Source organism: Uranotaenia lowii, chromosome 2 (genome assembly GCF_029784155.1).
Source record: "Uranotaenia lowii strain MFRU-FL chromosome 2, ASM2978415v1, whole genome shotgun sequence".
Lineage (NCBI taxonomy): Eukaryota > Metazoa > Arthropoda > Insecta > Diptera > Culicidae > Uranotaenia > Uranotaenia lowii.
The window spans coordinates 185,601,211-185,707,661 of NC_073692.1; the positions used below are offsets into that span (position 1 = coordinate 185,601,211).

At 35.9% G+C, this 106,451-nt stretch overlaps 2 protein-coding genes across 3 annotated transcripts; both read left to right on the forward strand.

Annotated features, from left to right (window-relative positions):
• Positions 1–18,013: 18,013 nt before the first annotated feature.
• On the forward strand, positions 18,014–83,812 carry LOC129748424 (guanylate cyclase 32E). Its single transcript, XM_055743046.1, has 19 exons — positions 18,014–18,437; positions 21,882–22,540; positions 29,911–30,041; positions 38,408–38,519; positions 38,601–38,783; positions 38,868–38,985; positions 39,045–39,191; positions 39,266–39,467; positions 53,118–53,208; positions 64,279–64,431; positions 64,605–64,945; positions 65,045–65,159; positions 65,316–65,385; positions 81,213–81,621; positions 81,679–81,848; positions 81,909–82,086; positions 82,151–82,291; positions 82,531–83,183; positions 83,243–83,812. Exons 2-19 carry the CDS (start codon positions 22,163–22,165, stop codon positions 83,707–83,709), a joined length of 4,059 nt encoding a protein of 1,352 aa, XP_055599021.1. The 5' UTR covers positions 18,014–18,437; positions 21,882–22,162; the 3' UTR covers positions 83,710–83,812.
• A 13,955-nt stretch (positions 83,813–97,767) lies between these two features.
• LOC129744563 (hepatocyte growth factor-regulated tyrosine kinase substrate) lies at positions 97,768–101,179 on the forward strand. Of its 2 annotated transcripts, XM_055737147.1 has the most exons (5): positions 97,768–97,960; positions 98,089–98,173; positions 98,250–98,514; positions 99,021–100,467; positions 100,529–101,179. In XM_055737147.1, the coding sequence occupies exons 1-5, from the start codon at positions 97,930–97,932 to the stop codon at positions 100,993–100,995; spliced, it is 2,295 nt and encodes a 764-aa protein (XP_055593122.1). In that variant the 5' UTR covers positions 97,768–97,929; the 3' UTR covers positions 100,996–101,179. The 2 variants fall into 2 exon arrangements, with proteins under 2 accessions (XP_055593122.1, XP_055593123.1); XM_055737148.1 differs by lacking the exons at positions 97,768–97,960; positions 98,089–98,173; positions 98,250–98,514 and adding an exon at positions 98,610–98,795.
• Positions 101,180–106,451: the final 5,272 nt, after the last annotated feature.

Sequence of the window (106,451 nt, forward strand, 5' to 3'; positions counted from 1 at the left end):
ATTGTTATGCAGCATGACCATGAAAATCCGGTAGTTTACATTGTTCGCCCGCTGAAATAAAAATCTTTGCTGGGTTTTTTGTTATTGTTTTTTTGATCATGTCATCATTTTTATAATTCTTTTAATAAAAATCGAATGAATTTTTTTAATTAACTAGGTATTTATTCAAAGAATCTTAATATTTAATTACATACTTACATACTTACAACATTTAACAAAATTTTTAAATCACTCGCTGGACTGCTCTGAGGCTCGCACTCCCGCATCCCATGCCGCATCCTGTGTCGGTTTTATTTTGCTGGAATTGATTGAAATAATTAGGATGTTTGCCCTTTAGATAGCTCCGATATTGAACTTACCGTTGTGACCATTTCCGAACACTTCGAACAACTTCACGAGAAAACCCTCGTCATATACTGACTGAAAAGGAAAAAAAACACGTGTCGCGGCTGTCAAAATATCAACCGTACACGAATAACTTGGAATGTGCAAAATCTCGAATTAACCTCGGATGTTATTTTTAAGATGAAGTACATGGTCACATTAAAATTCACTGGAAAATGACTGTGATACCATGGTTCTGTGGATGTTTGTCTTGTCTGATCCAATCGTGGTAACTGCTGGAGTGAGACAAGGATGTAACTTTTCGACGTTACTCTTTTTCATCGTAATGGATGAGCTCTTGACTGCATCGATTAACTGTAGTTGACCAAAACTAGGATTTCCGTGGAATCCTTTGAAAATGGAACAGTTCAACGACCTTGACCATGCGGACGATATTGGCACTTATTCTGCGTCGCGCGTAAGGTGACAAAAGTCGAGTTACCTGGGTTATTCGATTACAGTAGTCGCTTCAGGTGAGCAACGTCACTTCGGATGTGATGGCAGAGCTGGGTTATAGCAGAGGAAATCAGCGGGAGGAATTCGGAATTGAATCACAAGACGACACACGCGAAATACTTTTGTATAATACTTTATTGACCGAATGCAAATTATATAAACGAACTGGTTGTGTTTAGCGAGAAAGTTCGACTGACGAAAAATGGTCGGATGACCGTTGACACTTGCAGGCGCAGGGTTGTCCAAAAGCCTGCTGTCAGGTAACGCAAATATCTAAGGGTGTGTTAAGACAACTGTTGCACCGTTCAACAGGATGAACTTTGGGAATGAGCCTATGTTACTTCACTTACACCGACTATCGAAATAAGATGACTAGAATCCCGTAAAGGTGAGGTGACTCACGCGCGGCTCAGAATATGAGCCTTTGTTTTGCTCGCCCAAACACAACCGGATATGCAGAGCAAACTCGACGACCTCACCTAAAGCTCCAAGGCAGCAGGTCTCAAAGTCAATGTCGGAAAGACCAAGTCGATGAAGATCAACACAGGAAACTCCTCCAGTTTCATGGTAGCTTGGCAACAGCTCTGAGAAAGAGGACTGCTTCCAGTGTCTTGGTAGCCAGATAACGCCTGATGGTGGTACCAGGAAAGACATCGAAACCCGGATCAGAAAAGCCCGTTTTGCCTTTGCGAGTCTCCGGAACATCTGGCGCTCACGTCAGATATCTCTACGAATGAAAATTCGAATTTTTAACTCAACCGTCTCATCCGTATTATTGTAAGGGTCCGAAACTTGGTGCACATATGCGGTAACGATGCGGAAATTGCCAGTATTTGCGGAGAGGCACTCCAGTGAATCCAGAAGGACACCAATGGAAAGGCAGAGCCAGAAGCTCGTCGCGGTGAAGCCCAGCAGCCGAAATCCGAACTGTAGACGAGAATCTTGAGTAGGACCAAGTGTTTCTATTTTCTCATAAAGATAGAAAAAATGAGTGCACTTTCCATACGAACAAACGAGCTCAGGAAATGAGTTGTCGAAAACACGAAACTGAAATTGTTCAACAATATGTATAAGCGTTGGTTTCAAAGCGTGGTTTCGGTTGCTGACTCACAGAGTCTTAAACCATTATGAAAAAAAAACCTCCCCCCCACCAGGCAATATAATTTTTCGGCTGATTTGCTATCTGATTCAGTCTAAATTGAATCGAAATGAATGCAACACTTCTTTGAATAAACTCGACTTCATTGTTACTTCAAAATTCTGACATTTTCAACCTTTTCAACAATAACAGGAGAAAAAAAATCAAAAAAACATGTTAGAGAAGGAATGATTTCTAAAAAGGGTTAATTTTCTTTTTTTTTCATTTGTTCTTGAATATCCATGTATGTACAACACAATGGAAATGTCTGAACAAACATGCAATCCAAATCAATTGGTTTAATGTTTCTGTTGGGTTGAATTGACTTTTGATACGCCTTGTCACTTTCAAATACTGCTGATTGATTGGGTTAGATTTGGATTTCTTAGTGAATTTTTCCGTCGATTGACATTTTTTAGAAGGGTTTCGTTTCAAGCATTTGTATTTTAAATTCGGGGTTGTGGTACATCAATCATGTTTTTATCCCCTTCGACTACTATACAACCTAACTGTGCATTATTCATACTCATTCATAATTGTTACCGTAGACATCTTGGAATGAATAATGAAAAACGTTGCATAACCTAAGAAAATTTTAATTTCCCATTTCATTTTATTCGTGTTGTTGGAATGTTGTAAATAGCTTTGACTGTTGAAGCAGACAAATTTGGATTCTTAGTAAAATGTCATGATTGTAGCAGAAGGTCACTATAATGGGCACACGTGCTCAAGAGTTGGTATGATGGGTGGATTAAAGTATTCAAAAGTAATTAGCATATTTGAAAAAAAATATGAAATTTAATAAGCTGGCATAACCAGGTTTATCAATGGAAACCCGTTTCATCGAGACCAATCGAAACGGGATGCTCAAAATGATTAAATAGGATAGGAAGCTGTTTTCGATGTGTGTTCTTATTGATTGAGGACACGCCGCCACGCTCATTTTTAGCTTTGTTTAGGATCAAAGGATGAAAGGATAACAATTGGCTGTACGAGTCCAAAAGATTCGTTACAATAGAGTGGTTCAGACACCTCTGTATCGGCAAAAATTGTTGAATGCTCTTCTTTTATCATCGTTTACAGTTGCTATAACAGTTGAAATAGTTTAGAAATTAGGGTTTCCCTTTTAAAAACAAAGACACAAAAACATTTTGGTCATGTGAACTTGTCTGATAACCGCGCTCATTCAATGCTCCGAGCTACTACCGGTTACTAGCGAATATTTACAAACAAAACACTCTCGATAACTCCTAACACGTGCTTCCTGAACGATAGCAGTGAAGAGCAACACAGCAGACAGATCCTTGGAAGAGAAATCCTTGCTCGCCATGTGTACGAGCGATGCTATGCTTTATAGTGTGGGCGTTTGAAGCGCCTCGAAAGGAGATTTATCGTTTTCGGCAGTGGCGTAAGGATTGATCGTCGTAAAATGTCGATAAACTAAAAATGTATGTTTTTGTATATTTCAAAAATTGGCCGCATAAATTAAACATTTTTTAGTTATATTTTTTTAGTAATTCTTAAGTGGTTTCGATTTCAAATCGATTGACAATTTCAATTGCGACTTCAAAAATATAATGAATGATGGAATGATTTAGCTGATTGATTCGAATACAGGTTTTACTGTCTAGAAATTAGATATACCTGTTAAGATTTTATAGTAATGTGTCGAGCTTCCGAAACAACTTTTTTCGAGCCATGCGTTTGAAAAAAAAACAACCACTCCAGATTGCCCGGATTTTTAACGAAAAATTCGGAACGAGTTTGGCTGGGCCAGGATGTCCGTGTTTCGGGGAAAATTGTTCAAATTAATTCAATTTATTTTCAATAAAACTCAAAGATAATTTATTAGTCAATAAATGGGTTTCAAAGTTATTGAAAAGCCTAAAACACGGAGCTTTAAATACGACTCTAACGCTACTGATTGCCCGGCCCGGAAATTTGCTCAGAATTGCCAGACCCGGAAATATGAGATAAAAATGATCCTTTTCCTTCGATGTTTCAGAAATAATTTAAAAGAAATTGCTTTCATTTTCATATACTGTTAAATGTTACAAAATCATTGAAAATATAGGTATTATAAAATTATCATCTTTCTCGATGACTGCAAATACAAAATTGAACAATTTTGACTTTTCAGAAAAAAGTTACATAAGTTTTCTCTTTGATTTTTTTTGCCATTTCCACAGAAATTCAGGAATTTGATTAAAATAAATAAATAAAAAAAAAACCAAAACGAATCACAGATTTTATTGAAAACAAAACGTTTTGCATTCTTCTACATAGATGTTAAATAAATTAAAAACATTAATTTAAAAATATTCAAATGGCCCTTTTGTGATGTCAGAAATGAAATAGTTATATCATTTTCAATTGAATTTCCTTAAAATTGTCAAATTACTTTTTTCCTCTGCATTGTATCGCTAAAATTCGAAAATCTTGGCAAAATCTTGATCCTTCATAAAATTCAGCATATGAAATATATTTTTAATCGGATTCTTAGATATAAATGAAAATGGAAGCAGGAAAGCAATCGAAGAGTTAGTGTAAAATGTAAGCTAAGGCTTTTGTGTTGTGGACTTCTTTAAACTTCTTGTGTGATTCTAAAACTTTTAGGCGTCTTCTTAATTGAAATCAGCTACCCAGTTTAATTGTCTTAGTTATTCCTTCTGTCAAAATCGGAACAAATTGATACCATTTAATTCAAAGTTTTTAATTTTTTATTTTAATCATGTTTCACAGCCAACGGTAAAATAATTGAAAAAAAAGTTGTCTTTCTATGTTTTACATGTCTGTTTTCGATTTGTAAATTAGTGAAAAAAATAATAAATAAGTTAAATTTATTAAGTTAAATTTTATTAACCCTCTAAACCCGCTTGTAGCGAGTTTTGTTCCTTAAAACTTAATTGTATGAGAAGATTCAAATAAAGAATTATTAAAAAAATCGCTTGTACACGGAATTTACTACAATCGTCATTAAAGCCAAGCCTATACTAATTATAATTTACTTTTTTCGCAAAATGATTCAAAATGTGTTAATCAAACAATCCATACTAATAGCAACTATTTGACAAGCATTTGTCAAAAGCTACACCTAAGAAACCCTTATATAAGAAAACTGGAAATGGACCTTGAAAAAAAATAAATATAAAACACGTCTTAAGGCGGAGTTCGAATAAATAAACGACATTAAATAAAAAAATATGTTAAATGATGCAACCGAAAAAGTAGATACTGAAATTAAGTCATTAAGCCCATGTAGCTATGCAATTTTTGGAGAAAAATGTAAAAATTGTTTCCTAATCATAATCATAAATTCTTTGATTTTTTCTGCAAAAAATTGAGGTTAAGAGTTTTAACAAAAAATAATAGTTACAATGTTTAAAGAAAGATATGAAAGTAAGGCTGTCAGTCCTACACTTCTTAAAAGCCTATTGGAAAATTGATCATCCCAATGAAAAACGCTACCACGAAGAGGAAAATGTTGAAAATTCAAGGGTATACAACCTAGGAAAAGTTTAAATTTCGAGCATTTTCGTATATTTTTAATGGGTTTTTGCCGCTGGGGGGCGGGGGAGGGGGGGGGGGTGGTAATCATCCCTATAACCTTCCCCCCATAGGACCGCCCCTGGTCAGCAGTGTCAAATTGCTCAAGCTATTAACTTTATAGCATAATAATTGCTTTTCAGTCTTTGTTTCCAGTAAATGACATTCTTTTTTGTAATTAAAAATTTTCATAATTCAGTTTAGTATCGAATATTGACCTTTTCAACTATTCGGTGAAACAAATATTCGGCTGAGTATTCGGTCGAATATTCTGTCGAGTATTTAGAAAAAAGCTAGGTAATGCAATTATTTCAATTTCCCTCTATTTCTTCCATCTAAATATCACGCATGTTTTTGTGTCGCATTTTTCAACCATTTATGTTATTTATTTACATAGTATTCCGTCTCACGACATAACTTGACGAACATAATTCCTAAAATTCACTCGGTCCATGGCAACCGTTCTCCAATTTCTCGGGCACCCCACGTTCGCCAGATCACGCTCCACTTGGTCTAACCACCTCGCTCGATGCGCCCCCGCTCGTCTTGTTCCTACCGGATTCGTAGCGAACACCTGTTTTGCAGGACAGTCGTCCGGCATTCTCGCAACATGTCCCGCCCAGCGTATCCGGCTAGCCTTCACCACCTTCTGGATACTGGGTTCGCCGTAGAGTCGCGCGAGCTCGTGGTTCATCCTTCGCCTCCACACTTCGTTCTCCTGCATGCCGCCAAAGATGTTCTTAATGCTCGTCACTCAAATACTCCGAGTGTACGCAGGTCCTCCTCGAGCAATATCTATGACTCGTGCCCGTAGAGAACAACCGGTCTAATGAGCGTCATACACAGGTTACACTTCATGCGAGGGCTAAGTCTTCTCGACCGCAGTTGCTTGTGGAGTCCATAGTAGGCACGACTTCCCCTGATAATTCGCCTCCGGATCTCACGGCTGGTGTCATTGTCTGCGGTCACGAGTGAGCCGAGATAGACAAAGTCTTCGACTATCTCCAGCTCGTCGCTGTGACCTTGTTACTACTGGACAAGCGGGTTCGGTCGGTCTCGGATCCGCAGGCCAGCATGTACTTCGTCTTGGACGTATTAATCATCAACCCAATCCTTCCTGCTTCGCGTTTCAGTTTGCGGTAGATGTCTTCCACCGCCGCAGATGATCTGCCGACTATATCAATGTCATCGGCAAAGCAGATAAGTTGACTGGATCTGTTGAAAATCGTGCCTCGCATTTCGCCCACCGCTCGTCGAATAACACCTTCTAGCGCCACGTTGAACATCATGCAGGATAGACCATCACCTTGTCGGAGCCCCCTGCGCGATTCGAATGAACTCGACAATTCACCCGAAGTCCGCACACAGCACTGCGTTCAATCCATCGTCGCCTTGATCAGTCTAATCAGCTTCCCGGAAAAGCCATTCTCGTCCATCATTTTCCATAGCTCGTTACGGTCGTATGCGGCTTTGAAGTCGATGAATAGATGGTGCGTAGGGACTTGGTGTTCACGGCATTTTTGGAGGATTTGCCGTAATGTGAATATCTGGTCCGTCGTAGACTGTCCCTCCATGAAGCCGGCCTGATGACTTCCCACGAATCTGTTTGCTTGCGGCGTTAGGCGGCGGAGTAGGATTCGGGACAACATTTTATAGGCGGCATTGAGGACAGTGATCGCTCGGTAGTTCTCACAGTCCAATTTGTCGCCCTTCTTGTAGATGGGGCATATTACCCCCTCCTTCCACTCCTCCGGTAGCTGTTCTATGTCCCAGATCCGCACTATCAACCGGTGTAGACAATCGGCCAACTTGTCCGGGCCCATTTTGATGAGTTCAGCTGCGATGCCATCCTTCCCAGCCGACTTGTTTCTATTCAGCTGGCGAATGGCTGGCTGGAATCGCATTCCTGAAGGGATGTTTAGATAAACGCGTTTTCGTAGAGCTCTAGACTTATTCAGTTTTCCACCCAAAAAGTACCTACATCGGAAAGTTTGAACCGTGTAAACCTGTAATAAGTGAATATTCAAGCCCTGCCAAATAAAGTTAAGCGCGATTGTGGACACAAAAGGACAAAAAGTTAAGTTTTTGTGATCACCCAGAAAATAATTTTCTGTAAGCAGACTTTATTGAAAGCTCCCTTCAGAAGTTTGTATTTCAAAACACCACCTTTCGAACATCTATAAAAAATGTCGAAGTCAACTCGCTCAACAACGCCGTCATCTCTGCTTGTTGACTTGGAATCGCAAGCAAAAAAGCGCTCCAGAGAAGACATCAATTTGACTGGTACCGAAACTATTGGAAGTTTCGACGAACTGTGGAGAAAAATCGAGGCTAAGTTAACTGATTCTCATTCGCGCCTCGAAGAAAAAATTGACAACTGCCATACCGAACTTGCGAAAAGAATAGACACCATCGAACAGGAGGTTTCTTCCTTTCGAAAAGAGTGTTTTGCCCAAATTAACTCGCTAAACTCTGAGGTAAAAATTTTGCATGAGGAATGTTTTACAACTGCTGAAGCTGTTGAGCGTTTGGGAAGAAGCCGCGAGATTATAATATCTGGAATTCCTTATGAAGAGAACGAAAACCTGACCATCATCTTTCAGAATATAATCAAACAGTTGAGCTACAATGTATGCCCCATAGTTGAGCTCAAAAGATTAGCAAAGGCCCCAATTGCCTCCGGAACTTCACCTCTTATATTGTGTGAGTTTGCCATGAGAAGTTCTATGTCCGAGTTCTATAAACGATACATCACACAACGCAATCTATCGCTACGTCACGTAGGATTTGATTCGGATAACCGTATCTTTATCAACGAACATCTCACTCCACTAGCCAGAGGAATCAGAACAGAAGCAATAAAACTAAAAAAACAAGGTCTCGTTGAAAAGGTGAACTCGAGAGATGGAATCGTTCGAGTAAAATTAATCCATCAAGCCGAAATGGTGTCCATCAGAAACAAAGATCACCTTGCTGAAATTTGCAATAAAACCCTATCCAACTAAGCTATTCTTTTCCTTCCCATTTCTCCTTTGACTCCTATCCTTTTAATCCTTTGAATCCACGCCACTCCTGAAAGTCAACAAAATAAAAAAAAAACAAAATCACCTTTCCTTGCAACATCATTATTCCTTTCATCATTCCTCTGATTCCGATCCCTCGCTATCCTTTGATTCCTAATCCTTCCATAAAGTCACGTTTCTCTCGTGACTCGCCGCCGCTCGTCGTCAACGACCAACGTCTACATCGTCATTCGCCCGAATGCCACCGCCCGGTGAGGATCGATGCTGTTCCCGAGAAACCGCAACTGCCACCGTCATTGGCCGTCATCGAAAAACGTACTTTTTAGAGTGCTGTTGTCGCATGGAGATACTGGGTACAATCGTATCGACTTTGAGAGACAACTTTTCATTCCACATTCTGAAAGCATCATCTGTGATCAACACCTAAGCCCAGCCATCCTGTGATGAAGTTGAGAAGATCCAATTGCGGGTCAATTGCTGTGAGATCAACTAAAATAACACACAACAACGAACACCCGTAATCCGATGTTATCGTTATGCTGCATGCCGCTGTCTCGCATTGAGAGACAACTTAATTGCCGAATTCCGAGTGGTCCATCTCACATCCAGCGATGCCACACATACCGATTTTCCGGTATTTATACCGATTTTTGAGCAAAATTTTAACCAAGAATCGGTATATACCGATTACCGATTTTTGGCAAAACATACCGGTTTCATACCGATTTTTAAGATTTTAACTCAAACTTCAGTCCCCTTTCACATTCCCACTTAATTCAAGCTATCCTCGTAAAGGTCCCGTAGAAAGGAGACAAAGTGAGGTAGCTGGCGTGGCGTAAGTTGATCTGAACAACTTTTAAAGTACCCTGCAAAAATCTCCACAGCTCACTCTGATAATTCGTTCAGTTGTTCGCGCAGTTTTGTTCATATGTTCTGTCAAATGATGTATTATTATAGTGCTCAACCTTAAAGCCAATGGACTCAGCTCAAGGCTGATATTTGACCTTCTGCGACTGCCAGCAGAAGATGGAAGTTTCTAAAGATCAATCTCAATTGACAATGTTCTTGTCTCCTGAGATGCTAATTTTCCAAGGTAAAATATACACCTTTGGAATATAATTCTTGTTCAACTTGCCGCCAGATGTGGTATGTCAAGATTTGAAGTGCAATCAGATACACGGTTTGTCATATCTAAACCGATGATACGATGATCTTCAATCCTTCTCCATCTTGTTAGCTAAATAAATGATATCACATGTACCTACTGCAGAGATCGCCAGGCCACGCCAGGAAAAATGGATATTTTAAGTTTTGGAAAAAACTAGGTTTTTTAATTATTTTTCTTAGGAACACCTTTTTTTAGAACACGTTTCTCATTCATTTTCGCATAAAATTCTTGGGTTTTCATATGAATAATGTGTGATTTTACAAAAAATAAAATTAATTTTCCATTGGCTGAAAAAACTCTCAACTTTCTGCAATCATTTCTTTTTTTTATCGCTACAACTCATATCTAATACTAAATCCTTCAACCAAACAGAGAACATCAACTTGGGCCCATATTTACCTCGAACATCAAAAAGCCATTGGATTTGTAAGTGCTTACTAAATTAAAATTTCCTTTAGGTTGACCGGGTTCTATTGCTTTATCGAATTTATCAAATTTACATCCCACTTTAGCTAAACATCAATTAAAGAATCAAGTTTTTACTTCAATAATATGCCTAAACCACGTGTAACCTGAAGGTGATCGCCATGCCCTTATTTTTCTTATCAAACGGTTACTTTTAAATTAGATCTCCATTCAATTATAGTACTGGAAAAGAATACTAATTTTGGATTCTCTGCTGAATTTTCATTTGTGATTTTTATTTTTTGTCAGCTCAAGCAAAACCGTCTTTTTATGCAAATTTGCGTTACCTAGAACCAAGATAAAAAAGGAATAATATATGCTAAGCTGTGTGTGGCTAGTTTAATACTCAATTTAACATTCATAAGAGTTGTTAGACTTGCATTTTATTGCAAGCTTCCATTTATATTAAAAATACGTTGGGAAGTTGAAAATGTAAGCATTTTTGAAAATCCACCTCAAATACCGATTTTCATACCGATTTTTAGGATTTCCATACCGATAAAAGATTTTTTTGGGTTCCAAAATACCGATAAAAATGTGGCATCACTGCTCACATCCCATCTTGGCCACGTGTACCTAGACACCGATCAAAGTACTTCATCGCTCATCATACGGAGAATTTGATCGATAATGCCGTCCTGAGATGATCCTATCGATGACGCTCCGGAGAGTCCAGCCCAAAGAGAATCATCGCATCGTAACCTTCATTACAGTATCTTGTTGATCAAATGCTTTTTCGTCTGAGATAAAAACATCACTTCTCAGAGATCTCCTAAATTCGAAGCTGCTCTTGAGAGATGGTGCCACCGAGCGATCTGCGATTATATTGTGCCCTGGAGATGTGATGTTTAGATCCAATTGCGTGTTAGCTGTTGGTGGTGCCCGGTCGCTGCTAATTTGCGATCAGCGAGTAAAGTTTATTTACTGTACTCGGATGGATGCCTGTTGCTGTTGTTGCGGTTGTTGCGGTTGTTTCGGTTGTTGCTGCCTGATCCCGAATGATAATTGGTTCTTCAATGAAACGTCGTAGCCCAGAACATCTGACCAGAATTCCGAATGCTGCTTTACCGCCCAGGTCGCTGTCCTTGAACAAAATCCCCGCAGTCTGTGTTAAGGTACTGTAATCATGTTAGAAGCGCCGACAATTGATCGTATGGATGACAAAGCTGCAAATTTTATAATGTTTTCATTATTCTGAATGCTTATTTTGTTCCGTTACCTACTCAACTGTAAAGTCTAGAAGTCAATTCAAGTGATTATTATGAATCGTTTTAAGAAGATTGTCGTTCCAAACATTATTCTTTCTAGTGACTTCTTTTTAGATTTTGATTTCTTAATTTTGCTGCTTCCCAATGGTTAACTATTCTAATGAAAATGCCTCTATGGATCATGCAATTCCTAATGCTGTGATTCACAGTGTTCTATGTGACGATATGCTCAATATTTGTCACATCAATGTTCAAAGCCTCTGCGCTCGTAACTTATCAAAATTTCTTGAACTCAAACATCTATTTACGAAAAGCAAAATAGATATTATTTTTATGACCGAAACGTGGCTTTTTGAAACTGTTAGCGATATTGTAATCTCAATTGACGGTTTCAATTTAATTAGGAATGATCGCAACAGGCATGGAGGCGGTGTTTGCATTTATTTTAGAAACAATCTAAAATGTAGAGTTCTCATGAAATCTGAAAATAGCGAGGTACACTGCACCGAATTTATTTTGGCTGAATTCCTTATGAATGAAAATAAACTCTTCTTCGGCCTTTATTACAACCCTCCTGAAAACGACTGCTCTGAATTACTTCAAACTCATGTTCAACATTATGCTCTGAATTGTGATAGTTCTTTTTTCATCGGTGATTTTAATGCTGATCTTTTAAAACAATCTGGGAGGATCCAAAAGTTTAAAGAATTCATGAGTTGCTCAAATTTTCACTGTGTCAATAGAGAACCCACGTTTTTCCATAATACCGGTAGTTCTTTACTAGATTTACTTTTAACAGATTCTCCTGATGTCATACACCGATTTAGTCAAATTTCTTTGCCAGGTATTTCGCACCATGACTTAATTTTTGCATCGCTTGATTTCCCAAAAATGATTCCGCAAGATGGTTTTTGGTTTCGTGATTACAAAAACTTTGATGTAAATTCACTCTCGGCTTTTCTCGAAGAATCGGATTGGACCCGTTTCCATAGCATTGAAGATTCTGATATGCTAGTTGATATTTTTAATAATTATTTGCTAGGAATTCACGAGTCTTACTTTCCGCTAAAATATCGTAGAAACCGTAAGAATGAATGGTTTAACCATGAAATAAATCATGCTATCATAAACAGAAATTTGGCCTATAATTCTTGGAAGAATTCCAAGTCTATCGAAGATAGAAATAAGTACAAATCCCTACGAAATAAAGTGAACATGATGATTACTAAAGCAAAAACTGCGCGTGAAAAAAATCGCCTCAATCTTGATTTACCTGCCAGGTTATTTTGGAATAACTTGAAGAAGTTTGGCTTGAAAAAATCTGCAGGAAATTTGGCTGTGTCAAACTTCTCTGCTGCCGAAATAAACAATTATTTCTCTTCTAACTTTACTCATCTCGAAGTTGAAGAATTGCATTGCCCTTCTAACTCACAAGGATTTGAATTTAAATCAATAGAAGACTACGAAATCATTAACGCTGTTAATTCGGTTAAATCGAATGCTCTAGGAGTGGACGAAATACCAATCCGTCTAATTAAAATTACTTTACCATTCATTCTACCTGCACTTAGTCACATTTTAATACCATTATAAAAACTTCCAAATTTCCATACCAATGGAAAAAATCCAAAGTAATTCCAATCCCAAAAAAAGCGAAAGCTCTTGACTTGGCTAACTTGGGACCTATTAGTATACTGAGTGCAATTTCAAAATTTTTTGAAAAATTAGTCAAACAACAAATGACACTCTACCTTAATCAAAATAATATGTTATATGAATTTCAATCTGGTTTTCGCTCATCTCACAGCACAGAAACTGCACTCATGAAAGTGCATAACGATATTGCGTATAACTTAGACAAAAAAGGAATTGCTATACTTTTGATGATAGATTTTGCAAAAGCCTTTGATCGTGTTTCACATACTGTATTTATCAATAAATTGATTTCCAAATATAATTTTTCCAGTTCAGCTGTAAAAATGGTGCAATCTTACTTAAAAGGCCGTTCTCAATCTGTTTTCTTCAATGGATGCAACTCTGAGTTTGTAACAATCGAATCGGGTGTTCCTCAAGGATCAATTCTAGGGCCTTTGTTCTTTTCGCTCTTCATTAACGATCTCCCTTCCGTCTTAGAACATTGCTCTATTCATCTTTTCGCAGATGATGTGCAAATTTATCTTTGCTCTAAACGCAATTCAAATATAAATGATTTCTTTGATAAAATAAATCACGATCTTGCAAAGCTGAATCAATGGTCTTATGCAAACCTTCTCCCAATCAATCCATCAAAAACTAAAGCCTTGCTTTTTGGTAAACAATTATCTACTTCAGTTTACCCGCAACTTATCCTCAATAATAGTGTTATTCAGTTTGTAGATTACGCCGAAAACCTTGGTGTTGTTTTTGACAGAGATCTAACCTGGCATCGACATGTTAATACTCAATGCGGCAAGATTTATGGTGCAATAAAAAGATTAAACCTAACAACTAAACATTTAGATTCAACTACAAAATTAAAACTTTTCAAGACTTATGTTTATCCTTTGTTTATTTACAGTGATTTTGTTTATTTGAATGCATTTGATAGATCTGTGAATAAGTTGCGAGTAGCCCTCAACTCCTGTGTGCGATATATCTTCAACTTGTCACGTTATTCTCGAGTTTCCCATCTTCAAAAAGTTCTCATTGGTTGTTCATTCGAAAATTTCTATAAATTCCGATCATGCATGGTGATGCATCGAATTATCAGCACTGGAAAGCCAGATTATTTGAAAAATTTGCTCACTCCGCTAAGAAATTCTCGCACTGGAAACATACTCATCCCTCCGCACAGCTCCTCTTATTATGGCAGATCCTTTTTTGTTAGAGGCATTGTAAATTGGAATAGTCTCCCAACTAATTTAAAACTAATCAACAAGAAATCAGAGTTTAAAAGAAGTCTGCTAGAAGAATATATGGAGTAAAACGACATGATTTAATTTAGAATTGCGAAAATGGAACGATTTGAATATTAGTTTAAAAAAATCAAGAAACATCCACCACATTGTAACAGTTTAAAAGATTGTAATCTTACGTTACATAAATAAAACAAAGTTATAATAATAATAATAATGGCTTCCTTAACTTCACTCATCGTTGGGAGTGGCTCCTCTTCGTCGTTGGCTACGCCGGCGATGTACCTTCCCCCACCGTCTTGATCTCCTGCATGTGCGCCGTTCAGGTGTTCATCGAAGTGCTGCTTCCACCTTTTGATCATCTCACGATTGTCCGTCAGGATACCCCCGTCCTTATCCCGGCACATTTCGGCTTGCGGTACGAAGCCTTTGCGGGATGCGTTGATTTTCTGATAGAACATTCGTGTTTCTTGGGAACGATGCAGCTGCTCCAGCTCCTCGAGCTCCTCCTCCTCCAGGCGGCGCTTTTTCTCCTGGAAAATTCGGACTCGCTGCCTCTTCCGCTGTCGGTGATTTTCCACATATCGACGGGTGCCTCTTTGCACCACTGCCGCCCGCGCGGCATTCTTTTCGTGCATCACCCTCCTACACTCCTCGTCGAACCAGTCGTTCCGTCGAGTTCGCTCCACATAACCGATGACGTTCTCCGCAGCACTGTTGATGGCTGTTTTGATGGTATCCCAGTCCTCGAGAGGGGCTTCGTCAAGCTCGCCCTCTGCCGGCAGCGCTGCTTCGACCGATTGCGCGTAGTCTGCCGTGACCTCAGGTTGCTTTAGTCGCGCGATATTTAACCGAGGCGGGCGGCGGTTTTGCGTGTTGTTCACTACGGAGAGTTTTGGGCGCATCTTTACCATCACCAGATAATGGTCCGACTCGATGTTGGCGCCCCGACAGGATCTGACGTCGATGATGTCCGAGAAGTGCCGGCTGTCGATCAAAACGTGGTCGATCTGTGATTGAGTTTGGTACAGTGATCTCCAGGTGTACTTGTGTGGGAGGCGGTGCTGGAAAAAGGTACTACGTACGGCCATTCGTTTGGAGGCGGCGAAGTCGATAAGTCTGAGGCCGTTTTCGTTGGTCAGCTGGTGCGCACTGAACCTTCCAATTGTCGGTTTGAATTCCTCCTCCTGGCCGACCTGAGCATTGAAATCCCCGATGACGATCTTGATATCATGTTTTGGGCAACGGTCGTATTCACGCTCCAGCTGCGCGTAAAATTCGTCTTTGTCGTCATCGGTACTTCCAAAGTGAGGACTGTGCACGTTGATGATGCTGATGTTGAAGAACCGGCCCTTGATTCTCAACCGGCACATTCGTGAGTTGATCGGCCACCACCCGATCACGCGCTTTCGCATCTTTCCCATCACTATAAAAGCTGTTCCAAGCTCGTGTGTGTTGCCGCAGCTCTGGTAGATGGCACGACCATGGCCTTTTTACCGTAATGGCAAGATGCCAAATCCGGCAAAAACAGTACGGAACAACCATGTTTCTTCAAGAAAGGCAGCAGACGTTTATTTAAACACTCTTTCACGTAAATTTCTTTGTTGACAGTCCCGGAAGCTATGAAAATGCTGCTTTTCAAGCCACAGGTACAGATGGCTTGCCAAACCAAATATTTCTTCGCGAACTTTGACAGTTTCATGTGCTTGAAAATATCTGCTACCTTTGCCCTTCCTTTTGCCGTATAAAACATCTGTCCCGGAAGTTGCTTGTAGTCGGCTTTGACGTAGGTTTCGTCGTCCATTACCACGCAGTCAAACTTCGTCAGCATCGTCGTGTACAGCCTCCGGGATCGCGCTTTGGCTGTCGTATTTTGTTTATCATCGCGATTTGGAGTCACTACCTTCTTGTAAGTCGATAGTCGGGCTTATTTTTTAGCAAATGCACGGTTGTAGACGATACACCCAGCTTATTTGCGGCATCTCGGAGAGAGAGGTTAGGGTTTCGCTTGAAACTACCGGCAACTCTCTTTGTCGTCTCAGCGGCTTCCGGTTTTCAATTTCCCCGCGATCCAGACTTCCTGGCTGTCGACAAACGTTCCCTAAACACTTTAATTACATTTGTAACGGTTGATTTGACAATTTTTAGCGATTTTGCCAGCTTTGCGTGCGAGTAGTTCGAATTTTCGCGATGCGCGAGCCAAATTTTGATACGCTGTTCTTCTTCCTTGGACGGCATTTTGACAACTGAAGAGTGAATTCCAAAATCAAAATAGGAGCAACATTCTACACATACACACACCTTCAAAATGAGGGGTGTTCAGGTTTCCTAAATGCAAAATTGAAAGAAATACGTCAAGTTGATATTTACCAAATTTTGACCGTATCACCCTTTATGAAAAATAATTCAAAAGATCTTCTTCACGTATGGGTTTCTCGTCTATTCAAGTTTTCAAAAGTTCTTTTTAATTTCAGCAGATTCCATTGAAAGGTCGGATGATTTTCAGAATTTTGTCACTTACCGAGAAAACATCCGATCACTTGTCGCTTTTAGGGCGATGAGAAACAATTCCAGTGTAATCTGGGACAAAACATGTCGTAACAGGTGCCAATGAAATTGGAATTTCTTATTTGATAACGAATTAGAACAAGGTCAAATTTGAACAACATATCTTCAAATAAGTTGTCAAAAAGAACGATGATCATTACTTTTCGTGCAGTTCTTCACGAGGCTCAAGCAGTGATGTTTTATGAATTTATTGTTTATCAATGCAAAAAGACATACACAGCAAAAATTATTTTTTGTAAAATTACACAAATGTCCTGTAACAAAAAGGAGCAGGACTTTACTGTGATTTTACAGGTCGAAAACATAATAACGTGACATTTAATTTTTAGTGTACAACTTTTTTACAGGACATTTGCAGTAATAATAAATGAATCTTCGTTAACTTTCAAGGAAAAGAACTTAAAATTACAGGTTTTGTTTATTACAGGTGATTTATTTTAAAGGTTGCAGTTTTCAGTGACACGTGATAGTCAAAAAATTTTTCTGTGTACCTCTGTTAAACAGCTAATTATTTTTTAGCCTTATAAGATACGAAGTTACTGTCTTCGACAAAGTTGTTCAGCGGAAAATTACATTTAAAGAATGAAAAAATTGGCACAAATAGCATCAGCTGACTCGGTTTCACAGAAGAAACAAAAATGATGTTGATTTTTCGGTACAAAATATTCAATTTTTCTATACAAACCTAAAAGTTCAAATTTACTCATGTAAACGTTACTTAAAAATTCTGCAAAAAAACATGGATGAGTTTTGGACCAAAACGAAGCTTTTTAGATTCCAGGGATAGAGAAATTCAAAATTGACTCCAAATCGACTTAGTCCAATTTAACATCTTTCAAGATGGTTTAGATATGGCCTTACAAAATTCTTAATTTTTATTATTTGGTGATCCCAAACTTTGGGCCGCGATTTGATGTTTCAAACTGAGGAAACGAAACATTTACCATCCTCCTACGCTCCTGGAACGATAGGTTCCGCGCCGAAAAGGAAATCTCTTCCGTTCTCGTGTCAAACCGAATGATGAATGAAATGATGGGAAACCGTTGTCGTCGTCGTCGATACCGTGGAAAACCGGAAACCTTTTCCTCGAAGCTTGAACGTTCAACAAGTATATAAAGCAACAAGTAACGGATATTTTCCGCCGCAGTTCTTTCGGAACTATAGCTCCGGTATAAGCTGTCCGGGAAAATTCGTCCGGTCAGTCTAGTCTAACGGTTCCGCGAGTGAAATGGTTAAGGAGAGGAAGGTGTGGTACATATCTTTTGGGAATTCCCCTACCACCACTGATGATTGTTTTATTTAACAGAAAAGTGAAAGTGAAACGACAGTTTGATGACGGATATGTTTGTATGGTTCTGTTGACAAAGTTTTGGAAAACCAATAACTTTGCCATTAATTGTGTCTCGTTGTGCCCGACAGGAGGGCTCAAGCTCTCATCTCAAATTTACTGGATACAATGTGTTTATAGTTACAGAAGAAACAAAATGCTAGCGATGGTGACTGGAATTAAATTCCGATCTCTACAAATCTAATGAAAACAACGTAACTGGGCGAAAGAATAAAATAAACTAGGAAAAATCAAGCATGGTGAGAAGGAAATTGGAATTGATATGCAGAAGCAGTTCTGAAGAATCCATGGTGTGTGTGGTGTCAATTAAAACGGTTGGGATTTAAAAGTGCATACATTAAGCTGTAATTGAAGACGTCCAGTATGCTTGGGAATATCGAATGCTTCCAATACGGAGTATCTATTCACTGGAAGTGTATCGTACAAAACGGGATTACAGTGAATTCATGTTAATCTATTACCTATGTTTTTTTTAATTTTCTTCTCTTCTAAAATTCTTGACGCTGGAGGATTGAAATTTTAAACAGTAGGAATCAAATTCTGGTATTTGAATTTATTTTGAATTCTTAACTTTGAATACAGATCGATCCTATAGAATATTTTGAAACTTCTTATTCTGGACTAAGAGATGTGTTGCAGGATGGCCTTTAGCAATAAGGTGCTGCTTTCAGATTCAGAATATCTAACCTTAAGCTAAATTTTAACTTAAAATGTCAATATTATTGTGTGGATGAACCGAAAGCAGTATCGGTGACATAATTGTTGTAGATCTTGAAATCCAGGAGTGTTGGGAATTAAAATCACTGAATGATCTTCTGACGGTTTACCATGATAGATTGCCTTGTTGCCGAAAAAATAGTGAAATGATAAGGGGATAGTTTTAATTCACAGGGAAAAATTAAAACCGAGGCAAACTGATTTTGGAAGATTTTTGCGACCCGAACTCGCAACTTTTGTCAGATTTTTTCTCTCCCTTCTTAATTTCTAGCATTTTGTAATTTTAAAACCAAGCATTTTAGAGTGAAATCGATCAATGATAATTGATGAAGTAACTAACCTACACGAAAAAACAAAAAATATGTAAAATCTATTCATCATCCTCTATTCCACGATACAGATTAGAGTGAAGAATGCCAAAAAGTGAAAAATTCTCGGAAAAAACAATACAGATTTCGTCTAGATAATCTTCGTATTTTACAAAATGAGGAAACATGCTTACTTCTACTACATACTAATTTTTTCTCATGGTAAATTTCTCACAGTCTTCATGAAAATTGATCATTAAGTTAAAACCTTTTTTTCTATATCTTTTTGATATTTTACACTTTTGCTAAAAATTGCCCAAATTTTTTCAATGAACCTTGTATTTTCAAAATTTTTACCGGAAACAAAAGCTGATTAAAAATTTAAATTTGCATTTAGTGCTCCTAAATAAGTCGAAATTAGTTTTCAAATTTAACTTCAGAAAATGTGAATTTTGCTACCTTGTGTTATAGTTTTGAATGCAGATTTAGGGTTCTGGAGAAGAATTTGAATCTCTATCGTCAACACTAATTCCATCATATTTTTGTTACTTTTTGGCTCTAAAAACTCAAAGGGAACGCAATAGTCATAACACAGAATCTCTTTTTTCGATTCATTGTTGCTGAAAACTCTTGAGAAGAATTTTTCAAATTTAAACTCTTACTATGAATATTTTATATTCGATTTCTGTTTGGCAGTACTTGTATTTTTTCATGGTCATCCATAACATGAACGTATGATGTGATACATTTCAAAAAGAATCTAATAAAATCAGATCTGAAATTTAAATTTTTGTTTTTGAATTTCATAATATAGGTTATTAATTTTAAGTTCATAATTCAAATTTGAATGATGGAAAATTGAGGGCGAAAAAAACTCGCGAAAGAGAATCTTTACTGTGATTCAGAACCAGAATTCTTTTTTTTTGCAAGAAGTCATGAATTCCTTGTTAACGCAAGTGAAAACAGCACTTCTTTAGATTTTAAAATGAGGTTAGCTTTAGACATCTGATATGACTTCATAAAGTTTAAAAATTCTCAATAAACCAGCTGTGAACAAAAGAAAAAAAAGAGAATTTGAATTGCAAATTTAAATTTAATTTTCAGATATGTATTAGCTTTGTATTATTAAAGTAAAGTTTTATTAGAATGATTTTTCCTGATTCTAAATTGATAATTTTCCTTCGATTTTAAAAAAATATTTTGAAATATTAAAAAAATCCTAATGGAAAGCTTTTCACTGCTCAAAACTTTATCAAAAATGAATCTTTGTTCTAGCACTCAATATTATATTAACAAAGCACGAATCCAACTTGTTCCGCAAAAAAAAATCGATTTGAATTATTTTTCAAAACAATTTTTTGGAAATTTAGCAGTTAATTTGAAATTTTGTTAACCGTTATAAGATGAAGAAAAAAATTGGAAAAAATACTAAGGTAACATAGCCAATAGTTTTTTTTTTGTTTCAAGGTCCTTGAAAAAAATATTCCATGAAATTAAGCAAAACGCTAGCTAGAAAAACCTGCCATTTTAACTGCATTTTATTGAATCAGAATTATTATTCGGATATGGTTGTAACTATTTTCAGGAATTGATTAGCTTCCAATAATACTAATTTGCATAGAAAGCTTAGGAATGGGCAGAAACAATAATTGAAGAAATGTTTTATTTCAAGCTTATTGGAATTGACTGAATGAACTAACATACCAAAATGTCTTTTCCCTACAAATTTCCATACAAAATTTATAATCGTTGCACTAACTCAGGAATCAATCAAATCATCTCATATTTTACACTGATAGACACTGATTGCTAAAACGTTTGTAAAGTGTCACGAATAAATAGAAAAAAAACTTTTCACTAATGCTTGTGACCCATGAAATACAAATAAAAAATGGGAGCCAGAAGTCAATTTTTGCAGGAGTCTTAACATAGTTTAAAATAGGAAAACCTAATCATTTTGATTTTCTTTTCTATTAATAAATTTTACATTACAATTTCTTGCATTTTCTAAAATCTGTACTTATAAGACCTATCCGGATGAAATAAATGCACAAAATTTTGATTGTCTATTTTTGTCTTCATTATCAAATCTATATGAAAATTAAACTTGAAAGATTAAAAGTTAAGAGTTCATTATTTCTGTCAACTAACATAAAGCTTATTTTTAATATTTTTTTTAAACGCAACACAAATTTATTGACATTTGTTTAAAAAAATCTAAATGAGTACTTTATATTATTGAATTGAAAATTAAAACACTATCCATTCGAGGTGAACCACTTACTTTCGTTGCAGTTTGATTACACGAGAAATAATAACTAGGTTAATAATAATACGCATATCAATTATTTTGTGGTCAGAACTTATTGATGAATTTAGATTTTCAATGTGAATCGAACCATAATTTGTGACAGTGTGGTGAAATTAACGTGACGTGGAACCAACCTTCGGTTTTCCATCAATTGGTCAGGTGATCAGTAAAAATAACGAAGTATTTTCGATATATAATGTGTAACGTTTCGTCAGAATCGAAAGTCAGAAGGCGAGAATTACCTCTTCCAATTATTCCATTGGTTATTCATCATTCTGGGAAATTCGATTGCGGTTTATTTACCCTAGAGAAACGTATATTAATTTTTTCCCCAAAATCAATACCAGATTGTTATGTTAACCAACCCGTCATCGATTCTTTACGGCAAACGGAAATCAATTAGCTACATCTTACAAACAGATGAAATTGTGTTACGATTCAGTCCTGATGGGCCCAACCGAGGAGGGAAAATAAAAGTAATGACACACACCATCAGTTCAGTGATCCCTTGAGGATCTCACGACGAGGAAATCCCACACTCGATTTCGTCCGTCGTACCCGGTGAAGAAGAGAAAGACTAGTTGTGTGTGAGGACCCCCTGCCCGAACCCAAAGTGCCCAATATTGAAATGGAACCAATCAAGAAGAAGAAGAAGTGTCAACCGAAGAAGTGTGCCCGGCAGGGACGAAGATTCGTGCTGCTTGTGATGATGCTGTTGGCCAAATTGCCGTGGCTGCAAATGTCCATCATCGGGGTGTCGTCTTCATCGTTTAACTTCCTGAGGCGACCCCACGCTGGCTTGTGCGATTGCCTACCAGCTGGGGGAGGAGGAGGAGGAGGAGGAGCAGTAGCAGGTGTGGGTGGATCTGGAGACCGGGCGTCGTTTACCGGTAATGGCACTAGTTGGTCCCCGATGGCTGCCTCAAGGAGTGGCAGAGGAAGCAGAGCGTCATATCGCGAGACGGAAGTGCCAATCGGATTTCTTGCTGGCTATGTTCATTCGAAGGTTAGTTACTGGTTGCTCGTTAATTAGTTGGATATCAAAGTTTTCTCCTTTTTTTTTTTAAAAAAAAAAGAAATACTATACATGTTGTTTTTCCTATTAGCTTGAAGATAATTCTAGAAAATGATTCCTGAATAATATACTTAGCTGTAGAAAATTTCTATCTGCATCTTTATTGATATAAAAATAAATAAGTCTTAGTTTCCAAACTACATCGATCTACCTACATACATTGTCACTAACATGAACTACACAATTAAAATTTTCGTTTCTTTCCGCTATAACAACTAAATTGGAGAATAGTGTTTAGAAGTTTGCGTTTGGTGATGATTTTCCAACTTAGAGAAGTTTTAGAATATACAGTAGGTACTGGACAAAATAAAGTACGCAGTTGCTATGGAAATGTTCAAATCGTTTTTCTTTTGTCCCAAATAGGGGAATCTATTGAAAATATTTATATTAATAGGGGAGGAGCGGGCTATATGCGCCTATTAAGCAGAACACTGATTTTCTCAAATATCACGTCGAATATGTGTACAAAAACTATATACACTTGTGCAGGCATCTGTTTTCTATACAATGGAGTAATTTTTATGTTAAAATTTTCTTCTGTTTCCAAGAAAACGATTTTATTGTAAGTGTTGTCTAAAATGCCGAACCTCAAACCGTGCGGGCTAAATGCGCCTATTTATGTTTTAAACAAAATTTCTGTTTTTTGGGCAATATTCCCGTATAATTTCATTGAAACTGCTAGAAAGTTATAATTTCCGTACGACAAAGCTGAAGTTTTATAAAAATCTATGTATATTATAATTTTCTGGAATAAAACAAAAGTTAGGGTTGCCATACTATGGAGGAAGTTCATACATGAGAAAAACTTTATCAAATCTGTCTTTAGATCTTCAATTCATTCTTAAGATGTCATTCAGAGCTTAGATTTGAAGGTTCGGTGATAAAAATCATTTATTTATTCTATTTAACCTGTTATTTTAGGATGGAGGCATTTTACAAACATGATGGGGGCATACAAAAACACTCTATTATTCCACTATATAATTATTATTAAACGTCCACAAAAGCTGAAATATGTTTAATTTCTTAAATTCATTTGAGTAAGAAACAAAAACCATCCTAACTTTTGTTATAAACTTCTTTACGTATTATTTTTAAAAGTCGAAATATTGCATCAAAATGTATCAAAACATTGTATGATTTTTTAAAATTTTTTAAGTTTATAAATTCATAGAATTCTTTCTTGCCTTATGTTCTAAGCGTATCACCCTCAAAATGCATTGGTCAGATAAGCTGTCTAGTCAGCCATTTCGCCAAACAGCCGTAGGGTCATTTAACCCGATAGGCCCATTTAGGAAACCTTTCCCCTAGTAGAAATTTTGGGCGAAGTAGGCACACGAGTTTTTTCAGGTCCGTAAAAATTTGTGTTATTCGATTGTTTTTGATAGAATTTTTTTGAATAATTGTTCGAAAATTTGTTCCATTGTACGAGTGACCGGATGCCTACTGAAACACTGATCACCGGAAGTGGTTGGAACGTCTTGTGGGTAGATTGCTAGTGCAACAAGTGATGTGAATAGTGTTTCTCCTGTGCAATTGAAGTTAGATTCGTGTATATCGTGGATTTAAAATTGATGCATCTAAAAACTAAATGAACTTTTCGAACAAGTTGTCCATAATGTCGCTGAGATGTAACCCCTTATAGATCTCTCAAGTTCCGACGTGATAGCGGAGGTTATGTGTACCAAAAATGGTTCGTTTGATCAAAAACATTTTGGTGTAAGAAATGAGCCGGGACCGCAATTTTTACACATTGAGTGTTTGTTGGCCTAGTTCTTCGGATAATTTTAATGAAGAATTATAACAATCAAGTTCAAATCATAAACATTGAAATAAGTATTTTGAATGTGATTTTGAATAAGTGATGCTGGTGTGGAACAATATGATATTTAGATATGGGCGATCGCTAAGTTATAGCAAATTTTGGCATGCTGCGACCAGAGAAATTCTTAGCGCTGATTTGTGGGCCTGTTCAAAATCCCCTTAGCCTTTCTTGGTATCAAGATAAGTAAAATGGCAGGAGGTAAGTTGTTCAAATGTGTCGCTTTGTTTTAAATTTTATCCATAGATTCATAATAGCTTAACTCTATTATTGGGGATCCGTGGGGTGATTGGACAGGTCATCAAACGATTGGAAAACGATAAAAAATGGATTGTAAGTTCAAGTTCTTCTAAAATAGATCGATTCCCAAGATCGATTCAGCTGAATGGTTGCAGGATCAATCAACCTTGAAAATTGAAGCATAATAATCGATCTATGGAAGATCGATCTTCAAATTTTTGTGAGGGGTTCTGCCTGAAGCATGCTCTATGCGGAATAAGGTAGCGAAGTAAAACAGGAAATCTTATAAATTTGAAGTTCGAAGGTATGAGCAATAAAAAAATATGTTTTCAAATTCAACATCAGAATGTTTAACTTTCAATGACTTTGATTTACACCCTTATTCTCGTTTACGGCGTATCTCGCTTTCGTTCGAACGGATACTTTCGAACGAATTCGAAAAAGGTATTCTTGTTTTCGTACGAACGTGATACGTTCAATTTTGGTGTTGCCTGATGAACTTCGAAATTGTTGGGCAGCAACCTGATTGAAAATGACAGTTCCAAACGTAAATATTGGAATTAAAATTTGTTTTTTTTTGTGTCTTGAGAAAATTCATCGTCCAGAACCAGAGAATTTTTATGGGACACAACCCAAGAGATGAACAGTGGATCAAGGTCGTGCTCATCCGGTGAGTTTTGAAGCAAAACAACGGTAAGCAAAGAACATCCACAGTAGCCGGGGCTGATTCCGACATCGTCATCAGCAGCAGAAACGAACGCCTGCCGATAAATTGTGCCCTAGAAGATCGATGTGTTTCCGGTTTCAAAAAGGTGTCCTCAATTCCAGATGATAGTGCTGTAAAGCTCCCCCACCCGGAGTGAAAATTTGGAAACCGACCACAAGTCGATAAAAAATAAAATTTTAAAAATGGGGAATAAAAACTTATTTTATTTAAACTCCAGTTCCAAAACAATCAATTGATATGCCTATTTGAGCCACATAAATTTTATTATTGTGAACCACAACCTTCTTAAAATTCACAATCACCCTTAGTTCGCAGCATCGATTTCTTATTTTTAACTCACAACAATTTTGGTTTTACAAAATCGGTATAAAATTTCATTATTTCTCTTCAAACGTTCATGATTCGCAGTATCAGACTCGCGTTTGTCGGCCCATAGAAGAAATACGTTCGAACGAAAACGGGAATGCAAAGTTTCGTTCGTACGAACTATGTTCGAAAGATCGAACTGTTCTCATTCGTTCGAACGAAAACAAGAATGCAAAATGGCAAAACTTTCGAACGAATGTCATTCGATCGAAAACGAGAATAAGGGTGTTAGTGTATTTGACATATCAAAAACAGAATTAATATACATATTCATTTTAGACTGAGTCTATTTGGGGTCATTTTGAATTTCTCAAACCTTGGGATCTAAAAAGCTTCGTTTTGGTTCAAAACTCATCATTGATTTTTTGCAAAATTTTTAAGTAACGTTTACATGAGTAAATTTTATCTTTTAGGTTTGTATGGGAAAATTGAATTTTTTTGTACTGAAAAATCAACATCATTTTTAATTCTTCTGTTGAACTGAGCCTGGTAATGGTTTTTGTACCAGTTCATGATTTTTTAAAGAAAATTAAAGGAATTGGGGCATGGGAAGCTGAGTGCCTGGCGAGGTGTTGCATGATGTATTCAAATTAAGATGTTCGTTTCAGGCGCATCATACACCTCAAACTCGCTAAAAAAACATTGACAAGCTCGTAAAATTTTAGAAACAGATTATCTGAAGCCACAATAGTAAATTTGTGCTTTTGATACTCAAAATGCGAGCTTGAGTATGGGCGACTTTTTACGAGAAACTTTTAAATAAAGAATAACCAAATGATGTTCCCAAAGAGCAGTAGGTACCTTGATTTAAAATGTTGAAATATTCGAAGTGGCGAAAGAATTTTTAGCCACTTCTCAAGAAATTCAATGGTTATTTCTGATTGTAGACTTCCGCCTGCTGCCTCTATAATCCTGAATCGCGTACGGTTTTAGCCTTTTTCTTATAATTCGTACTCATGGTTCATTTTAAGCGTATTTTCAAGCAATTTCGGACGAATTTAAGCTTGAAATTTACGAATACATGAACAGGTTTTACAAGAAATTGAATTCTTTTCGACTTATAAGAAGAAGGAACAATTTTCTAAACATGAAAATTGCGATCTATTAAGGCTGTTAAGAGTGCGTACTATATTTTGTCTAAAGGAAAACTGTGTTTCAAATTAAATTTTTTGAAAAAATTTCTTCACCAATAAGATAGTGCATAAAAAATACTATAGTTCAACTGAATATTTGGAATAGATATTCCTTAAGTGACAAAAGATACAGTGATCTGAAAATTGTAACAGCGAGTGTGCACATTATTTTGTCCAGTATTGTATGTACATTCGACCAGGGGAATCAAATCAGAATAAAATTAAAAAAATAAAAGTTAATTGCTATACCAAAAGTTCGTGGCATAGAAAAATCTTGGTGAGCAAATGATAGCTGCAATAAATTGCAATCCTCACCTTTCGAAAGCAATATAAGATAACATTAGGAATGATTGTAAAAAACAGGATAAATGCTCGGAATGTCCTCTATTTTCATTTCGTACATTTTTCTGTCGTTCAAAATCAGTAACCCTGAATGATTAAAGTGAATTAGAATCTTTTTTTCTAGAAATATCTAAACATGGATTGCATTATTTAAAGCTTAGTTCTTTTAGAAATGGGACAGTTAAAAATGGGTGTATCTCAAAAACCATTCGTTTGATCCAAATACTGTCTATGAAGGAAATAAAGGTAATCTTATGATAATTCATGAAAAAATTGAAAAAATATATTTATCGTTTTTTGTAAGAAAAATTTCTACTTTATTCTTGGTACCTCCCATCGGCCGGCGCACACTTTTTTCAGTCATGATATTGATCAGTTTTTTCAACTTATACTTTGTCTCATTCAAATTTTAGGTGGCTACATCATTCTCCTTCAATTTCTGCTTATTTTCGGTCCAATACTTCTCTTTGAAAAGAAACTGAAGCTAATTTAGTGGAAACAGCTGCTTCAAAATTGACCAATCTTGATTATTTTTTAGCCACTTTAAAGCGTTTTCAATGAAATTTCTGCTCGAAAAATATGACAAAAACGAAGTAAAACCATCATGAGATTGAAGTTAAAGTATAATCGCTTAGTATCGATCGTAGGTTGCGAAGGGTATATACAAGGTTACTCATTTTAGGCTTTAAACAACAGGGAACAACAAAGTTTTCGTTTTGAAAATTGTTGTTATTTTCCCACAGGAGCAGAATTTTGATAAATCATTACATTTTAACAAAACAACCATCAAATACATACTTTAATATTCTTAGGACCATGCCACGAGCGGACATGTTATAGGATTCAAACGCTGGAATTTGTTTGAAATAAGAGTTTTCATAAGCCTTTTTCCGCTGAGTACTTCCTCGGAGATGAGCCAATCGCACGCGTAGAACACATCAATGATCTGGGTGTAATTCTAGACCGGAAGCTGGAATTCAGGACACACACAAACTACGTTGTCGACAAAGCCTCGAGAAGTCTCGGATTCTTATTTCGAGTGTCCAAGGACTTCAAGGATGTGTATTGCCTGAAAAGTTTGTATTGCAGTATTGTTCGCTCTATCCTTGAGTATGCATCAGCTGTTTGGTGTCCCTACTACCAGAATGGGGCCGAACGGATCGAGACTATACAGCGGCGCTTCCTGCGGTTCGCCCTTAGACACCTGCCTTGGCAAGACCCGTTTCACTTGCCAAGCTATGAACATCGATGCCGTCTCATAAACATTGACACTCTTCAAGCCCGCAGAAACGCAACACGAGCTTCCTTCGTCGCCGATCTCTTGACATCGCGAATTGACAGCCCCACGCTCCTAGAAGCCATTCCTCTAAGTGTGCGACCCCGTGGGCTTAGAAATCAAGATCTTCGATTGTATGTTCCCATTCGTTCGAACAATTATGGAGCTAATAGCGCTATCATCGGTGTAATGAAAACATTCAACCGTTTTTCTGAGCACTTCGATTTCGACGTTTCGAGAGATGTTTTCCGTACTAAAGTTTTAAGTGTATTGAGAACCCTGTAATTAGACTTAGTACTCTTTTTATATTAATTTTAAGTCATCATTTGGACCAATATGTGTTCCGTTGATTTGTAATAAATAATAATAATAATAATAATAATAATAATAATAATAATAATAATAAGAACAAACCGTGGAAGAAAATTTTCGCAATTTTCAATCATTCATATTTTAACAAGCAAAACACATAGTGGTGCTATTCTTATTTCGCTCACTGTATATGAAAATGATTATTTTTTCATTTCTTAAATAAATAAATAAATTTATAAGAGTCAACATAAATTTTGAGTAACCTTCCATGGAACACGGAAGTAAAGTGTCATTTAAATATTTAAAAAGAAGCATTCAAAATGAGCTGAGTAAAAAAAAACCAAGGGAATTGAAAAAAGTTTCAGTTTCCCTGAAGCCTAGTTCTTATTGAGAGAAGTAATAAGCGTCCAAAATACTCTGTTACGGCCGAACCGAATCGAGTGCGATTAGAAAATTTTCAAATCATAAAATTTGAAAATCATATAATTCATCTGACCGAGCTACGGCCATATTTATGTGCGTTTTATGTGCTTATTTCAAAACGATATTCTCAGTACTTTCCAATAAAACTGTAATTGAACTTTCTAGTATAATGTGGCCCCAGTTTGGAACTTTTGTATACCTTGAATTAGTTTTGTACACATTAAAACTAGGCCTTCATATTTAGGGCGTTGAGATAAACATTGCAGATCTCTTATGATTTTGAATCGGAACAAATTTACATAAATTCTACACCTTTACTTTCTTGGAAAAAAAAACTTTTGGTAATCGCGATTGACGATTTAAGGGTAAGGTTTTCTTCATCTACAAATTAGTCAGTATCTAATTAACTTATCTAAAACTTTGCTTGTATTTTTATGAAATTGTTGTGTTGCTCTGAGGGAATTATCAACTCACAATAGAATTGATAAGTAGAGGTTATGGATTAATTCAAACGCCAGATATTTGTTTCGCGCTAGTCATTTCAAGAAAATATGAAAAACAGCATATCTGTTATTAGCCGTCTATAAGATTCCAAACTCAATCTCAAACGAAGACAGACGCTCATTAATCTAAATTATTATCTCTTCGGTTAATTTTAAGGTGATTCTTGGGGCGCTACTGTTGGCAATCGAAAACATCAACAACGACACTAATCTGCTTCCGGGAAAAACAATCAAACTGAAGCCGGTTGATATCGGGGCCCAGAAATCGTTGAAATCCTACGCCATACGGTAAGTTTAGCTTAAAGAAGGTTTGTGTTTTTTTTCTTAAATTTCTACTCCCTAAAACGAATTATATTTTAAACGTACAAGATATTCTAAAATACAGGATTTTTTCGTTATCAAAACAAGAAATAACAATAAGCACTGGCATAAAAGCTATAGGTTTTTCTATACGATATGAAGGATGGGTACGCAAAAAACCATCATTCTGGACGTCATCGCCCTGGAAATATCTTTTATGTGTGTATGATTTCATATCAAACGGTAGGAAGGTACAAAATCCTGGCCCGTCTTGGTTTGTGAACTGCCGGTGAACATATTTCATATTTCTCACCAAAACCGGAAACGGGAAAAAACTTCCTCACATGATCCATTAGTTATAGGCGATTTTTTCCTCATGCGCTGACAAAAAAGGAAACATTTAAAGCGTTGACAAGGAAACTTTCGGGCGAAAAGGTTCAGCTATTAAATCATGGGAGTTCTGTTGGGTTTATGTTTTGTAAGAAAAAAAACTGAGAATCTTTAAACTAATTCAATGCGATCTAAAAAATGCTTCAAAAAATTTATCCCGAGAAAGAAATAAAAATCAAAGAATTTAGAAGTAGATTTAGATAATACAATGAGAACATCTGCTGCGATTAAAAAGATAAACGCTTTGATCCATTGACAATCATAATATGTCTCAAGTATAAAAAAAATCTTTTAAATAAACCTTCAGTGGTCTTCAAGATCTCCATAAAAATTCATAGAAAATACAAATTGGCACTATATAATTTGGAAATCTTTTATGGAACATTTAGTTTTCGATTGTTAGAATTAAATTATTTCACGAAGTACTTCAAATCAAACTACAAATCCAGTCCAGAATCTTTTCTTGACCGAAAAAAAAACATTATAAAGTGTTCGACCGATTGAATTCGGTGAATCAAAATATGAAAAAAATCACGTGCTGCACATGATACAAGTTATTGATTCTTTGTTTCCCGTTTCCCCAAATGTAAAGTCCGGAAAGCTCTGAGCTTTCATCTTTCCATTCAATTTTGGCAAAGTTTTGCTAATTAATTCACGCTAAAACTGATTGATTGATGGAATATTATTTCCGGATTTTTTTTAAAAATTAATATAGTATACAATTGCGGTTAAACTGTAACAATAAGTTTTGTAATTATTTCATGGTTTCGAACATTTTGCCAGCCACAAAAAGTTCGACCTTTAAGATTCTGTTTAGAAAAAGGTAAACAATCTCGATTCATCCGACATTTTTGTGACATCTTTGATGTGGGTGCGGGTGCGAGATTGATTGTCATAAAATTATTTTTAACGTTGCTCTCCACGACAGCAGCATGTTGTGAAATAAAAAAGGCTACGATGTGTGTGGTTGGGTCCAAGGAAAATTAAGATCTCCTGCTTGAGTCATTAATTTTCCGTATGGTTCGTGGTGAAGAAACATTTGACAACTTTAAAGCAAACACATGTCAAAAGTTTCATTCATAAAAAATAAACGAAAGTCCTGACTGAAGAATATGAATTGCTGGTGTCAGTAGAAATTCTAAAGGTAACACATAATTCGTTTTGTCATTAAGATAATCTGTTTATTTTATTTATTAAGTGTTTATTGTATTTATTAAATGTTCAGAATAATAATCTTTAAATAAAACATATGAAAAATGTTACGCGTTCTTAAATAAGCAATTTTTTTTAAATAATTCTTACAAACTTCGGTATGAAAATGTTATGGTAAACTTTATGCACCTGCACTGCCTTTCTAAGCAAGAATGTCCCATGTGACTTTTTGGGTCATTTTCACTTTTTTGTTGGAAACGGTCTCTTTTAGTGTTAACTTTCAAATAAAAACACAAACAAGTATACTTTGTTCTGAACTTATACGAAATTTTCATCAAGGTGGTTGTCTCTATGTTGATAGTTCTACGCAAGAATGTCACACTAGAGAAAATTCTATGAATGCAAATTTTATTAAAAAATTGTCTTAAGATGAGTTCAAACTGTTGAATTTAATGTTATTCACTGAAAAGAACACTAAAATAGAGGGCAGAGGAGGAGCGAGAAGCCTTGAGTGTTTTATTCAGAGAAATTTTCACTAAACACTTTTCGGTAGGCACTACTTACAAGATCCATACTCAACTATACATTTTTATAAACAAAGAGGAACGTTTTTCTCAAATCACGGTTTAGCATGAGTTTTTGGGAAAAAAATAAACTACGCAAGCTTTTAAAATGATAGAAAAATTGTAGCCGTGTGACAGTTTTTCGTAGAACTAGCATCGGCATGGGTTCTGATTCTATGCAAAAGTGTCACACGGAGCATTTTTGGCTCTAATTTTTTGTAGGAAATGTAATTTTTTTGGCAGAAAACATTGAAAAATGATTAACTTGAACTGTTCACTACGAAAAAACTGTCGGTGAATTTTTAGTTTTAGAGAAAAATTGGAAATATAGCTGATATTTCAATCGCGTTTTTCTCGTTTGCACGTTTTTCCACATGGGACAATTTTGCTTAGAACGGCAGTGCATCGAAAGAAATGAAAATTACTGCTAAGGAAGAAAAATTCTACTAGCTCAATCGAAGAACTTTTTGGATACTACATAGTCGGTGAAGATATCTATTCCATCCTTCATCTGACTATTTGAATCCTTTGAAGTTCTAAGAATGGATTGTCAGCAGAGAGGTGGTTTTTTTTGTTATCGATTTTCCACCGTCATGATTTTCAATGTCACTAAAATAATAACAGCACGTGTAAAAGATCATTTTCTCGCACATGTATTTCCATTGAGCCTGCTCGAATTTGAAATACCTTAACATCTCGTATCAAAAGTTTTTGTCTAGATAGAATAAGATGAGTTAGGATAAAACAAATGAAAACAAAACAAACGATAAATCAAGGATCAATTGGACAAAAATAGACAAAACAATTTCTACTAATTTAAGATAAAATATATAAAACAAGATTAAACAGGATAATTCAAGGTGCATCAAGTGAAAAATGTAAAACAAGACAAAAACATATTAAAAAGAGGAATCAAAAAGGAAAATTATATATTGAGATTGAATGAAGGGAAACAATAGAAACATAACAAAGCTAGAAAAAGGATAACAAAAATACATAGAGGGAAGTGTTTCTAAATGCTTATAGCGGGTAATTTGCGCATACAGCCGATTGACGAATTGGATAATAAATCAACATATCCAAAAAAAAGAGAATGGTTTTCATCATTTCGAAGTAATTAGAGATGTACCGAATAGTGGTATTCGGCGAACGGCCGAATACCGAATATTGACCTTTTCAACTATTTGGCCAAACGAATATTCCGTCGAATATTCTGTTGAGCTTTCAACATAAATACTGCAATTTCTAATAGAAATCTTAAATTTCCGCCATTCAAATGTACCTGATTTATTTAAGTCGATTAAATCCAACCAGATGTATCAGATCTTTTTGAGAAGAGTTCTCTTTCATTTTCAAAATGTCACCATTAGCTGAAAGGACATCAGATGGCTTCTTGCTTCAAGGACGTTTATCACAAAAAAAATTTGATTCCAGTGAAATCTGGGACAAAACATGTCAAAACAGATGTTAAGATATTGCTTCTTTATATCGAAAAAAGAACGATGATCTTTAACCTTAAGCATACAATACTTTCTACAACACTTATCTACAAGGCCGGGTCTGAAAGATTTTTTAAAAAACTTGTAAAAAAGGGAAAATCTGAACCAAAACATAGGCATTATTCTGAAACATACAATTGGAAAAAACTAAAATTACTCGAAATTTTAAGGTTTCATCGGATTACAACAGCAATGTTCAAATCGTATCTTATGAATTAATTCACTCTAAAAAAAACGTTCTGCAATAGAAAATTTGAAAATTTTCAAGGAGATTCATATTTGATTTTTTTTTAATTTGATTTAGCAAAAAATTTGAATAAACCCGGATAAAATCCAGAAAGTTTAAAAAAATATGTGGCCATCACAGTCAGATTTGACTTTTCTCGAATTCTTTTGCCTGAATAAATCAAGAAAATTTGGAATAAACGATAATCAAAGTATAAAGCTAAGTTTTACTGAAACCATAAGTTTTGTTGATTCAACATTACCTTTGGATATTTAATAAATTATCCAACCTCAGTTAAAAAATTTGAAAAGTCTGTTTTTGTATAAAATTTTTAAAATAACTATTCAACCTATTCGGCCTATTCGGTCGAATACCTAGCTCAAATATTCGGTGAGCCGAATAGTCGGCTTAACGGTTTTTTGGCGGTATTCGGCGATATATGTAATTTAGGGTTACCATACGTAATCTGTTAAGAGTACATGTACTCTTTTTCGATCGGAAAATGGGCGTACTCTTCTTTTTCTGACATTTTACGAAATGTACTCTTTTTTAATGAGAGCTATTTACTCAGAAAAATGAACTTGTTTGTTTTAGTATTTGAAGATTAGTTACCACATTTTATACAAGAAATACAACTTACAAAATGTTCATTGCCTTACCTAATTATCCCGTATTTATGAAGGCATCTGTAAATCGTTATTTACAAAGAACGTGAAAAGCGCCTTTGAGTATGCAATAAACCCCCAAACAGTTATCAAAGAGCACAAAAGCATTATACCGTAAATCGGGGTAACTTTGATCACAGGGGTAACTTTAACCATCAATAAATTTTCCCACATTATCATCAATAACTTAGTCTATAGTTTGAATTTTTGGATACTTTTTTCTACGTTTGAAAGCCTTTTAATTGAGTATCAAATAGTCAAAATTTGGTTTGTATGTAAAATTGTTTTTTCCAGAGCTCGCCAACAAACAGCTCTCCTGATGATATCAACAAGTATTTAGAACCAAACGGGTGGTTGAATGTGAAAGAACAACTTTTATTCTTTGTATACTTATAGTGCTATTTTTTATAGTCATTTAATGATAAATTCCTGATATTTAAAAAGAAAGGACATTTTCCAAGAGTAAGCCCTTATTGGACAAATGGATAGGAATCGTATCAAATGACTAACTTTGAAGAAAAAATATAAATAGAAATAGTGGGAGAACCTAGGGGAATGTGTGAAGGTAAAATTTCATTTGTATTTTGAAGCTTAAACTATTTACGTTAAACCCGTAAAAATTGAGACTGATCAATGTAACTCCAAGGCCCAAAGTATCAATTCCTGAACAGCGAAGAAATCGATTTTTAAATCAAATTCAAAGTAGTTCAATAAATTTCTGTACTGGTTTTAAATATATGGAACATATCACATTCCCCTTAATAGGAAAAATAATTGAAAAATATTGAAAAAAATAATCAATTACGGATTACGGATTACGGTACTCAAATGTTTCGTTGCGCACAAATCAAATATATATAGTTTGGGCAAAGGAAATATAGGCGCCTAAAATCTAATTTTCAAACCAATTTTTTTTATCGGGTTTGATGTGGTTTGTCAGCATAACATCTAATGGGACTTTTGCTTCGAATAATCCAAATAGGATAATTCAGACCCTGACTTTTCTCTTTTCATTAGTTGAAAAAAGTTTATAAGAAAATTTATAATTATCATATATGTACGTCATACCTACGTTTTCCACAATATTTTCTAAGCGTTTTCGGGTCGAGCAAATCCAGGAATTTCTACCCAAAACGCTTGCCAATTTCGGGCATTGGATTTTTAAATTTTCAGACAATATCCGGGCAAATCTGACAACAATCCATGCTTTTCTCATGAAAATTCAAAAGAAAAAGAAAGCGGTATTCAGTTCCAATTTTCATTTCTAAAAAATGTTTGCACTTGTCTGTGCAGTGTAGTTATGGAATTTTGCTTAGATTTTGGATAAATCCGAGCATCCGGTCCTCGATATCTGGGAAATCGGACCGGACCGGGCTTTTTTTCTATGAAAAAGTAGGCAATCTGGAATGGTTAATCTTACCTATTACTCCCAACAAATTGACAGCATTTGAATGACTTTGAATAAATCTGTTTTAATTTGATTTTCTTAGAGTTTATTTTACTCTTTTGGATTTTTTTTATCATTGTATTCTTTATAGCATGGCGGGATATGGTAACCGTAATGTAATTGTCAGTCTTTTTAAGCGCACATGCGCAAATTTTCAATCCAAATCAATGCACAGTGGTCCAAGACATTGTGACAAAATTTATTACGGAGATACTATAACAGATAGACAAATGGTGTCTTCAGCAAAAATGCTCATCAAATCATGGGCTTTAATAATCCTAAATTAAATGCTAGAGAGTGTCATTAGCGTCCATGGCGTCCAGATTTAAGATGATCCTTGCTTTATTCGATTTAAGATTTTCAAGTGCATGGTTTGATAAACATTTTTACAGAAGAGTGAAGACACCATTTGTCTATCTGTTATAGTTATGGTATCTTCGTAATTAATTTTGTTTCGATAAAGTTCCGTCCTGAACCACTGTGTTGTTCACGTTATTTATTCAGTCTGTAAAGCCTAAATAGGTTAGACGATGTCTGTCTTTTTTAAAAAAACAGTAAACAGGTAATATGAAGTGAAATGCCCCATTCAAAATCGGCATTTTCAAGCCCGAAAAAATCGGTATTCGGTATGAAAATTCCAAAAATCGGTATAAATACCGATTTTTTCATAGCTCTAAAAACCAAGTTTTTTTTAAAGAATATTAAAAAAAGGCTATTTTCAGCCTAGTTTCAAAAATTATCTCGAAAAAAGAGCAGATAAAAAAACTAAATGAATATTTGGAATCAGCGTACCAAAGTTTTAATAAAAATTAGCTCTTATATTCTTTGCAATTCGGATTTTTTTTTACCTTGCACTTATCAAGATAAGTTCCTAAGTTTTATACATACAACTTCACTATTCTACTCTCTAATCGATCTCAAGGCAGTTCGTATAGAAGACAAAGATAGTATCGACTACGCTTAGACTTGCTGGCTAATAAGGCACCAGGATTACATTGGTTCGAAATGAAAAAAAAGATAGTTTCTGTTATATTTTGATATTTTTATTTTGTCTGAGCGAATTTTAAAAAAATCGATATGAAATCGGTATGTTTTCAGAAAAATCGGTTTTCGGTATACACCGATTCTTGGTCAAAAATTTCGTCAAAAATCGGTGTAAATATCGAAAAAACGGTATCGAAAAAACGGTATGTGTTGAAACAAAAAAGTCAATATCACTAAAACAGTATGTGTGTTGTATGAACGATCGCTTCTGCCGGCCCCTTACACAAAATTTGATAGGATATCTGGCATATAATATCGTTAATATCTCAAAAACAGTGCTTAGTTCATGCAAATTGTCCCCGATATTGTCTTATTTAAACCAAGTGACAAAGTCGACGCTTGGTTTTTTCTTTATTTTCTCTCTGTGCGACAACCTTTTGTCCCTCCCGTGAGTGTATCATGACAAAATGAATTAGGCAATCAAGAATTGTCGCGTTGTTGAGAAGATAATGACAAATTCGTATGTGAAATTATCCTGAAATTTAAAATTTTGGACAATTTGACCGGTTCCGGAACGAAATATGTCAATGTTATCAGAGCGAGATTTGTGGCATATGAGAAGAAAGCTCTTGGCCTTAACATGAAAGGAATGCATAGGAGAATCGATTCGAAGAAAAGGGGTCGTGGCCTATCGGATCGAGACTTGCGACAAATGAGAAGAAAGCGCTCAGATTCACCATGAAGGGAATCGATAGGAGAATTGATTCGGGGACAAGAAGTCTTGACCATGGCTGATCTGGCTAGTTCCGGATCGAAATAGGCCAAAGTTATTGGATCGAAACTTGCGGCATATTGAATTAAAGCTCTTGGTCTCAACATGAAGGAAAATAGGTAGTTGGATGTGAGAAACGAAAGGCGAGAAGTGAGAAATGATGACATTTCACGGCTAACTTCTCAAGTTTCAAATGTCTCTTCCCACATTTTCGTTAAGTCAGGCCTTAAGAAATACAAAAATAACCTCAAATTAATAATTGTACCAATGAACAATGTATTTTTTTTGCCAAAACTGTTTTTTTTGTCTTTATTTGAGAGGTTTTCAGTCGCAGGCTGGTTCGCCTCTGTTAACTGTATATTGATTAGATTAGAATATGATGAACATCCTACATACCCACTCAAATATTTTACTGCGTTAAACAATAAGTTGTCTTTCAATCTTGTTTTGCTAAGCAAAGTTACGAAAGAATCTGATGAAGAAATACATTCAAGGAAACAATGATAAACCGAATGAGCAACGATTCTATCTACGACTTGTCATTCCCTCAATCTCGTTCATCTTCTCCAAATTGCGCCGTTTATGTTCCGAAAGTTATTGACTCTGTTTTAGCGCGTAATAAACATTTACAAAGTTTCTGTTATTTTATTCGACAGGAAAATGACTGAAATGCGAGACGACGGCATTGCGGCCTTCATCGGTCCGGACGAAACCTGCACCACGGAAGCACTGGTGGCTGCCGCCTGGGACATTCCTATGATTTCCTATGTACCTACTGATTCTAGAGCAATTGTGATTGTTTGTCCCGATTGGACTAAACAGATTTCTTGTTTTGAATTGATCTTTCAGAAATGTGCCGATGTAGCCGTTTCGGACAAAAGCGTCTATACCAGCTTCGCCCGAACCCTGCCTCCGGCCACGAAAGTCTCCAAGAGCGTCGTGTCCTTGCTGATGGCTAACAGTTGGCACTGTTTTTCGCTGGTAGCCGGGAAACATCCAGCCTGGAGTATGGAAATCGCCCACGCAATTAAGGTGCGTTTGCTTTAGGGAGTCAATGAGCGGTTTTGCTCGTGATTCAAATTGAGGATGGTTCATTAATAATTCGCGGTTTTTTAGATTCAAGCCGAAAACTATAATTTAACTGTCAATCACTTCCGAGAGTACTCCGACTATATCCCGTCCAAAATCCATAAGTTGCAGAAAATTGTGGACGAAACATATCAAACTACTCGAAGTATGATGCGTGTAATTATCTGCCCTTTGTCAATGTTTTAATTAGTGGTATTTTTCCAGTTTATGTGTTTGTGGGTGACTACATCGAGATGGTAGATTTCGTTAGGTGCATGCATTTTCGGAAACTTTTAAGCAGTGGAAAATACATGGTTATTTCTATCGACGATGAGGTCTATGACCCACACATGAAACGCAACATTTATCAAGGTCAATATCTTTTAAAAATAATTTCATCAAAATTTACCTTCAACAGGGAAAAACAAAAATTAATCCTCTTTCAGAATATTCGGACTTCTATCAGAAGTACAAAGGCGATACCAACAGCACGGTCGGCGGCAGCGGCGTTATGAATGGAAACCACTTGAAAGAAAAGTTTCCCAACAGAAAGCGATACAGCTACAAAGATGTCCAGGATCGGCTGCACGAGGCGTTTGAATCTGTGCTGCGTATTTCGCCACTTTTTCCAATGAATCCACAGTACAAGTAAGTACCTCGAAATTTGTTTCTTTTTCCTGGGAATCTTAATCAAGGGACTGCAGGAAGCCTACGTTGGTTCAATATAGTGATTACATTTTGTAAATTTTCAATCTTGAGAACTTTTTGCCAACTAGCACTATTTATTTTTATTTTTTAATTTTTGGGCTGAAGAGTACCTAATTTAAGCTATAGAAAAAAGTGTGAATAAATTCACATACATAGTTTCAAAAGTAAACAGGGTTTCATTCTGGGATTATAAGGATTCAAAGAAAAAAATGATACCTACCTTTTAACAGAACTTAGAAGACTTAGACTCCCGAACTCCGATAGAATTCTAATAACATTATTATTATTTTTTTATCTTTATTACAGAGTCTTTCAGCATTTGGCTGGTTCGCCTCTTGGCATTAATTTTATTGATCAACCCATTAATTCTAATTCGGATTTTTTTTTACTTTGATTAGAGATTTTTTATTTTAATAATGAATCTGAAATTTGAATTATGATTCGAATTTAGAATCCTGGTATGAATTCTTTCAATTTGGATTGAGATAAGGAAATTCAACTATCAGATAAAATTGAATTCTGAATTCTCAACATGAATGAAATTGGAATCGGAAAAAAAATTAAGAATTGGAGTTTTAAAACTTATGAAGGTCGGACTCGATTCTACGTTCCCCAAATTTTTTCGGAACAGATAATCGAATCCGACGGATAATCTAGTCAGAAAAAATTACCCACAAACACTTTTTTTTACTTTTTCTGAATATGAAAAAGGGTATAAAAAGCTTTTTAAAAATTCACCTACAGTACCGTTTATTATTCGTTAGAAATGGGATGCATGCGAGCTGAAACTTCAGCTTCAGCTTCAACTTTGAACTTTTCACAAAATTTTACTCTGAACATTTTTTTCGATCATATTTTCTTCAAATGATGGATCAACTAGCAAACAATAATCTCACAAAGTTTCACATCTCTATTTGGGACTTGCGATAAAACAATTATACGAAAATCGAACTTTTAGCACTAGAACTGAAATATCTTAGAAATCACGCAACGCCCATTGATGAAATTTTTATAATGAGCTCTCAAACATAAAACTTTCGTGAGTGTGAGTGAGTGAAAAGTTGTGATGAAAATGCGATTGTTCGCAAATGAAAATAAAATTTTAAAGTAAATCAATTTCATTTGATTCTACAGATTGAGATATTCAAAAGTTATCATGGAATTTGTCATTCAGAGAGACAGATTTCGACGTTACCCTGTTCAAGAAGAAGACGTTCAGATTGGTGTGATGAATGATTAAGAAATTGTGAGTATTTTGAATGTCAATATTGATTCTTCATTCTATGATGGTGATGATACATTTTCGGGAAAAGCGATATTCAAATGTGGATCCACCAATCGATATGATATAAGCGATAAGACTAAACCATTATTCCATTATCAATCAGACAGAGCAAAACTGTTACGCAATGTGCGACCACGCCTCCATTATCAATCGGCCCCATCAGAAGGCACCTGCACTGTTTTAAACCAATATATAAAAAGAGACAGGACTAGGTAGACAAGAGAATGTAAACAATGTTCATTTCGGATTATTATCATGCATAATTTTATGAAAGATTAATCACCGTAATTTATACTTGTAGATTTAATTTATCGGCCTAGCGATGAAAAGTGATGTCTTTTTTAGTAGGGACATCTAAAGATTATGAAGTGTTTTTTTTATGTAGGTGGATAGAAGGTTAGATGTTGTTTTTTTATTTCTTTTTTTTTTTGGCCAAAGTTATTTCAATTTTATGAAGGGTTAAAACACTTCATAATCTTTAGATATCCCTACTAAAAAAGAAATCACTTTTCATCGCTAGGCCGATAAATTAAATCTACAAGTATAAATTACGGTGATTAATCTTTCATAAAATTAAAATAACTTTGGCCAAAAAGAAATAAAAAACACGACATCATAGCATCGGTGGTAGGTGGTCACTATCAGACTATCGACCGTACTGTTTTGCATCCAAACCCCGGATGTAACAAAAGTGCGATGATAACAAACTGAGAAGACTAAACATCGATAGATGCGTTTCTGAGTTAAAGGGAGTAGGGTAAACGTACCCGACCTTGGCACCTAAGGCATGGTTTACCCTTTTTTTCGACATTCCAACCTTCCTGTTGAGTGTACTATAGAACATCCTTTGAAGAATTTACTTGCTAACTTGCTCAGAGTTCAACAAAAATATGTGTTCTCTATGGAACTTTCATTAATGTGAGCAAAATGCATGCAAAGTACTCACTGCGGTGCTCCAATTACTTGGCCGCCGTACCAATTGTTTTCCGTTTCTATGATCCGATTCTTGGCCACCAGCAGAGTGCAATAGATCTTTACCAACAAGGCTCAATTGACAGTTAACAGAATCGTTGGCTATTCTGAATATAAGGCCACTGACAGAATGACGTCAGCTGGACGTAAAGTTCTATGCGACGATGAACACCGGGCGCCACTCATACAACAAAAAGGCTTTTGAAAACATTGATGAACTTGGTTGGAAGGGAAGCACAAAATAAGCTTTCATTTCAAAAAGTCGGAAGTCCAGAAATTCCGCACATAGGGTTATTTTCACTACCAAACATCTGTCTTCATATTGTGGAGTTTGACTCCATAAAGTAAGAAATTGAAAAATTCCTTGAATGATATTTTAAAATTTTGCCCTTTTGAATTTGTTAGCTGAGATTATGAGCTTCTGGCAAGAGCCATCTCGAATGCCCGGGGCGTTGCGCAGTGGATTGATACGCCAAAAAGATGTTATAATGTAAACCTTGCTAAAACATTTTTTAAATCGACTCGCATATTTTAAGGAATAATTGGATAGAAAACGATATTCCAAACAAAAATCCAAAAAATAAATTCTGAGTATATGGTTCCCGAGCAATAGAAAACGATTCCAAAACTCAATTAATTGTGTATTTTATATACTAAAGTCATAAATTGCCATCCGTCTAACAATTTTTGGATAAGAAAAACATCTTAAGTCTTGTGATATGCTTAATTTAACTTAGTTTTTTTTTATACTTCAAACCACTGTGTTCTGTAGGAGACCACGTGGCTTTTGCTCGGCAGACTGCAATGCAAATGCTGTTAGCACGCATACCAATGTACCTTCGATTCATGGTTCCCAAATAGCGATTTTTGCATTTTCAATGCTTGGATATGACTTTTAGGTAGTCGAATTACTTATGTTCTCCAGCTTATTTCAAAGCTTAAGTTGATAGAAACGGTCTTATCATACAACCCAATTAGTATGAAAACATTTATGCGTAGTTTTAAATGAAGTTTTGGGGAAAACATCAGCCCAAAAAACCTCTTTAATGAACATGTATTTTTCCCAGCTTCCAACACTGGTGGTGTATTTCTATTGAAGTTGCATGCCAAGAAAAGGAACAAAATTAGTTTCAAATTTTTATTTAAAACCTCAATAAATATTCACTCTTTGGTCTTTCTAGTATTTTTTGATTTTTTGCCGAGTTTAACTGTAAGCATGAGTATTTATTGCAAATTTTTCAAATGAATGTCCGCGTTTGAAATCGCATGTGAATTTAACAGTTGCACTAGAAAGGTGAGTTCATCTGATTTTCATACGATGATTTTCAACATAATTTCCTCGGATGCAGATCGAAAAAAATTAACTTCTTTATTGAAGTACAAAGAATCAAAAAATTCGGTATGCACAGATTTGAAACAAATTATTCTCTTCGCAATGAAAACATATTCAAAATTTTTCAAGCTCAATTTGGACCTGAAAACATGAAAAGACATGTTGGCATGCCAAGAAAAGGACCATGCCAAAATAGGGCTCACTTACCCTATATCTGAGCGATCACATATTATCTTTTTGTTCGTCCGCACTGCAAGTTTTCCCTTGTGGGGCGGACCACGCTTGGCCTACTAATGTGTGGTGGTAGATGCAACTCTATCTGTATCTACCGCTTCATAGTAGTAGGCCCGTGAGGAACAAAAATTTGATATGTGATGATATGCTTCTAAATAAATTCTACCCGTTCATTTTCAACATCTTTCATTTCATCTAACCTTCTCTCCACCTACATAAAAAAAACACTTCATAATCTTTAGATGTCCGTACTAAAAAGGACATCACTTTTCACCGCTAGGCCGATAAATTAAATTTACACATACATAATTTTATCTGAAACCTCACGTGTTGAACAAGATTGTAATTTCGAATCAACTTAAATTTAAGACATTTAATTCGCTTTCAACTCACAAGGTGTACCTAAAACTGAAACTGAAGGGGGAATTGTGCTTTATTCGAAGGTAAAAACCATTCGCTGAACACAAATAGTGTAATCTTAGGATTTCCTTGGTTAGCCACTTCGTCTAGGGACGGAACGACTCACGATAACTATAACGTGTGACTAGGACTTAAAAGGTAACAACTGTGCATATAATATGCTAGATAGATTGTAGACTAGACTAGTTCACTTTTCGGTTTTTTTCGCAGATCAAAGCCGGACTCATATGGGTTGTTCCTCATGCATTTTCAAGTATTTCTGCCAATTTTGAGATCATTTGAACTAAACTCTAATCTGTGCAATGAGTTTTTGTGAAAAAAGACCATTTTTCTTGAAAATATTCTCATGAGAGTTCTAGCAAGCCACTGTTAATATTAAACGATAATTTTATGATGCATGGTGGTTGATATTATAACCATTTTTATGAATCTGTTCTAGATAATCGTTCAAAACAAACCGAAAAAATTTAAAAAATCATAAACTTCCAACTTGTACAGAAATTTTACTCACAAGTTGAGAGTTAAAAATCTGTAGTAAATCAGAAAAAAATATGTTCCACATATGTTTTTATTAAGAAAGCCCTGTTTATTACCATTCATTTGATGCTAAAAATGTAATTATCGCAAGAATAGGAGCAAAGTTATTCATATATTCATGCATCAGTTTTTAAATCATAGTTGTGTTCCTATTCAAGTTTTAGCTTCATGCAACATCAAAAACGTGGCATCAAGAGGACTTGCTTACAACTTGATCAAAGCGCGCGCTTTTTTTAACTCCTGGCCCCGTCATGGGGTACTTGATTGAATAAAATATCCTTTCTTGTGCACAAGTTGGTGTGGAGCAAACTTGAATGAAAAATATTTTATCCAATCAAATTTGTTGCAAACATCTTGACCGCTATACAACCAATTTGTATATTTATTACATCAATAGAAAGGTAATAAAAAGGGCTAGCTTTACAAAAAAAGATTTTGTGAAACAAATTTTTTTCTGATTTACTACAGATTTTTAACTCTCAACTTGTGAGTAAAATTTTTGTACAAGTTGGTAGTTTATGATTTTTTAAATTTTTTCGGTTTGTTTTGAACGATTATCTAGATCAGATTCATAAAAATGGTTATAACTTCAACCATCATCTTCTTCTTCTAATATATAAAGATGAGTTGGACTATATATGTTTGTTTGTTTGTATGCACCTTATACAAATCCACACCGCTGAACCGATCAGCCTGAAATTTGGTACAGAGATGTAGTTGAACCAGGGTAAGGTTTTAGTAATAGTTCTGAGCCCGTCCCACCTAAGAAAAGGGACCCTCCCATACAACTTTCGTTTTTATTCCCACAAATCAAAAGTCATGGCACCCATTTGGCAGCCGATTTTCGTTTCCTTTGGTGGGTTGTTTTCACCATCACCATGGGCCGGGCGTAAGAAACGACTATCCAAAGTTCACGTGTACTGGACAGCAAATCAAAGCTTGCTCAGCATTGAAGATTTGAAAGGAAAAATTTTGGCGGGTGTTTTTTGTACCTTCTAATGCTGAATGTGGTACCGGTAGATACGAGAATTTTGGATGCAATAATGAACCAACATTTCAGATTGAAAAATATAACTAAGCTGTAAAGTATTTATTGACTTGAATTGTAGTGGTTTTCAAAGTACTCCCTACCACTGCTGCAGGGCTTTGGAGTTTTTAAGAATATACAGTGTGTGAAGTATGGATGCAATAATTTATCTTCATTATGAATTTTGATTGAGTGCTGAAAACATATTATGCTATTTTCTTAAAATCAAACTTTTTAGAACCAACCATTTTCGTATTCTTAGAATTCCTTATAGAGAAATATAAAATAATTTAATTCAGAGTTATAAGTTGAGAGCTGTGATTTCAATGCTTTGAAAGCCGTCGAGAAATCTTAATGGAGGACTCAAAAATTTAACGTGCATTATCTGGAAAAACCAAATCCACCGCAAGAAACTTGATTTGAAAATAAGTATGAGGTTTAAAATTATATACAATTCAATATTATCGGTCACTCTATGACTTTTGTATAAATGTGGATCATCAATGTGTTCAATTTTACCATCCAATTATGCGAAAATTTAAACCGTTAAGTACTGCGAATTCAAATAAATTATTTCCAAGAATTTTTACTTTATCACTATTCCCAATAATTAATGAGATTTTTTTTTCAAAAATGGAAAAATTGAAAAAAAAACTTTTGTTGTAACATCATAAAATGGGCGATTTGGGTTCCGAGATAATTTCTATTAGATCACTTCAAAAAACTATTAGTGGAACTTGGAACATTTAAGAAAAACTTGTCATAAAACGGTGTGGAAAAAACAACGAAAAGTACACATTAAAAACATGAAAAATGAGTCTTCAACAAGTATAAAAAACCAAACACAAACACATACAGGATCTCAATGAAACTTAATTTTCCTCGAAGAGATTCCTTTTACTTAATTCTAAGCGTACATCTTTCGAGTATATGATGGCTAGGATCTCACAAATGCTTAAACAACTAAACCACAAAAGTTTACTGTGTATGCCATGACTGGGATTCGAACTCATGGCCGTTGACTTAGAAGACTTGAAGGCCACGAGCTGCGGCAAGTTTCGGAAGCCTTCTTAGAATTTTCTGGGCAAATAAAACTTGAATATAGCATACGGGGGAGTATTTGGCATATAGCGTTCGAGGAGATCATCTCCAAAAGAGATTTCATTTGATGGGGGGTGGAAAAGATAAAAATATAGTTTAATCATTTGAAGATAAAAAAAATAGAAGGCCAAAGCTATTCAAGCTTCCTTTAAGAAAGGGTGGGTATGAAATGTTTTTCGTGATGAAATATAAAAGCATTCATGGGAAATTATTTTTAATTTCTATGAATACGAAACTCATAACTATAAGTGTTTCAAAATTATGAAAAAGGGAAACACAGTAAATATTCTCATTAAAAAATTGAAAGACACTAACAAAACTTCCAAAGTTTACATACATGACACAACATGGGTAAGATTTTCTCATCATGAATATATAAAACATATTGAATACAAAGCTACCAAGATTTCGAAAAGTCAAACGACTCCTTTTCTATTTATATTTTATGCAAACCCGAGCAAGGCCGGGTAAATCAGCTAGTGCAACATAAAATTACCGTATCATAATAACAGTGGCTTGCTAGAACTCTCATAAGAATATTTTCTAGAAAAATGGTCTTTTTTCACAAAAACTCATTGCGCAGAACAGAGGTTAGTTCAAATGATCTCAAAATTGGCAGAAATACTTGAAAATGCATGAGGAACAACCCATATGAGTCCGGCTTTGATCTGCGAAAAAAGCCGAAAAGTGAACTAGTCTATTGTAGACCCTAAAACAAAACAACCCAAGCAATCAATAGTCCCATAAAATAGGTACAAAAACGCTTACTCAGCCTCATCATTGATATGAGGAAAATTCTATGCAGCTCAAAATTTAAGTTCTTATTGATACTTTCAAGCTCCAATACAAGCCTTAATGACCTTCTATTTAACTTTCAGAGGCCTTTTAATTCAGCTTCCTAAAAAATTATAAAATGAGCAAAAAATTCTCTCTCTATCTCAATTGCACCCTTGGCATCGGTTCGTATCACCTTCTCTTGATGATGTTCTCTATGCTCTGAACATGATGCCGCCAAGATGTCACGCGCCGGGTTCCAAAGTTTACCGAGATTTGCTGCTCAATTGCTTCTTTTCTACATTTTCTGCATATATCACATCAGAATGATCACTCAAGTATCAAATTACTTATTGAAAAAAAACTTGGGATCGAATCCCGACCTAGGTGGTGGGAATCGAACACGCTACCACAAGACCACGCATAGATGTTGTTTCAACTGAAACTAAAACTCGAGGTGGTGATACGATTTTTCAGCATGCCTGCAGGCGCACACGCCCAACCAGACAGCCAGCCAGGAAGAAAGCATCTCAATGCACTTTTTGTGACTTATTAAATTCCGTTTTGAGCACTTTTGTGCTCTTTATGTGACTTGAGTCCTTTACAACGTACATATCAATCACTTTTGCAACTTTCAAGTTCATTAATGAGTACATATAGTTCTCTCAAGAGAATTGGGCAGTTGATTCTCTTCGTCAGCCAATATGTAACTTTCAAAGCCTTCTTTCAAGTAGATGTGGACTTTTGGTTGCTTGGGAACTTTCAAGTCAGGAGCTACGGACCTCAATGTGGTCTTATCACAAGCTTTGGCGAATGAGTTAGCCAAATATTAATGGCTCCAAAGGAGTCAACCAAGCTAAGCTAAGCTTAATGGCTCCAAAGGAATCGAGGGTAATTAGGGATTTTATCGCACTACCGGGAATATAATGTAAATTTACCTGATATTTTGCTGTCAGAGACACGGAACTTTTCTACGGAGCCGAACTTTATCTGGCGGAAGTCGGATTGGAAAAGACCTTCCCGGTAGTCGATTTTACTTAATTCCTTTTTTATACCACATTTTCCAGTTCCTTAGCGATCGTCCTTCTATCATATTATTAGCTTTTTATCATACTATCCTCTTCACGCTTTATCCCTTTATTCCAGTTTTGTGTATATTGTGTTTTGTGAAATGTGTTTTCAAATTTAATGTGACCGTTAGGAGTTCCCTATTTTAGCTATTCATTTATTATACAATTTCAACAATTTTAATAATATTTACTATGTTCCATCTTACAGTACGGGACATGCAACATAAAACAAATAAACATTCAGGCGTTTTATATACGACGATGAGTACTCTGCGTGAGTGGCATAGGGTAACTGACTGAACTAGTAACAAAGTTATTAGTTTCTTATTTATTTTCAATCTGAATATAATCACGAAAAAAAATTGTACGGGTAATCCTGTCAAAATACACGGTTAACCGAGGCCCCGGATAATCAAGTCAACGTAGGATGGAATCCGCCCTGTACATGATTTTGAATTTTGTTAGAAATTTTCTTGAATTTTTAATTTTATTCTGATTTTTTATTCCAAATCTGAACTAAACAATTTCTTTTTGAAAAATATAAATTATGCTTCTCTTGAAAATAAAATCGAAATAAACTTCAAACTTTTTTTTAAAGATTTTTTCACCGGTATTCTCTTAAACAGGCTTATACCGCTGACAAGGGTTAATGGATTCAGCAGAAGTAGCATGATAAAACAGCATACCGAACAGCGGCTGATTTATTCAATAGTTTGCATAGAGCTCAACGATGCAGTGTTTTGAACGCACTTCAACAAAATATGCAATCCGAACTGCATCGATTTTGGAAATATGTCAACTCGAAACGTACCGGCGTCTAAAAAAAGTTTCTTATAATAACAACAAAGCAGGCTCTTTGGGAGACGCAACCAAGCTCTTCGCCGAATACTTCCATAGTGTATATCTTTTGAACATCACAGAAATATGACAAGAGCGCCAATGCCTGGTGGAATTCTTACCCGAATTCACAAAAGCGATATCTAATATATGTACGTACACAGTAAACGAAAATTACCGAGTTCGGTATTTTTTTTACCGAAATCCTAACATGTGTAAATCGTTAAACTGTTCGGTAATTTTTTGGTAAAAAATAAACGAATATCGGTAAATGAATAATCGATTTACCGATGTTCGTTTATTTTTTACCGAAAAAATTAACGAACAGTTTAACGATTTACACATGGTAGGATTTCGGTAAAAAAATTACCGAACTCGGTAATTTTCGTTTACTGGGTAGAAAGCCGCATTTAAATGCTCGACGAATCGAAAAGTTGTGGCCCTGATTGAATACCAAACTCATTCTTGAAAAAAAAATGTGTGAGTGGAATCGTGGAGCCCTTACACTTCCTATGCACTTCTTCGATTCGTGCCGGACCATTCAACAAGTTTTGTAAAATCTCGCATGTTATACCGATACACAAGAACGGTTCCAGGCTCATCGTCAAAAACTATCGTGGTGTTACAATCCTCTCTGCAATATTCAAATATTTCGAGAGTATTGTATACGATGAGACTTACCCGTGGATTGAGACGAAGACTTCGGACGTTCAGCATGGTTTTCTAAAAAAAACGCTAAACCGTAACGAACTTAACAGAGTTTGTCTCGAGAACCTCACAGTGGATGATGCAAGGTTCCCAAGTTGACGCCATATACACTGATATGTTCAAACTCAAGACGCGATCAACATAAACGCACTACTGTCGGTATTTAGCAAGGAATAACCGGTTCCTGTCTTCAATGGATTCATTCGTACCTGATCGAAAGAACGCAATACGTCAAACTTGAGAACGTGAGATCCAACACCTTCTCGGTCAACAGTGGGGTGCCACAAGAGAGTCAATTGTGATACCTTCTTTTCATCACTGTCAAGTATGAACGAATTTCCTGAAGTGCTGACTGAAGTGTTCGTGCTGGTTTATTTATGCCGATGATTTGAAAATGTTTTTGCCTATTCGTCACCCAAAGGATTGTGTGACTCTGCAAAATGCCTTACACTGGTTTACAGAGCAGTAGATTCGTTTTAAAGATCAATTCCTCGAAATGCAACGGGATAACTTTTTCTCGGAAATTAAGCAGTATCTCTGATGAATACTGCTTAGAAAACGACTGCATTATTGCTCGGCAAAACTCAGTGAAAGACTTGAGAGTGGAGTTGGACGCGGAGTTAAATTTTTCAAAACATGTAGAAAAAATTGTAGCAAAGGAAAATTCTATGTTCGGAATGGTTAGAAGAATCTGTCACGAGCGGAATGATCTCTATAAGATTGATTTAATGTACACTGAATTAGTAAAGATCGTCATTGAATACGCCGGCTTTGTGTGGCGACCGTACAACAACCTCTACAACATTCACAACAACACACTAGAGAGAATTCAGAAGAAGTTCTTGAAATACGCTTCGAGAAACCTTGGGTGGCAAGCAGAAATGCCGGAGTATCGAGTCTTGTGCATGAGGGTTGGTTTGGACACGCTTGAAACCCGAAGGAAATCGATTGACGAGCCAATCGGATTCAGAATTACGCTTGAACCGAATCACTTTACCGAATGATGGTATTTTACAACGCAAACGTCGATATTATTCACTTAAGCATGACAAGTAAAATTGTGCCAGCTCTATTTTACAAATTAATAAATAGTGTAGTGTTATTTACATTATAAAATGAGATAAAGGGCTGAAGCATAAGATCATAACAATAAATTATAAATGGAATGTAATGAGCCACTCTAATAATCTTTTCCGCGATCTGGAGATTTTGGCATATGGAAGCATTATATAAGGATTCACCAATTACAGTTTATCGTGAGTATACATGGGATTGAGTTAGCTCGTTTGGAATGTTTTTTAATGCTCGATTTATTTTAATATTGAGCAAGTGCGATATGCAATTAGCATAAGAGGAGCACTCTTAGAGGGCAATCGTAATGTTTAACAGCTATGAAAGAATTTTATTTTTAGATGCGCGAAGAATACTAAGACTGATTTTGACGAGCTTTGGGGCGCTGAATCCAAATATTCTTTTAGTATTTTTATATAAGCTTTCGTTTTTTAGATAACTTTTGATTACAGGTAAAACAAATTTGTACACTTTTTTTGGTAAAGCTACAGATTATTAATATGTTGGAAATGAAGATATTAACATAAAGGTCAACTTACCCGAAGACTAGGAGTAATTTTAACTTTTGAGAAAAATGTTGTTATAGAGGTTTTCTTTATGTCAATTTTTTCCAAATCTTCAAAAAACAGGAACTTTGATAAGCTTTTTAAGAAATCTTATCTATTGGAATTTCTATAAACTGTAGAATTTAATTAATAAAACTAATAGAGCGTTTTGTCTCTGGAACAAAAATATTTACGAAAGATCTGAATCATTGAATAAATGAAGGATAACAAACTGATTCAAAATCAGCTTTAAGTTTTCCTGTAGGTTTATTAGTTCATAAATGATCAAAGATTGATTTTATCCAAAACTGATTTTTTTAAATATCCACGATCCATATCATTGAAACTAGAGGTGACAAATTCTGACAAATGTTATGAGTTCAGAACGCCAAAATGTTTTAAAATCAGTTATGTAAACAAAAGTACCAAAAAAGGTGGATTCATTCAAAGGTCCTAGGAAAGGAGAATGATTGTATGGTTGTAATTCTCTGGGGTATCAAACGGGGTTTTAACTTCTAACGTTCTGAGAAAATTAAATAGGGCAACAATACAATAGTCTAGGTGTATTTTTAGACAAGAGAAAAAAAAATCTTTAGACAATAATAGTATATTGATGGATGATAAATGGAACAGCTAATCTTCAGTAATTGCTTCCCTTAAACTTATGATTCGAAAAAGGCACTGATTTCTCCAAAGGTTCGCTTCAAAAAAAAAAATGCTATCCTTTCAATCAGCTTGAGCGCCTCTATTGAAATTTAATTTGAAATGATATTTCTTCCTAGAATATCTACCTAATTCTTGTTTCAAGAAAAGGCGATGCATCATCAATTTAATTTCAAAGGTCAATAGTTAAAAAACCTCTTCTGAATTCAGTCCTCCAGTTTACTTGAAAAATCTATCTATGATCAAATTAATCATCTAAATCCGTTCCTCCCGAAGAAGTGTCGAGTTACGTTAACAAAGAAGATGTATTCTGGCGTTATTTATTATTGATTGCTTTTCCTGAATGCTTTTGAAGTTTGTATGAGCGCTTGTGTTCTCTACTGGGAAGATTGTCCTACGCCTATTTGAAATTGATTTTTTCCGGATGTGCATTATCCGCCTCGAAAATCAGCTACGGATAAGAATTTACATACTTTTGGGAGCAAATTCCTCGAATTGATTTTTTTTCGCTGGAATTATTCATAACCAGCGAAAAAAAAAAATCCAAACCTCGTTTAGATTATCTATGTATAAGAAAATTCCTCATTCTTCAAAATAGGGTATTTACGATATTTGTACTATTTCTCAGATACTCACAGTATGTCAAGGACACGCCAATTGAAATCAAGGAAAGAAAATATGTTTACAACTTATGGGACATATCAAGATAGTCATGAAAAGCCCTTTCGCGCCATAATAAATCAAACGAGCCCATATGATTTAACAGCAGACCACATAGTCGGGAAATATTTTGCAGGGCATCGTTGGCACAAACATTGGTTTATATTCGTAAATGGTGGAATCACATGTGGCTTATGTTGTGTTTATTGTCAATCCCTTTTTGTATTTTTCAGCAACATATTAAATCTCTTGGTGTTATACATTATCAATTTTTTTATAATATATCTTAAAAAAGTCTTATTAATCGTATTCAGCAACTTACCATTTTTTCTGTTGGGTCAAATTTTCTCCAGGGATTTGTGTCAGCAATTCAAAACCTATGCCAAAAAGGATCCATTCCGTGTGCCACTGCCATCTAGTATGAAAATTTTAAATGAATTACAGGTAGTTTCCGTTCGACGTTTCTGGTGTTGATTGTTATATTGAATGCAGTTTTTAAAAATTGTTAATTTTCTGGATGTAGCTTCTTAGATTTTTTTTTATTACTGTTTACTCACTGTATATTTCAATAAAATTTAAGCTTTTAAGATAATGTACTGGTACTTTTTTTCGTAAAATAATTTTTTCCGTGTTTTAGATCTTAGTTTTTATGTAACATTCTACATGGTTCTGAAATAAGTTAATTTTTCTTCATCTTCGTTCAGTGTTTATTCAATAAGAAATGAACTAGCGAGAGACCCATCAACCCGTGCAGCATGTTGCAAAATATTTATTTTCTTCATTTCTCACGATCTTTCATCACATTTCACCGCATTACCAGTGTAAGGTCGTGTTGATGTGTAAACCATTTAAATGTAAATTCTTAATTTAATTCATAAATAAATCTAATATCACGTCTACGACGCAGATTCCATAACAGCAATCAACGCTAAGCGATGGTCGTGTTCATATGTCGCGTGAGCTTTCATTAAGACGTATGATACAAAATGTTAACAAACAGTTTTATTCGAGAAAAATAAATAAATAAAAAACTGACATTAACTAGTCGCAACTTTTTTCCATTTAGAATATTTGGAGGCTGGATAACATATTCTACATGTGAAATACAAATTATAAAGTTGTTTTGATAACTTTTGCAGCAGTTTTCTGTAAATTCCTAAGATGTTTCATACGACGTAATGAAAGCTCAGACGAGGTATCAATTTTTTCCACATACTGACTTTTTTTTCAGATTTCGCTTGTGAGGCGAACCTTGGCGAATTGTCGCTTGGCTTACTAATGTGTAATGGCAGATTCAACTCTATCTGTATCTACCACTTCATAGTAGTTGGTTCGTGCTGAACAAAAATTTGGTAGTGTGACAATAATGCTTCTGAATAAAATTCTCGCTCATTTTCACCATCTTTCATTTCTTCCAACTTTTAACTTCTAATCCGTCTCTAAAATTCCATAATCTTGAAATATTATTACTTAAAAGAACATAACTTTTCACCGATAAAGGCAATTAACTAATTAAAAAATCAGTACTGAATCAAAGCAATCGAAAGATTCCCTCTAATTCAACTACGGTATAAGAAAAGTTCAGCTTTCGGAATTTCGATAGCAACTTATAATCTTCTAGATAATAAGTTGCTATCGAAATGCCGGTAACTGAACATTTCTTATACCCTGATGGAATTAAAGGGAATCCTTCGATTGCTTTGTTTCTGTAGAATTATTCAACCAACCAAGTAGGCTCACAACACATATTAGAGTAACGAATCAGGAAATTATCAATGCACCTTCAAATTAATTCCTATCTACATTTACAATGTACAGTGTACATTGTACATTGTACAGTAGACTGAGTCGATTTGAGATCATTTCTGAATTTCTCAAACCCTTAGGTCTAAAATGCTTCGGTTTGGTCCAAAACTCATCAATGATTTTTTGCAGAATTTTGAAGTTACATTTACATGAACAAATTTGAAATCATTTTTGTTTCTTCTGTGGAACCGAGTCAGCTGATGATTTTTGTGCCAATTTATAAATTCTTGAAAGGAAATAATCCGCTGAACAACTTTGTCGAAGACCGCAACTTTGTATCTTATTAGGCAAAAAAGTTATTTGCTGTTTAACAGGGGTATGTCTTTTCGCATTGATAAAAAATAAACTCAATTGACATCACTGCTTGATCCTCGCGAATCATAGCATGAAAAGAAGTCATGCAATACCTAGCTTGGCACCCAGCAGTGATGTCAAGTGAATTTATTGTTTATCAATGCGAAAAGACATACACAGTAAACGAAAATTACCGAGTTCGGTAATTTTTTTACCGAAATCCTAACATGTGTAAATCGTTAAACTGTTCGGTAATTTTTTCGGTAAAAAATAAACGAACATCGGTAAATGAAGAATCGATTTACCGATGTTCGTTTATTTTTTACCAAAAAATTACCGAACAGTTTAACGATTTACACATGTTAGGATTTCGGTAAAAAAATTACCGAACTCGGTAATTTACGTTTACTGTTTACCCCTGTCAAACAGCTAATAACTTTTTTGTCTAATAAGATACGCAGTTACGGTCTTAGGCAAAATTGTTCAGCGATAACTTTCCTTTCAAGAATTTCTAAATTGGCACAACCAGCATCAGTTGGCTTTGTTCCACAGAAGAAACAAGAATGATGTTGATTTTTCAGTACAAAATATTCAATTTTCTCATACAAACCAAAAAGTTCAAATTTACTCATGTAAACGTTACTTCAAAATTCTGCAAAAAACATGGAAGAGTTTTGGACCAAAACGAAGCTCTTTAGACCCCAGGGTTTGAGAAATTCAAAAATGACCCCAAATCGACTCAGTCTATGTGCAGTCAGTTGGGAATTGGTTTTTATTCCATGTCTGAACGGTCTGACTGAACACAATACAATACATGGTTAATGGACGTTAAGTCGTATGGACGCAAGGCCGAATGAAAAACAAATCTTTTAAGGGGGATTTAAGTTCCTGATTTCACGCTTTGGGGCCGTTCACATACCACGTGGACAACTTAAGGGGGGGAGGGGGGTATGGAAATGTCCACGCTTGTCCACGGAGAGGGGGTAGGGGTTTGGGTCATGTCCACGTGGACATATTTACTTTCAAAATATTTTCTAAAGGTGAATAAATATTATGATGTTTAAAGCAAATCTACAAATGACAAAGCTTACCAGTTTAAGTTTAAACAATTAGTAGCTACTTGAAGGCAAGTGATAAATATGATAATTAAGAAATTTAAAATTTTTAAGCTAAATTTATATCAGGAAATTCTTATTCGGTTTATTTTTCAAAATCAGTCATTTCTATAACAAAAAGGCAGTTCACCATGATGTTTTCTAACTGTCAAATTATTTGTATTTAAAAAAAACTCTTTCAAATCTGTCCACGTGGACATCCGGGGAGGGGGGAGGGGTTTGCCAAATGTCCACGCTTGTCCACGGAGGGGAAGGAGGGGGTCAAAAATCTCATTTTTTCTGTCCACGTGGTATCTGAATGTATGATGTATGATGTATGATGTAAGCTAACAGGATGTAGCGTGGCACAGCCCGTTTGCAGCGAACTATTCGCACATAACAACTCGATCTCGATTTCCAACTCATTGACTAAAAATGCCTTTGAGTGGACTGTTTCAAGGGAGTGAATGTACAAGTAGAGTAACCTGTACTATTCTGTGGGGTAAGGATAATGGGTCTCCACCGAAAGTACAATTTATTGACAATCAATTGAAAATCAAGCCATTGCAATGTTATGTGAAATGTTCCATAGGATGTGAAGACGAACCCTCCCTCTGTTAATGAGGGTAACTGCCCAGTGCACTCTACCCTCCACATCGTTTCGATCAGGTGTCCGGATGGCCCTGCCCCACCCCCTCCAAATATGAATATATAGATGATAATAATAATGATGATAATAATGATAGATTTAGCAAACCTGTATTTCCTGAAATAAAAATTGAATTATTATTAAATGTGTATGAACAAAATGGTCATGACAAAAGTAAAAAAGAATGAAGGAGAGTACTAAAAGTAGGAAAGAACAAACTAACAGATGAATAAAACGATTGGCATATTCATTCATTCTTCATTCACCCTTAAATTTTTTTGAGTTTCCAATGTTTAATTTCATCACCTGAGGATTCCCCATCCGAGATTTCACTATCTATGTTTCTGTACAATTCTTCTGCTTTCTTTTTCATCTTGTCCCTGTCATTAACAATATTGTTCCAACCCTGCTCTGACTCAAATTCTAGCCTATGGAAGTCAGCTTCTAGCATCTTTTTCCAAGTCAGACTTGGCCTTCCTTCCTTCCTTTTATTAGCTTCCATATTGTACGCCAATTGTAGCGGGTGACCTGGCTCTCTTCTTTTGATGTGTCCATAATAGCAAATTCTTCCTACCCTAACTCTTCTGTTTATAGTTTTCCCATCTAACAATTTCCTGGCATTGAACTTTAGATCTTTAGGCCTTACACAATTCATGAAAATTTGTCGGAGGATAAACTTTTCATAATTGGCCATTGAAATCCTACTTGTTTTTACCAGAACTGACCATATAGAAGTGATGGGGCGATCACAGTTTTATATATGAGCTTTCCCAATTCCCAACTGGGTTTGAATTTTTTACAAAATACTATCACTAACTTAGATACCTTCAGCGCATTTCTACATCTATCTCTGTTGGACATTTTCCTGTTCAATGTGGCAGTAATAAATACTCCTAAATATATCAGTTTTGAGCATACTTTGAACTTTTTACCATTTATTATTAACTCATCTGGTTGTATGGCATTATCTGGGTACCTCACCAATACTTGACTCTTATGACTATTGATGTTAAGACCTACGTTTCCTAGTTCTAGTTCAATAGCTTCAGTTATTTTATCTAAATCAGCTTTGTTTAAGGTTATCAGCAACAAATCATCGGCAAAAGCTAAGAGAAGTGGTAATTGTAAAATGTTTAATCTCATGAGTTTTAATTCAGGTACTTTTTCTTGTTCTTTTAACAGAACTTCTTGCATTGTTAAGTTAAACAACAGTGGAGATAAAGGGCAACCCTGTTTGATACCAATTCCTCTGTTAACTTCCTCCGAAAGCTGATTCTCCCACCTGATTCTCGTCATTTCGTTTCTAATGGCTGCTAGAACTCTATCAGTCAGTCGAGATGGTACATTCAAGCTGATTAAAACATTTCCTAAGCATTTCAAATCTACATTATCGAATGCTTTCCTAATATCTAATGCCAAAACATAAAGATCCTGTCCTGCATTCCAATATTCCTCCATAACTCGTCTAGCTACAAAAATATGGTCTTCTGTAGATCGGTTATTTGTAAAAGCTGCCTGATGTAATCCTACTTCATCTGTAAAAGACCTTATTTTCCTATCTAACCATCTTGCATAGACTTTATATACCACATTACATAATGATATCCTCCTGAAATCATCTGGTTCTCTAGCTCCTGTTTTTTTTGGAATTGGCACTTGGATTGTTTTGCTCCACTCTGTCGGAATTTCATTTAAAATGTACGCATCCTTGATTAATTCTGCTAACAATTTTATGGTTTCCTCGTTCGCGTATTTTAAAAATTCTGTGTGTACTTTATCTGAGCCAGCCGATTTGCCATTACATAAGTTTCTTATTATATAGCTGATTTCTTCAAAAGTAGGTGGATTTGGAAGAGGAGTATAGTCATGTTCATGACATAGTTCAACACCTGCCCTTTGACATAGACCTAAAATATTCTCCCAAGTTTTAGAGCTTATATTTGCAATTTTTCTTTTCTTCTTTGCCACAAATTCTTTAAGGTAGTTATATTTTTTTTTGCGCGAACTCCTGTATCAAAATCGTTTAAATTCTTGAAAAATTTCGTGACCTCCTTTTCTTTGTGTTTTTTAACCGCTTCGTAGAATTCACATTTTTTATTGGATAAATTATACTTGAGATTGTCCACGTGGTATCTGAATGGCCCCTTTAGTCTATTTTCTTTTTGTTAAAACGAACACAAACACATACAGGATCTTTATACTTAACTCTAATCGTACTTCTTCCGAGGATACGATACCACCAACCCACAAAAAGTGTACTATTTATGCCGTGACCGGGATTCGATCTCATGACCGTTGGCTTAGAAAATTTGAAGGCTATCCTCTACGCCACTGGATGCGGCAGTCTTTAGATTATTCTTGATATTGATACCTTTTTGGTGTTGTTAAAGCTGAATTTGTTCCTGATACCAAGGTGCTGAAATATCTTCGGTTCCGGTTTGTAAAGCGATGATGTTTTTCAGTTCCAGGATGCCTAGGTCCTTGGAATAATTTTAGATTTTAATTTGTAAATATTCATTCTCCGCTGTAAACGGAAATCGCGAATTTGGTAATTAATTTTACGGAATTAGTTATATTATTTCGAAAAAATCGGTAATTGATGCATGGTATGGTATTTTTGGATGGGATTTTTGAGAAAGTCGGAGTGACAAAAAAAAAGAATTTGATATTTGTTCCGGAATAATAAAACCCCAAAAATGCTCATAACTTCAGATAATCCTAATCAATTTTATGTAAAGGTTGATTTTTTAATGTAAATATACCGTTTTTAACGTTTCTACTCTCTACCATCAATAACTAAGTTCGTAGAATACTTTTTCTGGTTTTCTGCCCCCCCCCCCCCCCCCCCCTAGTAAGATCTTACGTTTTTTTTATTCTTTGAGAAATTGACACGTTTTTTTCAAAAATTTCATGAAAATATTAAAAATGAGACATACATGCTTCAAAGCAAAGCTCTTTTTAAGTAAAATTAAAAAACTTTATTTGAAAAGCACAATCTATACAAAACAGCAGATGAAATGTCATAAACGATTAAAGAAACTTTATTCAAGACGTAGCATGTTTGAGGTGACAATAATCTTCAATAATTTTTCTCAATCAAATAAACAATATAAAATCTAAATTTCGATTTTAAAAAAAGAGATCAGGTTATCACAAGGTACCATAAAAAATGTTATGTTTATCACCTGAAAATCATAAAAATCTTTAAAAAAACATCATTCTATACTTCCTACTAGAATTGGGGCAAAAATGTTTAACGACAATCTCGTTGCCAACTAACCTCAAAGCTAAGACTCATTCAGCGGTAAGCGATAAAGTTTTAGAATTTTTTTTGGTAAATCGTTTGTTAAATTTAGAGTTAGTAGTGTCTATCACTGAAAAAACTGTCTAGAAATTCATTATTTAAAGAGCCTTATATTGATTTTTAAAGATTTTTTTCTGGATGAAGTCATTTCCGAAATATGATGGATTCAAATCGTGGTATAACAACGCGCCATTTTCCTTTTTGGTTTCTATAAATTTCTCAATTATAAAGATTGTTATGATCAAAAGCGAAAAGCGACGATCTTTTTTAATAATGTGATTTAGTATTTTGATGGTATGTTGGTTTGAATTGGTCCTCTATAAATTTATAGAATCTGCCATTTTTTTTTATTAATTCAAAGACATTAAAAAATAAATAACATAACATAAAAATTAACCAACACATAGGTAGTGAGTAAAAAAAACCTGAGTAATATGGTTTCATATGGTTGTGGCTGTGATGAATTTTTAATATAACATTTCTTACGTAAGATTTTTGGAAACCCCCCCTAACCCCTAGTAAGAGATCGTGGGCAAATGTGAAACCCCCCCACCCCCACTATGTGCTTACGTAATTAGTGAACAGCGCTTATAACCTTTTCTGAGTCACTTCCAGGCGGAATCAAAATATTTGGTCGGTCACTCTCGATACACTTTTGTTGTTGTTATTTCCATATTTTAAATTTTTATGTGTTAAATTATTTCAGTGCAATTGAATAGCAATATATTTAATCAAAATTATTATTTTTTTAAATTTTTATTAATTCTTTTGAAAGTTGAAAAATTAAAACGCTTGGAGAGATTAGTGAGTGGGATTTTCTGGAACCCTTTATTTGTTTGCGAAATTTTTATTTAAAATTTAATATTTGGAATATCCATGTTATAATTGGTGTTGTCTAAATGTAACATGAATTTATATTCATACTAGCTGACCCGGTGTGCTATGCTGCGCCTTTCATGGAATAAAAATAGTTCGTTATAATTATTATAACTAAAATAATTATAATTATAACTAAATTAAATTTAATTTCAACATCATTCGAAAGCGAACTATTTTTCATGGTGTCTGTGCTTCTAGATTGTCTTAATTCTCAACGTAACTTGAAGGTTTGTAGGTTGAAGTAGTCACTCTTTAGAAAAAAAAATAGGAGGGATCTTCCATACAATAAATAGATCCTTTAAATAAAAAAGTAGCCCTTTTTGAAACGGAAGGAGTATTTAAATACAGGCAAATTTGTAGATAATCAAAAAATGATTGTTGATCAAAAAATGATATATTCTTTGAACATGAGAGTCTTCATTCATGAAAAGGGAAAGCGTCTATCAATACAATATCATATTGTTTAAATTTTTTATCCATTTTGGAATCGGAGAGGTTTGAAAGTATTATAGAAACCATTCCTGGTCTTGAAAATGGCTACACATTAAAAATCACATTTATCAGTTCAGTAGTTTCCGAAATTTGTCCGAATTACGTCACATTTTTATTAATTTTGTATGGAAGCCCCCCCCCCCCCCATTTAAGTCAGAGTGGTTTGAAAGTATTTAAGAAACCGACCCCAAAAACTCTTGCATACCCAATTTCACATTGATCGGTTCAGTAGTTTATAGGGAATAGACAGACAAACATTCATTTTTATATATAGAAGATGTGTACATCTTGGAAAACTAATTATAGTTAAATGAAATTTTAATATAGTTGAATTATCATAGTCAAACATCCTATGATTGATTTCCAACGGAATATTAAACATCTTTTTTTCTCTTGTTCAATACAATATTTGTATGCTCAGATGCATATGGATAGCTACTTCAGATAAATTCCATTTTTTTATATCACTGGTTTGGTTTACGACATTCTTAAATTTTGTTTGCCGAAGATTAAACTAACCCAAACTAATCTCAGCAGAACAATTTATTCATAAATACAATTCAAAATATAAAATTTATATAAGAGTAAAAGTACTGGCACATAAATCCCTAAATCTTTGGCTTTATAACATCAATTTTAAACATCAAAATATAATGAATCTCACGAGCTTCAGGCTAATTTGCTATCGATCCTTTGCAATTGACCAATTGCTTTGAACCTGTTCATTGAAATTCTCTGCAACATTTTAACAACAAATAATCTTAAGAAACTGGATTCGTTCCCGGACTGCTGACAGGATTTACCAGCAATTTTTCAAATTTTAGGATAAAACATATTATTCAAGCAATTTTCTTTATTCTTATTGTTTATTTTCTTCAAGTATTTTATAATAATTTTGGAAAATTTTCATGACTTTCGATGAGATTGTTGATTCAACCAGTCAGTTTTAAAGTATTGGAGTAAAAATTAAGAGAATCAAAAGTATAAATTTACAGATATTTTTTAAAGATTTCAAATTGAATATTTTTTTCTTTAAGTCCTTCTACGAAACACACCTTGAATGATTTTGAAACCTACACGCAAAATATTTTGGAAATTAATTTTACGGGATTTTTCACGAAAACTGAGCTTTTGTGGCATCACATCGATTCTACGTGTGTCTTGTCGTAAATACTTTATTGCCACATGACTGACGCATGAATTTCACGTAAAGTCTAAGTGGATGGATTGAAATCCGTTTTGTGCAGTTTTCTCAACAGGTTCTTATAAGAAAATGTACTATCGTCATGCGAACAACTGATTTTTTTTTCTATTTCAGTAGTTCAATTAGTTTGGTCAAGTTTGGTGGTTTCTGAGCTATAAATGTTGGAAAAGGCAATCGTTTCACGAATTTATCACCTGCCGCCACGAATTGGAATATAAGATAAGTATAAGATAACAGGAAAGAATAAAACTATATCGATGGACCTTTTTTTGGTATCTTCACATACATTTTGGTTCAAATTAGGGTGATTAGTGGAAAACATCGACCCAGGCATCAACAGCAGATGGGCGGAAGTGGTCACGGACAAGTCAAAATGTTTTTTGATATATTCAAAGTGTAGAGTACAAGTAATAAAAAAGTGAATAATAAGTGAGAAATTTCGACAACTTAAATAAATTATGTTAAACTATTATTTTTAATTCAAATTGTCTTTCGAACACTAATAACACTATCACAAAAAAAAAGATACGAAAAAGCTTACTCAAATGATATTTCAATAGTTATTGAATTTATTTCAAGTAATCTTCATTATCAAATTGCGGCGAACGTACGAAAAATTCACGTAAATTGAAGGTGATGTTCATAAAGCACAAATTCTTATAAGGGGAGCGTTTACTTGATTTGTTCGTACTAGATGAGTGAAAATCAATTGGATAAAAATTATGTAGTTTTAACTTAGCGACTACGTGCAGATTATTTTGGGTGTATTTTCTTGCGAATTTCGTTCATCGATTCTTGACTTACCGAAGTGCGTAAACTTCCAAGCCATGCTATCACTTTTTAGCGAAAATATACCAAGCTTGAATTATAATTTGTGTTGCTATTTGCAATTATATTTTTCGTATTGAAGGTGAACACATTATCTAGCGATTATCTGAACTTGATCTTTGCGTATTATTGTCGAATATAAAGGATAAAAAATCCATCGTTAAGAAAAAAAAATTATCGACGGTTTTGGACTCGGTTTTTATATTTTTTTTCAAATTTTCTTTTCCACTGAAAAGCCATTAAAATTGCAGAGGTTATGATAACAGTAGGTAATTTTTACATTTTGAATTAATGCAACTCACCACAGTTTTAAGAAGAGTTTCTTATCTTAGTATAGTAAAATAAAACATGGCTAACCTGCAGGTTGAAATTTCGTCATTAGCTTACCAGGTCACATGTAAAATTCAGGCAAGATTTGAGTACTGGAATGGCTTGCCTTAAGTGTGAATGGGATTTTGAGACTTTTTGTTCAGGAAAAGCAAAAAAAAATACTGGTTTTTCATCAAAACTTTTTTCTTCCCAGACCAATTGCTTTTTATGATTGACTTTCTGCAAGCCTGAATCAAGAAATTTCCTCTGTTCCTAAAACCAAAAGTATACTAATGAGCAGGGAGGTGTTTGGAAAATGTCCTACGAACTCAGTTGCTGAAAAACTTGGGACGTATAGTTCGAAAATCGGTTAAATTTAGGCTTTCGTCTTGAACACTATTCTGAGAGTTTTCAAGAGAAATGGACTGCTTTTTATAAAAAAAAAACATATTCATTAATTATTACCTAAATGGTTCATATTTTTAATTGTTTTGAGCCTCATGAACCTCGCTTGTGTAATTTTCTGTAATGCAATTGAATGTTCATTCTTGTTGAATGCTGAATTCTTGTTGTAGCGTTTTTTTTTTGTTTCAAAACATGTAGAACACTCAACACTTCCTAATGAAGTTTCACTCACTTTCTATTCGTTCTCTAGGTTCCGATACACGCGGCCCACCTGTACGATGCCCTTCTGATTTACGCACGAGCCGCAACAGAAGTCCTCCGGGAGGGTGGCAATCTTCGCGAGGGAAAACAGATTATGCGCCATATTTTCAACCGGTCGTATCATTCGATACAGGGATTCGATGTAAGTGCTGAGCTGTTGAAGATCACTCTTCCACCCACCGCAATGTGCTGTCTGTTTGCTTGTTGGTATTTCCTGCCACAGATTGTAGGGACTCCCTAGTAGTTCCACCTACCAACAATGATTTTATGAGCGTACGTACATCAATCTTTATATCTTTTCACGCGCTGCTAAAGGTCTACATCGATGAGAACGGCGATGCAGAGGGCAACTTCTCGGTGATAGCGCTGCAAAAAGACGAGAAAGCCAACAACTCGCTGCACAAGTCGATGCAACCAGTCGGGATGTTTGTGTACGGCGGAACCGGAAACAGCAACGGCAGCAACGGTCTGCCCGAATTCAAATATCTCAACCCGGCCCGATCGATCATGTGGATCGGGGGTGGACCTCCGTTGGCCGAACCGCCCTGTGGATTCCGTGGGGAAAAGTGCCGACCCAAGAGCCGCGATTGGCGCTACATCACCGGCATGTTGGTGGCCGTCCTGTTCGTTATCATCTTTGCCATCATTCTTTTCAAGTAGTATTGTAATCGATGGTTCGCGGAACGGACACCCGGAACTAATCAGTTGTTGTTTGTTTTGTTTTCCTCCCACCTCTTCAATTTCAACCCCCACAGACATTATCGATACGAGCAGACCCTGGCCTGTCTCCTGTGGAAGGTCGATATGAAGGATGTTACCATTATTAACTCACCGGATGCCGTTTATTTTAACGATTCAAAGAAAAAGTTGGTGGGTTTAAGATTGCTCTTTATTGCCGTGAATTGTTTGATATCACATTCGAGCAATTCCAATTGTGGCAATTTTCTGGCTCTGGCGCTAGAAGGAAATCTGTGTAATAAGCTTATTTATGGTTTTTATTATGTTGCCATTTTTTCTCTCTTTTAGACGCAGGTCTGTAGACAAAGTATTTTGGCAGCGGGTGGCGAAACGACGAAACGTGCCTTCACTAATATAGGTAGGTTGTTGGGTCTATTATGATTCGATAAAATAGCTTCAATGTTTGAAAATGTGATGATTCAATACTCTGGATCGAAGCGATTTTCTTCCTTGAAACAATTGAAATACTTAACTCTGTTATTTGCATACTTTAAACTTGAGATTAAACATGAAACCAAAAATGAGAATAAGTATCATATCATCATAAATTTAAATTCACTTCCAGAGATCCAAAGTTCCAGAGAACAAATCTTTGAGTTTTTATCAAAATGCTTAATATGGATTCTGAATCTAAATTATGAATATTTCTTTTTTTGCTCCGGGCGAGTGAGCTGTACTTTGAAGCATAACTCAATTTTTATAAATATAACAATGAAACTAAATTTTACAAAATTGATGACAACACTTCCGGCAATTCAAAGACATTATAAATTTATAGAACTCGATTCAGTGGTTTCTGAGATATGGAATGGCGATATTTGGTGTTTCCTGGTTTAAATATTTACGCGGTCCTTGATGAGTTAAGATTTCAATCTAATGAATTTGATTTCGAATTTCAAATATCTTATTTTAGATATGTTACGGGAACTTCACCCATACCTCATTGAGTTCGAAGTTCAAACCAGATAAATTTGTAAGGTACACCGGGGTAAGTGTGGACGGTTTTTCATATAGTTCAAGTTTTAAAAATCATAAAAAAATCCGCAGTGGAGCAATTTTGATAAAATTACATTCAATGTGATGTAGAACATGTTGTTTACAAATGCTAGAAGCAAAGCTAGAAAAGTTATCACGTAAATTGTTATAAACTGCTGGTGTCTGCGCTTACCCCGCTTTATGTGGTAAGTGTGGACGGTAGATTTTCCCTTTGATTTCCCAGGAAATTTTCAACAAATTTGTGTTTTCTTGGTTGAATACGTTACTTTATTGCTCATACTGTCCAAAATTTTGGAAAAAGTTCATGATACTATTAGTGAGGCATCTTTCAATAATTACACTAGTTTACAGCATTTTTGAACTCAGTAAACTGAAGGTCATTTCCAATGTGAAATCGGGCGCTGAATCCGAAAATGAAATTCAAAAAAATCTCAGTAGAACCGTTTTTGAGTTATGCTCCAAATATGAAATTTCGAAAAAATTAAAAAAGTTCTTGTACTTAGATTAAAATATCTCGGACGGCATAACAGTAATTTGAAATCCCTCTTTTGCATATTGAAGGTGAATAAGTTTTCTATCGATCATCTGAATACTGTTTTTGCGTTTGACCAGCAGTATTGTTGATATAAGTGACTTTATGAGAAAAAAATTATAAAAAAACGCATTTTTTAGAGAAAATTTTGTTTCAACGAATGGTTTAGACTTGATGATAGCCTTTAAAAAATCTCATTTGCGCTTGAATGCCAATTCAAAACAAAGATTTCAAGTGGTTATTTATCAAAATCGGTTGAAAATTGAAGAAGTTATGGCTACTTTACCATAACTGAAATTTTTGGAGTTTTTAATAATTTAACGAACCGCAGTACACTTATCATAGTATAGGAAGAATGAAACATGATAAATCTCACTCGCTCCAAGTCAAAATTATTTATTAGCTTACCAGAAGATAACATGCCAAGTTTCTGGAAGATCTGACCATAGGGAAGGGTTGCTTAAGTCTCAAACGTGAATAAAATTTTGAGGTATTTTTCCCGGAAGGAACGAAAAATACTGGCTTTTCATCAATAACTTTTTTCATCACTAGCTGATTGTTTTTTATGGTTGATTTTCTTAAAGCCTAAGTTGAGACAAACATTTCACTCGAAGACTGTAACTCGATTGGATTTGAAACAGAAAAGTTATTGCGGTTCAAAGGCCGCAAATTTTGTCCAACACGCAATGAGTACTTTTTACGCATTGCGTTTTATACGACAATTTTCGACCAAAATACAATCTTTGAACCGCAATAACTTTTCTGTTTCAAATCCAATCGAGTTACAGTCTTCGAGTGAAATGTTTGTCTCAACTTAGGCTTTAAGAAAATCAGAATGATGTTAATGAGGCGTCAATATGTTCGACTGCCCCGACTCATTAATAGTGATGAATACCACCCTTAATAAAGTTAGCTCATTTTTGAAGCCTAATAACTTTTTTATCTTAATTTTTATCGATATGCAGTCTTCGAATGAAATATTTTTCATAATTTAGGCTTTCAGAAAAACCGTTTTTGAAAGAAATCGGCCGATGGAATCCAAAGTTATTGATAAAAAACTGGTTTTTCATGTTTCTCCCGAACAAAATGTCTTAAAATCCCATACAAACTTCAGGCTCGTTGAGCGACCCCTTCCCGTGATCCGATCTGGCCCAAATTTGGCATGAGATCTTGTACTAGGCCTATAACATTTCACAGGTTTTGAATTTCCTTTATAAATTTGGGGCTGTCTATTGAACATTCTGCATTAACAGTTTGAAAAAATAGTGCACAGTATTGTTTTAATAGCCATCGTCCACACTTACCCCGGTGTACCTTATCTAAATCCTGAGATTGAAATCGAGAATTTAAATTCCATAGTACTGATAGAAGAACTAAAATTTCTGAATTCTAAAACTAAGAAATTTGTTAAAGTTCAGAACTGAAAACTAATATTCTTAATTCAGAACTAAGATTTCTGAACTATGTATCCTGAACTAATAAGTCAGAATACAGATCTCAGGGCCATAATTCATCACCTAGAACTTCGACCTCGAAACTCATAACTCATAGTTGAACTCAGAATCCAGCGGAACACTAAACTCACAATTAAAACATACAACTCGGGCCTTATTATTCAGAAGTCAGCTTTTAGATTCAAGACCTCAGACCTCAGAATTCAGATGATAGAACTCAGAATTTACAACTCAGAACTCAGTACTCCATGCTTATATTTCAGAACCAAGATGACATAATTTGGAACTCAGAAAAAGGAGCTCAGTATTCAGTACCAAGTTCTTAGAACTTAGAAATTACACCTTTAAACTTAGGTTTTAGAACTTTGGCCTTAGAAATCAGAGCTCAGAACTCAATGCTCACGATAACAGAGCACAACCGGAAACTTCGGAAAAAGGACGAAAAACTTCGGACAAACGATAAAACACGCGGCAGTAGCAAACGAAGAATATATTGGTTTTATTAGCTTGTGATCGGTACAAAATCTGAATGCTAACTGACTAATGAATACAATAGCAGGAAAACCTACACTGATAAAATTCACTGTGTTTATTTCTCTCACTTAAGCAGAGGCGTAGAACAACTGGGGGGGCATTCCATTCCCACACTCCTCCTCAGGGTTGGTCGGCTCTTTTCAAACAACAAAGAGCCGGGAGAAAAAAACACTGTTTTCAGTTCGGCTTCCGAGTGTAATCCTCTTTCGCTGATCGTGCTCCACTCGTTACCCGAGTTTACACGAGCTGTCAGTGACTCGGACGGCAAGTGTGAGAGCATTTGCATCAGAGTGGGAGAAAGAGAATTCTTAACAAAGAGCGCCCCGTGTTTCAGTCATACACCTCAGAGTAAATGAAGAAAAAAAATATTTAGACTCCCATCACACAACGTAGAAAAAATAGCAACAATTTCTCCCCCGCTATCATGCCCGCTGCTGTTAGCTGTTTTGGCCTCTTTTTTTGAAAAAAGGTAGCGTTCGAAGAAGAGGTGCCAGGTGGTTTAGTAAAAAAATCAGGAAACCGCGAAGAACAAAAAACTGGATTTTTTAAGACACCAGTAGATTGGTGGAAATAAAATGCAGCTCTTCTTAGATTGCATAAACTAAGGCGAAATAGCGGTGCAGTATACGCCTTAATTTATGCAACAGAAGAGATGAGAAGTTAGGTGGCTTGTTGTTTTCACCAAAAAAACACCGTTCAAATATCACCTGAACCGAAGATTACCATTGTTTTAAGAGGTTAAACTGTTTTTATTACAAAATCAATTGCAATTATGATCAGGACGGCTTCTAGAAAATCAGGACACCTCTGGGACCTTGATTCGGGGAGCAGCATCTTTTCTCGTAAACGGGCCAAGAATAAACTGAGTTAGCTCTGAGATTTCTCCTCAACACAATGCGCAATAGATTTTTCCGGAGAAGGGAATTCTCTTCATCAGCTGATGTGAATGCTCTCGCTCACTCTTATGTGTTGACAATCTCACTCTTGATTACAGTGCGATTTATCTCTCCCCGCACAGATTGGGGGAGCAAACGAAAAAAAATTGCACTCTGTTTCACTGGACAAGCCGATCTGAGGAGTTTTGCCACCCATGCTCCTCCTGAATGACCACTACTCATCTAAGCTGATAGTCCAATCCGTTCGATAAACTTGTTGAACATAAGCCTTCCCAGCGGCTTGGTCAATCCGTTCGCAACCATCTCGCTTGAAGGACTGTATACCAGTACGATGATCTTGCGTTCGCACAGGTAACGGATAAAGTGCTTGTTCGTGTCTATGTGCTTAACTCGTCTGCTGGATCGTTCTGCCGTCGCAAAACAGATGCACCCCTGGTTATCCTCGAAGATTGTTATTGCATCGTCTTGACATTCGCCTAGGTCAGAGAGAAACCGCTTGACCCAAATTGCCTCCTGACTTGCCACCGTAAGTGCGTTGTATTCTGCTCCTAGCGACGAGAGTGCGACGGAATCCTGGCCTTTGCTCACCCAGCAAATTGGTCCTCCACCATAGAAAAAGATCAAACCAGTAGTTGATCGCCTGGTCCGTTGATCTCCGGCCCAATCGGAATCAGAGAAACCGATTAACTTCCATCCTTGGCCTGACCCAAATACTAGTTTCTGATCCTTGGTCGCGTTCAAGTACTGTACGACACGCTTTGCTGCGTACCAGCCACTTTGATTCGGTTTGGCTACCTTCCGCCCAAGCAGGCCCACGCTGACGGATATGTTCGGTCTTGCACTTACAGCCAAATACAAAAGCGCACCTACTAGACTGCTGTATGCTGTTTGATCTGGGAACAATTTGCTGTCAGAGTTGGCGGACACATACTCCGGATCCATCGGTGTCTTAATCGGTGCCGCCTTGTCCATACCCAGCTTCCTGACCAAATTTTCGATGTAGGCCGTAAGCCACATTAGTAGATGCCGTTCTCTTTCTGGATTTCCAGACCCTAAACCTAGACACGTCAGCTCGAATTCCACCTTCAAGTATTCGAATGTTTTGTCGATCTCCTTCTCGTCTACGCAACCGAGCAACACATCATCGACATACACTAGCTAATATACTTTCACTTCATCGACAACTCGGGTGTAGAGGCAGGAGTCGGATGTACACTGTTGGAATCCCAGCTTCTCTGTCAGAACAGTGTGCAGTACCTTATTCCAACAGCGTGCCGATTGGCGCAGCCCGTAAATACTTTTTATCAATCTGCACACTTTATTCTCCTGTCCAGGTACAGCAAAACCCGGTGGCTTCCGCATGAACAGTTCTTCTTCCACTGTTCCGTTTAAGTACGCGGTTTTGACGTCGTACTGCTTCAGCACCAATCCTTTCTTGCCCGCAACAGCCAGCAACGCACGCAACGTGGTCATGAAATACACGCTGGACATCTGCGAGTATCCCAGGGCTACGATCCTCGCTTTGTGTTTAGACAATTTTCCACTTTCATCGCGTTTTAGTTTAAACACCCACTTTGCACTTATTACTTTCTTTCCGGTTGACAATTCCACGAGATCCCACGTTTTATTTTGTTCGTGTGCTTTTAGTTCATCGTTCATGGCACTTTTCCACTCAGGCAAACTCATTGCCACACGATAGTTCTCTGGTTCTTCGTCGTGAGATGCCAGCCCGACAACAAAGTCGTCCAATTTTCTTGGAAGAACACCTCTCGTAGAGCGAGGAGCCCTTCTTTGCACTTGTAGTCCAGTTCCACTATCTCCACGATAAACATTTTCACCCTTGAATCCGAGGAAATCATTATCGTCGTCAGCGTCTTCATACACTGATTCTTCGGCCTCTTCAATAAACTCTTCATCTCGTATCGGGACTAGTATCACTTCACTCTCTTCTTATTCTCTTATTTTCTCCGGAACTTCTTTGCTCTTTTGAGCTACATTCTCCTCCTCTGAGCCATTGCCCAGCTCGATGAACCGTGCATCGCGGCTGACGATGATCCGGTCACTTTCCTTTTCTAGGAATCTCCATCCTTTCTGCTGATCCGCATGTCCGACGAACACGAGCTTTCTCCCTTTGGGCTCAAATTTCTTCCACTTGCAGTCTGCCACGTGTACATAGACAGGGCAACCGAAGACGCGCATTCGGGTCAGGTACGGTTTCAACGCAGTCCAAAGCTCGAACGGTGTGCGTTCCACGGCACGAGTAGGCAGGCGATTTTGAATGTATGCTGCTGTTAGTACTGCCCAGTAGCGTTTGGGCAGACCTGCGTCGAGCAGTATGCAATTAGCCATCTCTTGAAGCGCTGGGTTTTTGCGTTCCGCTACTCCGTTTTGTTGCGGAGAGTAGGGAACCGTGAACTTACCTTCGGATTTGTATAAGTTTTCCAATTCGTTACAGCAATACTTACCTCCAGTGTTCCGAAAATCACTCATTTTCAATGAATGTTCCTGATTGCACTTCGCAACTGACCGTTCAGCGATCGGGTTTTGTTATTGATTGCTACTGAACTTATCCGATCATCGTTCGTTCTATTCATCGCTAAAATACAGATCACCTCGCACGATGCTTGCTGTCATAACAGTGCAGCACCATCATCAAATTGGAATCTCACCAATGAGCGATGCATATGGCGAATCATGTTGGTCTAGGATCAGGAGTGATTGGTTCAGTCAGTGAGTGAGTGATACATGTCACCGATTATTAGCAAATGTTGTTTGATTTTTGTGGTGATGCCATAAACATGCATCATACTGTAAGTAAGATTTCCTATCAATATAGTCATGTACGCCTCCACCGCATATTACCTTGAGTAACATGTGTCGCCTGGGCGCGCTGGCACAGCATTCGCGTGTAGGCCACCAACCGTAGCACATCGGCTCGCTGTCACAAGTGGCGACGAAAAAAAGTACCCGACGCGTACTGGAATTGTTTAAATCTGTGTTCGGAATGGGTCTTTGGGTCTAGAAATAATTTGGGAAATGCACCGACGCGTGTGGAGGTTGAAACTAAAATCGGCATCCGATTACGATTTTAATAAAAAGTGATAGTGAGGCTGGTCGATAAATGATTTCGAAGAGTTTCCATCATTGTGAATATTAAAAAAAAAAGATTGAGAAAATATATGAGAATACGTGTTAATTTGTGAAAAAGATTCAGGGTTACAGTGATGATGTCATGTAAAGAAGATGACCTTATTGGGAGTTATTTCAGCAAATTGAAGTAAAGGGAAATTGGTAACTTCCCTGACAAAAGTTGAATTGGTTTTTGTCTTTGTATGGAGTTGATCAGGTATGTAAAATTTCTTTACCGAGTTGTGAACGCTAAATAAAAGGAAATGAGTACGCGTATTCTGGGAGAACGGTGTTCTCTGGTGTCACTGTATTGATTTGAATACAGACGCACGTGAGCCAGCGAACTTAACGATTTGGTTGCAGAATTAACGGTAAATTAGCGCCGCTCGATCGTATGATCGTCTAAACAAGCTATGCAGCCGACACAGTGCACTGGCTGTGTTCTGGCAAGGGGGAGAGAGAGACGGCTTTGGGTACATCGTAAACACCTGCTGCTATCGGAGTGCCCACATAGATGCGGGTGCTCGATTAGCTTTAAGTTTGTTTCAGGGCACAGTAGGAGGAAAAGTGCGCAACGATACCTAAATAGGTGTGTTCAAGGATTGAAAAACTCATTCAAACGAGCAACGGAGCCTGCATCGCTCCGATTTTTGCTCATAAAAATGCCCTGGAACGCGAATGAGGTGTGAGCGAGAATCTCCTGTTCTCACGAATCAAGCCCGACCAAAACGAAAACACGACCAAGGCTCCTGATTCCTTTTTGCCATGCTTCCTTCTCCGCACACAAAATCGAGCCTCAACCCGACGACTGCGTAGCAGCGAGCCGATTCATGAAACTTATAACCAACCCGCTCATGAGTCGTGTTAGTAATGGTATTATTCTTTCCCGTGGAAAAATGTTCGTCCCTTTGCAAAGCTTGAGCTTGAACAAACACTAACAGCAACAAAGATGACGCCAAGCCGTGTTGGCCAAAAGGAATCGAAAATAAGAAGAACAGTGTGCATACGGCCGGCACATCCAATCCATTTTGGTGATGATATTATTCTTTTCAGGCAAATATGCAGAGCCAAAAGAATTGTTTGGTTCTTGCTAGTGCTGTTATTATTGCTTTCTACGAAAGAATGTGCGTCAATTTTTGAAGCTACAAGCTTGAAGGAACATCAAAAACATCAACAGCAACAGTATGCACTTGTGTAGGCCAAGCCAATCTTTAAACGATCGGTGCCCGGACGGTACGGACGGTTTGTCTCTGAGAAGGACGAGCCGAAAGATTCTTTTTTCTTTTTATTCTTCCTACTTTTTTCTTCTGAACTGGCGTACTTCTTTCCCTAAACAGACAGCAAGCTCGGTATCAAAATTCTCATGAACCAAATTCGAGCCTCTCGTGATCCCGTTTCTCAGACTCGCTCATGAATGTTTTTGAATACGAGCGGCATAGAAACCGTCGTCGTAGAATCGTTTTTGTTGCTGTTCGTGATTGTATTGAACACAAACGAATAGCGAGCCGGCGGCGAAGCATTTTCGTGTGCGTTTCGAGGAGTGAGCGATTTTTATAGTCCTTGGGTGTGTTGTTATTTTCAGAGCAACGAATGACGATATGAATCTACAGTATTGTGCATATTTAAGTATTATGCTGTTTTTCTTGGAAACAGTAGTAAATTTGTATTTGTACGAATAAATTCGTGTTGAAATTTTATGTTTTATAAATGGATAATATATCGGGAAATATGTATGTGGCGTATTTTGCGTTTAATGCGCATTTGTTGGTTTATAACGAAGATATGGAGTAAGATATCCGGGTACATTAAAAGACGAAGAGTTTATGGAACAATGATATGATATTCTCATTGTATCAAGATCATCCACAGAGATTTTGGGCCCAAGTATCTGAGAACGAAATCAAGAGCCAAACATAAGTATACGAATGGTTGCTGGGTTGGCGCAATAGTTTGATCGACTATGATGAATATTTATGAACGACTTCGATGTTGAACAGCTTGATTTTATCTGCTTCCGAAAAAGACCTAATAGTTGATTAGCAATTTTTGTCGTGAAATTGAAATTATATTTCATTGAATGAATTGACAACGAGGCGTAGTTAGACAGCTGTAGAACACATATGATGAAATGTACATAGAAAACGCAACACTGTACAGTATTCAATTTCATTAAAATGTTATGTATGATATTAAATAGAGGCTGGAAAACGATAATCATGGGAAATTTAACATTGGATTCTTGAAGCATTATTTACTGAAGATACAGACTTATAAGATTGAGAATTCAGTAGTATTGAAGGAACCATTAAAAACAAGGCTTGAGATGATTGTTTCAATGGCTTAAAAATAATTTTGAGCATTGTCGAGAATAAAAACAGAAGTTTACTCAGAACTGGTTTTGAGTGAAGAGAAATATTCAAGTTGATGATTTTAGTGGAGAAGGCATACAAGAAGTTGAGTCATTTGCGTGTTGAGTAATTTTCAAAATGAAATATCATTAATTTGTTCTAGAAATCTAAGTTAAGTTTATTTAGAAAGTTTTAAATCAAAAAAGTTTGACGTTCAACAAATGCCATCGGACGTTTTTATTGATATTTACAGAATGATACTGGAATTTTGGTTAAGAGTAGCGGATTTTTTTTGTAAGCGATGATAAGTTGACATTTCCGTTCATGCTCCGAAATGTTTCGAAGAATAATTTGTTTTTTTTTTAGAGATTGCTAAACTAATTATAGGTTACTTATCAATTTGGACAGATCGGGTATGCTTGATTATGTTTTTTTTAAATAATTGAATTGTTTTAAAATGTTTGAATCATGATGAATACATGCATGGGCGAGCCAATTGTTTGATATGTTCATTATAGATAAAAGCTCTGAATATTAAGTTATGAAAAAACCTTGTGAGGTTTGTTCAAGATCCAATAATATTAAAAAAAAAAAAAAAGTGAAAGAATATTGTGGTGCTGGTTAAAAAAAAAAAAATTACAGAAAAAACGATGAGATGTCACGTAAACGCGTTGAAGTAAAATCAGATCGTATGGTGAGATTAGTCGTTCATTTCTAATTGTAATGTACCTACATGTGTACGATATTCCAAATTCATACAAAATTGAAAATCTTTCAGAATTATACAGGCCTAAAAGGCTTAAAATAAGTTACTTGTCATAACCTTTATCATTAACAATTTTTTTATAACCGTTGTTATAGAAACTTGACAAATATTATTTTATTCGTTCATTCAATTGCTTTAGATTTGGGCGTATAGAAATATGATGTTTCAATTTTCGAAGAATGGCGAACCTAGCAATGTAGGTAGCAGTAAATGGCATAAAGATGCCTCCAACAAAATTCCTTTTGGAGCACATAATAACGGTAATCCACGATTTTTCTCCTTTATTCCGGATGTCTTTGTGTTCTCTGCTTCATGCCAGGTGAAATCATTTTTATTCGAAATTCTTTATATTGAACGGTATAATAAAAAGGAAACTATGACAAGAATGAAAAAGCGCATATATTGCACTTCGTTTTTGAGATAGATGATGATTCGTATGATTATCGATAAATGATACAGTTTCGAAGTAAAATTGGAAACTTATAGTTTACTCAGAAATGGTTTTGAGTAAAATGGTCGATTTGAGTATTCTCAGAATTGGTTTTGAGAGTAAGAGGAGGAAAAAAAACTAGTTACCGAAAAAGAGATAGTTTTATTAAATATGGTTAAGAAGTTTTATGGTTTACTCAGAAATGGTTTTGAGTAAAAATGTTGATTATTCTCAGAATTGGTTTTGAGAGTATTGAAGAAGAAGAAATGAATAGTCATGGGAAAAGAAAAAGCTTGATCAAATATGGCTAAGAAGTTTTATAGTTTGCTCAGAAATGGTTTTGAGTGAAAATATTGAGTATTCTCAGAATTGGTTTTGAGAGTAATGAAAAAGAAGAAATGAGTAGTAATGGGAAAAGAAAAAGTTTGATCAAACTTGGCAAAGAAGATTTATGGTTTGTTCAGAAATTGTTTTGAGTGAAAATATTGAGTATTCTCAGAATTGGTTTTGAGAGAGTAACGAAGAAAAAAAATGCAAGAAGCAAAATTAGTTCAAAGGAAAGAAAGAGTGTTGTGTTAATTTTGATAGAGAAATGTTCTTAAAATCAGCTTTCAGTTACAAAAAAAAAGATAGCTCAGAAACATGATTTGAAGGGAACATAGATTAAAATTAAAAGAAAAATGTATTTATAAAAGAACAGATCACGTGGTGTGTAAGGTTTTCTCTATATTTACAGAGAGTAAAATTTGATAAGAATATGAGAGCATAAGACAAATCAAGTTTTCATATAAACTGATAATGACATGTTATACTTTGTAATTTTAGAAAATCTCTTATGAAGAACCGTCCAAGCCTTTACTTGGAATTCCGTGTGAATTGTGTTGACCTGACCCGTGGGTTTCTGGTAGGTTTGAATAAGTATAAGGTGATCCAGAAGCAATTTCCTCTGAGGTGGTAATTGATAACATTTATAACATAAGTACAATTTATTTACAGAAAAAATACAAACCTTTGTTCGAAAAATGCACTTCATTTGAAAACAAGTTTACTCGTTGATAATTTCATACATACATACATACAAATACTAAAAAAAATTGCGGATAATGTCAATTCATGATGACTCTGTGATTCGAAAGTTTTATGCTAAATAGGAGATTTCAGCATTTAACGTAGTACATTAAAACCTCTGGATTGTCTCTACTAAAATAAATTTGAAGCAAATTAACTAATGGTGAATTTTTAATTGTTATATGAACTTCAATTGATAAAAAAAAAATGATTTAATTTGTTACATTCAGTAATGGGTTATTATGTAATTTGTTTATTAGTTATAAAATAAGCTGACAAAGATGTCGTAGCGTCTTAGGTAAGAATTTTCTTAAATTTCTTATTTCATCATTTGAATCGGATTTAACCCCAAAGTCATCGAACATAAAATAATTTAGAAAACAGATTTTTGCAGAACGTAGATGATTATAGGTTCTCGAGAGAGCAAATCTATGCCTTAAAAAAGGAACGGCTTGACTGATGATTCTGTAAGCTGAATATTGTACATCAGGTGTATTTAAAACGATTTTGTTCTCGTTTTTATGGGATTTTAAATGTATTCAATACAAGATTAGACTGAAGAAAAGAAATTACTCAGAGCTGGATAAAATAAAGAAGTTTATGTTTACTCAGAATTAGCTTTGAGTGAAGCTACATAAGGTTTACTCAGAAACAGTTTTGGGTGAAATCATCCAACATGTGAACTAGGAATAAGCTTGTAGAAAAAATTCTTAAACTTACTCAGAAAAGTTTTGAGTAGATTTGATTGGTTACTTTACATCAGTTTTGCATGTTGTATAGATTTGCTTGTTATATAGATTTGAATAGAACAAAAACAGACATGGAAAATGCATATACCTAATATATTCAAAAGAAAATATCGAGCTAATTAAGATACTGAATGAAACCTTTGATTGATGACAGCTTATTTTTCAGTCGTTGTACTTCTATTAAAAAGAAAAGAAGAGGGATGAGGGAACTGATGCTTGAACGAAAGTCTCTTCTTATAAAAGAAAAATCAATTAGATATCTGGTGGTACATCACTCATTCATGGTAAGTCAATGGAAAGAGAAATACCTCAGCGTTGTTTCTTGATAAAGTTTAAAAAACTTGAATTGTAAGTGATTTGAAGTATTAGTTCAATTCTTCGGAAAAAGATACACCGTGGAAATAGGTTATGAAATCCGATTCAAGGCTTGGCATGGAACAATACGGAACAATAAAAGTTTAATCAGCTTCTTATCATAAGACGCAATACAAGTGTTTCAATTAATAAAACATATGCCAGATCGTAAATAAATGTTCACATTGCACCATATACATTACACCTTTGAACGGGCTCACAATAACTATAACTAATTTATTTAAAGAAAAAGAGAGATGTGGTGATGCCATAAACATGCATCATACTGTAAGTAAGATTTCCTATCAATATAGTCATGTACGCCTCCACCGCATATTACCTTGAGTAACATGTGTCGCCTGGGCGCGCTGGCACAGCATTCGCGTGTAGGCCACCAACCGTAGCACATCGGCTCGCTGTCACAATTTTAAACACAGCCAATTAATAAATTTATTTGATTATTGAGCGTTTTTTATATCAGTAAGAACACAATCAAATTGTAGTTGTGTTTGTGAGAGAAAGATGTTCACTTCCGCCGTGTTTTCAATTTCTAATAAACCAGGAAGATACTGAGTGAGCGACATTCAGAATGAATCAGTTTGTATCTCACTCATCTCCGATACGCGATGTTTGCAAAACCAATGGTTCTAAATAATGCGACTCGGTTGGCGTTGTTGAGTGGAGCGCTGATCGAGATTGCATACTTGCAGGCAAAGCTGTTGCGAGAGGCGCTATCCCATTACACAATCAGAATGTATCCAACAAGAAACGCATCCTGAGTGTTTATTTTGATTGATTTTCGGAACATTGCTTACCTCCGCCATCTGATCGAATGATGCGGGACTTCCGTTCGAATCCGGTTTCAGCCCAGCGAACATATTCCATGATTTTCCCTGCTGCTTCATGCTTGGACTTTAGGAAGATAGACCACGCAGAACCGATTAAAATCATTGATTATGGTCATCAGGTACTTGTTGCCGCTCGGTGTTCGATTCTCCATCGGACCACACAGATCCGTATGAATCAGGTCCAAAGGCTTCTTGGTCTTGCGTTCCGTCAATGCTGAGAAAGGATGACGGACTAGCTTCCCTTCAGGCAACATTCGCAAACTATCTGATCGCCACAATCCTTGACCTCCAGCCCACTAGCCAGATTTTTCTTCTTGATTAGCCCTAAGACGTCAGCATCACGGTGCGATGTGCCTGCGATGCCAAGTGTGCTGGCACGTCGCGGTATGCTTGCCCGTCACTGCGAGCGTACACTGTTCGGTTGTTTTCAATTTGTACTGGTTGCCGACAGTTTCGCCTACGACCACCACAAAATGCCATCTGGAGACCAAACTTCGCAACGATCCACTCCGAAAACCACGGAAAAACTTTTGAGTGCTAACATTATAACTGAAATTAGCTCTCCTTCTAGCGCGGGAACGTAAAGTACATTCTCCAGTCTAATAGCGATTCGGTTTCCGTCTCCGTTGACGCCAAACAACACAGTACTCCCACATCCGGCTGACATGGTTTTTGTTCCATCAGCCAGGGTTACCTCAACAACAAAATTTGTCTTCAACTCTTTGAATAACCTATGGTTATTGGTCATATGACACGTACAACCACTATCCACAGTCCATGGCCCCGGGATGACTCCTCCTGCAGCAAAACACACTGCACCAACATAGACACTTCTGAGCACCCCGCTGCACTGGCACTCGCACTAGCTTCGCTTCTGAAGCTTCCTTCCGACTAAAGTGGCTTGGACTTTGTTCCTTCTTCGAGGCGAGAAATTTCCGGCAATTACTTTTCAGATGCCCCGGCATTTGGCAGAAATAAAACTTCCAGGTTTCACTTTTCGATTTCACTATTGCCTTCTCCGTTTTGACGCTGCTTCCTCGAAGTCTCGCCAGCACAAGGTCGATTGTCAAATCCTCCTGAGTCCTGTTCTCCAGCGACGTGACGAAGCTATGGAAGGACGCAGGCAATATTCGTAAAAGCATAATTATTCGCAAAAGCTCGCTTAGCTCAACGCCAACGTTATCCAGACGTTCGAAAAGGTCTTCCATTAAGCTCGATGTGTTTTTCGATGTCTCCACTTTCGCTGAGATTCAGCGAACAAAGCTGCTGCAACAAAAGCGCTTGATTCCCGATAGTCGCTTTTTCATGATACCATTTGAGGTTATGCCACATATCACGAATCGTAACTGACTATGCTCCACGAAGAGGGAGATGCCCAATCGGGCCGTTCGATCCACTTCTGCACCACATCATGGCCATCAATTTCATCCTGCTTCACTTGCTAGACGTACATTTTCATCCTGTATCGCCACGCAACATAGTTGCTGGCGTTCAACTTGGTGAAGGAAATTTTTATGCCTTCCGCCATCTTGTTTTCACTGCACACGTACGAACTCGGAGAATCGCGATTCCTGGGTCCGATAACCTGAAGGAGCTGAGCACAACCGAAAACTTCGGAAATGGGACGAAAAACTTCGGACAAACGATAAAACACGCAGCAGTAACAAACGAAGAATAGATTGGTTTTTATTAGCTTGTGATCGGTACAAAATCTGAATGCTAACTGACTCATGAATAAAATAGCAAAATCTTTACAGCAGGAAACTCTACACTGATGAAATTTGCTGTGTTTAATTCTCTCACTTATGCAGGGGCGTAGAACAACTTGGGGCTAAGTGTTTTCTCGATATTTGTGAAACTATTCTAGTAACGGAATCTAAAACAGTACTCTTTTACAAAAGCAACACACAACGGCTATTTAATCCTGAAGATGGTGTCATACGATACCGAAACGTCGGGAATGTTATTAAAGTCTGTCAAAAAAAAGCTTGGACTGATTTGCCGTAAAAAATTAACACTAATAAAAATACAGTCGATTCCTTGTGAATAACACATCTTAATCGTAATGTTCAAAATCTTAGGACTCTATCGAGGAAACATTGTTGCCATCAAGTACGTCCACAAGCGTTCCGTAGACATCACCCGAGCCATCCGGAAAGAGCTAAAACAGATGCGGGAGCTACGGCATGAGAATCTTATCACCTTCATCGGGGCCTCGGTAGATCATGGAACGGTGGCCATCCTGACCAGTTACTGTGCCCGCGGCAGTTTGGTGGATGTTCTCGCCAACGAAGATCTCTCTTTGGATCACATGTTCGTGTCGTCACTGGTCAGTGACATCATCAAGGGGCTGATCTATCTGCACGATAGCGATGTTGGATCGCACGGCAACTTGCGATCCAGCAAGGTTCTGATCGATTCACGTTGGGTTGCTCAGATCTCCGACTTCGGATTGCACGAGTTTAAGTCATCGCAGGAGGAACCGAATAAGTATGTTTGGAATTCTTAAGCAAAGACCGTGTTGCACAAGAACCTATTGAATTTTAGATTTGAAAAGGAGCTGCAAAGAAGTCTTTGGAAAGCTCCTGAAATTCTTCGGAATCCGAATACTCCAGCTAGAGGCACCCAGAAGGGTGACGTTTATTCATTCGGTTTGATCCTTTATGATATAATTGCGAGAAAAGGACCATGGGGTGATATTGGTTTGAGCCGTCAAGGTAGGTTCTATAACTTTTATATTCAGATTTCAATTTTCTTTACATATTTTTTTTATCTAGAAATCCTTGCACGAGTTATTTCGCCACAAAATTATGGCATCTTTCGGCCACTATTGAGGGGTTTGGACACCCCGGACTATGTTATTCAATGTTTGCAAGCCTGCTGGGAGGAAGATCCTGAAGAACGTCCGGATATTCGGTTGGTTCGAATGAAACTAAAGCCGATGCAAGCTGGACTGTAAGTTTTGTTATTTTTTTTTTAATTTGAGTGTCTAATTTTAAAGTTTTTTTTTTGCTTGAAGAAAACCCAATATTTTCGACAATATGTTGGCTATAATGGAAAAGTACGCCTACAACTTGGAAGGGATTGTTCAAGAAAGAACGAATCAACTCACGGAAGAGAAGAAAAAGACGGAATCCTTATTGCTGCGAATGTTACCAAGGTTTGTTCGATGTTTAATAAAGGTTTTTTTTCTAATATGCATTTGGCTTTTTAAAAAAAAATCATAAAGGGAAATCTCAATTTAAGGGAAGATTCACGAGCATCAGCAGTTTAATTTCAAAAGTTTTGAGTACCAAAAGCCTGAAATTACTGTAAAACTGTTCATCAGAAAAATCACTTTTTTTTGTACTTCCAAAACCAAAAATCTCTATTGAAAAATTTCTAAAATTTTCTTTTCAGGAGCGTTGCTGAATCACTTATGCGCGGAGAGCGCGTTGAAGCGGAATGTTTCGATTGCGTTACGATCTTCTTCAGTGACCTAGTCGGTTTCACAGAATTGTGTGCCCAGAGCACCCCTTTCGAGGTGGTCGAAATGCTAAACGACCTGTATACCTGTTGCGACTTCATCATATCCAGCTACGACGTCTACAAGGTGGAAACCATTGGCGATGCGTACATGGTAGTATCGGGGCTTCCGATACGCAATGGAGATCGGCACGCGGGAGAAATTGCCTCGCTGGCGTTGCATCTGTTGAAGTCGATATCGAAGTTGGAGATAAGACATCGCCCAGGGGAGTTCGTTCAGATTCGGATTGGAATCCATTCGGGTCAATGTGTAGCCGGCGTTGTGGGTTTGAAGATGCCTAGGTATTGTTTGTTTGGAGACACTGTTAATACTGCTTCCCGGATGGAGAGTAATGGAGAGGCGTTGAAGATTCACATTTCTTCGGTAACGTACAATTTGCTGAAGAAAATCGGTGGCTACAAGTTCGACGAACGTGGAATTGTTCATATAAAGGGAAAGGGTGATATGAGAACCTTCTGGCTGGTCGGGGAGGATGACCAGAAAAAGATGGACCGTTTCGGATCCAATGATGCAGTTACTAACATTTGTAAGCTTTTTTTTGAAATACTCTTTTTTTTTGTTACTGATTTAAAATTCATTTTCTAGCTCTCTCGATTATTCCCGACTTGATACGGTCCCCTGGTCAATCGGACTCCAATCTAACGAGTTCAATCCATCAACTAAGCAGGAATAATTCCTCGTTTGCCATACCACCACACAGTTGTAGCAATCAGGAAATCCCAGTTCCGAACGGGCCCTATAATCTGGGTTGCTACATCTGCCGGAAGCGCAAACGAGTGTTTCAACAAAGATCGGCACTGGATTCAAATCGTGGAACGTCTCAAAATTTCCACATCATCGGAAGTGGTCCTCTGCTGATGACCGAAGGTGCCGGGGCAGCGCTGGAACCGGAAGGTCAACTTATTGCTGCGCGAGCCAGCAAGCTGGATGACAGTTTCTGTACCTGTCGGCAGCAGTATTGCCTGCTGGATTACTACAACGATAGCCTCATGACCGTGAGGACCATCCGGGAGCCGAGATCGGCACCGATGATAACCTTCATGCATCAGTGAATGGGATTAAGATGGGAGGAATAATGAAATGGTTTCACAACGTTAGTGTTTATATACAATTTTGTAAGGACTTATAATTATGGATGTACCAGATGTACTACAAAATAGATGTCAATTATTTGTGCAACGTTAATCGACTGTTGAGCTGTTTAATATACATTTTAAAACCATATGTATAGTTTAGAGCCATTTATTAAATCCGAAATAATTGTCAGGAAAATTCGAGTCGAGGCATCATGCAACATTTGTACACCACAACACTTATTCAATTTTTATTTTAATATAATGTAATAAAGTTAGCATTTAATGATAACATAATGATGATGACATAGAAATATTTTTCGGACAATCAACAAATTTTGAAAAAAAGTTATAATTCAGTTACCAGTCTAGGGCTTGTGATATAGCTCAGTTGGCAAGTCTGTTGCCTCCTGAGCCGATGTCCACGAGTTCGAGCCCAAGAGTAAACATCGAACACAGTTGTACCGGATGGTTTTTCAATAACGATCCGCCAACTGCAACGTTGATAAAGTCGCGAAAGCCATAAAAATGGTAAAACGACTATAATCGAAACAAAAAAAAAAAAGTTACCAGTCTGGCCTAAAATGCATCAAATTGCAAATCAAAGATTAACCCTTTAAATCTCGTTTCCATATGCAGGAACATGATAGTTTTGCATCTCGCGTTTGTTAATTTCAAAATTTCATCCATCCAAACATTAATTTTTGGGATTTCAGCTAGTAAAATTTGTTTTGTAGTATTTTATTACCCCTAAATGTATACAGTAGACCGCTGCAAAAACTGACTTTTTACTCCCATGTGTTTTTTCGATTCCATTTTGCTCTCCAATCATCTCTGTTAAATATAAAATGATTTGGTTCATCCCTGAATTAGCGCAACGGGTTTTAAATTTGTATGGAAATTAGTATGGGGAAAGTTTTTTTTTTCAGATTAAAATCGCTAGGGAAGCGATTTTGGGTTTTATGCAAAAAATAACTTCTTCAATGGGTTACTGTATTCTTAAACTTCAATTTTTACTAAGGTTACTTTCAGCTAGATGCTACCAGAAAAAAGTTAAAGCAATCTGTAAAAAAAAATCATTCATAGTAGATCAACAGTCAAAACTGACAGCAGCACTGGAAACCTGAACTTGCATGCAATATTTCTAGATGAATTCTTGAATACAAGCTAATGCGTGGCATACACAAAGGCGTTTTTAATCGGGTAACGCAGATAGAAAAAAACTGCAGCACTATGTAGAAAGTAAGATACAAACTTTTTGAGATTATTGGAGATACACGGTGATAGATGTGGTGAAACGATCCCGAAATTCACAACCAAGTTGAAAAATAAGATTAAGTTACGCATGTGGTATACCTTTGCATACCGCGAGCGGTCTAATGACGGCAAACACTTTCCCCTAAAACTCTCTTGTTTCTCGACCGATTTCTACAAAGTTTATAGTTTTGGAAAACTCGTAATGTGACTCAAATAAGATTTTCAAACAAAATTTAGCTACAATTATTTTTCTCAAAGTTATTCAAAATCAAAGAAAAAAAATTCGAAAAACAGGCTTCGGAAAAAGGCTATAAATCAGTTATTAAGTACTCGGAAAGAATTTCACTTAGTGCCTGAGAACGCTGCGCTCCAGTGCAAAGCCAAATCTAGGTGCTAGAGTAGTTTCAGAAAAGGCAGATTGATAAAAAGCAAAAAAAGAAACAGCTACCTTTGAAAAGTCGTCAAAAATTCTGTGTTTAAGAAATCTAAAGATGCCAAAATGTCAATAACGTCAAATTTCTAGTTCACTTTACAAGAATTTTCTACTGTAACGAGAACAGCTTTGGTGGTTGATTTAATAAAAATTACGATTTTTACACCACTTTTTTACATTTTTAGTGGCCATGATCTTAAGAAATTTTCAAAAAATATTTCCATTTGTGTAACATATAGCTTCTAACTTCAGCGTTCTCAGACACTAAGTGATTTTTTTTTCGAGTAGTTAGTAACTGATTTATAGCCTTTTTCCCGAAGGCTGTTTTTTCGATTTTTTTTTCTTCAACTTTGAATAACCGTATTTGAGTCACATTACGAGCTTTCCAAAACTATAAACTTTGTAGAAATCGGTAAAGAAACAAGAGAGTTTTAGCGGAAAAAATATGGCTGCTCGCGGTATGTATAATAGTAGGTATATAAAAAATGTCGGTATGTTTAGTGTTAAATTTGCAATTGATCATCTGAACTTCATTTTTGGGTAAATTTAACACAATACACACAGTATTTGTGAATTAATGATAGAAAACACGATAAATAACACATTTTTTTTTTAGAAAAAAACAACTTTAGTTATGGTTTTGGACCTGATTTTAACATTTGAAAAAAAAATCATTTCCTGTGGATTCTGTGAATCAGTGAAAACAAATGATTCAAGAGGTTTTTTACCGAAATCGATTGAAAATTATATAAGTTATGATTTTTTTCAGTGTAATAATGGTGCTTTTTCTCTAAATAATACCACCATAGTGTAAAGTAAAGTTACTAAACTAGTTTATGAAGAATTCAACATTATAAATCTTCACATGTTAAACGGACTGACTTTGGACTAATTTCTGACCGATTTCGGGCCGATTCGGGACCGTTTCTTCGATCTGGGAAGGAATAACTTGCATGCAAGTTTTCAGCCAGCGATGCCATGAGTGAAGTAAACTCGTCTGAGTTTTTAATAAATATTTTCTAAATTCCAAATATCTTTGTTGTGTTACAACTAAGCATCATAGTACCTTCACATCATTTGTAGAGATTAATTCGAGGAATAGTATTCAGCCTCTTCTTTATTTTTCCGAAGTTTCTGTAAATCTGTAGCGATTTTTGAATAAAAAAAATTGATTCCCCATGTAATTCTCCATACAAAATTAAAACTCGTTGCGCTAAATCAGGACTCAATGTATCGCTTCCAAACTTTACGGAGATTTTTGTGTGTGAAAATCCCGTCAAAAAATGGTATGGGATTTGTGATAACTTATAAATTTCAGATTTCCTATACAAAGCCTGCAGCGGTCTAGTATACAGCACCTTTATCCTTTTTCTTTAAAATCATTTTTGACAGAAAAAATGTAAAATTTAATTCGAAAAAATCAAAAAATTACTGCAATTGGTGCTTTGAACGTTATGACATCACAAATCGAAAACCATTAATTTTTAAACGTTTTCAATTGATTTTTCATTAAAAACAAAGTTTGTTGCAACTTACCCCCTTTTGTTAGTAGGGTGAAAATCGCATAATTTTTTAAATTTAATATAACTGGTGAAACCAATAAATTTACTGACTACAACAATTTGACGTCCCATCAACCTTAAAACTTTTGACGAACAAGCAGATTTCTAAGACTTTTATTTTTTGAGTTAGAAAACGTTTAAATTTTTTTGAAAAAAAATTACTCTCTTTTCAAATGCCCATAACTTTGTCAATTTCCAACGTAGAATAAAAAATAGCACATCTATATAATAGCACAGCTATTCAAATGAAATATTAACAAAAAGATATATATTGATTTTCCGTATAAAATAAAGTAAACATGTTGAAAACAACGTCCAAAAGTACCGTCTGCACCACCAAAATTTTTGAAACATTTTTCATTTCGTAGTCCAATTAATTTCACAACTTTCATCTCAAGACACCAAAGTGGGCCAAAAATTCCTTCAAGAGTTATGAAAGAAACCGTTACCGTTAAATCTCTTTTTTAACGTCAAAAACTAACAATTTTCGAACAACTGCACTCACATTTAGGGACTTCTCCTATCGTAGGAATGCGCACCGGGAGTTAAAAATCTGCAAAAAATACCAGTTTATAGTGGACAGTGAACGCACAGTCACGCGCTTATCCGCAGAACACCATTTACACAAACGTTCATACTTAAGCGTACCCTAGAAACGATTATATTCATTGATTGTTCTTTGATCTATTTTTTTTTTCAAAAGAGAAGATCAATAACTTATCAATAATATCTACGTGCTTTGTTTACAACTCTGCACCCACACTGGGTACCTGACAGTCATCTGACAGGAAAAGATATTGACTACATTCGGATCCTTAAGCGAGAGCTTCGTCGTGATATGTGGCTATGTTGTGCATTCTACGACGGTTATGTTCCATTCATATTTGGGAACGAATTCATAGAATTTTATGGTTCCAGGTATAGCTGATAAATACTTAAATCCAGTGTTTTGCACAAAAGCGCTAGTCCGCTAATTTTTCGTCAGTGGTTTAATTATGGTGCTAAGTTTTGATCGAGCTAGCTAATTAAAAAGTCCCGTTAATTTTTAGTTCCACTAATTGAAGACTGCTAACCTCCATATTCTTGCATCGATCTTTTGAATTATTTTTGATAGAATATACTTTTTAAATTAAGGTGACATTTGCTATGATTCTGACCTCAATATGCGCTGCAAGCGAAAACTGTCACTTCTTATGGCCTCAATGGAGGAATGTGCACTAGATTCAGGGGAAAGGTTTATTTTGTTTGTAATTTTTCCGTTTTTATCACTTCTTTTCGTTACATTAACAGAAGAAATAAAATACAATATGCAGGGTGGTCACTCATTTTCAATTTTTCATTTACCGCATTTCTCCTGATTTTCTCCCGCATGGTTACAGGAAATTCCCGATTTCAAGAAAAACGAAAAAAATCAGTTTAAAAAACTCTATTTAACTATATTTTTAATGGTACCAGTTTGAGTTATTTATGAAGTTTTATAAAGGCAGTGATTGTATTTTACTACTTCTGTGAGTTTTGCGAAAAGAAATACTCGAAGAGTGAAAAAAATACCCAAAAAACAGCAATGTAAACGGCGCTAAACAATGCAAAACTATTTTAACATCCTTTAATCAGCTTTTTGCTTTAAGGTGATTGGGACATTTTTTTGTACATGAAGGAGTTTAAATATAGAAAATAAAAAATATTGCAAAAAATTATGAATTGTAATAAATCACACAAAAGATTTCATGCAAAATGTAAACAAAGCACGTAGATATTATTTTATTGATAAGTTATTTATCTTCTCTTTTGAAAAAAAAAAATAGATCAAAGAACAATCAATGAAAATAATCGTTTCTAGGGTACGCTTAAGTATGAACGTTTGTGTAAATGGCGTTCTGCGTATAAGCGCGTGACTGTGCGAAAATCGTTATACCCTGACGCGGGCACAAGAATACATTATGGTCCTTATTTCTTCCATAACTCTTGAAGGTGATTGGTTTAGTTTGGTGCCTTCAGGTGAAAGTTGTAAAACTAATTCAACTATTATTAACTGGTATTTTTTGCAGATTTTTAACTCCCGGTGCACATGCGTACGATAGGAGAATAAGTCCCTATATGAGAGTGCAATTGTTAGAAAATGGTTAGTTTTTGACGTTAAAAAAGAGATTCATTGTAACGGTTTCTTTCATAACTCTTGAAGGAATTTTTGGCCCACCTTGGTGTCTTGGGATGAAAGTTGTGAAATTAATTGGACTATAAAATGAAATATGTTTCAACAATTTTGGTGGTGCAAACGGTACTTTTGGACGTTGTTTTTAACATATTTACTTTATTTTATACCGAGAATTAATATATATTTTTTTTTAATATTTTATTTGGATAGCTGGTAAAATTTTTATGCGTTTTGATGTGCTATTTTTTATTCTACGTTGAAAATTGACACAGTTATGGGCATTTGAAAAAAGGGTAATTTTTTTTTTCAAAAAAAACTTAAATGTTATCTAACTCGAAAAATAAAAGTCTTAGAAATCTGCAAAAAAAAAATGTTTTTTTTTTTTTTTTTTTTTATGGTGCTGAAACGAACAAAATTTGAAATTTTGGAGAAAATCCGAAGACCCTCGGCGCAAACCCGTCAGATGGGGTAACAGACCTATTTCGGACCGGGTACACATTTTGGAACACCTTGTAGCTTTTTTCCAACGTTTCTCAAATAAATCATGTAAATTTTGAACAAATATATAATAGTTAAAGCTCCTTCTTATGATTCCAATCATACCTAACATTCCTGGGGCTTGTGATATAGCTCAGTTGGCAAGTCTGTTGTCTCCTGAGCCGATGTCCGCGAGTTCGAGCCCAAGAGTAAACATCGAACACAGTTGTACCGGATAAGTTTTTCAATAGTGATCCGCCAACTGTAACGTTGATAAAGTCGCGAATGCCATAAAAATGGTAAAACGACTATAATCGAAACAAAAAAAAAAATACCTAACATTCCATTGAATTATGCTAATAAAGAGAGAAAATTGAAAATAATGTTTTGATTTTTCACATTTGGGCCGAATTATGCTAATTTCAGGAGGACGTGCCATAATAGGAGTCAACTTTCAAGAGGATTTCTGCGAAGCTGTGAGGAATTTAACAAATACAAACATATTCACAGCAATGATAAAATACTTGAAAACTAGTTTGTAAGCTCGAAGAACCGAAGAAAACTTGTTTTAATAGCAATTTGACCCATGTCGAAAATAGGTCCTACTTAATTCCTTAGGGACTTATTTTGGACCACTCAACATAGCCTGGGGATTGAATTTGATGTTAAATTTTCATGAAAGAAATTAAACGTTCTCTGTGATTAAACATCGTACGTCGACATGAAAACAATTATGTACACTATTTCAATCGCTTATTATGAATAAAATCTCGGGAAATTGACTTTATTCTATTAAATCAACTCGCTAAAGGCCAACCCTGCCTTTAGATGGGGTTCACTTCAATCGACATAAAACCTAGCCAATCATTGTATTACCTTACCTTTTGTTCACTCTGCTTTCAACCACGTTTATCTAAGAGCAAGTTCACTGGTGTTGGGAAAAAGTGGTAGAAATGTTGACATTTTGCCATGCAATTTTACCATGCAAAAATGTTTTCAAGATCTTGGGGCGTTGTATTTTTTTACAACGCTGTTTCCATTTCAGCCTTATGTGATAGAAATATTGCTATTTTTGCATCACAGCATGCGAAAATACAACACGTGTTGTAAGAAAAACTAGAAGGCCACAGATCTTGAAAATGTTTTTGCATGGCAAAATTTTGAAAATGTGCCGTAAGTGTCGAAATTTCTACCACTTTTTCCCAACACCAGTAAACTTGCCCTAACAATCCACATTAATGTCAACTATTTGATGAGCAGTTGTCAAAAGCTACAGCTAAAAGAAGTTTAAAACATGAAAAAACTGGCCATACACCAATTTTTTATTAAGTTAATTTTTTTTTCTCGTTAGGTTGGTTGGTTAGGTAGAAGATTTGAAATATAAACCCCATCTAAAGAAGGGTTTGGGGAAAAATCGACAACAAATCGTCGAATATGGAAGGAGTTAAATTTTGGTAACAGCGAAATATTTCAATTAATAAATAGTAGAACAATTTTGACAAAAAAAAAGTATATTCAACTTTATCTATGAGATAGTCTTAATATGTAACAAAACTTTAGAAAAAATTGATGAAATTTGTAAAAATTACAAGCGAAAAAGTAATAAAAATCTAGTTTTCCAGCCCCTGTGGTTATGCAATTTAAAAAAAAAACTGTTGGAAATTTTATTCCGACGATAATTTTTTTCGTAGAAAAAAAGTTGTTTTAAAGATAAAACTAAAATTTTGTGAATTTTTCAACGAAAAAAATCTGGCTTTTGGATGGTTGAAAAGAACTCATAATTCTCGCACATTTTCATCTTTTTGAATCTCTGTATTCTACAGAACTGAAGCCAAACCAAATCCACTCAGGTTTTGTAAGTCAAAATGCATCAGTTGATGTCGCAGAGTTGAAGATGTCAGACTTTCTCAGCTTATCGCTAGGTTGAAGAAGATTTGCGTTCAAAAGAATAATCTTAAACATAAGCCAACTGCCCAGTATTTAACACTGCAGGACAAAAAATGTCGTCTAGATTGCAGTGTGCTGTAAAAACTTCCAAAACATTTGAAACACACTTTAGAACGGAGGAGTTTTCCCGTTTTTATTCTATTCTTATCGAAAGTTAATGTTTTGAAGCATGAGAAATTGTAGAAAAAAGGGTGTAATAAGAAAATTCAACAAGCAAGTGTACCGAAATAGAAGCTGGGGAAATGTTGAAAAAAGTTAGTTCAGGAATGAATTAACGTGAACAAACCAAACTTGACTAGAAGGAATGAGAAAGGAAAAGATCAACTGAATTATTCGCATAATTGCGCATAAATCGCTGTCGTAAATTTAGCAAAGTTTAGATAATACAAGGGTTCAAGGGTGGTCCAAAATAGGTCCAAAGGGTGGTCCAACATAGCAACCTGGTGGTCCAAAATACCGACCAGAATAATTAACAAAGAAACGAGTTTTTATGCTTAACTCTTGTTACATTGCACCAAACGACGATATGTTTCGATGGAAAAAGGCTAGATCTTCGTTATGAACAGACAAAGCAGTTAAAAATTGTAACATGTACTTTTTTATTTAAGAAAGCAGCATAGCCACTTCCCAAAGCGATCCAAAATAGGTCCGTTACCCTAATAAAAAAAAATCCCTTATGCCAAATAGATCTTCTATCCGTCTGCAATTTTCAATTCTTAAAATCTTCTTTATTACAAAAAGAACATATCACTCATCGAAAGGCGTTTAATTGTTTTACAAACGAACTCGAAATTAAGAACTCCGAATCCAAAAGTTAGAATTCAGGATTAGAAACTCAGAACTCAGATCCAGAATTCTTATTCAGAATTCAGAATTCTGTTGAAGAATTGGGAACTTGAATTCGAGGATTATTTTTCGACTTTCTTTCCGTTCTTTCAGTAACAAAACAGTTCAAGATTATGAAATTTTTATTGACCAGTATTCGGCATCGCTAACTGAAAAATTAGCGCCGCTAATTAAATCGCTAGCTCATTCAAAGTTAGCGATCGCTTATTAAATACGCTAGATTTGCCGAAAAAGTTATCGCTTTAAGCTTAAAGTGCTAATCGCTAATCGCTAACTGTTGATCACCATTAAGCCCGAAACGAATAACAAATTCTTCTTTTGTCGCCCTCCCCCTTCGGAATAAATAAAGTTTTTAGTATTTCATTTCAAATTTGATACATTGATCGAATTTTCATACAATTATATAAGCAAAACCAAAACTGTCAAAGATTGGAGTTTTATCACCTCTCTGTGTTCCACAAGTTAAAAAAATAACCGGATTCTCGAACAATTACAATAGCAAATAAACAGAATGTGGAAGATGGGAGCTATATTTTATATCGATTTATCGGTTTTGTACAAAGTAGATAGTATTTCATTTTTTGTTGTTTTTTGCATTATTTTACATTATCCTCATTTAAAATCTATTACCCGTTTCCCCCCTTCTTCAAACTTGCAGGAGCATTGTCATACGTGAATATTTATAAAATTTCTATAAGAACTTAAAACGAAGGCTTCAATGAATTATTTACAACTTAACAATGTGAATTCATTTTATGGTGATTTTATCTTATTTTTATATGAACTGATCTGTAAAATCTTTAGAAAAATGCTTTGCGAAAAGAAAATATCTCAACTATTTTGAAACAAATGCTGATTAAGTTTTATATTGTTGAACACCTTTTATTGTTATCTTCATCTTTCTCTGTAAATGTTGAGAAATAAAGCGATAAAAGATAGAAAAATTACACTAAATATTTCTTTCTTCTAACTCAAGTACGCATTCCTTCATTGAATCCAACTAAGCAATCAGAATGATGCTCAATGTCACCTTAACTTGATTAATGACAAGAAGTTTATTCCACTTCTTCAAAATTCGAGAGATTGGTATAAATTTATTGGAGATAGTGGTATTCAATTAGCGGAACCAAATTATAGCGGAACTTTTTATTTCGCTAGATCAATCGAAACATAGCGGCAAAATTAAACCGCTAATGCAAAGTTAGCGGACTAATTAGCGATTAGCGGATTAGCGCTTTTGTGCCGAACACTGTTATAGACGGATAGAAAGTAAGAAAAAATGAAAAATGTTGAAAATGTACCGGAAGAAATTTTTGTTTGACGTCTAGAATTCATAATCTTCAAATTGGATTTCTGATTCTTCATTCTCGAATTGTGAATTCTGAATGTTGGATTCCACGTTCCTAATTCTGGATTCTGAATTATGAACTCTGAATTCCAAATTTCGACTCGGGGTTCTGAATTCAAATTCAGAAATCAAAGTTCAGAATGCAAGAATTAAGAATTTTGAAATCAGAATTCTGATTTCATCGATATGCCGAAAATAAATTTACAAAAATGCAAAGATTCTGATTTCTGAATTCAAATTTTTGAATCCAGATTTCAGAATAATTCTGAAATCTGGATTCAAAAATCTGAATTCAGAAATCTCAAGTATTGAGAATTCAGAATGCGGAAGTCAAAATCGAAATTCACATTTTGAAAATAAAAAAAATCAGAGACCAGATGGAGAACTCACCATTCAGAATAAAGACGTAAGAAAGAAGAATTCAGAACTCAGAAAACGAATTCGAACAATTCCACAAAGCAGAAAAATTTAGATTTCGCAAAGAATTTAAGAGCTAATTTTTAAGAATTTGGGGGCTCTGATTCCACATAAACATTATTTTTTCCCAAAAGCTCTTGTTTTCGAGATAACTTTTGAAAACATGAAAAAATTATTACTTATATAAATGTGTGCACTCTATTGACAAAATTATAAAATATCATTTTTTTCGAAAATTAAGGTTCAATATTAATCGCAGCGCACTAAATTGGACTGCGCACTCATGACTGCGACATTTGTGCGAACTTGTACATTCGTGCGACCTGTCAAATCAGTGTAAAATCATTCGGAGTTCTTCATGCTAACCTCTTTTCAGTCAACCTTTGCACGGATAACTGCGACTGCAAAACATTGCACGAAATCCAATTTTCAATGATAGATACACTAGGTTCTCCGACTTTCACAGTAAGTAGGCGAGGGGTGAGCGGGGCTCTCAATGAGTTTGTTTATTTTTTGCTCAGCTTTTCTGGGGTTTGTTGGTAAATTGATTTCCGTATAGTTGCATAGCCTACATAGCCAAAATGGCTGAATCGGGAATTCGTTATTCGGGAACACCTCCTGAATATATACCCACCTTGGAGATAATATTAATAATCAACTTTCCCGAAGACCGCGAGAAAAATTGAGATCTGTAAAAAAAAAACAAAGTTATAAAAGTTTTTTTTGGTTAATTTTTACAATTCCGCCAAATATGGAAATTTAGATGAGATTTAATTAATTTGAATTTCGAATCTAAAATCAGAATTCTGATTAAGGATTCTAAATATGAATTCCTGTTTTTCCTAATTTCAAAAGTTATCTTGAAAACAAGTGCTTATTGGAAAAATTAATGTTTATGTGGAATCAGCACCCTCAAATTTTTTAAATTTAGCTCTTAAATTCTTTGCAAAATCTAAATTTTTCTGCTTTTTGGAATTGCTGTAAATTGTACAAATGTCCCAAAAACGTTTCCTGTGTCATTTCTATGCTCTCTGTTCAAGTTCAATCACATCTTGTCTTGATATTGTCAATTGCATGAATTTTTAGACTATTGAGAGAATCTGACTTGACAGATAACAATTCCGCACTCACTAACACCACAGAGAACAGAGTTCGGGCTGGAGCTCAAGACGTGTGTGAGATTACCAACCTAAGATTCAAACCAATTCGTAAGTTGACTAACATCCATAAGATGTCGCTGCCAGTACACTTACTTTTTTCCTTTTTTCGACACGCTTATAAATTAATACTCATAGCTTATCTTAAAAAAGGCCAGTGCAATATATTACAGTAATTGGCGCTGAATTGAAAGTTAAATTCCAAGTTTTAGAGTTTGGGCTGGGATTTTACTATCAGTAAACAATTTCCTAAAACAGAAATTGTGAACATAAATGTTATAATTGTAAATTATGGGTCGATATTCCGGTTGATGTCACCTGAGATTGATACATGAGGACTTGTAACTCAGGATAAGTAATCAGTAGAAATGAATAAAGTTATTATTAATCATGATTTTCAAGTCCTCTTCTATCGATCTCAGGTAACATCAACCGGGATATCGACCCATAATTTACAATTATAACATTTATGTTCACATTTTCTGTTCTAGAAAACTATTTACCGATAGTAAAATCCCAGCCCATACTCCAAAACTTGGAATTCAACTTTCAATTCAGCGCCAATATTGATACAACAAGACATATGACAGCGGTTGAAGTTAGATTGGAATATGATTTAAATTTTTTTAAATCATGATGTTTTGAAATTTATTACACAAAAAATGTGTTACCGTCATATATTGCACTGGCCCCCTTTAAGATAAGCGATGAGTATTCATTTCTAAGCGTGTTGGAAAAATGAAAAAAAAATTGTTGTACTGGTAGCGACATCTTATGGATGTTAGTCCACTTACGAAATGGTTTGAAACTTAGGTTGGTATTCCCACACACGTTTTTAACACATTTTTGTTCGGGGCTCGCTATCTGTTATCTGTGCTAACACCATCACATTCTTTATATAAACTATCATGTGCTAAAAGTTGAAAAGGGACTATATGAAAAAAGGACCAACATCAGAGTTCAGTTACTTCAAATTATTTCTACCAAAAAACCAACTTTCATACGCACCGTTGCCGTCTTTAACAAACTGCGCAGATTGCATCTATTTAGACTCCCGTGCAAATAATTTGCGCGCAGTAAAATCTGCTCACAGACCTAAACATAGACAATGACACCTATCGATATTCTTTACATCTTTGGATAAAATTGAATTAAAAACAATTGCGACTGGTGTGTCAGTAAAAATTATCAGTGAATCCAGAATTTTTGGCCAATTTTTCAGTGATTCGAAAAACGCCCGAATAATGCATGATTTATTAGTTCCACTTACATTCTTGTACCCGAATGTACAGGATGCATTCTGTTTTCTGTTCGTTTCATTTCATTTGTTGATCGGTCAATTTTCGTTATTAAACTCCTTGGTTCGCATTTCATAATAATTTTCGCCAAAACAATAACGATTATGCCGTTTGGAAATGTGATTCGAAAATCAGAAACGAGCAACGGCTGATTTGAAAAACTGACACGGGTTGTCTATCTGTGCGTCAGTGCGAAAATATTTCTGCGTGGAAATTATTTGCACAGGATTCTAATTAGGTGCAATTTCCGCAATAAGTGCTTATAAATAATTTTGTACGATACTGTTTAGGAAAGGTTTATAGTTTCCTGTACGAAAAGACAGAGTGCGCTGACAGGCGAAACAAAGTAGTGGCACCTAGCGGGCAATAGGAAAAACTGAAATTCTTGAGATTGTTGCCATCTGGCAATGCTATCAGTCGAATTCAACAACTGTTGAAATGAAATGGTTTGATAAAAATAATTTTAAATATTTCTGACTTAGCATAAAAAACAGAATATTGATAAAAAAAACTTCATATTTTTATCATCGTTTAGGATACCTTTTAATCCTGCACTTCTGCAACTGTCTCAAAAATCATCCTGAAGCTATTATATTCTTGCTAAAAAATAAATTAAATATGCACACATAAGAAATGATTTCGCAAGTCTTTGCAAAATCATTTTTTGTATCCTTTTTTGTATTTTTGTATTTTCAAGGAAGCTGCATTGTTTGTAGTTTTTTCATGGAAGCTGCATGTTTGTAGCTATTGTATTTAAGTTTTTTTTTCTAAGTTTTTCCAAGACGTCTTCAAGGATTACAATCCATAAGATTAGAAATAATGTTGTACGATTCAAACATGACAAATCTATATGGAAATGGTCAAGATTTTTATTTGCTTTAACTGAATCCTAACCATTTTTGAGTTTGTATCAATAAAGCCTAGTCCACACTAGGCAACATGAACTGCGATTTTTGTTATGAGACGAACTTTGTTGTCTGTTGTTGTTGTTGGAAACCTGAGACGGTCTCAGTGTCTCCCGAAGAAAATGGGAGACGCTGAGACCGTCTCGAGACGAACCGTCTCCTAGTGTGGACTAGGCTTAACAGCAGCAGAATGGTAAAAATGTGTCCCTTCACGACTGTTTGATAGCAAACGTGTCGTACGTCAAAACAGTGAAAATTTTTGATGTCATTCAATCAGTGCGAAACAAATTGCTCCCAAAAAATTCAAATTTACTAAATTTTAAAGGTTTTACTGAAGTTTGATTGTGTTTAAATTGATAAATTGTGCGTTGTTGCATCGCGGAACCCATTCGCAATCATGTTTAAATCCAATTTCGACAAAACGCTCGGTAAGTTGAATTTTATTTTGCTTCCAACAAAGATCTTGTTTACGTTAGGCCTGTTCAGTGAGTTAAGTTCCAGTTGAGATTTATGAAAAAATACTAAAATTTGATTGTTTTCTTATATTATTCCACAGAAAGTGCCACCAGTCAGCTGATTCTGGAACCGGACTGGCAGGCCACGATGGTTATTTGTGATAACATTCGTCAGGGTGACGTCACGTAAGTACCGATTGCGTATGCCTTATCACTATTCTTAAAGATGATTCATATCATCTCCCAAAATCTTCTCCAACAGCCCCAAATATGCGCTAACGCAGCTGAAGAAGAAAATGTTTTCGGCCAATCCGCACACGGCCCTGTACGCGCTGCTGGTGCTCGAATCGGTCGTAAAAAACTGCGGCTCCCCGATGCATGATGAGATTTCCAGTAAGGCGAACTGCGAGATGTTCCAGAATCTGGTCAACAACACCCAGCACGACGAGGTGCGAGCCAAGATGCTGGAGCTGATCCAGACGTGGGCGTACGCGTTCCGTTCGTTTTTCAAGTATCGGTCGATTCGGGTAAGCTCTCTTCGAAATGACTAGACTGGGGACTTCTGCTAATTTAATTAGCGAGTAGCAAACACTTGCAATTTCTCCTGTAGAGGGTGAGGCGACGAGTTTATCTAGTAACGAGACAGACTTGCGTCAGTCTTAGTTCGAGTGTCAGTACGAGTGGTTCAGTGAGGAAACTTTTTTGTTTTGTTTTTAATTTAATTTGCGCGTTGATGAATCATCTGAGCATTTGAGGAGAAAGAAAAATTTTCTGGCCTTTGTACGGACGGCACAGATTAAATATGGGGGTAATGAATCTTGATCTTGTAAAAAACATGGTTCAGATCGAAATTAAGGTTTAAACTTGCATTTTTCTTTTTGTAATATGTGATTTGTTTTTTTTCCCTAAGGAAATAACGTAAAATATTAATTGACTTAAACATTGGCCTTCAGAACTTTAAAATTAAAATAACTCAATTATTAAAATTAAGTTAAGTATGTTTTTTAACTATGTTTCTTATAAATTTATTTAGGATACCATGAACATCCTCAAGAGCGAGGGCCATAAGTTTCCAGAACTGAAGGAGGCCGATGCCATGTTCGTTTCGGAAAATGCACCTGATTGGGCCGATGGAGAGAACTGTCATCGTTGTCGAACCCAGTTTACCTTCACCAATCGGAAGCATCATTGTCGTCATTGTGGGCAAGTTTTCTGTAACGTTTGTTCGTCCAAGACGTCCACGTTGCCGAAGTTTGGGCTGGAAAAGGAAGTCCGGGTGTGTGATGGCTGCTACGCTCAGCTGCAACGTCCAACAGCTACTTTGACAAAGAAGCCAACTGAGGAAGAAGATTTGCCAGCTGAATACTTGACAAGTTCTTTGGCTCAACAAGCTCAGGCTCCGGCTAGAAAGTCGGACGAGGAACTAAGGGAAGAGGAAGAGTTGCAACTCGCCTTGGCTTTGAGTCAATCGGAAGCTGAAACTAAGAAAGCATCCCAAGCGAAAAGGCTTACTGCAACAACTTCCACTTATAAAGCTCCGGAACCGACAAAGGTTCAACGAAGCCCGAGTCCGGTTGAAGAACCACCAACTGATCCGGAGTTGGCTCGATATTTGAACCGCAGTTATTGGGAACAACGGCAGGCAGCTGACTCTCCAGCTTCTCCTTCAGCTCCGAGTCCCATGCCTAGTCCAATGCCAGTCCAGATTGCTAACATAACGATTCCCAAGGTTGGAAGCGATGATCCGGAACTGAACGAATTCTCCCACTCGATGAAAACCCAGGTGGAGATTTTCGTTAATCGTATGAAGTCTAACTCAAGTCGTGGTCGCAGCATTTCGACTGATAGTTCCGTGCAGACTTTATTCATGAATTTAACTTCTCTGCATTCGAGGTTGCTAACCTTCATCAAGGACATGGACGACAAGCGCATGTGGTACGAGCAGTTGCAAGATAAATTAACTCAAATTAAAGACTCCAGAGCTGCGTTGGACGTTCTTCGCCAGGAACATCAAGAAAAACTTCGTCGAATTGCTGAAGAGCAAGAACGCCAGAAGCAGCTTCAGATGGCCCAAAAGCTGGAAGTTATGCGAAAGAAGAAACAGGAGTATTTGCAATATCAACGACAACTCGCTCTTCAGCGTATTCAAGAACAGGAACGTGAAATGCAAATGAGACAGGAGCAACAAAAAGCTCAATACCTCATGGGCTCAGCTTTTCCATTTATGCCACCGACTGGACAGCCTCAGGGATCCCCGGTCCACATGGGTGTCGGTAATTATCCGGGCTACGGCTATCAAGGAACGCTACCCCATTACGGCCCTCCTGGCACTCAACCGGGCATGCCGCCTCAAATGGGACCGCTGTTTTCACCGCAACACGGTCCTCAACAACAGTACATGCCACCGGGAATTACTCAAGGCCCACCGGGCTCAGATTCTGGTAATACAACGCAGCAACAACCCGGAGGAATCGGTCCAGGTGTGTAAACATTTGTTGAAATCACATCAACCAACTCTAATCTGACTCATACACCTTACAGGTTCGGCTCCTCAAACGGGACCCCCAGGTGCCATGATGCCCCCATCCGGAGGAATAAACATGCTACCGCCACCTGGCCCCTCGGGAATGATGGGTGGACCACCCTCACAACCGGGGATCACCCATCCCTCCGGTATAATGCCACCAGGCGCTGGAATGCCACCACCCGGAATCGCACCAGCTGGAATGCCCCCGACAGGGATGGCTCCCCATCAAGATTTGCCGCCACAGCAAGCTCAAGTTCCACAAGGTGGACCTCAACAACAAATTCCTTCGCAACCGCAACAGCAGCAACCACAGCAGGTTCCACCACAGGTTTCCCAACAAGCAGTCCCCGGTCCAACATCGGTAGTCCCACCACCACAACAGGCGCCGGCACCAACCCAAGCAGCAGCAGCTGCTGCGGACCCTTCAACGGCACCTTCGGCACCGGATCCGGCCACGGCTGAGCTCATTTGCTTCGATTGAAATCCTCCATCACTCGAAAAATAATATGATAATGGCACACATTAAAGTACATATATTAGAAACTACTTTTGGGATACACTTTTTAAAATATTCCTGCAAAACGTCTCCGTTTCTGTTATTAATCACATGAAATATGAACAAAACTTATAATCGATGAACATTAATATATCTGAATAAAACATTAGATTTGCACCTTAATTATGTTCGAAAGAAATCCTTTTTCGGATTGTGGAAAGAAAGAAGCTAACATAACTGGTCCGAACCTTCACGTGCTTGCCTGGCTGATTTTCTTTGATTACGGCTCGATGACCATGTTACTTGAAGATCTTCCTTCAGTGATTCCACTTTTCATCCTTTCCATTAGTGCAGGGCTCTCCTAAGAACTTCATTAGCTACCTCATTTTATAACCCTTTTTACAACTATTGCTGCGCTACGGAACAAGAGATGTACCGAATATTCTACTGACCGAATAGACATATTTGAAAAATTTCAATTTATTCCAAATTCTGAATTTTGAAGGTGCTCAAAAGTTAGTACGGAAATACTATAATGTTTACAGAAAAAACGGAAAAATCTTTTTCAATTTGGCGTTTAACAATAGTTTCTACGTTTTTAGAATTAGGTGGTTGTGTTTAGTTAAAACGATTGAAATCTTAATTCAGGATTCCAAAATTTACAAGAATATATTTACTGTCTATTAACAAGCAAGCTTCAAATTTGGAAAGAAATATGTTTTGTCGCTATTTTTGCTAGCTATTTATCAAATATTTACATTTTTTTTCGGTAAAATACTAGGATGTTCGTCAAAAACTTCGGAACTATCTGTAAAACATACTGAATACTCGGGGAATAATTACCGAAGTTTCGGCAATACCAGTCCTGACTCAAAAGCGCTAACCGCTTATAAGTATGCAACCTTTTTGTTGGCGTAATAGTTTCCACGTTAAATTTTTAGGGAGCTATTCAGGTATTGCATCCAAAAGGACTGGATTCATGATTTTTTTTCTCAAAATATCTTTTTCTCTGGATTTATGCATCGTTTTAAAGCATTTCTATAGAGCATAAATTCAGGAGAGATGAAAAAATTGGATTTGACAACAAAAAAACTTTGTTGAATCCAAATTAACGTGTTCGATCTGTTAGCTGTATCCATATTCACAGGTTTTTTAGAAAAAGGTCATAAAAATTCAAAGACATTTAATTCCTTCCAGTTGAAACCGATACAGTTGAAAATGTAGTCAAAAAATTTGAATCTTTTCATTTTCTCATTCAAATAAGTTGAAACACTTGTTTACATGTGTCACTAATAAAAAATTATATTAACTTGTTTACATGTGTATTATAGGTAAACTTGGAATGGAGACAAATATTTTACATCCAAGGATTTTAAGTTTTTATTGTTGCAACAATAAAACATTTTTCTACAGCATCTAAAAAGTAGATAGAAAATGAGGAGCATGTTGCAATGTATTCGGCTTATTCATTCCGCATACTCGATCGATTCCCTTAGCAAGTGCATATCCTCCCGAAATACCCTAAAGTTCCGTATTATACAGATCATATATTTATATACATACTAGCTGACCCGGTGTGCGTTGCTACACCTTTCAAAATCAAATGATATTTTCATATATTATTCAAATTTTTATTGTTTTGTTGGCATAATTTTAAATCAAATTATAACATCATTCATAAGCAATCGCTATAAATGAGAGCTGCGGCTGGAGTTTCGAATTGCAACACAATGATAACTTAAAATTATATTCTGAATCTTGATCTGTAAATTTGTGTTTACGATCTGATAATTTTAATCAGCTCTAAAAAAATAGGTTCTCAAATTAATTGTATGCAATGAATCTAACTTATAAAATATGGTTGATTTCGCTTGATATGTTGTAGATTTATGCAAAAAAAAACTGATAAGAGAGGCCTCTTTAACAATCATACCCATTTTTTCATCGTTCCCAAAAATCCTCTTATATCAAATATAGTTCCATTGGTTGATAAGTTTTTAAGCTTTACAACAAATTTTATATGGAGCCCCCTCCTTTCTTCCCCTCTCTACACTATAAAGCATAAGGGTCTATAACAATCATAGAAATATATCTCGTAACCAAATACCGTTCCATGCCATATTTGATTCCATTTGTTGGCTTCCTTTTTTGTCCTTTTCTCGGATTTTGTAAAAAAAAAAGTTAAATGTAAGCTTTCCTCTTCCCTTCCTATATTCCCAATTCTATCATCCTACTGCAAGAAAGGAATTGTTTCACATAGAAAAATTTCTCGTATTGATATACCATCCCATACCAAATTTGGTCTTATTTGCGTAGTAAATTCTTGAGTTATGCATAAACTTGAAAGGAAGTACCTTCTTCCGTTCTCCCCATTGAATGGAGGGGAGAGCTTAATATTCATGAAGTATTTTTCGTACTCATATACTTTTTGATGCCAAATTTATCTTTCCGCTGAAAAAAGTGGGGCTTCAATTTATAATAGAAAAAAAAATTTCGTATCTAAATACCCTCACATGTCAAAAATGGTTCAATTGGCTCGATCAGCTTTCCAGTTATGCTGAAAATTGCCTCCTCCCCTTTCCATCCACCTCTTTGAAGGAGTGAGGGATACCAAATATTCATAGAAGCATTTTTCGTACCCAAATATCGTTCCATGCCAAATTTGGTTCCATATGCTGTTGTAGTTTTTGAGTTATGCAGTATAAATTGTATGAAACTACTCCCTTCTCTCTTCCCTCTCCCCGCAGGAAGATGGAAGGGGTCTCAAACAATCATTAGAACATGTCACAAAATGGTGTGGGCAATGCCAAATTTGGTTCCATTTGTTAATTAGTTTCTGAATTATGTAAAAAATTATAAAAGAGGCCCCTCCCCCCTTTACATCTCCCTACAGGAAAGAGGGAGGGGTCTAAAATAATCATAGAAATAGTTTTTGTATCTAAATACCCTCCCATGCCAAATTTGGTTTTATTTGCTTTATTATTTTTTGAGTTATGTAAAAAAAATATAAAAGAGGCTCCTCCCCCTTTCTACTGGAAATAGGGAGGGGTCTCAAATAATCATTGAATATTTTACGTATCCAAATACCTTCCCATGCCAAATTTGGTTCCAATATCTTGATTAGTTTTTGAGATATATGAAAAATTGTAAGGTAGCCCCCTTCCCCCCTTCCTATCAGCCCACTAAGAGGAGGGAGGGGTACCTTATATTCATAAAAATATTCCTCTTTCCCAAATACCACCCCATGCCAAATTGGATACCATTGGCTTGATTAGTTCTCGAGTTATGCAGAAAAATGTCTTTTGTTTGGGAGTCCCCTCCCCCTTCATGAGAGAGGGAGGGGTCTCAAACCATAATAGGAACCTTCCCGTGCCTCCAATACCCCCACCTGCCAAGTTTCACGCAAATCGGTTCAGTAGTTTCCGAGTCTATAGGGAACAGACAGACAGACAGACAGACAGACAGACAGAAATTCATTTTTATATATATAGATAGATGTCTAGACTGATTTTTTTTACTAAAACCATCTAAAACCATTTTTTTACTAACCCGCTCGGGACCATGATTCTCCGTATCACAGGAAAACTGTTCAATTTAAATGAAGTTCGAGTGAGAATTCACCCGAATCTCGGGACGCCTCTTCCTGAAAACCGAGACAAACTTGCAACGAGAGCACAGGAACTCTAAGATTTTAGAACCAGGGGTAAACGAAGACAAAATTCACAACCAACCATAAACGGAACACGTTTCGAGCCCACAGGAATATTTCAAAACTCCAGCAAATTACAGGAGTAAACCGTCTCGATCCTACAGGCGATTTTGGCAGTTGTTTTCCTGACTTCTGGGTGGTATTTCTGTTTAGAAATGTTTTTTCAAAAGCTGAAGTTACAGGACAAATCTCGGGACAGAAAAAAGTCCTCAGGAAAACAACTGTCAAATTGACTTGTAGCTTCGAATCTGTGTTTTCCTGTAATATGTAGGACTGTTTAAATTTTCCTGTGACTTCGAAAAGGCTTTCTTCCGAGACTTTTAATAAATTTAGTTTTCCTTTCCCCTATTATTTTTTTTAAATTAATTCCAAAGCACTATTAGAAAAAACGAACACCATTGCTTGACAAAAAGATTGAAACTTATTTTCAAATAAGGTACACCGAGGTAAGTGTGGATGCGGGGTAAGTGTGGACGATGGCTATTAAAACAATACTGTGCTCTATTCAGGCGCGATCCTATGGGGGGGGGGGGGGGTGATCAGGGTGATCACCCCCCCCCCACCAAGCGGCAAAAACCGTTATAAAATACCCACAAAAGCTCGAATTTCTATTAAAACTTGGAACTTTTCTTAGTAGATGGGCTTTCAAATTTTTATAATTTTTCACTTCGTGGGGGGTATTAATTCAACAAAAAAGTCAGGGGGTTGAATATGGTTATAAAACTAAAATACTTGAAATATTTGTTCTGCTGTCGTCATACATTTATTGCCTTCAATATGCAGTTTCGTTATTATTTGCTCAGATTTTGAAGGAAACAGCAAAAAAAATCATTAAACTATAAACGTACGGAATCGTGTGATTTTCAATTTTCTTTATTTTTAGAAATGTCTACCATGTTTAATGGATTAACAAATCTTGGTATTTCTAAGAAGTAAAAAAACCTTTGGCCTTCAAGTGTTAAATTGCCTTTATTGTAAGAAATTTAAATTTTAGGCAAATTATCCATCGGAGTGATCAGTTTTCGAGTAGGCGTTTAAGAAACGTATGACTTCAATTGACCGTCTAACTTTCTAATCTTTTTTTTTGACTTTTAGTCACCAATATTTCACTAAACAAATTCAATCGTTATAAACAACAAGTGTTGATGCCACATTAAATTCATTTTTGATGAAGTTTTGAGCATCGAAAAGCTTCTCATAAGGATTTTTTTTCGTATTTCAAAATATTTTTTAAATCGATGGAAAATTATCAATTTAGAATCAGGAAAAAAAATTCTAATAAAACTTTACTTTAAGAGTAAAAAGTTAGTACATATCTGAAATTTTAATATAAATTTGAATTTAAAATTTTGTTTTTTTTTAAATTTTGTTTACAGCTGGTTCATTGAGAATTTGTTAACTTTATAAAGTCATATCAGATGTCTAATGCTAAACTCATTTTAAAATCTAAAGTTTTTTTTTTAAATTTTCACTTGCATTTACAAGGAATTCATGACTTATTGCAAAATAAGAATTCAGGTAAAGATTCTCTTTCGCGAGTTTTTTTTCATTTTAAATTTTCCACCATTCAAATATGAATTATAAACTATAAATTATAACATATATTATGAAATTCAAAAACAAAAATTTAAACAAATAGTTATCAGACCTGTTTTTTAAATTCTTTTTGAAATGCATCACACCAAACATTCATATTATGGATGACAATGAAAGAAATACAAGTGCCGACTGC

Excerpts from the sequence above, each read along its gene's own strand:
- LOC129748424 (XM_055743046.1), top strand. The coding sequence starts at position 22,163 with ATGGAACCAATCAAGAAGAAGAAGAAGTGTCAACCGAAGAAGTGTGCC. Across the intron at positions 30,042-38,407 it reads TTGAAATCCTACGCCATACG|GAAAATGACTGAAATGCGAG; the intron begins GTAAGTTTAGCT and ends TTTATTCGACAG. Across the intron at positions 39,192-39,265 it reads GAAACGCAACATTTATCAAG|AATATTCGGACTTCTATCAG; the intron begins GTCAATATCTTT and ends ATCCTCTTTCAG.
- LOC129744563 (XM_055737147.1), top strand. The coding sequence starts at position 97,930 with ATGTTTAAATCCAATTTCGACAAAACGCTCG. Across the intron at positions 98,174-98,249 it reads ATTCGTCAGGGTGACGTCAC|CCCCAAATATGCGCTAACGC; the intron begins GTAAGTACCGAT and ends CTTCTCCAACAG. Across the intron at positions 100,468-100,528 it reads ACCCGGAGGAATCGGTCCAG|GTTCGGCTCCTCAAACGGGA; the intron begins GTGTGTAAACAT and ends TACACCTTACAG.